Raw genomic sequence first — 144179 nt, 5'->3', positions numbered from 1 at the left:
AGGGGAGGGGAGGGGAGGGGGGGGGAGGAGGAGGAGAGAAGGAAGAGAGGAGAGGAGAGGAGAGGAGAGGAGAGGAGAGGAGAGGAGAGGAGAGGAGAGGAGAGGAGAGGAGAGGAGAGGAGAGGAGAGGAGAGGAGAGGAGAGGAGAGGAGAGGAGAGGAGAGGAGAGGAGAGGAGAGGAGAGGAGAGGAGAGGAGAAGAGTTCTGCTTTGTTATGCTTGGAGTCATGCATGACAAGCTCTGACTGAGCCCTGAGGCCTCCATACCTGAAAAATATTGCACTATTACCTCCTCCCCATCACATACCTATATCAATAGCTGCACGGGAAGGGCTGATTTGCAAACTGTAGCTCAGCAAACAGTTTGCTGTGGAAGCCCCAGTCAGAGGGCATGGGTAGGAAGGTCCCAGTGTGAAACAACCAAAGAGAGAAAACCCAAAGCCATCGGTGCCCAAACAGCCCCTGAGGCGGGAGCTAAGGAAGAGAAAGTCAAAACACAGCAAGTCATTGCCCCAAGTGCCACAGAGAAGGCACCTTCGTGTAACTGAACGGGACATGGTCACAGGCAGTAGCGCTACTGGAAGTAAGGCTGGACTGGCAACAAATCCACACTGTATTTTTGCAAAAAAGGGACACGATTAGGTTGATGACTCCCCTGTCTTGTAGGTACAGGGACTGATTTGGGGCCAGCACCCCAAAGGCTTCCTCCAAAGGCTGCTGGGTGGAGGCGGGGCGGGCGGGGCTGCACACGTGTGGCTCTGTCACCCCCATGTCACAATGCCAGCACCCGGCAACGCAGCGGTCACAACGCCCCGGGCAGCATCAAAAGGAGCAGCCTCCCGTGTCCAATGCCAGAGCTGGCCCGGGGGCAGCCCCAACACATCCCAGGGGAAGCACTTGAGGAGCTGCTGGAATCATGGGGCAGGGGCTGAGGGAGGAAGACCTTGCATGAGGCTGCTGGAGGTTCTCCACTGCAAGACAATCTGCTGGCAGGGCCACCTTCCAAGCTCAGCTAAGGGATGCAAATCCAGATCAAATCTACCGTACAAAACTTAACCAATCTCGGACAACGTAAAGAGTACCTTAAACATTCTACAAGGAACCACCTTAATCAGCCTAAACCAATCAATGTAAACAATCAAAAAAAACCCCTCACAGCCAACCTTAAACTACCTAAAAACGCCAAGCTTGAACAACCTTAAACATCCAAGAAACAGAAAATCTACATATACACAACCTAATACTGGATAAAACAACTGTAAACAACCAAGTTAAACAACCTAAACAGTGTAAACCAGCCTAAACCAAATGACCTAAAAAAACCTGAACCAACTCATGAAAGCAATCATTACCAAGCCTACCAAACCCAAACTATAATAATCTAAACCAACCTAAGGCACTGGAAAAGACGTAATCAACCTAAAACAACAGACCCAAATAAAAAAACCTAAACCAATCTACCTTAAAAAACCTAAAAAAAGCCAACCTAAACCAATCTACCTAAACCAAACCACCTAACCCATCCCAAAAAACCCCTAACCTAAACCAGTCTAAAAAAGATACCATAAATGAAACTAAAAAACTTCTAACCACCGACCTATAACAAACAAGTAAAAGCAAACAACCTCAGCCAACCTACCTAAAGAAGCCTACCTAAACCAAGTGAAACAAAAAAAGTTAAAAAAAACCTAAACCAGCCTGAAGAGAAACATCCTAAACACCGCAAAAGAAAACTACCTAAAAAAAGACTCAAAAATCCTACCTAAAACAACCTAAAACTATGTATACCAAGTGAACAGACAACCTAAAATCACTTACCTAAACCAACCTAAACTGAAGAGACTATGCCAACATAAAACAAGCAACCCCCCAAAAAAACCTAAAAAACCTAAGTCAACGTAAACCAAATGACCTAAAACAAGCTAAACCTAGAAAAGCCTAAATCACTTTAAGCAACCTAAAACAAACCTAGCTAAAAACCCCTCAAATTTACCTAAAACAACATAAATGAATCCAACCTAAACCATCTCAAACCACCTACCTAAACCCACATACCTAAATCAAACAGCCGAAACCATCCTAAACAACACAAACTAACCCATCCTAAAAAAAAACAAGCTAAACCAATCTAAAACAAAGATCATAAACCTACCTCAACCAAACTAAAAAAAATCCCAAACACGAAAAACAAAAAAACAACAAAAAACCCCACAAACTAAAATCACCTACAAAAACCCACCTAAAACCACCTACATAAACCAATGTACCTAAAACAAACAGCTTCAACCAATCTAAACCAAGCAAACTTCAACAATCAATCTAAAACACCCTAAAATTACTAAGCAATCAAAACCCAAACAAGCTAAACCAACCAACAAACACCCTACCCCATGCACTGCCTCACTTGGATGTGTCTGCAATTTTGGAAGCTTCGCTACCCTACCTTCTCCTACAAATGGACCTTGAGCTTGTTTGCAGGTTCTAGCGGGCAAGCACAGCTACTGTATACCCTTTGACCCATGGCTGGTATGGCTCTATCAGGGAAGGTTCGTCCTCTTTGAGCAGCACGCAGCTTCAGAAGGGACATACGGGGAACGGGGTGAGAGGAAGGGGACACCTGCCCAACCAGCCAGATCAGCCCAATGAACCCTGGCGATCAATGGGGTGACAGAGGTTGCAGCCAGATTGCCCTCACATCCAAATCAGGAAAATAAAACCTTTACCCAACAAAACACAGCCTAAAGCTGGCCAAACACAACATAAATCCAACCAAACAAACCCAAAAATATCCTAAAAAAATACCCCTGTTAAACACTCTAACCCAAAGGGCCTATACAACCAAAACCAACCAACATAAACCAACCTAAAACAACCGTTAAACAACCTAAAACAACTTACAAACAACCCAACAAAATATAAAACCACCTAAAACAACCAATCTACATGAACTACCTAAACTAACCACCCTAAAAAATAAAAAAACCAAACAAGCTAAACAAGATGACCAAAAATGAATGACCTAACCTTAAAGGAACAGCCTACATCAAATGACCTAAACCAACATAAAACCAACCTAAACCAGCCTAAAATGACCAAGCTAAAAACCAATCCAAACCAACCAAACTTGAACAACCAAGCTAGAACACCCTAAAAAACCTACACAACCAAAACCCAAACAAGCTAAACGAACCAATACACACCCTACCCCATGCACTTGCCTCACTTGGATGTGTCTGCAGTTTTGGAGGCTACCCTACCTTTTCCTAAAAAGGGACCTTGAGCTTCTTTGGGGGTTCTAGCAGGGGAGCGCAGCAACTGTGCTTCCTTAGCTGATGAATGACACACCTCTATTGGGGAAGGTCGTCCTCTTCAAGTGAGCGCGCAGCTTGGGGAGGGATGCACATTTGTGGTGTCTGTGTGGTAGAGGTCTCCCATGGAAGACTGACCCTGAACTGTCACAAACCTGAGGAGCGAGAGACAGGTGAGTGACAGGGTCCCTACGGAAGAGAGACCTTGGGAGTCTTTGTCCCAAGGAAGCTATTACTAGTTTCAAAATTTCAAAACTGTTATCTGAAATGACAACTATTTATAATTGATTATGACATGCTCAAAGCACACTTAATAGGATGTGAATAATCAGGACAGCTGCTTTGTTGACACAAAATGCAGAGAAACCATTTTGATCCTGTTTCACAGAATGTGTTCTGTGTCACTTACATGGCATGATCACAGCTACCCAGGCTGCTTTCTTGGGATAGCTTTGGGTTTTAATTACCCTGTCAATTAGAATTAGAGGTATTAATGTGGCAGTGAAATGATACAGATTGCTCATGGGTTCTATTCTCTACTTGTTTGCATTCATCAGCCTTGAAAGAGGAGGACTTTACACATTGTCTTGACATGGATGCTAATAAGCCTGCAATGAGAGACCCGTTGCATCAAATAAATAGGTGCCAGCAGCCATGAAGAGAACAAGCTGAGATAATGGGTCAGTGCAGTCCAGTAAGGAAAACGTGGAGACTGTAGGCTCCTGGCTCGGACAGAACAGTCCGTTATTTTTCAAGGATGAATGGATGTAGCCAGTGAATGGATAAAAGCATTTAAGAAGAGAGGACCGGTGACAAAACTAGCCACATCTGAAGAAAATGGAGCAGGACAAAAGTGTATTATATCAACATATTCCCTATGCAAATATAGAAATAATTTAAAACTGAGTATTGAGTAAACAGAAGTAATTTCCAACTGAATCTTGAACTAGAGTAAATCAGAGAGGCATTCTTAAAATATATGAAGCTATGTTGACTTACACCTCTTGAGAACAGAAAGAACCAGACTAAGTCCCATGTTCATGTGCAAAGCATTTTAGATCAACTTTTTTAGTTTCAAATGATCTGGATTAAGTTGGACAGAGTGTAAAAATGAGAACTATTATTAATATTGTAAGCCACAGGCTATATCAACTTGTATCAAATGTACATGGTTCTGTGCAGGCCAGTCCTTGCTTAGTGCTTTCAGCATCTTTAGTGGAGTAAATGCCTCTGGTGTTCCTGGGTGTTGAAACTACATTAGTTTTCAAGATAAAGTGAAACATGTATAAAGTCCATATACTTATAGATTATTTTTTGTGTGACTCATAGAAGTCATATCATGCTGTGATTTTAATGAGTTCTATCTTTGCCTGTCCTTACTCCTGGAAGACCTTTATGGCCTTGCTCTATAAACTTACTCCCTCAAGCAGTTTTATACACAAAATAGAACCATTTCTGAGAAATGGGGTTCTAAGATCTCAATGGATATATTTGGGTGGAGACAAAAATTTATAAGCAGTTGGTGCTGCTAGCTACATCAACAGTAAAACAGAGAAAATCCTAAAACTCAGAGTAGTTGTCCTGCTTTTTGCTTTCACTTTATAGACTATGATTTTTCAGACTGGACAAAACGAACAATACTATCTTTTATTTTCAATCAGTTTCTTGTGCCAATTCTAATGCACAATGCTTCGGTGCCTGGACTGAAAACACTGAAAGGAGAATGGTAAGAATTCACACCATGGAATTACCATTACATAAAATCAGTAGGTTTTATAATCACTGTAAAAAATACATCCATTCCCTCTCTCAAAGTTTAGGACCTAAACTACTTCTCAGCAGTCCTTTTAAGAATTGCAATTTTCCTAATGGCCCATAATATCAGTACAAGTTCCTTTGCAGATCAAGGGCAGCAGATCAGCTTAAGAGCATAGATTCTCTGAGCTAAAGTTAACAGCCCTTTGTGGTTATTTCAGAAAGACCTTCCTGATTGTTAGAGATGCTTCTCTGGGCCATGGTAAAAACATTATAAGCCTTCAGAGGAAAATCCATTTGGGACAGTTGCAGACACTGACCAAATACATATTAAGCTAGTATTTATTGCATATGCAACAACTTGTGTCTAAGACCAGATTTTACACCCTCACTGTTAAAATTATACAAACTGATTTATTGAAATTCTGTGTAGATTGTTTCTTGGATGTGTTTTGCCCATTCCCCTTCCCCTCCCCACATTAGAAATATCTAGCATAGCATCTTAGCTTCCCTACTTTCTGCTGGAAGACTCTTTGGAGAGCTAGAAAGAGAGGCTACAATCTCCAGCCTCCAGGAATCTCCATAGACAGGATAAAGTGCTCTGCTCTCAGTGGAAAAGATGCTGGTTTTAGGAAAAAGAGGATCATGATCTGCCTCTAGCTCCTCTCCTTTCCTCTTGCTAAAATGGAAAACCATTTCCGTTAGCATCATCCCTGCTCTGGAGAGGGGGAGAATGTAGCCTGGGCCAAGGCAAAGGCCACAACTCTGATGGGCAGCACAGAAAGGGGCCTGGATGCCAAAGCAAGTGTAGAGCCTGTCTATTTGATCTAATGCACATTTTGAATGTAGATACTTCCCTGGTATTGGAATATCACTCTCGTTCAATCTTCTGTCTAGTCACAAAGCCTCACCCACCCACCTGCATGTGCCTTTATTTCTGTTTTGCCCCAGTTCAATAAGAACCTGCTATCAAGACATTAAAGAAAACAATAGCAACCAAATAATGTTAGCATTTGATGTTACAGAAATAAAATAAAATATCTGAAGCAGAATAAATCCACAAGATAAATGTCTTCAGAGTCAGAAAAAAAGAATGTCATGGCTATAACCTGTTTACATGAAAGTATTTTCTCTGGTGGGATAATCAAAGTTTCAAAGATCTTGTCCTATATAATATCAAATCCTATTACTATTCAGCAAGTGAAAAGCTATTCCCTTAAAATCAAGGTCCTCTTTAAGAGCTTCCAGCAGAAAAAGCTTGTCTTGTGTGCACAACCACACACAGAAGATATCTCAAAGGGAAATGTTAGCCTCAAATTAATTTCTGTCAGATTTGATTGAAAAACTCACACATATCTGTTTATTCGAGGTTTGTGACCTGACTCTGGCTGACTGGGATTTGGTAATCAAATAGAGACTCCTACAACAGATTTATCAGTTTTGCTGTAGTCAAGAAATATAGCTGTAAAAAGTGTGTAATAACAATAAAATTAGAACAAGGAGATTTTTTTAAATGATCACTGTGCAGCTTCATTTGTTCATTAACTAAAAGAGTATGCATATTAGAAAAAAGCGAAATACAAATTAATTTTAAATGTTATGCTAATATTATTGCACCATGTCTGAACTAAGTTGTAGTGTTATAGTGTAATGCACTTGAATGGATTTTTCCTACCAAGCCAAGGTCAGATCCTTAATTTCTTGTGCACTTGTTGTTGCTGGCCACTATTGCAGTTACTCTAAAAATAGGCAAGATCTTGATCCTTTCTCATGTGGCAAGTTCTGAAAAACTGTACCATTAATCTTTCACTCAAATTCTCAAACAACTGCTCAACTTTCTATTATTTTCTTTCAATTTCTTACTTCTAGAAATTTAACATCTAAAAAATAAATAATAAAAAATTAAATAAATCCCTTGAGAAAAAAGGTTCCATTTTTCAACCACATCTAATAAAAACAAGGTACCCAAGTGTAAAGGCAGCAGTTACAGATGTGTAACTGTATTGCTACATAGCTGACATGACACTAGGTCCAGCCAAAACCCTAGTTGTGCTGGAAGCCTCCTGCAGAACTGCAAAAGCATATTTTGTTTGGCACAATAAAACCATATATGATCTACATCTGCTGTCAGCCATTCAAAACAAGAACCCCCAATTTTATGGTCATTTATATCAGGACTGCACACCATTTCGAACTTTGGCCTCATTATATCACTCACTTCATCATGAGACACAACTTTTGAGACACAACTCCTGATCCAAATTATTATTTAAAGAAGTGGTGGGAAAAAAAGAAAGACAGTCACCCAAATGAAAATGTCTGAGGCAGCTTTGAGAGAATCCTACTAGTTGGATCTATCTCCAGAAATTTTATTTAGTTTATATATCTCATTTAAACTATCTTTAAAGGGTCTTTAAATGAAGGAGTTTGGGAAGAAAGGCAAGTGGGGCATAGGAAACTGAGGGGAGGGAGAAGAAAAAACAAAATTGAAACTTTGGCAGAATGGAGGATAAGAAGCAAGAAGGCAAAGAAACAGGACGGGGACAACTGAGCAATTAAGGGAATGGGAGCTGGACAGTAAACAAAGGGGCAACAGCAGCCATTGGCAATAGAAAGTAAAAGACTGGAGGCTGAGAATGTCCAAGTTTCAGAGCTAAGATTATAATGATCATCTGAACAAGTTTCCTGTGTTTCTTCCAGTGCTTCTGTGGAGAGGGTAACAGGTCTGCTACATCTATGCCTGTGCAGATCCAGCTTGGACAAGACAGTCAGCAAGGAACTAAAAGGCCTGACTCTTGAAAACTGAAGGTGGATATTTGGGACAGGAATGGAGCTAATTTCCCTTACATTTGTTCTTCCAAATAACACTCCAAGCTTTTGGGGACTGATTTGGAGAAAACAGGGTTGTTTACACTCTGTTGACCTTGACTGGTACAACAGAAACATCGCCTCCCAGCAATCCCTGCCTTCATAACATAGATCTCTATAAAACTGTCATGCTAAAAACTAGCAGAATTAACTTATTCTTTCCTCTATTTTTATATTATTTTCTCAGTCTAACAAAGGAGTTGAATGAAGAGAAGAACACCATCATAAGTTGACTCCCACACTGAACGAAAACAGAAAAAAAAATCCAAGAACTGAGGCAGTAGCACTGCGACCAAACATTCAAGTCTCTAGCTGCTCAGGGCTCACTGAAAATTTTGTGTTTCACTCCCTATTGCCTCAGTTCATGTGTATTCATGTACTCTGAGGCATTGCAGAATGCCACCATTTTGATTTCTTGTAACATTTTCCATTGTAACGTTCCTCTTTTATCTTCTTTATCTACCAACCAGATAACAGTGTATTTTTAACAGGCATCTCCATTAGGGTATTGACTAAGTGGCTCCCAAGTCCTCTGTCACAAGTCACTGAAACAACAAGATAGGTAAAGTAGTTATTGATATTTTCTATTGCCTTCGTAGCTGACACTATTCCCAACTATTTTTGGAGGAGGAAGAAAAGAGGGAGCATAAAAATAACAGAATTGGGTCACTTCAGAATCTATCTGCTGTCAATTGCAGCTGCTTTCCAGTCCCAAAAAATTACTGTGGTGCACAAATGCAGTTTCCTGGCTATCATACCTTCACAACTCCTCATATTCTTTAAAAGAGGTTGAAGTTGCAATGTCTGCGCCTTTGGGATGGTTGATATTTAAGGAATTACAGTGGGTGCAACTGAGTACCAATAAACATTAATGTTTTCATGGAATAAGGTCTCTTAAGGCACAGACTTCAGGGGTATGAGTTAAAGCAGGAGCTAGGCCAGGGAAGGCTATGAAGAAATAGAATAGAAGAAGGGAAGACGAAAATCATGCATAATGGGGACAACACGAACACAGAGTGGTTGGTCACTGTTGCTTACAATATAAGACCTCAAGAAAAGCTAGTGGCATGATCATTGACATAGTTCAAACACACAAGTGCCACTTAAAAAAGAGCATGTAATTAAATTATGGAACTCACTACCACAGGATTTTATGAAAGGCAAAAGTACAAGATAATGGGTTCAGAACACAGTGGTGTGGTTGCAAACCCTAACCAAGTTCTTCATTGTAGGAAGTCAGGAGGATTACTTTATATGTGCCTTATTTTTATGCTCTCTTGCTAAACACCTAGGAGTAGCCACTGTTGAAAACACCTGTGGTGCAAACTAATTTGGCACTTATTATGTTCTTCAGGAAGGCAAAATGGCCCACAGGCATATGTACTTGCTAAGTCTTGCAATCACTGATTTTCCTTAAAATTCCAGTTCCTAGAGTCATTGTTGCATGGGAATCTCCAATTTAATCTAAAAACTTAAGCTTTTAATTCTGGTATGTGTAGAAGAAGCTTGAAAATATGACGTCACTGTGCTATATGGCCTGAAAAAATGTGACAATCATATGCGCATTTTGTTTCTATAAAATAAGCCAGTCTTATAGTCCTAGTTCATGATTTTGGAACACTATGGGGACTTGCATCTTTGTTCATGCTTCAGACTTATCAGTACAGTAAATATATTAGGCAGAATATTATCAGAAAAAAACCCCACCAAACAACAGCAACAATGAAAACAAAAAAACAAAACCCCAAAACATATTTCCACCAACTGGTTATATAAAATATTGTGGTTTTCTTTCAGAACTTCAAGTAAGTGCTGTCAAATTCACTGAGCGCTCACAACTTCTCTGAAAGTCTGATCTAGGATCCCTTCATGAAGAGCTTTGTGTAAAACCATCCTCAGTTTTAACTGTGTATCTTGAATACCAACAATCTTATAACAGGCCAAGAAACACATAGATATTCAGGGTTTGAGCAGAAGCACAGAACTGTTCATTTAGAACTTGTAATGGTCTGGTGGACTCACAGGCAGGCTGAGGGGCAAGGAGAGGAACTGAGCCCTTGTTTCCTTAACAGCATCTGTAACCTGTGTTGACAGTGCTGCTAATATTAGTCATCTGAAAGATGGGCTGCTAATGACTGACTTTCAAACACTGCAGCTGTGTAAGTCTCCTGGAGTAGAAATGAACTCTGCTCAGGTTCAGAAAAAAAACGCTGAAGGGGGTAAGCTGGGGCTTTTTTTGTTTGTGTAATTTAATGCTTTGGAAGACAACGAGAGCCTTGGCATCATTTAAGCAACAAGCTGTGGCCAACCTTCTCACTATTTTACAGGTGATTTTTAAAAATATCTCAACATTTCATATTGTAGTAAATAAAGGAGACTGCACAGATGATATTTTCTAAAATTTCTGTTCCAGCACTGTCCTCAGTGAAGGGTTAAACGAAACTGCAGCTATGCAGTCTAGTTACTGTCCAAGACACCTGAACCGAAAGGTGGTATTTGTGATCACAGCCAGTGTTGAACCAGTTAAAAGCTTTGAATATAATCACGCCAGTTGCTTGGGAAAGGTTTCACTAATACAAAAGCACAACAGAACAAGGACAGTAAAATAATATATCTCTTGACTTCATACTGCTGCCTTGACTGCAGTATTCAAGTATTAGCAGAAAGTCAGCTAAAGTAACAATTCAAAAGCCAAAAGCATTACTGAAATTAAAATTGCAAAAGTCTTAGAGTGAAAACATCAGGACTTTTGTTTTCTAATTCCTACCAGCATTAGTGAAATATATTCATTTCCAATTGCAGGATTTTAACTTTACTGAGTGTAAAATCTATTTTAATTTGTTCATGTGTTTGTACATTTTCTTTTACTTTTCAGTGATTTTTTTCATGATCTTTAAGTGAACAAGTTTCTATGCTTGCAAGACAAAGTAATTATTTTTACCACATAAATAGGTAAATGGCAGAGAAAAAATTTAAATACTCTCTTTCTAAAGGCAGAACAACTATTTCCTATAATTGCTTCTTATCTCTGTAATGGTTTAACAGCAAGATTCAGAATTATTTTACTTTTTTTCACATTCTAGAATTTGTTTAGAGGTTGCAGAAAACACTGCACCAGTTCTTTCTTTAGTACAGAGTATACCAAGGGAAAAGAGGATTATAAAATGGGTGTCTGAAGTAAAATTGTAAATTGTTAGAAAGTTTCTATTGCCACTTCAGAAAAAGAATCATGATCCATTCTGTCCTGTGGACAATACCCATTTTTTAGCTCTAAAAGAATCTTAGTTTTAAGGACTACACAGGCTGCTTCCGTAACATAATAGTGAATTTCATTTTGTCACTTCTCATTCTCAGAATCAGAATTTTCGCTTGTCTGCTCCTGCTCCTGTGTTTGTTAAACACATTCAAACTGCAGTGTCATCAGTGACATCCTGCAATAAAGCTGGGTTTACAGATGTAGAGGCCTAAGATCTTCCATTGTTTCAAACGTGGCCTTTAATTCTCATAGTAGTGCAAGTCCAGAGATCTTGTACGTGGCACCAGGCTACTACAGCTAATATTCAGCATTTACACAGATTTTGAGTGTATCACCACGTAAGCATCTAGGCAGATATAGCCTAAAGCTGCTAGTTCAGGTCAATGTGTCCGGTTAGCCACCCAAGCCACTAGTGTAATCGTTTCACTCGGATGTCGTCTCCTCAGTCCTGTGTTTCATGGAGCTTGCTCAGGAATGATCAGGGAAAGAAAATGGGTGTCCTGCTCTTCTGAAAAGGACAGAAAGCATTCTTCTGGCTTATGGAAACAATACTTTCCACAGAGTCCTTCTACTCCTTGAGCCGTGTGGTAAGGCCTTATGCTCCTGCAAAGCATACTTTATTCAACATATGATACCACCGGCTCACCTGCTGATGAAAGCCAGCAGAGCTGGCTTGATCTAGAGCACAACAGATGGAGCACAGGCTGCTGCCTACAGTTGCCAGCAATGTGCTCTCATTTTGTTGCAAATGAAAGGCAAAATAGAGTTCTCAGTTTAAAAATCTATATATAAATTGCTGAGATCTATGGGTAAAATTCTGTAGAAATGCCTCGAGATTAATAATGGTGTTATTTTTAATTCAGCTGCCATTAGCCACCATCTGTTTTCATAATTCATCTGCACTGCAATGTTACTCTAGTGAGACTCTCTGCTGGTCAGTATTGCTGCAGAGCTGTTCTTTCTCTTCAGTCTAAGGGCCGAAGTCATACAGAACCAGAAATGGTATTTAACATAAATTAACAAATGAGGCAACTTTTTTAAAGTGTCTTTCTGTAACTGCAGCACTTCTATGCATGAAAGCTTTGCATTTGGAAATTTTGAGAGGGAGAAGAGCAGAAGGGAGTCACACAAAGGTATAAATTTAATGCATAATTTAATTGTTTTCAGGGTTTGTTTACTTAGGTTAAAAACCTAATGAGTTAAAACATTAATCAGAGTGGAACTGGATAGGAGTTACTTCTATTGACTTCAATGGACTTTAGACCAGACCCAAAGAAAAGACCCATCTTTCTAGTTCTACTTGACTAATGAGTTGGAAAAAAAAAATACTACGACACGATGTAGAAGTAGGGCAGAGATTCTGGTCCTTGACCAGCAAAAGCACAAACCTTCCTGGACTTTTCACATCTGACTTTCTCCAGGCTGAAGCATACGTATCTAGATTACATTGCTGTGGAACACAGCCCTCTCTGCATTTATCAGACCTTGGTTGGAAGCCAGTGGAGGGATGGGGTCCAAAGTGTCAGAAGCAGCTCAGTGCTCAGGTAGGAAGGAGGCAGATTGAATGCTCCAGAAAGCCAGGAGGTTGGGGAGTTTTCTGCCTTCAGACCTGAGCAAGAAGCTCTGCTAACCTGTGGATCTGTCTACATTTTCTCTGTATGTTTAAACCAGACCATAAATACTGAAAGACATTTGGCTATAGCACAAAGTTTTTCTTGGGCTAGTGAGCTCCTCCACCCCCTCTCCTTAACCTCCTATGCATGCACAATTTTCTTCTGGGAAAAAAAGATATTGATATAGAGCATTTTAGAATATCTATTTCGTAACATCTATTTCAGAAAACATCTAAGTTTAGGAAAGCTATAGGGATGTTTTTACCTCTGAGACCCAACTCTGTGAGGTGCCAATGTCCCTTAGTTGCTCAGCACACCAAAAGGAGGCTCTTTTTATGCACCTGCATTGCTCAGTCTCTGTTTAATGTACCACCAAGACACAGAAACAGCCTATAATTCCTGAGGAGCTGAAACAACAGAAGCTTCCTGTGGTCCTGTATTAATGCTTCAGAGGGAAAAGCTGCAGGTGGATGTTCATTCATTGCAGATTCTCATTCTCCAGCATGTGCCTGTATCAGTTATCCTATATACCTCTGTCAGCTGGAGATTCCATGCTATTGAACTTGACCTTGGAAGGTACTTTGTACATTGTTTTGCTTAGAAGAAATGTCTTAGAAGAAAACATAGATGCTAATCTCAGCAAGCTTGTATCTTAGGTATTCATTCACCAGCAAGCATGATTTTGTGCTTTAGAAGAAAACTTCCAAAGGATAATAGTGGTGTTTATTGTGCATTGTTGTGATCAGTTTCATAGTAGGAGTAGTACTCTTTGTATGAGCAGAAACGAAGCAAGCAGGATGCAGCAGAAAAACAGGAAAAAAAAATCATTAGGTTATCTGTTAATTGTTATGACTATGGCTATAATGGAACCTGTGCCCACCTGGCTAACACAACCATGTGTTTGCAGCAGATGCAGTACAAATGAAAGGCTAAGTAGCATATGAAAAAACCCAACAGGGCATTCTAGGGTAGTGCTGCACAGTGTCTTGGGTGCCTTAACCTTCATAATGCTAAAGGCCTAGCATTTCCTGAGCCATGTTTATTATAAGATCAGAGACCTAATTTTTGAACCATTAAGCATGAAATACATACTTTGTTTTTTTTCAGTATTGCAAAGGAGTGAATCTGACATGTGACACAGAAAGCATGGTAAGAAGGATTCTGGAATTATCTTTTTTTCTGTAAATTTTAGGAGCATGAAGTTCACTAGGATATCTGTTGATATCTATGTGAAATGTTTTCTCATCCATTTACTCACCTGGGAGAACCTATTCCACTACGTATTTAACTATATCTTTAGAAAACAAGATCTGTCATCACCAATTTTCCTTTGCTCAATCCAATGATGTGTTCAGCACACCATGAACAAGAGTGATACTGTACATTTTGCTAACAAAGCTATTCTGCCTCTGATATAAACACCAGAGACACTTTATTCCTCCCTGATGATTTATTAAAGCTCTAAAAAATTAAGTAACCTTAAGGACCTATAGAGTGAAAAATGAATCCACTGAGTATTTTATTATCTTTTGTTCTCATGCAACATTAGTTGAAATGGATGGGAATGTTTCTAGTACTTTTAATAGCATTGGATCATGTTCTTAAACATAAGAAAAACTGCCAAAATCTTACATACAATCAATTTTGAAACACGAATTTGAAGTAGAGAGGGTTGGCCCTTCATCTGAACAGCCCCAGCTTGTAGAAGAGTTTGGATATAAAGTTGAATTGTTACATTCTTCCTTCAGTGCCAGCGACTTCACCCTGTACTTCTGTCAGCTCACAAAAAGAAATGCACCCTTATATCATTTATGTGTATATTTTAATACAAGATTGTTCACTTTGGAAAAGTCCCCAAACTCATAAAATAAAAAATAAATTAAACAGGAGAAAAAGAAAAAAACCTCATGTTTACATAGTGGGTACTCTAGGAAAGGACGTCTAGGATCAAGTCCAGTCTCATGATATCACATATTGCTATATCATGCATTCCTACTTGTATATTCATCTTTATTCTACTGCAACCAGTTTTCCAGATTTAGCTTGATTAGTAGTTAAAAGCGGGTCCAGTGCAGTTAAGGACATGACTCTAATTTAAAAGCGTTTATGAGTGAGGTGAGGTGAGGTGAGATGAGAACTGGACTTCTATCTACTTTTATATGAGTGATCAAGTTTGTGGTATAGGCTCAATTAAAATTGTGCACCCAAACTCATGTGAGATAGAGAGTGTAGCTTGTAAGAGGATTGAGAGGTGGGAGAAGAGCCCGCCGAGAACTTTGATGACGTAGGAGTGGGATTTGAGAGAACAGTGAAATTTTAAAAGCATACTGGAATTGAGCCAAATAATCCAGCAACAGTTGTCTAAGTTCTCCAAATAAGATAGGTGACAGGCATAGAAAAGAAAGTGATCACGATTTGCCATTTATTATAAAATCTTGCTTTCAGCTTGGCAATCAAGTAAAAAAGATAGCAAGAGATATTTTATTGTAGGGTTTTTCAATAGCATCAGCAGTTTCAAACACAGTGTTCATCATACTGTTCTGGCCAGAGCTCAAAGAAATAATAAAACATCTAAGGCTCTATTTTGATGTACAGTCCACATCTGGTTAAAGCGTATACATTCAAACCCTTTGACCAGTATTAGATCTGGAAGAAGGACTAATTCCAACAGTTCTTAACCAGTTGAAGTCTTGATGGAAGTAAATGGGAGTTTTGTACTCCTAAGAATTTAAGCTGCTTTGCGATGCAAAATAATGACCTGTTGGGAAAAGAGGAAAAGCTTCTGGAAAATGACAAGCTGGCATAATGGTTTTTAGATGTAAATAACTTCCTATACTCTTTGCATATTTTCTGTTCTAAAAGCAAAGAAAAATAAGAAAACTGAAGAGTTAAATTATTTTTCATCACAGGAAGTTTAAAAGAAACAAATGTAAAAGTTTCCATTAATCACCAGGCTTCTGAAGTGGTCAAGAAAGATAGATAAATGTCCCTATGGTATTAATCCCATTTAACAGATACTTGAGCTGAAGCAGAAAGAAGCTAAGTGACGTACACAAGATGCAGGAAATATGTGGCATAGCAAGAACAGAATCTGTATTTCCTGGATCTTTGACTTTAATCAGCATGTGGACATTTCTGCTTTGCCAACAGCTAATTTTTTCCGCTCCCAATTATATATATATACACACACACATCCCAAGAACATGATACACTACAGAAAAATGTGCTGAAGACAAGTAATGCCCCATCACAGTTAATAACCTTTGAAAGCTTTAATGTGAACAATAGCATGTGTCTGTTCTGCAGATTTTTCATTAAAGTACATAGACCAATCTTGAGGAAAAAAATTAAAAAGAGATTTGAGGAAGTAATAACCCAGGGGTTACAAAATATTGATTAGGAAAAAGATTTTCTTCATAAAGATAATATTTCTCTTTTAGCAAAAAGAAGCTGCTTAGTCTCGAGAAAAAAGAAAACAAAGTATGTTCTGAAGGCACCCATTTCATTTGTTGTGAGCTTTGTTGAATAATGAGCAAAACTGTCATTCGTCTTACAACCTTCTCTCACCTTACCTATCACACTGAAAGACTTAAAATTCTTCTGGAAAGTCTGTGCCACTTCATTTATTATATTGAACAAAAATTAAACACCAACTTTTAAATACTGTTAGTGGGGTTTTTTTTCAATCTAAATACCTGCCCTTTGGTGCCTAATATCTTCTCAGAAGATACGACTTGATAAATTTAGTATGGATTGCCACAGACTGCATTTACTTCTAATGAGACATAGTTTCTCCTGATCTTTTTCATCTATCTTCAGAGAAGAAAGATAAAAAAAAAAGCTTGTTTCTGTCAGAGTTCGTTCTTTGGTGTCAGGGAAACATGCTGGCTTTTTTCCTTCTCCATCTTCCAAGTTTTCACCTTGATCTTGTAAAATATTACAAATAATCCAAATGCATATATTGCTCTGCTGTTTTGTAAATTCAAACTGAATAGTAAAATAGTCGAAGATAATGATTATGATTACTTGAGAATATATTTTTCCATCTTCGAGAAATATGTTGGGTGGTACATTTCCAAATTTCAGGAGACTGGTGGGTGACTTGCAGACTAAGGCAAATGCAAATTAAGAAAGCTGAATCAAGGGCCTTCTGAGGACTTCAAAGGGCTTTGGATTGAGACTCAAGTTCTTAGGACTTTTCATCTCTAGATATCAAAATACTTCACAACAATCAGTACATTTCATTACTCCTATTTCATTGATGGGGAAACTGAGGTATAGAAGAGTGAAATAATTCTCCCCTTATCATTGAGTGAGCGTGTGGCACATCACAGGATGGCAGTCTGCTTCCATGACTTTCCCTTTCTGCTATCTCAATCAAGTTTTCTCACAAGGATTGCCTTAGGAAATAGCGGTCAGACTTGTTACTCCAGTAATTTTGCCCCCCTTCTGACTAAACTCTGAAGTAACATGTTATGTGTGACTTGACAGGGGAGATCTGTATACTGATCCCTCAGGACTAGTGCTAGATGTATTAGTAAACCTCCAAAATCCCAGTGTGCGGTGCCTGCCACCACCAGCTCTCATCATGGCAGTTCACTTGCATCTTTCTCTATCACTCTTTGATCCTCCCCATCTCTTACTAATCCCTGTAACTTCAAGGGATTAGATGGAATTCAAATGAGATCCTGTGTTGATTTAGAAGTCTGTTCTTTCAGACAGGAATTGTATCCTCTCATCTATGTTCAAAAATAAATAGCAGGCTATCATCACCACCACAATATAAATGGCTAATTATAATAAGGAGCTGGATACTCATAAAATAAATAACAAGATCTTTGAATGCCCCTCTCCTGTTTCTTCTAAATTGTATCATCTGTTTCATATGTTGGGGGCTGGACTGTCTGCATGATGTTAAAGGGAAAGCCTGGCACTTTGTCACAGAGAAGCATTCTTAATAGCTGCTGTTTAATACCTACCATGGGGAAAAAAAAGGTTGTGAGTGCCCATTGGATGAGCAACAGCAGTTAACTAATAAATATTATTCCCAAGTGGTTCACAAACAATGAAGTAACCAAAAAGAGCTGTGTTAATTTCTATTCTGTTTTCAAGCAGGAGAACAAAAATCAATATTTGCTTAATGGAAAAAGTCAATACTTGAGGCAGGCCATCAAGGGCGGAAGGGCTGTCCTGTAGCCAAAGCACAAGGCTGAGAAGCAGGAGACAGAGATTTGCCTTTTGAATTGCTTAAAATGAGTTACTATTGCCCTTTGCCTCACTTTCCCCACTTGAAAAAAAGGAAGTTTCTTCTCGTGGATGCTGCATGAAGCAAACAGATGATAACAGTTTTCAAGCACTAGGGGTATTTTCTGGCCTGGCAGTGAACACTGTGGAGAAGTGTTGCTGGTGACCTGTCACTATCACTGCCGACAGCAATCCAGGCACAGATAAAACTGAGGCTGCTTCTTAGCACTGTACTAAAAATCTACTTAAATGAAGTGGGAAGGTGAGGACTGGCATTCTGCTACTGCTATGCACACTTAGCATGCAATGGGTAGAGCCCTTCAATATCTGACCCAACAGCTCATAAAACTGTTATTATCCACAAAATACTTTCTTGGGAGCTAAAGAATGAGAAGAATGGAAAGAATTTATTTTTTAAAAATGGCTTATTGGGAGGATATCATCCTATTATGGTCATGTGGCAGCTGTATTTATCCACATTCATTGCTGAGAGCGATCATCTCGTTAACATTTTTATACTATAACCACATGCAGTAGGAATGCTATGTAGGAATGCTATGTATAAAACCTGTGTGGCCTATTTTTCTAAGAAAAACTTGTATCTTTTAAAACCTTTGGAGGTGAATCCCTTCCCTACTAGGGACCATTGACTTCAGTAGGACTGTTAACATTTCGTTAGTTTTGTTTCCATGTCAGAGGTTGGTGGATTGTACAGCATTTTTTAAATCTGCAACCTGTGGATAACGCAACCTCAAGCATTACATCTGAATTTGCCGAAATCTGCTGATACTTTAACAGAACTAGGTATGTTTTCCACATCAAAATAAAACTCACTGAGAATGTATTTGACTAAAAAGCTATTCCACTCCAAGGTGGAGGGAGGTAAGAGAATATACCTAAATAGTCTGTATATTACCTCAGGCACCACTCAAAGGCACTACCTTGCACCCCAGGGAATCTGGGTTTTGACTCTGACATTGCTTCATAATCAAGGGTTGTCCCAGGGTGAACTGTCAGACTTCAGCTATGTGGTCTAGGGTCAAATCCTGAGGGGATGTAAGAGGATGGGGAGACATGGCAAGGAAAACATAGCTGTGCAAAGAAGTGGGTTGATATACACAGCTAAAGATGTAATGAAAGAAATAACTGGTTTTAAGAGTTTTTTTCTAAGCTAGGTTGTGATTAGAGCACCAGCAAACAGAATACACAGTGAGGACTGTGCTTTCAGTAAAAGGAGAGGTTGTCTCATAGGTACAGGAGTTTGTGATTAAAAGTCCCAACAGCAATAAACCGATGGCCAGATCCTCAGTTACACTGAGGCCTTTTTTAAATTTTAAGTTTATTGTGAGTGTAAAAAGGATCTGAAATGTAAATTATTATTTATGTCAATGTCATACAGAACTGGAAAGAAAGGAGAGTTCATTGAGAAAATTGAGGGTTTATTCTGCTGCCCAGGATCCTTTCTCCACCCTTGCTCAAACAGTTTAGCACCTTGTACAGTGGTAGCAACAATTAGAGGTGCTGTACAGGTTCGTGACACATTTCATTTAATGTTTGGGGCTGCAGGAAAGTTAACTGGACTTCTCTCTTTAATGGAATTGCACAATCTGTATATAAATTAAGATTTTTTCAGTTGTGCTGTAATAACTGGGAATGAAAGCAGCCTTAAACATTAGAAAATACATGGACCTTTTTTTTGTGCTGTTGTAACCAGCTTTATGCCTCTAGGTCCATGTGTTCACACCTATTGAATGTTCCAGTCCACAGCTTAACATGGAATATATAATATTTGGGTGAAATCTAAACCCTTATTCATCTTAGTGGAACCAGAATTTTATGTCGCATCTGCCAAATGGCAGTACCAGTAGCTATCTGCTCTGTCTAATCGTGGCTTAATTTATTTTGCTGCTTCTCCTCCCTTTTCACCTTTTTAGTTCTTTCCTTCCTTCCACTCTCCAGATCTCAGTTAAGCAATATTACAAAATATCTATACAAAGATGGCAAAGTTGAAAATTCACTTCAGAATGTTAGTGTATTATGCTCTGTGGTTATGACCAGAACATTATGCATGGAAATCATACAGTATTCCTGAGGTAGGAACTCTGATAACCTCATCAATCATTTCCTGTATGTTATGTACACTATTTAAGGAAGTGGAAAGCTAAGTATTTTTCCTTGAGGTTAAATGTATGTCAAGAAGAAGAAGAAGATGAAAAGTGTTTTTTGCCATAAATACAAAATAGATTTTCCAATGATCTATTTAACATTGACACCATTAAAAACCTTCAGTAACAGACCAGATCAGAAGAAGTGAGGGAAAATAATTATCAGAAATAACACTTGTGAAGAAAAGGAATAGGAGAGAGCTTTACTAGGCTTTGGTGATTTGACGTCTGAGACTCAAAGGCAAGACACAATACAGCTGTAAATAAAATGGAATTTTCCATATCTATATGACAATATTTTAAATATTTATTTCTTATATATTACCTATTTGAAGAATAATTTCCAAAAGCATAAAATGTTGGTCTAGATATTTTCCTACTGAAAACAATAACAGAACTCCTACCACAAGGTAGCTGCTGCTTCTGAAATAAGCAGCTGTTTTCTTAAAATGTTACTTTATAGGTGCTTTTTTTTGGTGTGTGGAGGAAGAGGGTTGTTTTGAAAATACATGCAATCTACAGTTTTTTCACCTTGTATTCATACAAAATATGTCAAATTAAAAAAGAATACCACTTTTGTTTCAGGTGGAAAAGACTTCCAAAAGAACTCAAAATCTTTAACAGTGAGAAGATGTGACATAAACAAACTGATTTACTGTGTCTTCACAACCCAGCCAGTGAGGCAGCCCAAGCCAAATATAGAGAAGCTTCGTATTCCAGTGAACACTCATCTATCCACTGTATATAAAAATATACCATATTACGTTTTCTTCAGGATTGTATCTGATGAAAACATTGCTGTTTAGGTACTAATCTGTTCCTTTACTGTTTTTGCAAAATTCTTCTCTAAGGTACTTGAAAAAATGTTGCTACCACTGACCCTTCTAATGAATGCCCTTCTAATGAAAGCCTCTTAGCTAAAAGTGGAAAAACCTTCACCAGGTGTGAAATTCAAGATTAAAAGAAGAACGCTTTAGATTCTATTTATTTTGTTCTACCCTGAAACTTCTTTTTTCTTTAGATTAAAATACAAGCAGGCCAATTATATCCAAGGTATGTCTGTGTATCACCGTAACACAGTTTATATAGAAGAATATCACTAAGATTTGGAAAAGAGATTTTTGTGATGTGTCAGTTTAGGTAAGCCACTTGGAAAGATGCTTTTCAAACAAGGTCTTCTTTAAAGGGAAACACACCACACAGAGCTGTTGGGAAACTTATTACTACATCATCTTCTGGTTACCTGCGATCAATGTCTGGAAGCAGCTGTGGTGGGTGTGAGTGAAAGCAGCAGTATATTACTGAGATTCATGCAAATTTCTAACTGCCTAAGGAAAATAATAGCAAAATATCCAGGTAACGCCACCTGTATGTAGAAAGACCATGAGATTAGAAAATTATTCTGTGTATAGGTCCATACTGCCAGCTTGGCTCACTCTTTATCTCCAGTGCCCAGTTGCCCTGATCACCAAAACTGTCCTTATGGCTGTTTACACCCAAGCTGCCCTCTGTAGTGAGGACACTAGTGCCGTCTGTGACAATTTGCTCCAGGGTCTGCTATAGACTGATAAGACAATGGCAGACCTTATTAAGTGTGGCTCCTTCCACTTGAAACAGTCCTCCAGCACTACCCCAGAGGCTTTGTGCCTTTGCATGTTCCTTTATGTCTCCTTCCTGGACGTGAAAAATCTCAGCATAATGCAAGACACCCACCTGACCGACAGAAAGAGCTATCTTCACATCATTTCGGGTACTTCAAATTGGAAGCTCACAAGAAAACAACACCTTAAGACAGTCTGCACCAATCACCTCGGCAACCAGGATTCTCTTGCTGGTGCAACCTATAACAAGAATATAGACAGAAGTGTCTCAATAATTCAGTAATGACAAGGACTTCGTTATGCCAGCAATGTACACAATAAACGGATGATCGTAATGAACATGATAAACAGTTCTGTTAAAATCACATTGTAAGACAGACAATTTGTAAAAATCATCTTAACTTTGACTGAAGTTTTAGAAATTTGGATTCTGGATTTTCAATTTCAAATTCCAGAAATATTTCTAAAACCATAAAATCCTAGATTCAAGATTTGGGATCCTACCTAAACATGAATTTTCTTTTAAGAATTGGTCTCACTTAAGAAGACAGACAGCAGTTCTTGATACACAGGAAGGAAGTACAATTGTTAGAAGCTAACAGAACCTATGTATGAACATGGGCATTAAATTTAAGCTTGTTCTTGAGACTCATGAACCAAACAGTATCTTAAGACTGCTGTAACCATTATATGTTAATTTTCAATTAGATCACATCTGAGTGCTTTTTTTGATGAAAATGCTCGTTACTCAAATTACATTTATGTTTGACAAAGGAGTATGGCTCTTACTAGAAAAAAACACTTAATGCTGCTTTAAAAAGATGAAACTAATGAATAACCAGCTAGCTAGGAGGAACATATAAATGGGAAGAAGGAACTCTTAAAAGAATAGTGAGGACTCTACAACAAGACCACAAACCACAAAATATCCTTGAGGAAGACATGAAAGAATCCATTAAAGGTTTATGTCTATAGACTTTCATTTTTGTATTTTGTTTCAAAGAGAGAAAAATCAGTGGCAGTAACTGTAAATTAAAATGTAGGAATCATAAAAATACATATTATAGGAAATAGGAATAAAAGAAGTCAATGTTAGAAGAATTAAACAGGGTTTTAATTCTATTAGGAAGGAGAAGGAATCCTAAAAATGGAATGACAGCTGGATTTCGTAGAGTTACTCACAATAATAAAATAAATGTAAAAAAGGTGAGTATCTTGCATTAGTTTAACATAGAGTCCCGTCCCACTAGGCACAAATTAAGAAACATGGTAACAGATTGGAGGTATAGCAGACAACAGTCCAAAAACTATTCATAAGATATAAAACATCTTTGCGAAAGAATTGGTGGCATCTTTTTGTTTAACCTAACAAATAACTAAGTGATTTCATGTTAGGTTACAAGTACTCACATGGAGAATAGATATCCTTTAATACAGAACTTTCAAAAGTTGCTGACAGACAATGCCACAGTGGACATAAAGGAGTGGCTCAAAGCTGAAGTAAGACAAATTTAAATCTGCCATAGAGACAAGGAAAACCTGTTACGTAGAAAGTCCTGCAATATTAGAACTAAAGGGTGCTTATAAAAACTGGTAGCAGACCCATGGCAGAGCAGTTTAAAACAGGGAAAAAAGAAAGAACTTCATTAAGTGGCAGGCAGAGAACTTCTGGGCTCTGTTGCCTCAGGAGTTTGTGGAAGCAAGCAGAATCAGCAGGTCCGAAAGAGACAAGTTCATCAACAACATATTCCTTAACAGATACTAGAAGAATCAGTCAGGGGTGTGCCTTCTAACATCCCTAATTCCATGCCAGCAGATGCTGGAGTAAAACAAGGGGAGTGGAGCTCAGAGGTACGTGCTCTCCCTAAAGACCATCTCTTATCGCCACCGTTGGGGAGCAAGCACTGGGCTAGATGGACCACTGCTCTGATCTAGTAAGACATTTCTTTTGCTTTCTTTATTTTTCTAGCAGTGAGCATATCTGCCCTTGAAATGACTTATCAGAAGCACAGGGAGTTCCGTGTAATTGGAAATGTTATGTCAAGGTATGTTTTCTTTTAAAAAGATGGTACAAAGAAGAATTAATTCAAGTAAATCTCATGGCCCATGTTAAGGAGGAGCTGAGATTAAATCACAGTGCTATTCCCATCTGGCTTCATAATCTATAGATCTACGAAATTTTCTCGTAGTATAATAATTTTTCAATTTCAGACTTGCTCCTTCTTTACCAGGACCCTAATATTTTTAACTATAAGGTTTTTGAAAGGGTTCCTTACTACCTTTTCCTTTATATATAGCCCTTGTTTATCTTTAATAAATGGATAATTGTACTGGCTTTATGTTGTTTACTGTTCTTCACATTTTTTCATCTTCTCTGTGTGCTCTACCTAGCACAAGAAGGTATCTTTCAATAAAGACTGCCTGAGAGTGCAGATGAAGAAAGGGAGCAGAAGAAACACAGGGAGCGAGGGTCAGAGGAGGAAGGAAAAGACTAAGGGCAATGTTATGCCTGAAGGATTTGAAAATAATTCACTGTAATTTGGAAAAGTCTTTAAATGTCAGGCAACACAGATCAACTATTTTAAATAATTTGTAATAATCTTTCTGATATTACTATCACTCTCATTTTTATAAAAACAGGTGATCATTTAAATTTCATTTAAATATGCCGCAGTGGTAGGACATAATGGTAACGCGTACTTCCATTCCTTACCTTCCCTTTTTGGTCATATGGCAAATTACACAGAGGTAATCTTTAGCTCCAGTTAAAGAAGGCAGGTACTATGATGCTCATATGATACTGCTATATTTAACAAGAATATATTTATTTATCCTTGTGCGTGATTATCCTATGAAGATTTGCATAAGATCTTAGCTTTATGAGCATGATTTATCTAATTTCAAGTCATTAAAGTGTGTTTATTTGTTGTTGGTGTTTTAAATTTATAATTGAAGTGGTTTTATAGTAATTGTTCTGATACTTATTTCAGGAAGAAATGTGATAAATGAATTCTAGAGGTGGATTGAGAAGAAAAAAGTAAACAACTGCAAAACAAAATAATGCTAGCAGTTGAAATAGGATCTTTTTTAAAGTACAAAGTTCCTGAACATATTCAAGACTATATTTATGGAAGCTATGGTACAAATTGAAAGTAACTTCACAGAAATAATTCTTTGATAGCACGGGGAAAAAAAAAAAAAGAAAAGTCTTTGCAAGTTTCTTCCTACAAACAAACAAACAAACAGAAAGAGTAAAGCCTTTGAACTTCTATTGTTCTGACAACAATATTAGCTATGTTTTATCTAGCATAGTGTTTTAAAATGCTATTAACTTACAGACAAAAATGCCTCTTTTTTTTTTTTTTTTACTGAATAAGTGGTGGTGAGAGTGGCAGGAGATAAGCCAGCTGAATATTTTGTTGGATGAATCAGTCCTACTTGAAAGTAACTGAGAGCTCTTGGAGACTGAAATAAATACAATAACCTCTACCAAATGGCATGGATACCTGCTACTTGTTATGTTTCACAGTAGTCAGGGAAAAAGTGTGTTAAAGGAAGAGATAAAAATCGTACCAGTATTTGGAATCTGAATGTTTGCCAGTGTCCAAGTTTCAATGATAATTCTGATTTCTGTGGCATAGGATAAATCGGAAACTCCTGATAGACTTGAATTCTAGAAAGCTGGATGGATGTGTCAGCATCCTGTTAGAAATGTCCTGCAGAATTCCTGTCAGCTGGAAGCTCTGCATTAAAGTAGGCACTATGAACATTAAAAGCATTGTGGTATGGCTAAAATATTTTTTTTAAGAGACTTATGAAAAGTGTTATTTTTGATGAACCAAGTTACAACTAAACGATAAGGTAGAGCCAGCCTGTCACTTGAGATGGACCTGAGCCAAAACACTCTACCTAAACTTCAAAGCATTAATAATCTCACCAGGGGTCCCAAGCTCTCCCTCTTGTACAACTGAATTAACCCAAACTTCAGATCTATGTGCTGCCAGACAGCGGAAGAGAGTAGTATTTAAGGTTAGGGCAGAACATTTACTTCCCTTAGGCGGTGCTCTATTTTCCACTTATGCTGAACTACGCTCAAGCTTTTTATCTCCAAAGCTTGACTGGAATGTTCTCAGGTCCGAGTCTGTAGGATGCTGAGTGCTTTGCAGGAGGTGCTGAAAGATTTTAAAACCCATTGACGTCATTGCTTGTAGATGGCTTTCAGCACTTTTGGAGGGTGGGTGTGAGAAGGGTGACAGAATCAGATGCCAAAATATTAAATTTTCCTGACACAATAAAAACCTATAATCATGGCGGATCAAATTCATACCTTATGTCTAAACAAGAAAAAAATCAGTTTTGTGCGTTTCTGCCAGAAATAAGTAGCACATTGTAAGTAAATCACATTGTTTATACCACTTATTCTATGTGCGATGAAAACAAGAACAGCTGTTCCTTGACTGCTCTCTTTGTAACAAATGTGCCCTGTTAGCTGTTATAATAGCAAAGTTTACAAGAGCTGCCATCCTTTCCCTTACACTCTGTTTTCCTTGGCATTTATAAAGTCAGTTATTAATGTTCATTCCAGTTTAAAAAGTGCCACAAAATGTCTTTGTTGAGGAATAAAAGATTTATAAAAAATTAAAAAGCAAAAAGAAAACAAACCTCGAAACACAAAATCCCTATGCAGTTCTTTTTCATTGATTTGAACAGGACTAAGATTCAAGAAGGTCAGAATGGGACTGGAATGAGTTCTCTGGGTAAGAAACATCTGTCAGCAAACATCTCTTACTGTCTCTTATACAAGTTTATTAAGTCTCATCTTGAAATCAGTTAAATTTCTTGCCAGCAAGGTTCTTCTAAGGACCACACTTGTCTGACACATGGGAATCTACTTCTCCTTTCCAGCCTAAATGCACTGAAAATAGCTGATACCTATTTTATCTCATACCTGTTACTTTAATATCTCTTTTTCCTCTTCAGCTCTTTTTTATTTCTAGACTGAAGAAGCCAAGCCTTTTATTTTTTTTTCCAGTCTTCTCCATTAGAACAGACCTTACATATCTGTGTTCCTCTTAGTAGTCTTTTGCCCCTTTCCAGTTTGAATTCATCATTTTTACAACAAAGGTGACTTCGACATGTACTGTTATTTCCAGGTGAGGTCTCAACAACATTTTGTAAAATGGTAACCAAACATCTCTTTCTCTGTAGATAGCCCTTGGCTTATATGGCCAGGGTGACATTTATACACCCCGCCATGGTATCCTGATATTCCACAGACACATGGCAACAGATCAAAAAAGGTTGTCTTATATTATGTCATTTGCAAATGAAATCTATTCATGATAGTTATATTAATGTTTTTGTAATAACCCTGTTAACTTTGATAGCCCTCTCACCCCAGTGTCAACCACTTACTGTGATTTTAAAGGACAGTTCTATCTCCTCTCAATTGAAATTCTGGTTATTAGTTTCTAAAGGTATGGCAATAATATACATGATTTTCATATTCAAGCTAATACTCCTTGCAATTAACTTCCATTGTACGGCCTTATGGTCACCCGGCTCCAGGATAGTATTCTAAGGCTTGTCTTTTATTGCCAAAGCAAACCCGTACATTTTTAAATTCTTGGCTTTGATGCCAAGGGTAGGGACTGGGTAAATTAACACTGTAGCTCCACCTTAGATTTGGAATAGGTCCACTGGCAAAACCTGAGTGATAAAAAGTACTGCCTATTGCTTTTTAGCTTTGGTTATGTTTTTTTAACGTATAAAGAAAGTAATTTGGATTCAAGCAAGGTGTTCAGTTCCTGTTTTAAAAGAGAAATGCAGCAGCTCCTAGAACTGTAGAAAGACATTCAGGCTTTCTAAAATGCTTCACCTGACACTAAAGCGCGTGTAGGCAATTTCAATACTGACGAATTAAGTGAAAGTAGAGAGAGAATAGAGTCTGCTGTGTGTCTCACCAGAGGAGCTAATGGAAGCTCGACCAAGTGCAGCTCAGAAGGGTGCCAGACACCGCGCCTGGCCCTGCAGAACCAGCAGTCCAGCTCTTGGCTTCAACTGCGCCATCCCAGGGAGAGCTGCTGCTGCTAACCTGAGGCCGTCTCATCGTTCACCACAGCAGCTGTCTTCGGTCTCCTCGTAGCTGGCTGTGCAAAGCTCTCCCCGAGGGAACCGGGGGGAATTCAGCTTTAAAAAAGCGTCTGGCTTGCAGCCGAGGAGGGCAGAAGGAAAACCTGACTGGGACGCGCGGTCTGTGCTGGGCCCAGCCTGCCCTCTGCCCTCTGCGCGGGTCCTGAGGCAGCGCCGCCCTTCCCGCCGCTGGGCAACAGCCACCCCCCGCTCACCCTCCAAAACAACAAGCCACAACATCAAAAAAAAGAAAACCAAACCCAACCAACAAACACACCGTCCTCCGAAACTACATTTCCCAGGGTTCCTCGGCCCTCGCCGGCTTCCTGCCCTTCACATGACGGCTCCGCGGCCGCACCATGGCGGAAGCCGAGGAGAAGGTAGAGGCCGCGGGGGCGCTGCCCGGCGGAGGGGGCGAGGAGCTGGGCGGCGGGAGCCGAGGGGCGAAGGAACCCCGCGTGTGTGAGGGGGCCGAGGGCGGCAGCCCAGCCCAGCCCTGCGGAGGCTGCCAGGAGCGGCGGCTGGAGCCTCGCTGCGCCGGGGCAGAGGGGATGGAGGCGGCGGGGCGAGGCCTCCTCTCGCTGGCCGCGCTGCGCGGACGGGGCTGCCCGAGGCTGCTTGGCGGGTCTTGTCCGAAAAACGGCCGCGGGACAGCGGCGCAAGTCGTGAGGGCTCCCCTTGGTAAATAAACACCCGCTGCAGGAACCAGGGAACTGGGTGGGCGAGGTTTAGAAATGCACCCCTGTAGAGCCAGGATTAAAGAGCCAAAGGGTCTGTCTCAAATGGTTGAGAAGCTGTCGTCTACCAGGTGGTACAGGAGACATGAACAAGTTTATCTCAGCAGGAGGGTTTTCTCCTGAGGTAAAATTTGAGGAGTTTGGTGATTGTGACCCGTGGTTCTCTAATGTGGGTGTTTCCCTATAAATGCGCCTTCCCAATAAAAATATAAAATAAAAGCAAGAAGTGAAGTTCGCAGTCCATTCAGATACTTTCTCAATGTTTCTTTGCTGAGCCAGGAGTTTTCTTTTAGACGCATAATTAAGCTGTGTGATTTTTGCGTGTCTTAAATGTCTAAATTTGGCAGAGTCTTAAAATTAACTCAAGGGAATTGACTTTTATTGGAAATTGGCATCTGGTTTCCACCTTCCCTGCTGTCAGGGGTTTTCCAGGAGAGGCCGGTGTCTTTGTGGGAGGCTTCGTTACCTGCTTTGGTGGCAGCATTTGAAACGGTTCTTGGGATAAAACCAACTGTAAAAAATAATCTTACCTTCTTCAATAAGGGAAAAGATTAAAACAGCCTGTGCTTCGCTCTCTTTGGACTGTGATAGGACAGTTTCCTTACTTGCTTCTGTCTGTTTCCTCTGGGGAGTGTGCACACCCCTCCTGCAAGGGATGTGTATGCTGCCTGCGTAGGTGAGTGGTGGCACAGTTTCTGTGAAACCCGAGTTCCATGGTTTTTCCCTCCCAGCAGCTTTAAGTTATGGGCCTAAAAACATAGCTGATACAATCTGATTATATAAGGGCAGGAAAGGAAATACCCTATGCCCATCATATTGGAAATCCAGATTAAGAATTTATTGAGAAGTTATGTTGGATCTGCTAAGTGAGAGACTATAATGGTGAGAGTTTACTTCACATTTCTGCAGCTTCCTCATCCTTCTTGCCTTTCTCCGTTCGTAGGCTACTCAAGCAACAGCTAGCTGAAGTGTACTGCTGATTTTTCCCCTAGAGTCTGAGACCTACCAGTGCAACTATTCCTACATGATTTGGGATTCTGGTCATCTACAAATCCCTGTTGAAGGATTTTCTCTTCACAGTACAAGGCTACTAAAAAGTAGAAGTGGGGGAAGCCCTCTCAGTTCATACATTTGGAGGGAGGGGAGAGGAGCCTAACAAAATCCTGGGCCAGTCATAACTGCAGTTTGCTCTTCTAGTTTGCCTGCCTGAGTGGGAGAACTTGGGCAAAAAGCTTTTCATAGTAAGTTGCTAGCAAAGTGAGTTGATAGGTAAGTGTCAATTCTAAGCACCTTCAGCTAAGTTCTTTTCAGGGAACAAATATGGTTTTGGCATTTCTTTCCTAAGCCAAGACTCTCTCTGAATTTTTGCATGTTGTTTTCCGAGTAAAACATAACGGCCATGAAGCATTTGCCTGAATTTGTATGCTGTTTATGAAATTTTGTAGCTGCAGTTGCAGTGGCTTGTGAATACAGTAGGGATACCAGGGTACATGCCCCACATCAAAACACATTGATGCTTTCTTGGTTCACACAGATTGATTATTTGAATTCGGTTCTGGTGTGCCCTGATTTTGTAGGCCAGTGATGCCCCTGCAGATAGCAACTTGCAACTCAGCGTAATCTTTATAGTTTAAGTGACTCATATGGATGTAAAGATCACCTGGTGTAACAGCAAGCGGCTGTTACTCCCCTCTGCACGTGTGAGAGTCTGTGTGGTGTTAGTGAGCTCATCCTGAAAATTCTTATCCCCGACTTACCCTACATTTGTATTTTGAGTAGCCAAAGCAATCAGAAGTGGGGCTGGTGGTGGCTGTGGTGTGGCTGCACTAGAAAGTCTCCTGTGTACCAGCAAAAATGTCACTTGCTGTAATTTCTTGTTTTGTTTGGGAGAACAGATTAACTTTTTCAAACAATCTGTTGATACTAACTGTGAATTGTATCAAAATATCAAAGTGGTAGAGCTAATAGTTTTCATTTATAAAGAGTTGAGTAGGCAGTTTCTCAGTATTCAGGAGAGAAAGGCAGTTATTCTATTAGGAATCTAGCGATATTTTACATTGGACTGCACGTGGTGTTCTAGCTTGTCCAATAGGCTGGCAGTGTTACATCATGATATTTTAGTTTTGTTGTCCTTTGTTTATTGCTAAGTAGCATTTAAGATGCACAGAGATTATATATAACAAAATTGTTATTTCCTGTAAGGTAACTCCATCTTGTGAATAGAGATAGTGAGACTGATTGACGAACAGTTGTACTTGCAAAGTGAAACCTAAGCTTGAAAGGATGCCAGAATTTTACTCCCTCTTCATCTTCCCTTGACTACCATGTTCTTTCTACTCATAATTTCCCAACTCATGTTGTGAATATAGTCTACACACATAACCCTTCTATGCGGTGTGTGTTTTAGAGGTGGCCCTGGCCGTGATGAGTAAAACAGAGGAAACAGATGGCAGTAATTATAGTAACACCTTGCACTGAGTTTCAAGTAGCAAACAGAAATGCTGCTTTTCTTCTCCTCATCTCTATCTCTAATCTGTTCTGATGGTCACTCCAGGTGAACCTCCACTCATGCAAATGAGACATTTGCTTTTTGCCTAGAGTTCACAGTCAGTGCATTTTATAAACAGGGAAAATAAAATGTGACAAACTGAAGATTACACTTGTTGTCAGTGCATTAAATTTTCTTCCTTTTCCATTTCTCTTTAAACTCTTGGCAACTGTCTCTTTTTTATTTCCTCCCCTTCTCTGGTGGAATTCTGTACCTATTTATCTTACTGTCCAAATACTACTTCACAGGATTTGAAATGCTGCCTTCTCTCTTGCTAGGTCTTTGTTTATATCGTATTTTGTTGTTAAAATGCTTACATTCACTGTCAGCATATTAGTTGTAGCCTTTTATTGATATTGATAACGATAAATACGTTAAGTAAATCTTCATTTTGCTGACCTCTTTGAGGAGGTGTTGCATCAGCAGATTTTTGCAGTGGACAGGTGAGAGATTAGCAGGAGTTGACTTACAAAATTTTTTTTTTTGTAGGACAGTAAGAATCATTATTGTGCCAGGGAGAGATGTTTTAAACGAACCGTCACTTCAAAGGCAAGGGAAAGGTGCATGGCTTGCATTGACGTGGGAAGGAAAGAAAAATGTCATTAAATACTGGATTTATATGGAAAATGGTTTGAAGTTACTTCATTTTTAAAATAAGTCTATTAACACCTGAATAGTTGAATACCAGAGCTAGTTTGTGGGTTGCTTGAGAATGCCATTCTGCCTTGCAAGTCAAGACATGGTAAAGTGCTTTGCGAAACTTGCTACCACTTCTGGAAGGATGAAAGCTTTCACAGGGACAGATTGTCAGATGATCCAATCACTCTCTCTTTTAGGGTGACTGACAGCAGTAGCACAATCAACTGGTGCCACTGACTGTCAGTGTGGCACGAGGTTGGAAATGAAAGCACAAATTGGATATGAAGGGGAAGGATGGAAACTCTGAACCTGAGTTGCTTCCACTTTGTCTTCTGTTTCTCAATAAAGCTTTAAAAAGTACTTCTAAAAGGGGAATACTGCTCAGTTATATGTGTAGCTAATTTCCCCTTTGTGTCATTTTCAGGAAGCCAGGTCTAATGAGGAATCAACAGATGAATCTGAGGTAAGCCTGTTTAAATTGCTTCACACTTGAGTCTGTCAGTGCTTATTCTTTTTCACTATGGAGGGAAAACACTACCTCACTGGTTTTTAGAAGTTTTGCTGGTACTATGTAGCAAAGAATGTTAACCTGGGCTTAAATTATTAAAAAGGAGCTGTCATTTGCTATTAGAAGCTTCTTTATATTAAAACAACCCCTGTGATCACCCCATTATAGTAAAATGAATTATGTTGAGAGAAAATTCAAGTGCACGCACTTCTGTTTTGATGAAATGAAAGTTTAATTGTCAGTATAATTATATATGCAGTAATACTACATTCGGGTAATTACTGTGTTGTTTTAATAGCTTCACGATCTAGATTTAGTAATGTTTGGTAGAGTCTCTGCTCTTAAGATGATATTTTGTCAAAAATTGTGTCATGTTCTGGAGACATCTGCCTATCCTGCTGTGGGTGCTGGAAAAAGTGGGCTGGAGGTGAGGAGAGGAAGGGAGCTACAGAGGGTTCAAGAATTTGTCCCTGAACTGTCTCCAAACCTGCCATCATTGAAGGAATCATGAGAGATCTGGAAGGAGATACTTGACTTCAGTGTGGTCCAGGGTGGCCGAGCAACTTCTTTTGTGGCCATCAGCAAGGAGAGATAACACAGAGCAGGATATAACCTGTTTTCACCCATTATGTTTCAAAGTGAAAGTGACTCCAAGACTCCCAAAGCTTCAGTGGACTTGCTGTTAGCACGATCTTCTGTTCTTTACCTAGGGACAAATCATCATGCTTGGGATCTGGGTTTAAGCATTAAGCAGATGGAAATCCTGATTTCCAAGACAGTGGGTACTGCAGTGGTGGATTCTGAAAAAAAAATATTTTTGCAGGGGATGGTGGCTTCGTTTCTTCTGGGATAATTTCTTTTCCTCTTTGCCTTTTATGAGTCTGCAGTGCCATCGTAGGGCATTCCCAGTGAGAAGCAGGAATTTCTTTGGCCCTTTAATGATGCCATGTGGAACAGCCGCCTGGACCAGACTTTTTTGCCCAGTGTGAAATGGTTTCACTCTGGATGTTGCTTTGTTATGTGAAGTGCAAATAGACAATGACTGGGCAATGACACTGTATTTAGTAGAACAGTAATCTTCTCAAGGGTTGTGAACACAAATACCTGCTGAAGCATGTGAGGTTTTGTTTTTTTTTTTTTCTTTAAAGCCCGTTGCAAGTGAGAACTTGTTTTAGAGGCCCTTTTAATGACCTTTCAACATTTCAGCCCATACTAAATAAGTACTTACAGGAGAATTAATCATAAATGTGTTGTCAGGTTGCTGGGGTTTTATTTGTTTTTACCTTCTGTAAAAATAGGCATCATGCAGCTTTCACAAAATTGAAAGTCATAAAGTTTCAACAAGACCTCTGTTAAAGTTGGTGTCTATTTCTAATGTTAATTTCACATGCGTAGAGAAGTGAAAAGGAAATTTTCATTTTGAGAATGTAGATGTTGGATCTAAAGAACAGTCCAATTGTCATTCTCATGCCTGTGAAAAAGCTTTTCATGAGTTGTCTTTCAATAGGAAGTCCTGTCTGTAGTGTCTTGACAGTAAGCGGATAGCTGATGACATGAAACTTTGAAACCATGTTTAGAAAGTACTTAAAGGAAGTAGTGAACAATTTTCAGTCTTAATGTTTACATCACTCATTAGATCATCTCTAATGTCATTCAGATAGAAACCAAAAATAGTGGTAGAATCACAAACTCTAAACGTTGTCAGTCCTTCCTTATATTATTTGAAATATGATCAGAGATAAGGTTGAACTGATGGCTTTGCTTTTAGCTCCTGTAATCATAAAATTATATTATTTCTTTTGGGTGGCTCATATTTTGAATAATCAGGGATGGATTTTATGGTGGCAGTACTAGAATTTGGGACTAATTCTTGCAGCCTGTGTCTAGTTTTACCCATTAAAAAATACATTATTTATGACGTGGAATTTCCAGGCATCTGTTCTTCATTGTAATAAACATTTTCGCATATTGAAAATTATTACTATTGGCTTCAGAGGGCACATGACACATCCAGGTTATACTGTAGAAGTCTTTTCTATTATGGAGGAACATAATTTTTAAATTCCTGGGTTTGAGTAAATGGTGTCCCTGTCTCAGCTGGATGTGTAAACAAAATATGGAATTTTTTTCTGTATTTTTTTTACTGCTGTGCCATTATCTTAGTAAAGAGTCAAACATGCAGTGATTCTGTTTTATGCAGCAAGTCTTTTAGTATCATTCCTATTTTTTTTCTTTTTTTTTTTCCGCTCAATTGTGCTTGTGGAGTAGATTTGCTTTACTTCTCCCAGGCCCGTCTAATCATCAAATATGGTACATTTGGGGCTGAGCCTCAGCAGGTTTGTTTGGCTGAAAAGTCCTAGTACAATGTGGTTTCATTGGCTTATTTAGTTTTATTTTACAGCACCTGGAGCTACAGGTTTGGACTGTCGCATTTGATGAGATCTTAAAAATAGACAGCAAAGTAATCTGATTTTTGACTGTTTGTTAACTGGAGGAAAAAAGTCTGTGTAAATTACGTACAGCCTGAATCTGAATTTCTGTTTTAAAATTAATTTTCTTCGTTGTGATGTGTCCGTTTCTGTAAAATCTTACTTAGTTGAGCTGTTTTCTGTCAGGCAGATACTTAGCAAAAGATGATGCTAATACATGTGTAAGTAAACAGTTAAGCTTTCTTCAGTAGCAGTGCAATATGGTGGCAAGGTGAGATGCACAATGGTATATTTCTTGCATTTAAGTTGGTGCTGCTGCTCAGCTTGTCATTTTGTCTTTGAAAGTTTTGCTTTTAATGAGTGAATCCTGATATATTACATAATGGACTGTTGTGGAGCACTTTAAACATGTTTATTTTAATTTAAAACAAGTGATCTTCTTTAAAAGAAGAAATAATTACAGTAGTGCACACAACAGTGTGTATCTTGAAATGCATCCATGAATCACTTGCATTGTATGAAGAGAGGAAGTGGTTTTGTATCTCTTAATTCAAAAGAAAGCTTATTAAAGAGCCAACTTGAGTCTCCCTGAACCCCCATGCTGCTCTGCACTGTATTGTTATAGAGCATGTTTATTTACAGCGTGGTGTAGTTGCACCGCACAGCAGAGTCACCATTCATTATGTTACACTGTGAAATCTTGTGAGGTCAGGTGAATGTTATTTCTGTTTTCACCCTATAGGTAATGCACAAAACAATCCCATTGAGACTTGATTTGTATTGATAAAAGCTCATATTGGACCCTGGAAAATTGCTGGACTGCATAAATTAGTAGCAGTTATTTCGGGTAACTTGCACGTGTGTTTGGAACCATGCCTTGGGGTCCCAGGACCTACAGCTTCTGTCTCAAGCTCAGACGTCATGTACAGGTTAATTATGCTCTGCCTCTTCCTTGCCTGTGTGTCTCCCTGCCCTCCTCCCCTTACAAAATGGAGCAATAGTTTCCTACCTCTGAAAAGGAAGGAGAGGGTTTCAAACCCCGTATGTGAGTGTGAGGTACTGAGAACATAATGTATCAAAAACCAGAACCTTCCTACTTGATGAGGGAATCAAAGCTATCATCCTGGAATTTTGTTGGTTGATTGATTGTTAAAGTTTTCTGCTCCTTTCTAATCTACTGCTGGGGACATGAGCAGATTGCTCTGATCTCGTATGGATCTTCTTCACAGGGAGCACCTTTTCAAGAATAAGTGTCACAGAAATCATGCAATGAGTACTATGTCCCATGAAATGATCTTGTGATTATGTAAGGAGTTTCAGTGATTTTTTTCATTTATTTATTTACTTATTTATTTTGGTAGGTGCTGCAGCTCAGGATAAACTTTTTGTTTTGTACTGTTGGCCTGTTAAAAGAAACCAACAAACAAAAAAGGCAGGTGGATGCAAATGTTAATTTTCTGCAAAAAGTTATTAAAAGTAATTTTTTTAAAAAAAAGTTTCATTGATATATGCACTGCTGGGTTTTTTTTACTAGATACTTGTGTGTGCTATTCTTCAGTGTTGTGTATGTTTCCATTCTAGCACTTCCATTTCTATATCTCCTGGTCTTAATTTTCTTTTGTCCTGTTTTCTGATCTTTGATTACTGGTACCCTGTGAAAGGGATATGTTTGTTCATTTAGTTTGTTCTTTTAGTTATTCAAGCACTATATTAATAAAGTCAGAGTTTGTAGAGAGGCAAGTATTGTAGAAATTCTTGATGAACTCAGTGCTCAGACAATTTATGGTGGTTTAGGAATATCCCTCATTGATACACTTTTACAGCTGCAACTGGTAGTGGTTTTGTTCTTTAAGGTTTTGAAAACTGATCAGAGCAGGAACACAGGAAACATGTAAGCCATAAAAAGAGGCAACTAAAAAGCCTCGATGTTTTGTTTTCCTTTTCAGTTCGTTCCAGATCTTAGTCCTGTAGGCTGGGTCTGGATTAGGTCAAAGCAATTAAATCATTTCAAGTAAATAAAGCATCTGGTAAAAAAGGCTCCTTGTCGTACTCTGTTTCCATCAAAATGTTATTTTACCAGGGAGTGTAGAGCATTGGGCTGGAAGAGGTGAGCTCTTCTGTGGTTAGTAGCTTTTGAGGGGGCATCACCATTGCAACCAAAAATGTATGGTTGAAAATTAGATTTGGCTACTGTACCTCAGTCCAACTTGACTTTTTTTGTCTCCTGTCTGACCTTTGGCAAAGTACTTCTTTTCATCATGCCTTTTTTTCCTTACTGAATAGCTCTACGCTAGGTTGCTATTTTTCTCTTCCAGTTGTTTTAAAAATATAAAATGGGAGAAAAATGCTCAAAAAGCATGTTCTGTTTCACACATCCAAGCAGTCTGAAGAGAGGTTACTTCCCCCTTTCTGGCTTTAAGTGAAATGGGCCTTTTAAATGGGGAAAAAGGAAGGAAAATATATATAAATTCCAAATAGAAAATTCTCCTCCTTATTAATGAGAAATGTATCATGCAAATAATTTATCAATTTGAGTCAGTAGGGTGAGCATAGTAAATTATTTATTGAAGTTTAAATGGAATCTTTTCATACATTAATTTGAAAAACAAGTTTGCAGTGACTAGTAACTAACATTATAATATACATCGTTAGAGGATTGACTTGCAGGAAAAATGGATTATTGCTATATTCTTTTAATATCTTCTGGTTTTGAGTGAAAATTAGATACCTCATTTAATGAGCTATTAATATTAACCAGAAGCGCCTGTTCTATCTGTGTGTTGTGGAATACATAAAAAGTAAAAATGCTGCTGTGCGTGTTAGTATTACATAAATTAAATGCAATTGCGAAGCTACTGTGTTAACAGAGTATGCAGATGCGGCTTTTCCGAAATACTAAATGCATTCATCTGGGTGGAATAATGCTCTTGGCTGGAAAAAAGGAAAGTAATGGGGAAATTCAGCTATTTACCATTTAGTTCGCTCAGCGTGGTGAGCAGGTGAACTTTAAAAACTGCTGTTCCCAAAACTGCTCTGTAGGGTTTTCATATGCAGTACATCACACGGTGGCAACCAGGCTGCTGGAATAGTGTTCGTGAGGGAAACAAATGTTTACCCAAGTTCCTTACTCAGCAAAAGGAAAGTACAAGTAGAAATGTATAGTTTCATTGATGTTTGAACTGTTTGGATCTTTCACTGTTGGAACTGGATTTGGACACTGAAGATAAAACAGCCCATCCTGTGGTGCCTCTGTGTGGTGCACTTGCCGTGGATGGGCTGATCCTGTGCTTTTCACCGCTGAAGTGGATTTGAAAGTTTTGAGATGTTCTTTGCCGTGCACAAAACGACGAGTGAAATAAAATAAAGCTCGGGGAAGAGTGGCTGGAAAGCTGCCTGGCAGAGAGGGATCTGGGGGTGTTGATTGACAGCCGGCTGAACATGAGCCAGCAGTGTGCCCAGGTGGCCAAAAATGCCAACAGCATCCTGGCTTGGATCAGAAATAGTGTGACCAGCAGGAATAGGGAAGTGATTGTGCCACTGTACTCAGTGCTGCTGAGGCCCCACGTTGAATACTGTGTTCAGTTTTGGGCCCCTCACTACAAGACAGACATTGAGGTACTAGAGAGAGTGCAGAGAAGGGCAATGAAGCTGGTGAGGGGTCTGGAGCACAAGTCTGATGAGGAGCAGCTGAGGGAACTGGGCTGTTTAGCCTGGAGAAGAGGAGGCTGAGAGGAGAAATTATCGCTGTCTGCAACTACCTGAAAGGAGGTTGTAGCATGGAGGGTATTGGTCTCTTTTCCCAAGTAGCAAGTGATAGGATAAGAGGAAATGGCCTCAAGATGTAGCAGGGAAAGTTCAGATTGGATATTAGGAAAAAATTCTTCATGGGAGGGATTGTCAGACATTGGAACAGGCTGCCCAGGGAAGTGGTGGAGTCACCATCCCTGGAGGTGTTTGAAAGGCATTTAGACGAGGTTCTTAGGGACATGGTTTAGAGCTAGAGTTAGGTTATGGTTGGACTTGATGATCCCGAGGATCTCTTCCAACCTAAATGATTCTATGATTCTATGAAGTGAAACCAAATTGTACTGTATGGACTTTTTACTACCTTTTTTTTTTTTTAACATGCCATTTATGATGATTGCTCTTGTACAGTATGTCACCTGTGTGTAACTTCTGCTTCACAACTTGGCTGGTGCCCAGCTCCTTCAAACCTGTAGGAGTGAATCTTCAATTGGTGTTCCGCAAAAACAGCGTGACATTCTCTATACCACAAGTTTTGTGAAGAAATAAAATGCTCTCCGCTTTGCCTTTCATCTGGGTGTCATTTCATACTGTGAATGCAGCCCATTTTGATACATATTCACAGGCAGCCGTATCATCTTAATTCCTTGCTCCTGGTGTGTATCTGCATTTTCTCAAAGAGGTCAAGGGATTAAATAAATCCCTGCAGAAAATGAATGGGGAGAACACAAAGCTCCTGTGTGAAATTTTACCATCCTAATCCATATTTGCCAATTTTACAGCCAGATACTGGAAAAGTATTGGCAATTTGCCATCTGAGGAACCATAAAGGGCCTGGATGGGAGGTTATTCACTTCACTTCCTTCACTGAGCTAACATTACTGTATTTTCACTATAGAATTAGAGGGAAATATTTCAGCGGTGTTAAGTCACAAATGTGTTTTCATGGTTTAGAAATTTCAGTCTTCATGCCTTGTGTTGTCCTGTGTGGCAATAGTTGCAGAATAGAAACTAGTTCTCATACAGGTTGGAAGCTTGAGTAGGTTTTTAGTATTTATTCCAGATGACTGTAATATTTATTCTGAACTATATTAATTCTCACAAAACCTATATTTATATAGTGTTCAAAACACAGCAGCTTGTGCTCTTTCACACTGTCCTGCAAGTGTTCTAAACAAATTTGAGTAAATAATCAGGTCTTTTACAAAGATAATGATACATGTTCCATGCCAACTTCAGTAATTTGCATCTTTGTTGAAGTTACTACCAGATTGTCACTAGACATCAGTAATTTTATAATATGGCACCCTTTTTATAGGAAATTGTTTGGAGTTTGGGGTTTTTTTTTCTCTCTCTCTTTTTTTTAAAAAAAAATTTTTCTGAATGGTTAAGCAGGCTAATAAATAAGGCAGTGGATGTTTCTAGCTTTTACTCGCTATTGCTTTCCCTGCTTTTGAACCACTGACCTCAAGGCGAAAAGTTCTTTGCTATTTTCATTCTTAAACCAAGTAATTTATGTTTTCTGCTTTATTAAAATTTTCTTGTGGAAACAATCTTTTCAATATGAAAGTAATGGAGAAAGAGAGGTTAATGTTCTCTCAGTAAGTTTTTAGCCTCCAGAGGTCTGGCAAAGTGCTCAGTATTTAAATTCGGCAAGGTAAATAAAGTAACTTGCAATGAAATTGTGTTCCTGTTTGTACGCTATCTAGCAAAATGGGCTTTTGAAGGTTAAAGGCCTTATTCTGAGTTTTTCTTGGCATCCCTTTAGTGATAGGGATTTGATTGCATTGAGAGATATTGCGTCAGGATCCTAAACCTGAAAATAGCGTAGGTGGTCCCTTTATCGTTGAGACAGTAACACAAGTCCGGAAACCCTGTCCTAGGGATGGAGAAACGGTCATGGTGAAGCTGGATTTTGCAATAGTTCTGTATTCTTCTTCTATAACTCTCCTTTTTTGCTCTGTGTCACTTGTTTCTTCAGCACAAGTGGATATACCTGCCAAAACAGTGGAAGACGGTACGCTTTCTTATCTTTTGCTTGTGGCTTTGTTTTTCTTTTAAAATAAGGCAGGGTAAGACCTAAAAACGTGCAGCAGGGAAGGTATGGTGTTTGCATCATTTTAAAACACGGGAATCTTTTTTTAAAAAGAAAATATGGCCAAATCTACTTGAAGATCTTTACTACATGACTTTGAGGTGTTATCTTTTTAAGAACGGAACAGGCTTTAAAATCGCACTTCATGTGTTTTTTGATTATACAAAGTAACAATCTACTACTGTTTTTGCAACAATGAAAACATAAATTTTGGTAAATCTTTGTGTTGTGAATTTCCAGCTATTTTAATCAAAAGTAATGATTCTGTAAATTATTTTTCAAGCCAGTGTTTAGGTTCCAGTTGTTGTGAGAAGAAACCTGAGTTGGGCTAGGTTTTTTTCTGACTCCCATATCAGGAAGGTGGGCAATAGGTTGTCCTATGGTTGGTTTCCTTCGAAAATGACAGTGTCAGAGGCAAACACTGAAGAAGTCAGATGTTACAATGGAAGAAATTTGACTTCTAAAAGGCAAACCTCCCTCCTCCCACCACTTCTGACTGGAACTGGTCATCTTCAAATAAGATGAGCTTTCCCAATGGCGCTGAGGAAGAGTACGACTCTGCTGGCATACATGCTCAATGCAGCATGTGTTAATAGCAGGCCAGGTTACTTAAAGTTGCTGTAAGGAAACAAAGTTTGTTTTTAGGGTAGAGGGAAGTGGACAAATGTCCAGAACTATTATTGGATCTCTTTTTATGTCTAATAGATGTCACCCCAATTCCAATTTGATATATTGGGTTCAAAGCTTTTACTTCCTGTCTTTAAACTGATAATCTGATGCAAGTAGGCATAAGGTGAGAGTAGGATTTATGAAGGCTGACTGTTTTGTGACTATTACATGGGAATATAACAAGGAAGAAGGCTGATTTACCCCATCACAGTATAACCAAGATGATATCATACTTAAAATTATGAGCACGATAAGACATTTAGTAGGTAAAGACTAGGAGTTTTTCTTCATTTTTGTGTTCTCAAAAAAACCCCAAACAAGCCAACCCCCCAAAACCTGCAAAAACATCAACAACAAAAACCCCACCAAACAAACAAAAAACCCAAAACTAACGTGTTCAGTGTTATTACTAAATAATACAAGTCATTGAAAACATGATTGGGGATGGAAGTTGAAGGGATCTCCGAACTGTTGTGACACTATGATGTTACATCCTTAAATTCATCATCATACATTAGCAATTTGTTACAACTTGCCTTTTAATTTCTTGTAAAACTGCTTTAAGAATATTAACCTTCCGGCATGTGTTATGTCGTGCGTTGCTCCCATGTGATGTTTTCACTTGTAGCAGAATTTGTTTAATTATTTAATTCACCTGCCATCTTCCTGTGTATTGCAGATGAATGGTGTGTTCACTTGCATATCTGAACCCTAATGCAGTAAAATAAAAATGCTTTTTCCTTCCACATATTTGAAGAACATCTATGCTGTTAAGGCATGGAAAGAGGACACAGAAATGCAGGACGGTAATTATCTGCATTTCCAAATGATCTTGCTCAATGGTTTTCTTCCTTTTCAGTCCCCCTGCATGTTGGTGAGGTGGTGTGGGTGTGCTGGTGGGATGGGAGCCATACACTTCCTTAGATCCAAAGTTAGTGTATGTGCTGAGCAGTTTCTGCTGGGTTTTGAAACAGCTGTTTCATGTTTTCTACTCTTTGTAGAGTTTCCAGAAATTAGAGTCCTGGCGGGCACACTGAAAGGTGCTGAAATTGGGATGGGAGTCCAGACTGGGAGAGTTTGGTGAAGTGTTTGAGGGGAGTTCGGGTGTTCAGCAAAGCTCCATCTGAGGGTTGCTAGGGGACAAAGCACACCAGATTTGGAAGGGGGAGATCGGGGATGGGCAGGGTTATATTTCCTCTTGCTGGTGAGGGTTCAGGACTTTACAGTCTTAAGAAGTGGAGGTGTTACACTGGGAGCTAGAACAATTTACCTGTTGGCTTTGGATAGTTGGATTATAGATGGGATTGACTGGTGTTTTGAAGAGAAGCCACCCACTTCAGCCTCTATGTGTAAAGCCACGAACCCAGGGAAATGCAGCAGTATTTTAGGTTGGCTCCAGTAAGTGCGATAGAGAGAAAAACCTTCAGATAATGTCGTTTTCCCACTGAAGTCTGCAATACAGAAGCACGTGTGGGTGACCAGTAGCCAGCCTGCTGCTCTGTACTCCCCACCTGCCCACTGTCTTTCTCTGCCCTCAGCAAAGCAGGACAGCAGTTGCGTGGTCCATGCCTTGTTCCCCTGCGAAAGCTGCACCTCTCTGTGCTGAGCCACTCGTAGGACCCTACTGCCGTGCGCCTTTTTCGTTGTTGTTGTTTGTTTCCCATGGCTTGGTGCCCTTTCACCCCTGGGTTATTGCTGTTGAAATAATGATTTCTAGCAGAGTGCATGAGAAAGAGTTGCTCGCGCTGGGTCTAAAACGTTTAGGAGAGAAGTTGGAGGTAGAAAAGCAGATCGATGTTTCCCTTCCTTCATCTCCTGGTGTGTACCGCTTCCTAAGCCATGTACCGCTGTGGCAGGGAGAGTCACTTGTTTCCTTTTCTGTTGGCATCCCGAAACCAAGAGTAGCCCCGCCAGTAGACCCAGCCCTGCAGAGCCGCAGTGAAGAATTGCCTGCATCTTGCCTTGCTCTCCAGACCAGGCTGAAGAAACTGCTCGTTTTCCTAGCTGAGCAAGGATGAACTATAACTAGGTTATTTTTTTTTCCTTCTGCAAGATAATGATGACTGTTTAAATAAATAAAAATGCTGGTTTCTTAGTAGCCTGTATTAAGTGTCAAGAAAAGTTACTTTCACAAATTGCTAAGTAGCCTCTCCTCACTTCGTAGCTGTAATATTGGGTTTGCACTTTGCAAAAGAGTGGGTTTTTTCTTTTCATTGTTGTGGGGGGGTTTTTTGTGTGTTTTTTTTTTTTTAGTGAACACTATTCAGATACAAAGAGGAAGGGCACTTGTAATGGCATTTAACCTATGAGGGTATGAGATAATTTCACGTTTTGCTTAGAATCTCTGAAATTGAAGTGAACTTGAAACCAAGCATTAAAAAAAAAAAAGAAAATGAACCATTGGGGGGTTTGTTTCTTTGTAGGATGTGAGCGTAGCTCCTTTGAAATTGCTGAAGTGATGGACCTCAAGTATCTTTCTGTTGAAATGCTTTGCTGGGTCAAAACTTGCAGTCGTAAACAAGGCTGGAATGGCCACCTATAGTAATTGGAATTCTAGCTGGAGGTGGGCAGGAGATGTGCAGCAAAGGGGAAGGGCACTTGCCTTATAATGTATGCACCGTTTGTTTCTATAAAGGCTTTGAGAAACTTTGAGGGCAAATTGTGTGGGAAGGATGACACTTTGCTGTCAGTGCCCGTAACATAATTAGAGTATCCGCAATCAGCAGAGCATGTAGTTCATGTGACAGACTGTCCTGTGGGCAGCTCCTCTGCTGCAGGAGCAAATGCAGGCTAATGGAATCACTCCAGGAACTGCCCACAGGTTCCTTCTGGAAATTTTCTTCACAAGGACCGATTTCAGATTTTTTTTTTTTTTTTTTTCTACTCACAATTCCACCACAATTGTTCCTGTATGCAAAGCTGTGGAAGATGGGGCAGAATATCTGAAGAAGATTGTGACCCTGCATTTGGAAAGGCAGATAAGCATCCCTTGCAGTGGCACTGGCCTTTTGAGAGTTAATCGCACGTTTGCACCTCTCCTCTGTTTTGTAAATCTGTTCCAGAAGAAGATGGTAGCAAGTTTCAGACCTACTAGGTGTTAGGTGTGGGAAGAGGAATTTGTTTTCAGTTCAGGAATTCAGCAGTGACAAATGGAAGAGCTCTTAGAAGGAAGGGATTTATACTAGTCTTACTGGTTAATTTAGAGTATTTCATTCAGTTGGAAATGTGCTTTTAATGGGAAATGTTTATGGATACTTGTTCTTTACAGGTTCTTTACAGCATATTTTCAGTGATTTGACTGCTAGCTTCAGCAGGGAAAGGCAAGAAGAAAACTAAATGGAATATGGGTTTCAAATTAGCATTCCTGTGGTTGAAAAATGGTCATTATTTTACAACACCACAGAGGTAGCTTCCTCCTGTCAGCTCTGTGGGTCTCCATCCCTTCCAGAACTTAAGGCTGCCATGTGTGGAATGCTTTACACATTTTGTGCAGTATATATTTCATTTTTCTCTTAATACATTTGACAAGTATTTCAAAATTCAGTGTTGTTGAGCTTGTTTTGCCTTTTTTTTTTAAGGCAGAAAATACAAAACAAGTGTTAAGCAGCAGTACAAGAAGCAGTGCTATAAAATTTACTTTCAAATGTTTAGAATCCTCTAGGATGGCTTAAAGGACTTCTCTTTAATTAAAAGTGCCATACACTTAGTAAAGAATCCATGTTAGTTGAGAAATTGATTTTTTTTTTTTCTTTCCCCCCTCTTATAAAAGGAAAGCTGTGAGTTTTCTTGTATGGGGTAAATGTCACTCTGTTTATATCTTAGCTTTACTGCAAGTCAGGACTTGTACTATTCTTCTAGGTTGTCATAGAAACGCAGCTAACTGTCATCTCAACTCAGGCTGCTGATGGTTTTATTTGTAGGTTTTCAGGATTATTAAAATTTAACAAAAATTATTGATTTGCTTTTTATTAACACTGGCTTGTGTTTACTTTAGAAGTTCAGACTGCATAAAAGCTTTTCCTGATAGAAAAATACCTTTAAAATTATTTAACTCTGGTACTCTGAATAAGAGATGATCAAATGCATTTAATATATGAGGTAGAGTCTGGAGCGGTAGAGAAACCTTGCATTTTTGCAAATCACCTTTTTCGTTTTGTTTTGTTTATGGTAAGGTCCCCCTACCCTATTTCAATTCACCTTTTAGCTTTACTTTTACTATACATAAAAGATACCTGTCAAGAGAGCGTGAAATGGGTACATCATCGTGCCTACTATTTGAAGTTCTCATTTTATTTACTTTTTTGAAGCCTGGCAGAATGCTTCGGTGCACTGACTTTTGAAAGTATATATTTTTTGTATATGCATGTGCAGGAGAAATTGCTTAGTTTTCACTCATAAATAAGACAGGCAAAACTTATTTACAGCAACTTTATCTAATGGTCCATGGATGAATGCTTTTATGCAAACTACTCAAGAGACTAGAATTAACTTTTCACGTTGGTTGCACATTTGATGTCCAGACTCCAGCAACATGTGGGATCTTATAAAAACTAGATGACTGGAGTTCAATTTTTACTTTTATGAATTTATTCAGTGATTATCCATGCATTTCAAGTGTAATCTTTGTAAGCAATGTATAAAATGCAGTAATGTATTAATTGCTGTAAAATGCATGCATGCTTCCTTACGTCTTTCTTCCATCACATACGCCTTTTTCTTTGACTTTACCTCCTCCCTCTACCCGGGAGTCATTTATTAAGGATCTGTAGGCACACGGAATTTGGCTGATTTATATACATCCCTGTAATTTGACATTGTCATTCTGTCGAGTAACAACTTTGTTGAGTGTTAGATTTACTGAATAAAATTGTTTCTTGGTGGACATTTTGACACCTCACTTCAGACTGCTACGTCATGGGCTGCTGACATCCCTATATTAATCTCATTTGTATTCTGTCATAGAACTCTCAAATAACATTTTAAAAGGGCCTCTGTTTGCAGCGTATTTCTTGTAAGCATGGAGCTAAATATTGCATGTTTCCATAGGTCCATATGGCTTTTATGTGTTTCGTATGAGGGAATGTACATATTACTGTGTGTGATGGTAGCAGGCATGGTAAATGGCTGTAATATTTGACTTGGGAAAGACTGCCTTTAGTATGCCAAAGTTTAAACAAAATATGTCTTATTAACATGTTAACATGCCTCTTTTCCAAATTTATTTTTCACACCATTAGCTACAAGAAAATGTTGCACAAATATAGTTCTTCTGCCATAGGCTGACACTGCGCGCTTTTATTTTCCTCTCTAGGAACTCGAAAGCAGTGGTTGGTGGGAAGTGAAAGTGCTCTTTTACTAGAGCACCGCACTGGTATATTCTGGTTGTTTGGGGATGAAATATGTGTGTTATGCGGGAAACACGCCCAACATAGATGTGTTCATTAGAACTAATAGTGAGTGTAGGAGACATTGCTAGTATACTGTTTCCCATTGAGGACCAAGGGATGTATTATGGGTTTCTGTACATCTATGCATGCATAATATTAACTGAGGCTTACTGAAGCCTATGAAATCTTTCTCTGGCATTGTACTTCAGTAGACCATCTGTTACAAATAGATGCCTATGACCAGAGAGCTATTTTGCACCTTGGATTTTCTTTTCCTAAGAGATAGATGTGTTGAGTGAATTTGCTGCTTGTGTTTTTTAGCTTGGTCTCCTTTCTATCCATTCTCTGTCACTTGATGCATCATCTTTCTTTGCATCTATGTGGTGATTGTGTGATAATACCTAACATGCTTGAAAAAGAGAGGAAAGCTTTGGTATTTACCAGAAAAAGTTCCTAATGTGCAGATGATATAGGTGATTCATAGGCATATGCTGTGTCTGGGTCCCTTTTTTTTTTCTCCTTTTTTTCTTTTTTTAAACATAAACCCTTTGGTGCATTTTATACAATTAACTTATTCCTAGTGGATTCTTTTTATTTTTGTTCACAGCATTTTGCCTCTATCCTTCCTACAGAGGTGCAGCATCTTGTAAAGGTCTTGAAGTTTCTTGTAACCTGCATGCTTCAGCTTAGAGTTAATTGTGGCTACAGTGGCACACTTTATTTTATCATCATCCATTTTCCCATATCCATCCCTTTTATATTTTTCTTCTAAATTGGGAATGACTAACGTACACATGTACATTTCTTCCTGCTTTTTAGATATCAACTAAGTGCCTCTTACAGCTGAATTGATATGCTGCTATACAGTCTTTGCACCCAGAACTTTGGAGTAAAAAGAGGAATTAATAACAAAAAGCACAACCCAAGCCCCGTCCAATGATAAAAATGTGGAAGTTTGGCTTTTGATTGGAATGGCTGCTGTTACGAGATAATAGTGATCCATCTCCGCCCGTTGCTGTGTGATAGTTTTGGCATATCTTTTAATCTGTTTTTACTTAAAATGAACTTCTAAATGTATGTTCGTTTTTGCTCCCTTTTCCATACATTCTTAAAAATTTAGGAGGATGAGAGTGAAGAAGAACCTAAGCTGAAGTATGAACGGCTTTCTAATGGAGTGACTGAAATTCTCCAGAAGGATGCAGCCAGCTGCATGACGGTGCATGAAAAGGTATTATGTGACTTTGTGGCATAGATAGAACTTCTGCTTGGTATTTATCTGCGCTTATAATGCATCAGTATATTTCTGTGTAGAACTGCTGCCAAATCTAGAAGTGCAGTGCAAGCCAACACTAATATAAGCAAAATTAATGGTAAAATCGTGTTGAACAGTGCACACTTTCTCAGGTAGAAAATGAGGTGGGAATTCAAGGTGCAGTGATTTGTTGGATAGGATGTTTATGTAAGCTACCGGGAAAATGCTCACTCAATTTCATTTATGGGCAGTATTATGAACTAGAATTGGGATACAGTCCCAACTTTCCTCTTTTCAGAAAAGAAATTGGCATATACTGTGCTTATTTGTACAGCCTAAATCACTGAAGACTGACTTGATCATAGTAGGGCCCAGCTTAGCATATATGCAGCTGTGGAAGACAGCCGAGTTTCTGTTAATATGGTGTAGAAGAAAGTAATTACAATATTCCTGTTTTCTTTGGCTGTTATTTTCTTGGGGGAGATGTCATACTAACACTTCCCTGTTCCTGATTCAGTGTGTTAAGAACAAGGAGAGGGAATGCACATCTTCTAATACTGGAAAGGTTTGAGACATTCAAGAGAATGAAATAGAGAAAGTGATGGACAATGCAAAGTAAATAAATTTTACAAAGAATAATTCCTTTGTTCTTAAAAGGAAGAAACTTATGTTTCTTTAGGATTTAAACAATTGCTTTTTTATTTTCTGAGTTTTGTATAAATACTGAATAACATTCTAAAATACTGAGGAATGCTGAAGAGCATCTGAAAGTATTAGTTAGTGATTTGTCACGGAACTATTAATATGTAAGACATAATAGCTGTTTTCTGAATGTATAATTTTTCACAGCCAGTAACAGCTCCGTAACAGTTACTGTTGAGGGATCTGTCTCTATTATTTGGATATATTTTTAGATTGACATGTGCTGTGTTTCTTTTACTCAGAGGACTGTTGCCATGGCTCAAGAAGCTCTTAAGATGAAGCTTATATTTTAACTGTGTGAATGAAAACAATAAGTCTTTTCAAAATGTTTTTGACAACTTAGAATTACACAGATACTTGGAAAATTGGCAAGCATTTCCTCCTGGTCTGTGGCCTGTTTGTGTTACCTTTTTTCCTGAGCCTCAGGTAAATTTGAAAGCCGAGATATGAACACGATTTTTCTATAAGGATGTGCACAGATAGAGCTTTAACTATAGTGTCACAAAGAGTGACTATACAGGAAAGCTGTTTAAGTATCCCAGCACTTTTAGTTTTCTAGTGAACTAGATACACTATTTATGAGAAGGATCAATATTGTTAGAAGCCAGGTACTGGAGTCTTTTAGGAATATGTCTCTTACAACAGCTTAAAAATGAAGCTGGGTTATAGGTTTTGCAAGGGTGTATTCTGTTTTGTTCTTTTTTTCTTTTTTATTTTTTTTTCTTCCCTGCAAGAGCAGGAAAAGCCCTGCTAAAGAGTCATCATTAGCAAAATTATGCTGTACTATGTAAAATATGCCCCTGATTAAAGCAGTTTAACTTTGCTGGGAATCCTGAAAATCTGGCTTCTGTATCCAGACTAATTTCCCCCCAGAATTATTTCTTTTCTTTTCACTGCTAAAGCATCATATTTTCACCAGGCTTGCTGTCTGCACTGGATGACTAATCGTCATGGCACCTGGTGCATTCAGGCAGGCCTCTGCAGTGGAATAGTCATACCTAGTTATGTCTGCACACCTGATGTTTTATTAACCAGTATTGATTTTTTTACCCGGGGGACTTTTTTCTTCCTGAAAAAAGGCAACCTTGCAGGAGTGAAAGGCATTGCAGGGGATGAATTTCTAATGAACCCCTTCTTTCCCTTTTTTGACTCCTTTTAATGTAGCTTCATATTTTAAGTGCCTGAACTGAAATTTCATTTTAAGCAATTCCATTTTGATAAATCCTTTTAAACCTTGACTTTCTGTAAGGTTATTTTTTAAAGATTGTGCTGCCTGACTGACACGCTTAGCAGTGCCTGTAAATTTGAGCATTTCATTATAGGTTGCAATGAAGCATGCTCACATGCAGTGAAATACAGAGAATTGAGGAGCCTAGACTATTTGAGTAATGCTGAAAGGAGGGGGGGGGAATAAAAGAAAGCTCTGTCATAAATCAAGTAGTACTGAAGTTCTTCCTTTCTCTATATGGTGTAATTCACATGGTTCAATTATCAGCAGATCTCTCAGAATCAATTCCCTTCTTGTTTGTATCAAAATAAGTTTGTGATAGCATGCATTTGTGTGGAGATTTCTTTATTTTGCTGCTGGATTTTAGAATGAAATTCCTGAGATTTCTAAGGAAAAGTGTATTTGTCTTAAGAGTGTTCAACGTAGGAGTAGTGTGCGAAGGAAAGCAAACCCAGTGGTTATCTGTGTGCTTAAACACACTGTTAGAGACCTTCCATAATTCAGCGGTATTTTACCATTGGCTATCCAGTGGCCTTATGCTGTGCTTGAATGTTTTGGTTTTCTGTTAATGATGAAGGAGAATTAAAAATAAAGTCTGATGGAAACCATTATGACTGAAACAAAGCTGCAGAAAGGATTGAGGAACTAGTTCAGGTCTGTGTTGGTCCTGGCTCTCACGCTGCATTTTTAATTTGCTGCCACAGTCCATCGGGCAGTGTGTACGGACTGCAGACACACTGTTAGTTGTCAGTGGATGAGGGTCCTCATGACTCATTCTGACAGCTAACTTGCACTATCACAGTAATATGGGCTTAAGGCCCTGTTTTATTCTTTAGGTGGAGTTAAAATAAGCTTTGTCTCTAGGAGGCAGGGTGGTCGTGTTGTTTTGTTTGTTTTGCTTTGGTTTTTTTTCTGGGTGCTGCTAATCATCAATCTGCCAAACATCCCGGAGTTCATTTGGCATTGCTGTAGTTTTGCTTGTGGTGTCTTTGTGTTTATGTAATCAGTCTTTTTCTTTTACAGTTTTTGGCACTGGGAACACATTATGGCAAAGTTTATTTACTTGATGTCCAGGGGAACATCACACAGAAGTTTGATGTTGTAAGTATGGCATTATTCAGAACATATCTACTGGGGTGTAAAAGTGGTGGGATGTACTAACTGATAAATAAGTTAATGCTTTTGCTACACTTACTGAGGCATTTCATTAACTCCCTCCCTATAACATAAGAAGCGGAGTATGGTCCTCACAAAAAGAAGTTACACTGGATGGTTTTGTGATGAGCACATCTCAGTTTACACATAATAAACTTTCTTCATGAAGACTGAAGAGGAAATACATATTTATGATTGTAAATGGCTATTATTAATTATGTACCCCAGAGACTCACAACTACCACAAGGCATGAGCCTGCTCATTAAGTGACTATTGTCAGTTGTTAGTGTGTGCACTATCGTCCTTATCTAGTTGCCACAAGTAATTGAAAATTGATTGATTGCCTTGCTGGTTCAGTTTATCTACTGCAAATATATAATGCTAATATTTTATGTGAATGTTTTGAAACGTGGACTCTTAAGGGATTGTATTGATTGAAGGAGAAACAGCAGACGTTTTCTTTATTGTGGTTCCTGATATTAGAGGATGAATGAAATGCTAAATTTAGAGCCCTGTTCTAGAGTATTAAAAGTTCCTTTTAGCTGTGGATATTTGTTGTTGTTGGTTTTTTTTTAAATATCTAATTTCCAAACTCCCTGTCTTCCATGGGAGGTAGGAGGAAGACAAAGGAAATTTTCTACATAGCATTGGTCAAATTTACAATGACTTTACTGGGTATTAATGAAAGTCTAGCTAATTATCTTATTCTCTTTCTTTTAACTTTGTATGTTCGTCAGCCCCACAGAGGAGATGCTGACTGCATTTTGAAAGAGGAAAAGCTTTTGGTGTCTCCCTTACAGTTCAGATTACTTTACATGTATGCTACTTGCTAAAGATACAGTTTCTTTCTCTCCGAAGTAATCTATTTGTGGCAGGCCAGATTATAGCGTACCTGAATTCTTCTTTTCTATCTTTGCAGTAAAAGACTGACTCAAAGACTCACTCAAATGATGTGGAGATTTTCTATTGAGTCAGGCATTAAATGTCTTAGACTGGTATTCATTCCACTCTGTGTCAGACACTTGGAAGAGTTAATTTGTAGAACTGACATTTTTTTTTTCCTAACTTCATCACCAAGACACTGTTCTCCCACACTGGTTCCTAAAAGTGAAATCCTCCTCTTTCTATAAAGACTTAGGGCACTGCCTAGGTGTAGAGCGAGGGGACCTGTTGTCTACTAAAGACTGTAAAACCAAATCCCTGTATCCTCTTTATATCCACCCACTGCAATCTGATATTCTTTTCTTTGCTTCTCTTTAATATAAAGTCCTACCAGTGTCTGCTGGCAGGGTGGTTTCTTATCATGAAGTTAAGGGTGGGCTGTATAAACCACCTTCTGCTTCACAGTGCTTTCTCAGTTATCCGTTTTCCAAACCTGGCCTGCTTCAAGACGAAGATTTTTGTGCCATTTCTTCTTAAAGATATGGCAATTATTTCTTTTTTAACCTATTATTTGAGTACAAACTGCATTTGAGATGTAGAACAGGAAAAATGAATGTTTCTTGGATTTGTTTCTTAATGTTTCTGTTTCTTTTTGTAACATACGTGTCTACAGTGCAAGGGATAAATTATATTATGGATCAGGTGGAAAGGGTGCTTTTTTTTTTCTTTTTTATAGTTTGAAGAAAAATTATTTTGATCTAGGACCACTTGTCTTTAAAAGAAAAGTTTTCCAAGGAACTAAGTGTTGTAGAACAGAATACGCTGCCTGTGCAAGAAACAAAGCAGCCCTATGATATCCTTGGCTGCTTGAGCAGAGAAGTTTTCTGACTGAATGTTGTCAGCTCTTGAACCCCTAGACAGTTTGTTCTGAGCTGGCTGCTCTATGTCAGAATATTTTCCTTCTAACCTGAACTTTTCACGATCTTGCACTGCAGACTAGAGGTGTCGCTATCAAAACGTTTGGTGGGGTCTTCCTTCTGTTCTCTCCTACCAACGCCTATTCACTGTCTCTCCTCCTTGGGGATTTGCATTAGAGCATTGCCGTATTGCGAAACCCAAATAAAACCTAAGCCTTTCTTCAGAAGGAGGTGAGTTGCTTCTGAAGTCCTGTAGGTGCAAAGCATTCCTTGTAAATGCCCTGGGGCAAAGAGTTTTTTCCCCTAGTGGGATTTTTATCTGGTTCTTTGTTGGGTCCAAAATGAGCAAATTCCTTCTGAGAAGTGTTTCCACTGGTGGAATGGCAGATATGGTTTTACCTTGAAGTTGTAAATAGGAGAAGGATCTGTTGTTACTAATTTCTGGAAATTAGAAGTGTATAAAAATTGTTCTGAGTAAATAAAGTAGTCTCTCATTAAACAGCAAGCAATATTACCACTGAAATCTTGGAATTGTTTGCAGTAAACAGTATATCCAGGGAGTGAATTTTACAGATTTTTCTTTTCGAAAGAGTCTTTTCAGCAAATGTTTCCTGTCTTATGAGAAGGCAGAAATGAATAGCAGGGATAGCAACATGAATCCCTTTGTCTGGAAGAAATCAGGTATGTAATTCAAAGGATTGTTCTGCGTATGAGTCTTTAACTGTATTTTTCAGGGGTTATTTATTTATTTTTAAAGCCAAGTAGGAGAATAAAAAAAAATTAGGTCTGTTAAATGTGTAAATAGATAAAACTAATCATAGATAGGAAACTTTAAAAGTCACTAGATCCAAAGTAGTGGTAGTGTGTGAAATAAACCAGAAGGGGGAGAGGGCTTTTTATTCAAACCTTTTTTAAAATTTATTTTAATAGCAAGTTCATATGACATATATGTAGAAAATACCACTACTACTGTCATAGTCTTCTTGATTTCCATTTTTCTTTCCTAATCTCAGGTAGCCATGTTAAATAACATAAATGGGCTTGGAAATAGAAGAAAGAAGAATTTTGGTTTTATAATAAATCATTTATTTTTCCATATTGGCCAAATTGTAAAGCAGAAATAGAGGCTGATCTCAGGGGGTTTGCAACATAATTACTTTATAATGTCTCCAGCTCCTGTGAGCTTTGAGGGGAAAAAAACCTCACAGGTATGTTGCATAATCTCCAAAATGGCCAATTTTTTAATGATGGTCCTCCTGCTCAAGGCTGAACGCATTTAGCATTTTGAATTGCTAAAAGCATCTGTAAGAAACACTAAAATGTAGTGGCCTCCCTAGAAGTTATGCTATTGTAACATTTTTGTTTGGTTTTTTATTTTTAAAAAAAACCAACCTTTTAGGACTTCACTCTGTAATGTCCATAGCAGCAAAACAATGTGGGTATCTCGAGTTGCAAATACTGGCCCTAGTGTGGCAAAGACTTAATCATGTGCTCTACTTTGACCCATAAATATTCACAGAGGCTTCTGTGAAACTGAGGTGGACAACTAGAAAGTCTTTCCAGAACAATCTTGCTCTCGCCTTGCTTTTAAAATACTTGATGCTGGGTCCTGTGCCAGGCAGACGTCCAGTCATTTCGGATTTGCAAAATGTGCTTTGAAACTGGTGTGGGGCACTTTTGGTTTGTGGAGAACCCAGAGAGAGGAATTTGGGGGCTTTGGCCTTGGGTGGTGCTGCTGTCTCAGCAGCCAGGCTGGTACTCTCTCATCATCCCCCTTTCCTCCTTGCCTGGCGTGTTTGCAGCTCCTGCCGGTGTGACTGTCTTTGACAATGTCAGCCGCCTAAGATTAACTGATATGCATCCTCAAATAACGTATGTTTGACAAACTGGTGTTCTCTTGTATTAGGGTTCAGTGCATTGAGTGAGATGAAATGTGTCAAACGCACTGAAAATTATTACTAAAAGGCAACAGGAAGGGGGGAAAAAAGCCTGCTAATGCCACTGACAAAGGATGATGCAAGACTGATTCACAGCATGTTAATTCCAAATGCCTCACCATCTTTCTTTTCTTTTTAGACTGTCTACAATTTATTAATATAATTATTGCCTCAACTGACATCTTGTGGATTAAGGACTTGTAGATATGAAGAAAGCTGTACAAACATGTTTAGTTAAGTAACAAATCAAAAACCTTTCAAAGGGCAAGAAAACCTGCCCCCATTCTGGTCTTCTAATAAACATCAAACTTTTAGAGCAAAAATTGTAAGAAGTCTTGGCTGGTGCCAGTGATATTCGGTGAGAAGGGGAAGCGTCTCCTATTTTACAAGTAGGGGGGATTTAAATGTTTAATGCATCAGAGGTATTTCAGAGGTGATGCATGAGCCTAAACAACAATGTAAATAGTGTTTTGAAGCTTCTATTAGTGCAAAGAAATTGAAGTCCTTTTAGCATGCAACGTTTGTGAGCTGTTCAAGAGTGCTAGAATTTCAGGAAGAATGAAACTTTAAGCAGAGGCCCCTTCTCAGAGCATTTCTTTTCCCACTTATTTCTTTCCTGGCCTCACCTTTTTTTTTAATTTTTATTTTTTTCAATTGTCTCACATTGTGTAGTGCTAAACATTTCTTTATTTTGTTTTAATTGGAGTGGCAGAAATCCAAAATCACTATGTCATCTCTGCTACCTTGAAAAATTAAAGGGCAGTTCCTTCCATGGTGATATTGTTGCCCTTGGGTCTGTTAAAGTTACAGCACTCACCAGCATGTTGGTTTTGCTGATACCTCAGCAGGTTGCAAACAGAATGTCAAGAGGTTTTGGTTGACTTGATGTGCTTTTCAAACGGTTTAATTGCTAAAGAGAAAAGCATATTTCCTAATGACGAAGCAGCTGTTGTTTAAGCACTAAATGCTGTTGCTGGAAGTGATGCGGAGCCCACTGATGCTGTAAGGGATAATGTGGCGTCTTTCAATGGAGAGGGTAACTTTAAGCATTTGATTGTATGATGAAGAAGTTACTTGGAATGGAACTTTACATTACGTTTAAGACTAAGATGATATAAATGTCACTTATTTTGACAGGCTCCTTAAAATTCCCTGTTTATTACGTTAACTACATCATTTTAGTTGTCACTTTCAGACACAGAGGACTTAGTTGGGAAATGAAGCAACAGAACTTAAAGATCTGGGTAGCTGTGTGTTAGTGTTTGCAAAGTGTCACTGTGCCTGTTAAATTTGAAGCTGAAATCCCGTGTTTTGTACAAAACCAAGCATATTGCTATAAATGTAGTCTCCAAAACCCAAAGGAAAAAATGAAGGTTTTGATAGGAGCCAGTGTGTATGCAGGGGACAGGCTTCCTTCTCCTCAATGGGACCTCCCACCCAAATGGGTGGTGTGGTCCTATGGCTTAAATGCTTTAAGTTAACCCCTAGCTCTGCCAAATGGAAAAACTGGAGAAAAGTGACATGCTTCGGGATCTTGCTTTTAAGACTTGGATGCCTACACCCAATTTAACAGGCCTCCTTCTACATCTGTCTACCCATCTTTTCATTATAACTTGCGATGATTTGGAAATCCAGAGGTTTTTACAGTAGTTGTGAGGAGTAACTCAGATGGCCTTTTGAGTTTGTCTTTTTGGATGTTATAAAGCCTTGGAAAGTATGTCTTATGATGTTTGTTCTGATACTGTGTTTATTAGGTTGTTTGTGACCTGGAGTGTTTCCGATGGGAGCTGTGGAGCTGTTGAGGATTAGGACCCTTCCTTGGCGGGAATCGTGGTGTCCCTGGGTGTCTCTGTCACTGGCTGAGAAGTGAGGTAGCTTGCCTACACTGGCAAAAATTGTCATGTCAGAGCAGTTATTCCATAGGTCTAGAAAAGTTTCTTGTCTGACATGATTGAAACCAAAAAACCTCTCATAGATGTTTTGCCTGTCATCTTTGTATCCACTAACTTTCCTTTGAAGAGAGCATTGCTTAAATTTTTGCTTAAATAAAGAGTTCAGATGGATGTCGAAGGCATTTGTTATTACTAGAAATGTTGATTGGAGTATGGATGAAATATAGGAGGTGTAAACAATTGTAGTATCATGTATGATTAATTTTTATAAACTCAAAAATAAGGAAAGCATGACCATTTATTCTTTCAAGCTTGTAGCTTGCGATAGCTCTGTAGCTTAGAGCAGAATAATGTAAAAAGTTTAGTTGGGAGTATGGGTTCAGCTACAGAAGGTCTTGTATGGTCCAGACATTTATTTCTTGAATGATATTAGCTCATACAAGTCAAACACATGCTTGTGCGGTCACAAACCGTAACATGTATGCTGTGGTTTAAATTAATTTCATTTAAAGCATAAAGCCAAAGTACTTCATCAGCTGTTTCTGGGACTGCATTTGTTTCTTCATTGTCTTTTGAACTCTCAGCTATGTTGCCCATTTCCTTTCTTTAGAGAAGGATATCAGCCCCATACTCAGACTGAATGATCTTTCTTACAGCTTCATTACTCTCCAAATGCATATTCTTTTTCCTTTATTTTTTTGACATAGACGCATAGGAAGAAGTTTCCTTTCTGTTCCCCAGTGTCAATCACTTTTCTGCAGAGTGGGTATCTTGTTGTCTGTCAGTTGCATTTCATGACCAATTCTAAAGGTGTTATGTTTAAGGTACCTTAGCAGTCCTCTTCAATGTCTCTGATTTCACTAAGAGTTTGTTAATGTCACCTGTTAATGATGTTAAAGGGCTGTGACTGAATATTATTTTGTCACAGTCATCTAGACATAGGAAATAGCTCAGTTTCTCTTGACTTGGTAGGATCCTGTCAAATTCTGTGTGTTCTCAAAAAATAAAGCTGGAAAATTCTAAGTAAAAAATATCTCATTATGGGAGAATGCTAAACATGAAGGACATTACTGCTATGGTACTTAATACAGCATTCTTGGTCAGTGAAAGGGCAAAGTTTCCAGTGTGTTTTTTATTTTTTTTATCAGACCTTGTAGAAATTCTGAGTCTATTTTTGTGAAAGATCAAGTAGATGACCTTACTGTAATTCTGCTAAGTGAATTGACATGTGGCGTTTTCAAACATTTTTTGGCAAAATTATTTGTGACATTATGCAGAAACATCAAAATCCTCAAAACATTTTTTTTTTCTTTCATCACCCAGGTTTGGTAACATCTGCTGTTTGAATGCATACTATATCTTGTGATTATTTAGAAAATGTAATAATTTGTGTTTGCAACTATTACTGACCTTTTCTCTAAAAAATTGCCCTGTGCACTATATTTTGACAATATTAGGCAACAAAATTTATTTGCTTTTAAGAAAAACACAGAAACATACTTTCTAATTTCAAAGACATTAAACAACCATGCACAATAATATTTTTTTCATCTCTGGTTTAAGCAAAAGATTACCTTTCTAGAGTGTAATTGACTCTTAAAGACTCCCAACAAATTTCAAACAGCTGTTAAATAAGGAACACATTTTTCTGTGCCTTCCAGAGGCTTAGTCCCTGACAAGAAAGACATGATGCTGCTAGTTTGTTCTGTCTTTTACTACTTGTTGGTACTCGAAGAGCCACAGATTCTTACCATCTCATGGATGTCTCTGTCCTACTGGGAACTTTCTGGTTTGACCAGGTGATATTGACTGGCACAATACACACATTCAGTGGTTCACTGTTTCCTTTTTCCGATCATCTCAGGAGCATATTGTGCCACTTCTGTCTTGTACCCTCCCTAAATGCTCTTTGCTGACATACAGCTGGACCACTGGGCCAAGTTGCTCTAGAGTTTTTATTATCAGCAATGAAACAGCTACTTTTGGGTAGCACTGATGAAGTCTTTTCATAAAAGCCCGATAACACAGATGTGCATTTTCTAAACCCTAACAACCTTTAAAAGCATAGGGAGGATTTGGAAAGGTTTGATTCCTAAGAAGCTAGTATACTGCTGTTTTCCTTTCAAATGGCATATTATACCTGGATGGCATTTTCCTCTATACAGAAGGCAGGCACTTGCGTGCACATATACAAAATAATAGCAGTTTGCTTGTCAGAATTATTCAGAGTTCTGGCATTAATAAAATATTATTTGCATTAGAAAATGTTTTCCTAGTTAGAAAGTCCAAAGCAACTGAGTTCTAGAGGACAATGTTTTTTACACAAGTTGACATTAATGATAGAGCTAGAGCCCTTTGTTTCCATTAACAATAAAAATGCAGCAGTATTAAAAAACACAGAATGACATAACAGGGGCATAATATGATGAACAAAACATGAAGGCAAAACTAAGTATTTTTTCCCATAGGGAGTAAGATATTATTGATAATGAACTTTGTAAATCTAATAAAGATTCCTTTCTGCAGAATGAGACTTATTTGTTTTAAAAGACATGACAGCGTGCATAGCAGTTGTTTATTGCACTTGTGATGGAATGCTAAATGTAGACAGTCCAGATTTCACCAGTCTTGGGTGTTAATAGCCTCAGAGTGGCTGCTGACCAAAGTAGCTGCTTCCACACTGGCCACCTCCACTGTGATGCTGCTGAGGAAGGTAGTTCCACTCAGTGTCCTGTGACATAAAGAAATAAAAGGATAAGAAATTTCAGTGATGGTATTTCGGTGTTGGAAGGTTCACCACTGTAACCCTAAACTGGCTGCTAATTGAAGTCTCTAGTTGCTGCAGATCTTGGCAGTTTTGAAGGCAGGAGCTGTGACATGTGAGCAGTGTAAAGATGGAGGAATGAATGAATCTGTCGGCTTTTCTGATCTACTTTATTTAAAGTTTATTATAAGCAGTCATGTCTGCACTTCGCTGGTATTGAAATAGAACCTCTTTGTATGTAAATGCATTGAGGAAGTTGCACAAGATCAATTCATCTTCACATTCAGCTTTCCCTGTCTCACTATCTCACTGGCACACAATATGCCACTTACAGTAAGTTACACTGCACTTCATGATCCATAGTTTCTACTTGTGTGAGTATTCTCCTACCTCTTCCCCCATCTTTTTGATTTGCAGACATTTTTAGGATCCTGTTAGGAATCAGACAGCCAACATTGATCATAGTTGAGTATCTCTGATGGGTTTGTGAGACTTTCCCAGATGATATAATTGCAAATGAAGTTCCAGAGTTGGGTGTCCAAAGAGAATACAGTGCTTTCAGTAAAAAGGAAATGTATTTGTTCTTGCATATAGCTCTTGCTTATGCCAGTCCATACCAGTGTTGATCATTGAATGTTTACATGGAAAACAGTAATTTAGCTCTAGCTATTGGCTGAACTTCAGCATTGATCACCCAGTGTAATATTTAACTATGCCAGGAACATGACTACTTATGTCATTTTCAGCCAGGAAAGACAATTCCCACCCTTAGAATATTTCTGCTTCTGTCTGATTATGTTAGTGAGAGATCCTTTCTCTGATTTCAGTACTTAAAAGGAGCCTATAAGAAGGATGGGGACAGACTTTTTTAGCAGGGCGTGTTATGACGGGACAAGGGGTGATGGTTTTAAACTAGAAGAGGGCAGATTCAGACTAGACATGAGGAAGAAATTTTTTACAATGAGGGTGGTAAAATACTGGCACAGGTTGCCCAGGGAGGTGGTAGATGCCCCATCCCTGGAAACATTCCGGGCCAGGCTGGATGGGGCTGTGAGCAACCTGATCTAGTTGAAGATGTCCCTGCCCATTGCAGAGAGGTTGGACTAGATGACCTTTGAAGGTCCCTTCCAATCCAGACTCTTCTGTGATTCTATGATGTCAGTAGGCACCAGGTTGGGATGATTGTCTATAGTGGAATGGTTGACAGACTAAACAGAAAAAACAGCGCAGTTTTTCATTGCAGGAGCTGATAGAAGGAACAAAACTATGTAGTTGTGAAGAAAATAATGGCTACATCCTGGAATGTATGGAGAAGCAGGGATGCTAGGCTCCACATGGTTGTGTCCTCTGTCCTGTGTTAGGTCACGGAGCGAGATGAACATCATGGTTGTTGTTAAAGCCTTCCTGGAAGTGAAGTTGGCACAACAATGCATAACCCCTAAGAAGAATAGTCAAGAGCCTCCTTGCTTCTTTAAAAGTTGTTTGGTCCAAGCATCAATAAAATATCTAAAGAGAAAACCTGTCTTGACAAGAAGTTGCACCGTATGACCTGGCTGACCTCTCATCAGTCACGTCTCTAAAATGTGGCTTATGGAGAAATGGAGAAAAATCTCATACTTTCTACTTCAGTGGGCTGAATTCTACAAAATCCTGTTAAATACCTTAATGATGGTGGTGGTGGTATTCTGTAAGAAACAAGCTGTGAAAGTGCCCCCTTAAGTTTCATTGTCAGAGGTTTAGATTTTTTTTTTTTTTTTTTTATTATTCTTCAAAGCCCATTTATAATTCAGTAGCCTGTGTGGAAAGTTAATGCTCAGTGAGGAATTCTTCAAGTTCATTGTGCTTGGGGAGCTGTTCCGAAAAGAGAGCAGTTAGAGAAATGAATGAGGGGAACCTCTGGGCTGCTTGGTATAGTCTTCTCCCATGCTGTTGAGTCTTCCAAGGAAGATGTACGTAGGCGTCACCTGCAGCACGTCTTCCGTCCTCCACCTGTACTTCAGCCCTTCCCATGGGTGTGTGATGGGGAATATTGCTTCGTGTTCTCAGGTGGCTTTAATACACAGAGCACCACAGAACTAGAGGCAGGCTTAGCACATAGCATTGCTGAAGCCCTACAGTTTACACAGTGGATGGCGAAGGGGACCTGGGGAGAGGAGGAAACGGGAGTAATTGGTTTACTTGGGCACAGAGCTCCCAGGAGGATATTGCCTTACACACCAGTGTTTTAATAGAAAAGAGATTCTACTTTGAATCCATCAGGAATTATCTAATGGTTAAACTCTGCTAGGAAGCAGTGTAGGGTTTCAGTATAGATTTGTTGTCAGTAATAGTTCCATCATTCCTAGACAAGCATTCTGATTATCTAGCAACTGCTACAGATTTAGGGAGATCCCTTGTTAATTTTTTTTTTTCTCGGATTTTTTTTTTCCCCTAGTCCCTGTAGTAGATGAACAAGATTAGGGAATTCACCGATGTGGAAAATATTGAAATCACTGTAGGCTTTTTTTTGGTCTTTCTCACTTTCTCAGACTACGTATGAGAGATTCCTCATGTTCCCTTAGTTTTAGACAAGCTTTTGAGATCTTGCTTTTTTTGTTTTGCAGGCAAGGTCTGCCTTTCCACGGACAAAATAAAAGTTAATGTTGTTATTGTTCTGTGTCTCAGACCTTGTCATTCTCCCCAGCTTTCCCCCCCTCCATTTTCTTCAATATAATTTCCCATTTTTCATTTGGAGAATGACAGATTCAAGAGTGTTATAGGAAAAGCACTGGAGCAGGAATCCTCACTTACTTATCAGAATTTAGCTGCCAGTATTGTTGAACAAAACCCCTTTGGTGTGGATATTAGTAAATTTTCATCAAATAAAAATTTAAGTATTGTAAATTCAGAGTGTACTACTTCTATTGCATGCAGTGGTGAACAGCTTTTTCTGTTTTAAAGCTGCCTTTTGTATTAAAGCCTTTGTGTGTTGCTACATTATGTTTCTCTGTTGTGTATCAACACATAGGTATGTGTGTACTATTTGCCTTGTGTAGGTAAACATGATACAGCATCAGGATTTGCTTTTCTCAGTTGCTTTTCTGCGTTGCTTTTCCCTCTATTGTATCAGTAAAACTCTACAAATACGCAAAATAGGCATAAGTCAGTGCAGCACTGCAGCATCTGGGGCAAGAAAAGCATATGGGTTCAATTTCTCCCTTTTAAAGGTAGTTCCTCAGTGTTAGACATCTCTGGGCATTCGTGTTCTGAAATCAAAACAAATGGGACAAACGACATGCAATACACTTGTGCTCAGCTGTTGCACGCTTTTTTTTTAATAGTTAAAGACTCACTATCTGATTTATTTGTTGTCACCTCCTGTCACTTCCCAGAATGAAGAGGCGCTGAAAAGTAGAACTCCTTTTTTGACAAGTTAGGTAGACTAGGCTTTCTTCTAGGTGGGCTAAGGTTATGATTTTGGATTGGAAAGGCACCCTTGGAGAAAGAGAATATTCAACACTTGCTTAGGTTTGTTTTTTTTTTTCCAATAGTCTTAAAGGAGGCATTGTCTGTTTTTCACAATTCATTGTGTTGATGCATATAGAATGTCTGATTTACTGATGTAAAAGCTGAAGAGTGGGGGCTCTATTCAAACCAAGTTCCTCAGCCTACCTAGAGCAAGGCTTGTATTTTGAGAGGATCTTAGCTGAGTTATGACAATAACTGGGGCACTTTCTGTATTTTGCACTTGGATACCTCCACCATGGTGGAAATAATACAAACATAAAAACGATGGTCCTTACTCCAGTGGGCTAACTTTTTAAGCAGTGGACTGATTAGTCATATCACTGTATGTTGGAGGTTTACATGCTTGTTTACGTGAATGTCATGCAGATGAAAACATATGAATAAATCAAAAATGGCCACTTGTAGGAGACAGATTTTTTTTTTTTTATTATGATTCAAACTCTGTACATACAATTTACCTTAGTATGGAGATTAGCTTAGGTAGTGGTTATATAGATCCAGATTGATATTAATGTACCAGAAGAGACCTGTGGGTGTTTTTCTTCTTTGGGTACATATACATGTGTGCATAGTTAGGTAAATAAAAATTTTGGGTAAATTTAGGAAAAGTTTCTGAAAATTCTTTTTAAAGGTTGGATGAAAATGCTGCTTAAGGGGGTTGTATTAGCATTGGGAACCTCTTGAAGTAAAATGAGCTTTGCTGTAAGTATGATCGAACACTGCTTTGCTTTTCACACTCCTAATGGGTGTGTTGCTTTCCTGCTAACCGTGGCTAAAAGGCATGAAGTCACAGGCAACTATTAAAATGTTTAGATTCCTAGCTTGTAAATATTGCATTTCTCACAGAATTGGAGTGAAATCCAGTCTTATGTTTCTTGTTCATCCACTTCATATCCATTGGGATGCAGCATTTGTGAAAGAATCAATTATCCATTTGTTAGTCAGAGAAGCTTTACAAATTATACATTAGCAGATTGATTTCTCAGGTTCACCACTGGGGGACTGATAGTATAAGGTGGGTTGATGATGAGTGGCAGGGGAGAAGGAGTCGCCACAAAGAACACAATTAAAAGAAGCTTTCTGAGTAGCCCTGAATTTACTCGTAATAGAAGAGCTGACATAATCTATACTAAGTGATTTATTTCAAGCATTTTACATTAGGTAATTGATTATAACATGAGGTACATTTGGTAGATACTTGATTTTCTTTTCCTTTAAATTTAGGATTTTGCACAAGCCTCCATTTAGATCTTTATGTACAAGGTGCCTGTTAGCTTTTTCTCCCTCTCCCTAAACTTTTCTTTCTTCCATTAAGGTAATGTTTTTTTGTTCTATAATGTCAGCTTGACATTATTGATTTTGAACAGTCAAACTTACTTATGTTGTCCAGAATTCCAAACATGTCTCCATCAGAAAGAAAACTGCAGCTAATGGAAATTCAGCTGAAGGTGTTTCTTCCTTCTTTGCCAGAACTTCCACACTTCATGAATTTCTGAAGCTGTTCTCAGGTTAATCATTTCAGTGTATTTCTTCCCCTAACTAACAGGATCCTCCCTATTGCCAAATTTGAATTATATTGGTTTAGAACACTATGTGTGTTCCTCTTATTTATACAGAACTGGAAGTATTGTTGTGACCACAAAGAAGTTGTGTATTTTTCCTTCTATTGCCTAATGCTAGGGGTCCTGATTAGGTTAAAAAAAAATTACTCAGTGTAGTGCCAATTAAGTAATTATTAGTTGTTTCCTCAACATTTATATACATCTGCCTCTGTTTTTATGGCATGCAGTTTAAGATTAGATCATCTATTAGTTGAGTAATATTTACATGGATGATATGTTCCTAATTTTTAGATTGACACTTTGACCTCAGATTGCTGTTGTAATGCCTTTTTTTTTTTTTTTTAAATATGATGCCTGTAAATTTGGACAGTGTTTTTTGTTTGTTTGTTTGTTTTTCCCCACTCATTGAAAATTCTTTTAAAACAGTCAACTGACCAAACCCCGGAGCATGTCCTGGTTCTGACTGTATCGAATGATCAGTTTTGCAGGTTCTGATGAGTTACTGACTACCTGTGTCCTTTCTAGCCTTGAGTGATTCTTCATCTTTTGTTGACCTATAAAGGTGGATGTTGCCGGAAGGGCATTTATCCTCTGTACTGAAAAAACCAAAGCCTATTTTCTTTTGCCAGGCAAATTAAACTCTTCAGTGGGTTAGGTAGAAGAATAAGGTTTAAAAAAACAAAAACGAAAAAACAAAACAAAACAACAAAAACAACACACCACAAGGGAAAGATGGTTGTAACTCCTTGATTAAGTTGATAATGTTTAATTAAAAAAAAAAAAAAAGAAGCAGGGTGAGGGACAGTAACTCACAAAATTATCTATGTTTTCTGAAATATCAAAATTATCCACAGGGTGTTGACAGGATATAAATTTAACTAAATTTGAAATGGTAAGTAACTTCGACTGGCACAGCAGTATATTTATAAAAATAATTGATATGAAAAGATGAATTGGAGCTGATTGCAGAAGAAACACTTTGGTTTAGATAACACATATGCCAGTTTTATCTGTGGTCTTTTATTTCCGATTTCCTGGATAGTTTTAGATACAAATCTTAAAACAGCTTTCCAGTGGAATGTGGTTCTGAAAATGGTAGGCTTGACTGTTACTTAGCTCTGCACAAGAAGGTCCTGTCAATACCTATTCTTCCCCTTGCTGGGTCTTTATTTTAAAATGCATTTAACATTCAGACTTGTCTGGTTTTAAGTTCATGGTCTATTATCACTTTCTGAGCTCCATAGAAAGTTCTGACTGGTAAGGTCAGTGAACAGGCAGTAGCCAATAGTGCCAATTCAGCTTGAATCCTGAAAAAAAAAATTTTCTGTGTTTGCTTTGCCCTGCGTACATCATCTAGAATAGCATCTCCTGTTGGAACTTAGCTTGAGGTTTCTGTAAGTGAGGTGGTCTGCTTTTAGTTGAACTTACTTGTCTTCCCTGATTGTCATCATTGTGTGTACTGCAGACAACAGGAAAAAAAAATTGGAGAAAGTAAAAGACAGAGGTGTTCGGCGTGCAGAGGACTCGTAGCAAGTTACCAGTGATACAGAGTCATGAAATACTGTATCATCAAATTTCAAAATCAAATCATTCAAAAATCATCAAAAACCAGTTCTGAAGTATTGTGTGCAATTTTGAATGTGGAAAAAAATGTAAATACTGTGAAATTGCCTTTTCCCATAGTATTCAGCATATATGTAAAGAGAGGTTTTGCCTTGCTAGGCATCCTTTGGTCACCTGAGGGCAATTGCACATTTCATCTCTGAAGTGCCAGGTGGCTTCCAAACTGCAGCATGATAGATAAATTCCATCATCCTGCTCGTTATCCTCACATTTATGTGAAGGTAGCTTACATAGTCTTACCTACTTCCTTCAATTCATTTTTTGAGTGTCAAACTTTATCAAAGCCATTTGCCAGGAGCATGGGAACAGTGTGGACTGCAGGATTGGGCTGTCAGCTCTTCTGCAGTATCCTATTTTGTTTCTTTTTGTTTTGGGCTTTATTGCAGTAGAATGTCTCCAGGAAGACCCATCACACAGGAGTGCTGCTAGATCTGCTCCTGCTGTCATGTCAGCCCTGTTGGCAGATGTAGGTGCTGGAGGGAGGAACCATTTGAACACTGTAACTCAGCATATGATCCTGTGTCAGGATGAGGCTAATCAAGATGGACTTTTTGGCTTTCCGGTTGCAGAGTAATAGAAGAACCTTTGAGAAAGTTGAGGCAATGGCAACTTAGATGCAGCCCAGAACAAAAATTCATGCCACGTCCGTAGTGAACTCAGTTGAACTTTCTGTGCTTGTGCTTTCAGGGGGACAGACGTGTTTCTCATTGTAGAGGGAATGGCAGAGACATGCTGGCATTTTTTTTTCCCCTCAACAGAGACAGAATGTTTTTTTGTACTATGGGTGAAACAGAAGTTTAGAAAGGAATTTTCAAGGTAAGGCAGGAACAAAAGTGCATGCTAGCAATTTTTATGAAGCTTCTAGAAAGTGAGACTGACAAGTGACATGTCTTGCCTTACTCAGCATCCTCCAGTCCTGGCATCAGCCAACTGTGTGTGCAGTGTCTGAGAATCAAAGCTTTCACAAGGATGTTGACCCCACCACCAGGCTTACCGGCTTCAGCTCAGCTCAGCTCCTCATCTGACACCCCCCAAATGTGTCGGGAGGCAGGCAGGGAATGTGCACCAGCTGCTGGCACTGCCAGTGACGTGTTTGCTTCTGGTTTTGAAATGCAGCATAACCGCTCTGTGGCAGATGAAAATACTTCTGGAACACGTAAGTCAAGGAAAGTTCGTTTGAGAAATAGCCTCATGTTGCACCAGAGGAGGTTTAGATTGGCTGCTAGGAGAAAACTTCTTCACCAAAAGGGTTGTCAGGCACTGGAACAGGCTGCCCAGGGAAGTGGCTGAGTCGCCATCGCTGGAGGTGTTTAAAATTTAGACACATGGATGAGGTGCTTAGAGACAAGGCTTAGAGGTTGACTTGACAGTGCTAGGTTAATGGTTGGACTTGATGATCTCAAAGGTCTTTTCCAACCAAAACAATTTGCACTTTTTTGGCAAACAACGCACAGCTGAAAGGCTGCTTTGTGATAGGCAGTAACTGTGATATTTCCATGCAGCATTTTGCAGTGACACAGTGACCAAGAGTGGTGTCTCCTGCATACAAGGAAGTGGGAAAGCAAAAGGGCTGGCAGCATCCTTTTCCTGACTCCTCACGCAACTGTGACAGTGCAGGGCTCAGAGGTTCAACCTTGGTTAGAAAAAAGCTTCCAGAAACTGAAATGTGATTCATGCATATATTCCTTTCAAGGTGGAAGAGAAGAAAACTTCATTTCCCTGAGTTGGAATATTTTTGTGCATGAAAGATTATGGGGAAAAGCTTTCTAAAGGCTGTGAGAAGACCTCAGTTTATCTCCTGTAGATAGTCCATCTGGACAGTGTGGTTTTTTATATAACTTTTTGTGATGTACTTTTTATGTAATTCCAGTTGCCCTAGCATAAAAAAGGACCTGTGATATTTTAGACACAGCTGTGTAACATCTAATGTGAACCCACTGTTCCAGCGACACTCTTTTCACACAAACATATGAAGGATTTCTCTTTTATCATGCTCACAACCACGGAAGTGATCTGTTTTGTGGCTCACTACATTAAAAATTTTATGAGTAAGAAAAGTTGTTCCTAAATGTGTCAGAGAGGCTTACTTGGTAGTGAAGATCCTTCAATGACGCTTGAAATAATGAGGTATTTGTTACAGAGGGTGAAATCAGGATCGTGGTACATAAGAAAGTTCTTGGTACTTGAATATAATTGTATATGGGGTTTTGTATGTGAGAGGGTATGCGTTACCCAAATGATGTTATAACTTAGTCCTCAGTACTTAAGGATATGATGTTTAAGCTCAAGTAAACAGTAACAGATGCCATCTAACCCTGTAGATTAGAACCAAAAGTATATCTGGATAGGGAAAGGAAAATGTATTAAATTGGAGCAGTCTTCAGGCTTTTCTTACTGTTTGTCTAGGAATGAGTACACCTACGTTGCACTTCAACACGTTCTAATACTTGCTTCTGAGAACACTGTTAGAGGCAAAAATGAAAGCAAAAGAAGGGATTTGAAGGAAAAAATAATTGCCAGTATCGCCATCAGACCAAACCAGAAAGATTTTCAGTTGCTTTGATGTCTGTGTGGTCAGCGTGTTTTATGCTGATTTTTTTGGTAGCAGGAGAGGTTCTTAACAAGCAGCTGTGGTATGCAGGTGCAGATGCTCAAGGTTTGGGAGCCTGGCACTTCACAAGAATTCCAGAGCCCTGAGGCACGTAACTGTAAAAAATGTCAAATTTCTGCATTAGGCAAAACGCTGGGAAGAAGGCTATCTTTTGGCATTGTCATAGCAATGCTTATTCTGTGGGGTTTTTTTTTTTTGATTCGTGCAACTAAACATTACACAACTGTTAACACATAAATCTCAGGAAATGTGGGGGGCATTAAAGCATGTGTTTGGCAATGTAACTTTAAAGTCAACTTTAAAAGTCTTTTTTCTTTCTTTTCTTTTCTTTCTCTAGAGCCCAGTGAAGATAAATCAGATCAGCCTGGATGAAAGTGGAGAACACATGGGTGTTTGCTCAGAAGATGGCAAGGTACAACGAACCCATTTATATATTTAATGAGGTAGCAAGTAGTCATCATTATGACACTTGAGATAATTGTCATACCTGTGGAGTTAATTCCTGCGTTTAGCACCACCACTTTGACCATCCATTTTGAGAACTGAGCTCACCTTTGAATACTCAAAATTAAAGTCAAATACATTTTGCACAAATGTGCCGTAAGAAAAGTAATTACAAGAATGTCAATAATGGAACTGGTATTAAGCTGATTAACAGCTGTGGCAGGAGGACATGTCACCTTAATCATTACTGCTGTGCCAGTTATACTTCAGTGACTACTCTGCTGTTCCTGCAAGACAGTAGTTTAATGCCTTTCTGCTATAAATCCACAAAATTGGATTTTGTGGGCATGATTTCTGTGGGCTGGTGGTTTTCATTTTCACACACGTTATGAATGTTTCTCTTGAATTATAGAATCTTTTGATAAGCAATCATAGTTTATCAGCAAAATAAAGTGTCTTACAACAGCCACATTAAATAAATGTAAAATCAATATATGTACAGTATCCTAAAAAACTGGCACCTACTTCCTTGACTGAGGACATATATCATTTGTGCAATGTATAACTAACAATTATCAGTGCTTCTCTGCAATGTTGAGCTGTGACATTTAGTGGTTTTGGTGATTGATTTTCCACTTATAAGAATGTCTTTTTTGTTTTTAAGTCGATGGCAGTCTTTTCTAATGTTGGTTTGCAATGATAAAATTCTAATGCACAGGGTGTATTTGAGCGTCTTTTTTAATATAATACTCATATAGAAATTCAATGCATTAAAAATCATTTAAATCATTTCTCAATATCCATCTGACTTACTGAGGAGAACATTTCTTACAGAGTAGACCTGGGGGAGGAGGAATGTCGGTGATCCTAATGGATGCATCCCATTCAATAGAAGTTCTATAAATTAATAATAAAATTGGATTTTGCAGATGGAAAAATGGAGAAAACAACCCCTTTAGACTGTAGGCACTTGTGGTTTTTTTTCTCCTTCCAAATAGGTGGGTTTTTACCTCAACGGACAGGCAGCCGGTGTATGTATCCAAGCCTTTTGTTTCGCAGAGATATCTTGATGTCAGTATCTTGACACAGTAATTGGGATACTAGTGCCCATCAAAGCAGGTTGTAGAATTTTACAGCCTGTAAGAAACACAGCAAGAGCATCCTAATTGTCTAAGCAAGATAAGGAAAGGGTCGGTAATTGTGAAAGGTAATAAAATTTTGAGCCAGCATTGTTTGTTTGGGTGTTTTGAATAGCGGAGGGAAGCAAGCACTCCGTGTGAGGGCTCCTCAGATGTGGCTGTGGATTACTGACTCTAAATATGTGTGTTGCAGTGAGACTACAAGCTGGACACGTTTTTTATAAATTAATATTAAAAATATGTATTAGAGTTCAGAAATGTTCAAAAATCTCTACTCTGATATGGCTGCATTTGAAAAGACACCAATACTTTAAATGGTGAATCTGTCTTCATTTAGTGAAGTATCTATTGTGGATCCAGGAGGTGACATTATATGCTATACAAGGCAGTCTAAACTATGGTCCTCAAGCCAGGGCTAATTCTGGTAGTGTTTCTGATGCAGGGCTGGAGTATCACAAGTACAGTATTCATCATATTTGTATTCATAGAGTCCAGGGGCATTGATGCTTCACCATATTCTACATTGAAAAGCTTGTCTGGAGATTTGAACAACGTAGGTGTTTCAGAAGTTAGACTTTCCACTTGACCTAGAAAGGTGTGTCTCTATGAAAGAATCCTCCCCTAAAATGGGTAAAACCACATGCTAGTATGTTGTGCTACTGTATAAGAAAATGGCAGAAATTCCTGGCTGGGTAATGTAGAGCTTCTAAGTTCTGGGTCATGACAAAAGTGTAACTTTACATTCCTTAAAGCTCTTTCCTTACTACAGTGGCAGTATTTGTATTGTAGGAAGTTTAAACGTTTGTAGAAGTGGTTGTAAAGTAGTCATTAACTCGAATAAGTAAAAATAGTGAAATCCTTTGTTTAAAAAAAAAAAGTCAAACAGCTTAGTTTTCATAAATCACATTTAAACGAGAAATGGTATAATAAAAAGACCTGTAAATTTGGACCCAACTGGGTTGATGCAAGTATTTTCTACCCAGTAATGAAGATATGTCCTTTAGACCACTGCAAAAGATTTTTGCAATAGGCAGGAACTGCATTTTCCTGTGTCAAAATGGATAATATGAGAGAGATGGAAACTATTTTGTCTTCCTGAAGGAAGGCCTTTTGATGTCTGATGTATTTTATTTTACTACTTTTTTATTTATTTTCCCACTCTCAAACTACACTTGGGCTAGCTATGTTGACTGGGAGAGGGAAATAGCAGCACAGTGTAATTCTCTAACCCTCTTCTTGTCAGGCAGCATCCAGACCTAATGTCAAAACCTGGCACCTGTATTTCATACATGGCCAACAAGTGCTTTTGGAACCACACGCAGCTTTTCTGCACTGCACGTTTGGTTCTTTGAAAATCTTCCTTGCCAATGGACTCAACTGCAGGTGCTCACCACTGGCATGGAAAGGAACAGAAATCGAAACCACCACCACTGTGCTACTCTGTCCACTGGCTGAGTAAAATGGCTGGGTGTGGATATACTTGGGTATAAGAGGATAATTTTGATGCTGGAATAAATAGAAGGGGAAGCAGGCTTGCAGCTTCAGAATTGTTAGTTTTTTGCCTGCTTGCATGCTGTCTTGAAAAACCTACGTCTGACTCCCAATTTTACTAAGGCTCTCACGTCATTATATAAGTGATATAATTTGCACCTATATTGGCTTGTCACTCTTTTCATATGACGAAATATAAATTATGTTGAAAATCCATATGCTTACATGTTTTAGTGTTGTGTTTAATAACTATAACAACATTTATGTTAAGAATATCCATGAAGTCTTACATTGATCATTTTTCAATAAATGTGGCTTGTAGAGTGAGTGTGTTTTCCTGCCTTTTGATCACTGAAGTTTGGCAGCTTCTTCCATGTGTGGAAGCAAAGAAACAGCTAAGCCTGGATTCATTGGAGTGGTGGGTTCTGGATATTTAAAATCGGGCAGGTCTGGCAAAATATAGTGGACTGTCATCATGAAATCCTTTTTCCAGCTACCCAAAAACATCATGAGCTGAGTGGGGATAGAAAGTAGAAATAGATAAATCCAATATAGGTTTGTAATATCAAAATAATCACTTTCACTCTGAAGAATAAAAGGCACTAAGAAGTAATAAACTGTTATATGATGTCTCTAGAGTAAACATGATAACATGTATTTTATACTGGGGTTTTTTTCCTCTTTAGTTAACTGGCTCCATTTTCTTTTTGTACTCTTAAAGGAATATCATATTGCCATGTGTGATGCAGTATTATGAAAATGTCAAAGGCATTGTTGCTAATGTTAATTTTGATTAATTAATTTTAATTTCAGAGGGGTGTTTTGACATTTTTTGAGGATTCTGCTTCCATGGACTTTGCAGTATTTTAACCATGTCTGTTCTTTTTCATCCTCCTTTCTTCTCTCTGTATTATTTTCTCTTTCCTCTGTTTCTTATTTTGTTCAGTCTGTTGCATTGGATAAGCTGTGCCAAGTGATGAAAACAAAAACCCAGAAAACAAAATCCTCTAGACATCAGCCTGAAGGTTTTCTAGGCTTACAGCCAGACCCAACTCAAATAAAACCCGTTGGTCGGCTTACGTAATCACAGCTTTGCGATGCATCTCACTGTCTCCAAATATTGATTTTCCAATCCTTTGGAGCAGTAGCTCAGCCCTATGCAGTGCATGCAGCAGTATTTTTAAAGCGTGTTGTTAGAGGCAGTATATTCGCTAATGAGTAATGGACAGAGCTGATAATGCTGCTTAGGAGATGTATCCAGGAGACAAGCTTGAAAGGGAGATGAGGTGGTTTGAGATGTTTTTAACTTCACTGAGACTGCTGAACTTTGAGCTGATCTGAGGATGGCTTAGTTCCTCGCTGATGATTTAGTTTTTTCGTGGCGTCTACTTGAAGTCTAATTTTTTTACTCTGTCTCCTTGACCATCTGCAGCAATTTTGGGGGTTCTTGTCCTCTGAACTGATCTTTCCAGAGCCATTAAGCCTCACTTTTTGTGACCCATTACTGGTATTTACTGGCTTTATTCTGCAGTCTAGTGGGTTTTCTGGTTTTTGTTACTGTTATTTTTTGGTTTTCCCACTGAAGGAATCATGATGGGGATGGGAAGAGAGAAGGAAATAAGGCTAAAAGATCTCTTAGTTCTTTGAGTCCATCTTCTTGAACATGCAGGGCAGAGTTACTGAAGGGAGTACCTTTTCCAGAAAATAAGGATGAGTGACTAAACCTTAGCGTTTTTTCTCTGGCTTCTCTCACGAGCAGTGTCCATGCCTGCTGGGTGATTTTGTTCCAACGGCTTCTGGCAGTGGGTGGAAACCTCTTAAAATCATGATGAAAAAAGCAGACCAGTTGTTATTCTTTGTGGGTATCATAATTAGTACATCAGTTACTAATTCCTGGCTGTAAGTCTTCAGCCCTGTTTTACTCCTAAGTCCTGCAGGAACTGAGTTGTGAACTGGCGAATGGAATGTTGCATGTTGGATGAGGAGACATGAGCCCAAAAGAGGATTGTACTCACAAAAATCTTGAGAAACTCTATCCTGTAGTCAGAGCATCTAAGTCTAATAGTATTTCTTAACGCTTGATACCGCTGTACCTCTTCTATAAGTAAAGGCAAGAAAACATTTAAAAATCTGTTAATTCTCTTGGCAGTAGAAACATATATATATATTTTTTTTTTAAATGTTAAACCTTCTTCAGATGGATTAATTCTGATATTCTGGTGGCCTATGGTCACTACTTCAGTGCTGACTATTAAATGTACTGAGACATCAACATAGATGAGAAAGGAGGAATCTTCAGAGAAAGCAATTTCCAGTGGTCATGGAACAAAACAAATAAGCACTGAATGCACTTGGGAGGAGGAGAGGATGCCAAGAAACATTTGACACTTGGTTTTCAAACTGGTTTTACTTTATTGTAACAAATTTATTTTTTCTTATGTAAACCCTGTATTGCTTGGAGTATCAGTATCTGTTAAACAGATTTGACCGGCCTAAAGCAATAGGAACTTGTAGTTTTTGCTGTGTTTGTAACAATAACAACAAAAAAAGGGATTCAAATAAGTACTTTTTCACTGCTGAAAATATTTGGAGATACACCATAATAGAAGTCCAAGATGTCTCAATTAACTCTGATTTTTTAAAATGTGACTATTTAGGAAAAAAAAAACCCTGTTTGCATTCAAATTAATCTTCCAGTTGTTAGTGATTTACCCGCACCTTTAATTGTCAAGTGGTTATTAGGTAAATATTTTTGGGTTTTTTTAATATATTTCTTTAGGTACAGGTGTTTGGATTGTATTCAGCGGAAGAGTTTCATGAGACGTTTGACTGTCCTATTAAAGTAAGTGCTTGTTTTAATCTTTAGTAATTGTGTTGTTGTTGTCTTTAGTAACAGAAAGGTCACATTGAATCTACATGAGAGAGAGGAACAACACTTCCTTGTAATGTTATTCAAGTCACTAGAAAATAGTTATCTATCTCAATATAAAAGCTTTTGATCTGGTTAGGCAGGAAGAAAGCCGATCTTGGTTTTGTAAGAAGTATTATTGAGTTTTTCAGATACAAAAGGCAAAGTGAAAGAGAAATTGTCCTGTTTCAGCTGTTACCTGTCTCAACATATTTCTTTCTTGGTAGATCTGTGATATAAATTCTGAGGTTTCTGCTAACTGTGAAGTCAATATTTTGCAACCAGTTCTTATCTGTTAAGCCTATCTTGGGATAAGGCAACAGGCTGGTGATGCTGAGGTGCCCTGTCTGAAGGGAAAGCCTCAGTTATACTCTGTTTGAGAGACATGCGGCTGCCTGGTTGTTGGAAAAGGACCTCTACTAGGCAAATGGGAAGATCTAGCTTTTTTAGCAAGAAACGTTTCTTGCAGGAAGAAAAGTGGTGTGGGAAAATTATTGCATTTTGCTGCTTGGGGTCTTCTATGTTGCACGTGAGGGCAGGAGGCAAGTGGAGGAATAAACTCACTAAAGCTGAGGTGTATGTGCCCTCTAGGCAGGTCCCAAACAAGACTTACTCAGGGTAACCCTTGCTCGCAGCAGTCCTGTGCTACACAGTCCTAATTCTGCTGCCTGCTGGGCAAAAAAAAGTAGTCGTTTGGTGTAATGTGGCCCTCAGTGTCAGGTGTGGGAGTTTTCATGCGCCTTACAATATGAAGAATTTTTTCTTTTCAAGGAAAAAAAACCCCTGAGATGTCTGAAACAACTAGGCTCTACTTCAGAGAAAGAACCCTTTGCCAAATACAATGTATTACAGTTGAGTTATCTAGTTTAAAAAATGATGTGATGCTACCTGTAAACTCTTACTTACACAATAATCCTCTCCTTTTTTTTTTTTTTTCTTCTCCCTTCCCCTCCCTGCCCGATTCTCAGATTGTTGCTGTTCATCCTCATTTTGTAAGATCGCACTTCAAGCAATTTGTTACAGGAGGGAAAAAGGTAAGCAGTCATAGTGTAATGAACTTTAGGCTATATTTAAACAGCTTTTGAACCTTCTTCAGATGGATTAATTCTGATATTCTGGTGGCCTGTGGTCACTACTTCAGTGCTGACTTCAGTGCTAACTGAGAAGGCTCTGTGTGTAATTATTTTTTTTAACGTGTAGCAAAGAATTCTGCTTTTTCCTTCTCTGTATGCATTGTATTCCAAAACATTCTTTCTTAATTAAGACTAATTCCAAAGGTGAAAAGTGCCCCTTTAATGTTAAAAACGTGTTGCAACAAGTTGAACTTCAGAGCAGAAATACTTCTGTCTACACAATCTGAAAAAAATGTCATTTGCATTTCCTAGGCCATATTTTCTCTCTTTGTTTTAATTTGCTGAAGTGGGAGCACAAGTTAGACCTTAATACTGATCTTTTACAATGTATGTTGGTCTTAGTGTTTGAGATTTTCCTTTTGCTTTACCTGGGGGTGATTTTTTGTTGGATTTTTTTATTCGATTGTTTCCTTATTTTAAAGTAAACTCAGGTATCTTCATCAGTTCTTGTTCATGGTGTGGGGGTTTTTTGTTTGTTTTTGGAGTAATTGAGGGGAGCTCTTGGTAGAATAGAGCTCCCACTTTTTTAAGTACTTGTGCAGAGTCTTCAGCTTTGGGCAGTTGTTATTTTAAGTGTGCATTATGGTGCCTTATTGGTGTAGGGTGCAATTCTGACTTCCAGATTACAGCTCTTTCCAGGTCCTCCAAGTACCTTGTATCACACTGCATATTTTCAGTCAAAATATGACAAGTTCGATTTAGAAAAGTTTCTTGAAGTCAAGGAATTTTCCTGTTGCCTTCTCTTATGAATTAAGGATGAACAGTCCTCACTTATAGATGCATCAAACCGAATGCCATGACTCTCTCTTGCCAGCATGTAAGAAATACAGACTTCTAGTGCTGAATACAACTTAATTTTCATTAACAGTTCAGTATGTTTCAAAGCATAGCTGTGTTTTATTTTGCTTTTTAAGTGGCGTGTATGCCTGACAGCTTTTGCTGGCTGGTCGGAGTTGGTGTTGTCCTTAAAATAATGCACAGTCAGTGTATGTCTTTGTCAGCCACCAGTTTGTGAAGCTTTATAGTGCTGATAAAAGTGGTATGGAAAGAGAGAAGCAGAATTAATAGAACAGGGCTCCGTCAGGTGGTAAAAGAGCTTGCATTCACCTGATGCTGAACAGAAAAAAACATCAGGGAGTTAACACATTCTCTTTGGTTATCTTTGATTACTTGACAGGTTGTTTTATATTCTGTCCTCTGGGGAATGGTGTACTCGTTTTCAATGCATTCATTTTTTGCTGAGGAACTTTCCTCTTCAGGAAAACTTTAATTGACATCTTAACATAAGGTATTTAGAATTGAAATAAATGTCCCTCGACACCTGTAATTTGATTTTATTGAAACATAAAACCGACAAATAAAATCTCTTGGCCTTGTGGTAGAAACCCTTCCCCTTTTCTCCATTCCTCGAAAAGGTGTGTATGTGCTTGTATAAGGGCAACAACAAACAAAGTGCCCTGAAAATTCGGAAAGTTAAAATTCACCTACTTATTTATCAAAGATTTTTTTTTTCTGAAAAGAAAAAGGCCTTGCAAATCATCCCTGCTTTTTATTTACACCTCTCCTGAAGTATAAAGCCAAAGAGCTAAATGGGGACAGCCCGCAATGGGGGGTTGGTCCATAAGAACAAGGAGGAGGAGGAATCAAACCACCTCAGGCTGTGGACCTCCCATCTCTTGCCCTGTGTCTGGAGGTTGTGTAGTTGGGTGAGCTCCTTCAGGGAGAGGGACGGGACCTCCCCTGGCTCCTGAGGTCTCTGAGCTTTTAGCCTTTGCATGGACACTGCGACTTCATAGCTGATAGCTGGCAGTGGTGGGAGGCACGTGCGGTGAGGTTGGAGGTAAGGCTGTCCTCATTTGGGACCAAGCTTAAGAGAAAAGTTTTGCTTAGGGCTCTCATGCTATGCTCCTTGCCTGAGCTGCATTCAAAAACATAGTGTGAATTGTGTGAACTCTTTGCTCAAAGGGTTCCCGGGTTTGTCTTTGTTTTTTGTTGTTCTGGGAGACGGTGACATAATGTATATTCGCATTTTAAGTGTTGGGAGGTTTAAAAAGTTGTTTGCCAAGATAATTTGAGCAGATGAAAGGACCCAGAAAGAAATTTGATCACTCCCTCAAACTCCGCTAGTTGCATTACGAACAATGTTGTCTCAGAATATGAGAAAGATGTTCTTGATTTCCTACTTGAATTTCATGGTGATCTTAGTTTGCAATGAAACAAAATAAAAAAGCCAAACCACATATGCATACAAAAAGTGAGAAATTGCCCCCCTGACCTTCACACCGTTATGTCTCATCTCAAAAAAACACTTCAGTACCTGCTTAAATATACTAATTTTAAAGCTAAGCACCTGCCTCAGTAGGATACTAAATGAATGAGGTGAGGGGGGCTATAACTGTAAATTACTACCTTCTTAATTTTTTAAGAAATACACAGTCTTTCATAGCAATAAAAAATGTATAAAAATACACTTTCAGGTTCAAAAACCCACTGCAGAGCATTCTGCAAATGTTCAAGGTGAGCAACAATATCTTAAATGAAACAAAACAAACAAACAAAAAGAGTAGAGGGAGGGGAAAAAAGCTAAGTGATGTGCTTCAGGGATGCGTGATTTAGGTCCTCAGCTCCCAACACAGGTGGAGGTTTAGAACTTGGGTGAATTGTTGTGTGGTGCTGAGATTTGCCACATCTTAGAAGCTCAGCCTGACCTAAAGCTGATTGAAGAGCAGTGCTCCCTGTGGTAACTTTAAATAATTGCAGGTTGTTGGAAGCTTAACTCTACTGTGCATATGTTTATACAGTTGCTTAACTAGGCATGTCCTTTAAGAGTGGTTTTCTCTAAATTGTATTATGAACTAATTAACCAATTTAAATTGTTTGCTTACTGGAGCTCTAGTCTTTAAAGAACTTTCACTAAGCTTGGGATAATATTATTGCGTTCTCTTTTCGACTGGAACATCTTTTTTCACCCCCTTTTTTTCAATGAATGAATATTACCTGTGCCTAGAAACAGTGCAGGCACTGTGCAAACATTGACATGATCACGGTGAGAAGCAATAGGTACCGTACTAAACAGAGGTGCTTCCCTGCTCCCCTTCCCCCTTATCTCTGCAATTAACTACAGCACCATTGTGATGATTTGGCAGGTGATGGTAACCCTGAAATAATAATACTGTATATTGTAAATAACAGGGCATTCCTGTCCAAAGCAGACAGTAGAGCTTCAAAGCAAGGAAAAAGACAAATACTGTGCTATTGAAGGCCGTAACCTTCTACCTTTTAAAAAAGGGTCTAATCTTAAAAAATAACAGGGTAGAAGCCAACTAAATGAGGGTGGTAAAGCTGAAAACAAGGTGTTCTTTATTTAACCGTTAGAGTGCTGGTCTTTCCCAACACATAAACTAAATGAACGTTATTGCAAATTTTGAGTATCCATTATATCCAGAGGATTAAAGAGGCAGAACTAACAAAGAGAGAAGACTGAAGGATATTTCAGTTCCAAAGTCAAGGTATTGGCTGCTACATCTTACGTAATGACGAATTAGGGGAGCAGGACAACTTGAAGTTTCTTTCTTGGCAGAGGCATTGTTGAGACTCCTTAATTCATCTTTTGATTAACATCAATAACCAGACATGAAGGTTTTTGGAGTAAAGTTCCTAGAAGAGTGAATCCTCTGAAGTGATTGAGTCACTCTGCTGTTTGTGTAGTAATCAAGGATTTTGGGGGAGTTCTCTACCCAGCATGGCAGCGGTGACCCAGCACAATTAAGCAAGTGAATTCTGAAGCCCCTATAGAGCAGGATATTTAGTATCTTAAAAGGCTGGGCTCCTCATTTGTCTAGGACATGCATTTTGTAGAATAAGTTTTGATTTGAGTGTATAATCTGAACCATTTTAAAGGCTAGGGAACCAAGATAAAACTGAAAATTTACCCTGTGACTGTCAGCAGTCACATGTTTATATCTATCTGTGTCTATATCTACATAATATATTTATATTACATAAAAATATATGGTGGAAATAGATATAAACCTGTAATTTTAATGGGATCTATATTTCTTTTGGTGGAGAAGATACACTATAAAAACTGGTTTTCAAATGCAGATGTGTCTGAGCATGTTTGTTCCATTTATCCTCCCAGAATTAGTATCTGAGTGTATTGGTGCCCATGCTTAAACATTAGACTCTTTTCTTTGTCTGTTTTAAAAGCAGAGAGAACTTAGTGTTACCTGGGGCAAATTTCTCATTATTAAAAAAAAAAAAAGCTCTAAAATACTATTTCAATGTTAAAATTCTGAGCTGTATCCGTGGTGTCTCCTGCCTGAGATGCAAACCAAGATGATGCAAATTCCTTGCCACTCCAGGTGGAGTAACATCATATACAGAGAAAGGATAGCGATTGTGAATAAAGCACAAGTGAGAAAAGAAATAGCATTCTTGGGGTCTGCAACTGCTGTTACAGGTAGTAGAATTGTATGCTAAAGTCAACTCTGCGAGGGAATGTCTCAGATTTTTTTTAATTGTCTGCTTTTTAGTGTCAGCAGATGCACTTTGCTTTGTGAGTAAATAGATGACCTTTACCTCTGAACCCTATGATACGTACTTCATAATAACTGGTTGGACTACTTTGACAAATTATTAAATTGTCAGGATGCTGTTTGCAGCACAGTCCATTTTTAGAAAGCAGATAGTCAGCTGTTTGGCATTATGTTGGGTAGAAGAGTACTAGACAAGAGAGGCAGATTGCTTTGTAAGCTATAAAATGTCTGTCAGTAAATACTCAAAGGTCTGGTTTAAGTGACGAAAGAGTAAATACTATGGCAATTTCTGTCCATGCATTGGATAATTTACCATAAGTAGGAAACAAACTGTAGGAGCAAGCAAACCACAGTAATACACATCTGCAATTTGCTTGCTGTGATAGATACTGCCCGGATGTATCACAAATTATTGAGCAGATGGCACTTCGATATGTTGTGATGTGCTGTTTGCTTAATAAGCAGATTTTTTTGCTTACTTCTCTTCTTTATTTTTATTTGGATGTGCATTTCTTTTTTATCACTAAAAACAAAACATTATCCTCGTGCTGTAACCAACAAATGTGGTTTGTATAAAGAGAGAATGAATTGTAGTCCTTTGTGCATGTAATCTATAGTTGTGTGTTTTGCCAATGTCTGTGTAAAAAAACTTTTTTCATTGCCTGAGGTGGGAAGCAAAGAGGATCTAAATATTTTAAATGTGTGAGAGCTTGTGTTTCTGCCTGCAAGGCTGCAGGACTTGCTTTCCAGGATGTTAATCCTGTAGCTCTTTGTGAATAGGCAACAGCTGGAATCTAGCAGTTGAGTTATTAAAAGTACAGCCTAATACAAGTCCTATGGCATTTGCTTGGATTAAACATCTCAAAATTTCTAGCTTCTCTGTCCATGAACTACAGCAGCAGGTCCTGTTTCGTATCTCACCGTCGTAATCACTTACCTCCCAATGCTGCTGTTACCTCCCACCGCCTCCTTGCTTGATCTCCCTTGGCTTCACCTCCTGCTCTCCCTTCCATCCACACCCCAGCTCCTTATACAGCAGCATTTTGTGACGAGGTTTTGAAAACTCATCTTCAGTTGAAAACATGAGGCTTACATGATACTGTGCTTCATTTGAGCTCATCCAGTCCATCGCTGTTCCAGACAGAAGTGATGATTTTTGTAATCGTTGCTATATATTTTCCTAGGGATGCACAGTTAAACAGTAAGTTTTCATGTGGCATGCTGTTCTGTGATACTCTTGGATATCTGTTGATCTTGGCTGTGGCTGTAAATGTTGCTTTTATGCTGAAAACAATAGGTATCTATAGTGATCACTTGTAATCATGGCAGTAGCATTTTAGGTTTTTGTGATCTCGCCTGGCTGAGGGGAGAGTTGGTGACACAGGTGCCAAAAATCAGAACAAATGGCACAGGTAGGCACATCTTCACACTTGGGCAAACAGGGAACAGGACAAGGAAAAATACATGAGTTTTTTTTCCTAAATTTTTAAAATAAAAACTAGCCCAACAGTGCTGCAGTATGGAAGGGAAGGGTGACTCTTCAGTTACAAATTGAAGTCTCAGCCTTTTTTTTCTGTAAAACTCCTCCAGATCTTTACAGAGAAGGCATCAGTTGAAAAAAAAGAGGTGATGCTCTGCATAATGCATCAGCAAAAATTGTATTTCCTTTGAAACTTTTCACTGTGTGAGAGTAGACATCTTTTATTTCGGTGTTTTGAAGGTGGTGTTTGGTAGTGGGATAGAACTGAATTGAATTCCTTCACTGTATTGGTACTACCAAAGTTGCAATTGTTGGCCTCTTTGTTCAGAGGATTGAGAATTCCAGTACATAGTTTAAAGACTGGGATTACATGTAATTAGTGTTAATGCTAATTGCATGATAGGCTCCATTAAATCCAAGTGCTAGTCTATTCTCTTTAGCGGATGCACTGTAAAATAGAGTATTGAGCTCTTTTTGGAGGAGCTTAATCTCCTGGTAGTGAGAGATACAGAGAGATGTGTTGACTATTCCAAGAGAATTATATCAACTTGTTTTTAAAACCAAAAAGTGTCCTGCACCATCCTCTTGTCTCATGTGTTTCAGCGTGTCTTTTTCTTCTTAATGATCTAGTAGAAAAGCATAAGCAGTTAAGAAGTCTCATGAAATAATAAGTAGTGAACTATCAGAAGATTTGCAATGTACTATGAAGGAGTGTGGATGGGAAACCTTGAACTCAAAGCTGAGTTTATTTTAGTTTAGCTATATTATCATGTCATCGTACATGCAAGAGATGCTGGAAGTGCATTCTAAGCACTACTAAATTGTAACAAAGGACTAGAAAGATTTATGAGAGCAAATCAAAAGGGGAAAATATAAACTGTATTGCAGAGAATGCAGGACAGTGATTTTTGTGGCTGCTGTTGAAATACAAGTACTGTGAATGCTGACTGCCAAAATATGGGATTTATGGGAAACAAAGCTCTAAAATATTTTTCCCCTACCAAAAAGAGAGTGAGATGGTAGGAGGAACCCCTCCAGAAACAGTGGATTTTTGCTATGTGTCTAGTTTCTCTTGAAGTTTTAAATGACTTTATGGTGCAATAAACATTTCAATATGAAGACAAAGACAGAAAGGAAGAGTAAGAAGTAAATTAGGCTGCTCATTTTGAGAGTGATGCATTCAGTGGATAGCAGTTCCAAAACGCATAGCAAAGTTCTGGGTTCAGTAACTCATTTTCCAGGTGTCATTGCTATGAGAAAGAATAAGTAAATCTCGTCATATGTCAATAAAACACAGATAATTCCATTGCAGATAAGTTAGTAATTTTTTTTTCAAAGCTACAATGGTTGCATGTCCTTTGTCTTCAGTGTTGGACGTTTTGCACTTGCTGATATGAAATGGGAATTATGGGTGCTGTAGTGATGCAGACTCACTTCCCATCTTTATTACAGGGAATATCAGACTGTTGTCTTCTACTGCCTTGGTCTGATAATTTAATTAACTATGTGCTCAGGGTTGAGCATAAACCAAAGCAGGATTTTTTGCTGGTTTGTTTTGTTTTGGAGTTTTGGGGGTTTTTGTTTGCTTGGTTTTTTGTCCTCACCATTTTTTTGATCAGGTCATTTGTTTTCTTTGCAGCTTCTTGCGCAGGTAGAGGGTCATGAAAAAGCCTGATGTTCACAAACCATGAACAGTAACAAAATAGCAGCAAAGTGTCATTCCAAGCTTACTCTGGATCTTAAGTGTAATAAATAAACTTACATCACAATTCAGTCACAAGCAGAAGAGATTCAAAGTTCAGCAACATAATTGACATCAGCAAGATTTAACATTTCACATCATCCACACCAGTTTTCACAGCCTTGTCCAGTTAAGTTCAAATGAGAATACTGTGTACTTGCTGCTGTCTCTACTGGACTGTCTTGAAAGAAGCGTCCGAGTGACAGTTCTTTTTCCATTGAGCCTCTCCTTAGGAGCTTGTGAACTTGGAAAAAAGTAATTTTCAAGTCTGGATCAGCACAGCGCTTAATGTTTAGTGACATCCTCATCTTCTGAGTGGAGCCAATTTGTTTGGGCTGGGGGCTGCTCCCATGTTTCACACCCACCCGCCAGCCCACTGAGGCACATTCTTGAGTATGGAGCTGTCTCACGAGTGTCAAATGTCACCCCTGCTTTCAGTGTCATCCTTTGCTTGCTGTGATATAGCATGTTCTCTGAGAGTTTTATTGAGTAGTCTTTTTGTAGGTGAGAAGAAAACATCCCTAGACTGTGTAAAAGTGAGTGTTCATGTGAGCTGTGTGAAGGACGCACGGTCATTTTGGGTGAGGTTAAAATGGCAAGATACGCTCGAGTCAGAAGGTTGATGTCTGCAGTGCACGTCACACAAAAGTTTCTGATAGACCATCCTAGAGAGTGACTACTTTAAACTTTTTGGAGACAATACTTGTCTTCTGGTGCCATCTTGTGGCTGTAGGAGAGAGAGGCAGTCTGTGTAAGTGCCATTAAAAATCCCTTATTTTGTTGAAAGATGTTATTTTCAACAACTAGTATCTTATCATTTCTGGTATTTATGCAAATATGGATGAGCATCCCATGTATAAAAAAGTGTGTATAGCAGGATCTTAGGGAATGTTAGCAACACAGGTACTCGATTTAGGTTTTAGCATGGTAAAAGTCCTTGCAGGTAGCAATTTTACACCTCATTGTGCATTCACGGGAACTCAGGTTCAGGTTGTGCACGTGTCTGTACGTGAGTGCACTCATTCAAAAGTTGGCAGGACTGGTACTTTAGAGTATGATCTTCCATAGATGCTTCAGCTTCTTACTTAGGTATTCCTCCAAGTGCTGCACCTTGCATCACTGAAAGTGATTCCGTGTTATAATCTTATTTAATGACTTCCTAAAACCATACAGGACCCGGTAAAATAGCTGGACTGTCATGCAAATTGTCTGCATGTAGCTGGGTTTTTCTTTGCTACTGCAAAGCACTTCGTAGCATCTTCTATGCATTTAGATATATTTAAAATACCTTCCGTATTTGCGGAACCCAGGATTCCCAATCACACACGTTTTCCAGTCAGCAGCACTTGTGGTACGGTGCAGTTTGCACATGCGGGACTAACACACAGCATCTCTAGAGCCCTGTGGAAGGCCATGTGGTTCCACATGGGGCCAAGCAAAAGGCCAAAGGCTTGGAGGTCTTCATTCATTTTCTTTGACAACACCATGCATTTGGTACACTTTTCCTATCTCTGTTTTTTGGAGGGAAGAAGGAGCCTATCACAAGATCAGTGGATAGGTGTGAGGTGGCCTGGTTTCTTCACCAGCTTTCCGAAGTGTTGTCCCTAGTGCCATAGGCTTAGGTTCTCAAATACCTTAATTTCTTTATCCTTAAAATGGAAATAATTATTCTTACTGTTTTCTGGAGAAACTTGATGGAAAGCCTGGTTATTAATATTATTATTAAAATGACTTGAATGCTGTAGTATACAAGATTTCTCAGTGTGTATGTGCTAGATGAAAATTATTTGTTTTGTTTTGTGATAGGTGCTTATCTTTTCGTTGTCGTTGATAATGAAGCAAAAAACATCTCTCTTGTTTACGTACTTGACTGCAGCACAGAAATATTTCTTGTTGCTCTTCTTTGTAGTTGCTGTTATATGAGAGAGGCTGGATGAATAGATGGAAGCCTTCAGTTTTACATGAAGGGGAAGGAAATATAAGAAATGTAAAATGGAGAGGACACTTAATTGCTTGGGCCAATAATATGGTAAGTATTTGTCACCTCTGTTAAAAAAATACCCCTGCATTACACTGATATTTGAAATATTTCAACATTAATTGCCAAAATATTCCATTGAAAAACAGTACATTTGAAGAATCAGGTATAAAGGCATTGAACGGCAGTGTTTTAGAATCCATTTCTTTGTAGAAATTTCTTCTGGTGTTTCCTGCTGGCTAGTCAGTGTTCTCCATATGATTGCCTCTTCCGAAGAAATTTTAAAAAGTAGCTCTACATACCACTGTTGGGGATGGTCACTACTGTACACTATTGTACAATTTATTGAAGCAAACAGTCTGAGGAAGGAATGACAATGTAACTCTTTTTTATATAAAAAATAGAACATCACCACCTCCCAAAAATAAAACACAAACCTGTCTTGATTTTGTAGCTTGTACTGAAGTGACATTATAATATGCACTTCTAATATTGCAGATTATGAAAAATGATAGTAATAATTTTTCGTTTTGGTAGGCCACTAGACAAAGTTAGACTTAGGAGTAAATAGACCCTTTTTCTGTAAGTGTAATTCACATTTTAAAGGGAAACATCACTTTCATGCTGAGTGTTGCTTTTCACCTATCACTGTATATCTAATTGATGGGTCAAGGTCTGTATTTTAAAGCTCAGCAGTGAGGGATATGTTTTTAAGTATGTATCATGTCTAAATTCCAAAGTCTTATTTTAAAATGTGGTGAAAGTACTTCTGAAAGAGTAGCTTTTTTCCTTCTATTGTTTTTGGTTTTTTTTTTCTCCTGAAGGGAAACCTGTATTAAAATATTTTAAAGCTATTGTTCTTTTATTCCTTTCAAAACCAGTTTTATATGAAATAGTTAGAGGTGGACTTTTGTTTATTTGCTGCCCTTTAATTACTGCATTAGAATTGAAATTTCTGTGAGTGCTTGATGGTCATAAAATTAGCTCTTTTGAAGGTTTTGTTCTTTTCAGAGCCATACAATTAAAATATATATTCTAGGTGAATCTGCTGGGAATAGATAGGACAGTTGGGGAGAGCTATCCCTGGAGATGATGTGCCACATCAGAACACAGAATACTAATAAAATGTTGAGAGCCATCTGTCAGAGACAAAAAGGCATGATCAGGGCCTATCTTTCATTGAAAAATGAAATGACACTTGCCCTCCAAAAGATTAATATATTTGGTTATTGGCCTTTCCCTTCCCCCTTTACCTTTTAAAAATTTCTCCATCATCTAGCAATGTTTTGCATTGGTTTGTTTTGGTGGTTTTTTTCTTCCTGTTGAAGTCAGAGAAAATCTTTTCTACTCTTGCTTGTTACTGTCTGTGCGTGACTACCAAGTTTTTTATTTACTTATGCCTTTTTTTTTTTTTTTTTTTTGGCACAATGTATGTGAGCTTGTTAGACATTAGATATTCTGAGGTGGGCTTCAGGTTAATTAGGCAAGACCTAATTCTGTTTGTCAGATGCTCAAGTAACCCATGGTTGGTGCTGCACCAGCCCTTTTTCTTCCTCCATCGCCAAGACTGTAAGTTTTACAAACTGAGACACTCGAGGACCAAATCCTTAGAGACATTAGGCTATCTCCCATTTGAACAGCTTTTAGGCTCCTTCATGATAGGAAGTTGACTCTCTAAGTCCTTTTGGTTCATGGTGCAAATGGCATACATTTAACTATAGAAGATCCTATGCTATTGGTTTGAAAGGTGCTTTAAACATAAGTTAGTCTATCCTGTGTAGGATTTTCTGTCTTATAGAAAAAGAGAAGGTGTGATATGGGTGACTTTTATCTGAAAATCATCCTTGAAGACCAAGTGGTGAGATTAATAAAAGACAACTTTACTAAAGCGCAGTTCAAGCAAGATCACAAATTTTATCAGGTGATCTTAGAAAACACAAGGCGTAACCTCCTTGGTTATGTTACCCAGAGACCTGGGGTTTGTACCTTGCAGATGCTGTGTGCAAGTTTTTTTCTCAAACTTTGTTGACTGTTAACCCAAGAGATGCCAATAGAAGTGTGTTCCATGCTTACAGTTCTTCGCTGACAAAGATCATGTGGAAAACAAAACAAAACAAAAAGCACCTGCCCCCATACCACTTACTGGTCTTTCTGATTTATAACAAAACAAAAGGCAAAATCTGGCTTAGAGCATGACCCCCCCATGTTTAGATTCTTTCACTTACAAACAGTTGTATCTGTACAGCTGAGGACACAGAAACTCAGAGTGTGGGGCTGGGGGTGGTAAGGACACGCACAGAAACAGGCATGGGAATCTTTTAAATCAGTTTTATTTTGTCACTAGAAAAATCCTAACATGGAATGGCATCCTGGACGCTGACCTTTCAAGGTCCCTTCCGTCCCCTTTTCTGTGATTGTGAGAGTTGTTTTTTTCTGCTCACTGAGCTTAAAGGAAATACCTACTAAAATGCTTTGTTTTATTTTGGGGACTTTTGTTTTTAAATCACTAAGACCAAGTCATTACTTAACATGAAATTAATCTCCATTTTGCTGTTGGAAAGGTTATAGCTCACCTTTTCTAAATGGCGTTGAAAAATCTGATTAATAGCTCTTTTTTTTTTTTTTGCCTTCCCTCTTTCAAATGACTTTAATCTTCCATTCTTTAAACTTCTTGTTCTGTTAGTTTAGGAGATTTCCTGAGGAGGCAGTGAAAAATCACAGCATACAAAACCAAACATCGTTTAAATAAGCTTTCTTTTCCTTTTTAACGTAAGAGTAGAAATGCATTTCTGGAGAAGTACAGATTGGCTTCATTTATCTTAATGAGCTCTTGCTTCACATCTTTTCTTTTTCCAAGGTGGAAATTTCTGCTTCTTTCCAGGGACTGTTGTGGAAGAGCTGGGGTTTTTTCATTTCTCCAGTAGTAGCACCAGCTCAGCAAGTTGAAACTGGTTCACGACTGGAGTTGCTAATCTGTTGCTCATTCACTTATTATATATTTTCATTTGGCATGCGAATTTAAAATATCTAATTTACTCTAATCCTTTGCTTCTGTTGCCTCCTGGGTTAGATGGCTTGTTGTATCGACAGCTTTTTCTGATGGCATACTTAGCCCAACCCTGAAACTTATGCCATAAACTGCTATCCCTGCCTTAGCATTCAAAATACTATGGGATGTGGTGAGTAGGAGTTTGTCATACTGAATAAAGTTCTCTTGTATTTTAACTTTCAGGGCGTGAAGATACTTGACATGATCTCCAAGCAAAGAATTACCAATGTTCCTCGAGACGACATAAGCCTTCGCCCAGATATGTATCCCTGCAGCCTTTGCTGGAAGGATAATTTAACGCTGATTATTGGCTGGGGAAATTCAGTAAAGGTGCAATTACCTGTCTTTGTAATAAATGCTTGCTGTTATCACAGACAAACAGAGGATTATTTCTGAAAAAGCAAAGACAATCGAAAAAAATAGAATTTGGTTTGACTACAGTGTGCAGAACTCCCGCTGCCATAGAAATGTCATTGAACTGACCCTCATGAGGAGGAGGAGTGATAGACACCCAGCGGTCAGACAGATCTCTGTGTGTGAGCACGCAGCGAATGTAATCCTCAGGGACACTTCTCTGTGCCTTGGAGAGATTTCCTCTTTTGAAAGCTCTTAGTGGGCTGTTGAATTCATTTCTTTTGATTAGCATTAAGAGAGAAAAGCTCACCATGAGGTATTTTTGGAGGGGATTGTTTTGGGGGCTGAGGAGGTCGTGACTGCTAAAACAGCCATATGATTTTGGTCAGCTGTGGAAAAAAAAAAGAGGGAGTGGAGTGGAGAGACAGACTGCTTGGGGTTTTGTTCTGCTTTCAGCAGGGAACTGGCATTTGGAACTCGTGTGCTGCAGACTGCCTGTGATTTGCTCAGACCAGTACCTGACATGAGTTTGTTACAAGCCTGTTAGCTGTTATCTAATAACAGACTGCTACATCACTGCACAGTGGGAAATTAAAAGTACTTGGTAGGAGTAGATGGAAAGGGAGGGCAAAGTGAGGTAGGTGAAGCGTAAAAAGCTTTTGGAGCATCAAACTTGGAGTTTTATAAATGAAGAGGCCTGTCATAAGGTTGGCATCTGTCTTCCCCCTTGTATTGTCCGTGCTTCACAACATTTGGGTATTTGCATTTCTTTATATGTACATATTCCCTTCCTGTTATTGGGAGTCGCAACAGCGTATTCTTGCTGAAATTGTAAGGTAATGAGATGCAAAGTGTGGGAGGATACCAAAACCAAACTTGCATATATGCTACTATGAAGAAATCCTGGGGGGCAGATGTTTTCAGCTTTCTCTCTCGTGGTCCATTTTCCTTCTCCTCTCCCAGCATACTTATAAGGCTATGGACTACAGCTATAACTTCGTGATGCGGTTTTCTTCTTCGGTGATGCATCCTCACTGTGTTTTTCAAAATACAGAAATACGTGTCCAAGAATGCCTCAGTAAGAAAAAGTGTTTCTGGGAAAAGTTAGTGTCATTTTAGGAATTCATAGTAATGATCCAAATCTTTGTTTCCTAGATTTGCTCAGTAAAAGAACGGCACGCCAGTGAAATGCGTGACCTTCCAAACCGCTATGTGGAAATAGGTATGATTGTATGAATGTGCTCTCTTCAAAATTGTATAAGCTTTAAAGGTCTGTTTTCACTTTCTAGCCTGAAAAAACTGTTACAGTTCAGAGGGAACATATAATCATAACATAAATGTCTCCTCATTTGTAGTTGATGAGATTGTCATGAAGTCCTCCTGCACAGTATTTTTTTTTTTATTCATAGAGAGTCTTACATTCTGTGATCATCTAAAATTAGAGATCCTTTTCTAAACAGTGGATGTCTTAACTTTCTTCTCACACAGATTCCCAGAGAGAAGTTGGTTTTTCATCTTTGTTAAATGACTATCAGTGTAGTAGTAAGGAGAAAATAGGTGCTACTTTATGTGTTGTTTAGCTACACTGCTCATAACTCTTCTTTTTTTTTTTCTTTTTTTTTTTTTTACACATCTCTTTGGTATAGTGATGGAAAATGATTTGAATTTCTTTTTGTTGCCTTTTTTACTTCTGCATTTTATGTTCTCTTTTGCTTTCTTATTTGTCTAGCTTAGGTGATGTGAATACATTTCATTATTGCTGATTAATGGAAAAGGTCTTGACAAAACGTGTGTATTAAGTAAAACGTAAAGCGGAATTAAAGGAAATTTGGAGGGCAAGAGGAGACATAAACAAAAAGTCACAACTGTCCCAGAAACTACTTCTGGAGAATATATAATAAATATATATGAAGAGGTAGTGTTGCTGGGATGATAAACAGGCCCTCTGGGACTCTGCAAATCATGAGTCAACAACAGTTTGTAAACTTTGGTGCATCCTTGGCTTGACTGTAATGACATGAGTTTGTAGAGAAGAGTGTTCAAGCAAGATCCTGACTCATGTCAGATTAGAATGGTGCGTGGCGTAGGTGTATACTCGGCTTTCTGAGTTTAGGAAAAAAACATTTTAAAATAGCTTCTTAAAATAAACTGAGACTTGTTAAACTCTATAGGAACTGTGTATACTGAGAGGCAGTGGCATGCCTGACAATTAACTGAGACCTGAAAGCTATTTGTTATTTAAGATTACATGGGCCCAACAGAATAATAAACTGTGGATTCTAGGATATTTGAGAGAATTTTGTCAAGAAGTTCAGCCTTAAGTTTTAGCCTCAGATCTTTCCTGTACCTATAAGTAGCTTTTAGAAAATAATTAAACAAGGCTGTTTACATAGTGATAAGGGAAGAGAGGCAACTTCTACTTCAGCTATAATGTGTCTCCGTGGAAGAAGCTAATCTGACATGACTGTCTATTGGAACGTCATTAAAAAATAAGTAGTCTGATGAAAGCTTTTTTTTTAAATTAAGTGCAGACCTGAAGATTAGAGATTTTTGTGGAAGTAACTTTTTCATCTTACAATTTTTAGCCTAAAATTTTCTCTGTATTCTTGAGGACTGGCATTCTATCTCAACCTGTTAACAATATGCTTGAGATTTTTCTTTCTAGTTTCAGGTCAAAGCACTGGAACAGCTCTGCCAAATGCTGTCAGCAGCACTCATTGAAACGTGGGTATTAGATTAGGAGGAAAAAGAGAGAGACATTATTTGTTCAAGTCTCAATATAAATTACAATAGCTTTTGATGTAGTTACATAGAAGGTCTTGAGAGCTGTGTGTCATGCCATAGCATCTATTTCAATTTTATTTCAACTTTTCAATGGCATAGCTGCAAGGTCTGATATTAATGGGCAAGACCAGCAACCAGTATAGTTTTCTGCAAGACCACTAATACCTTGAGTGGCTGATATGCTTTCATAATGTAAAGAATTTATACAAGGCATATATCTTGAATATCCTTCAGTGGCAGGATAGCTGAATATCCTTCAGAGGTTTTGACCCATAACATCTTGACAACATACTTATGAAAAATGAAGCCCATAACACAGTGTAACTTTTGTCATGTTTAGTTGTGTGGTTTTTGTTTTATTTTTTTCCTCTCGCTTTTACAATTTTGCACCTGGAATGAAAACCAGAAGTGGAATAGGAGACTTCATACTTGCTTCTCTGCTTATCAGGGCAATACATATGAAGTCTATGGTAACACAGTGTTTTCTCATGTTTCAACAGTTTCAGATTTATGCTCTTTTAGAGCCATTCTGAGGGCCTCAAAATTCCATGATAGTATTATAGTAAACTGTGATGGCATTAGTAGAATCATAAATGTTTCTCCAGTGGTTTGCAGCCCAGTGAATACAAAACCAGAGCATTTCCTGTGCTGTAAGTTAGGTACATATGATCCTGTGTAACAAAGTTCTCTTCATCTTCTGATTCTGTCTTGACACATAGCTTATTTACTCTGAGGCAGGAAATAAATACAGTGTCTACCATGATGCTAAACCAGATGGGCCATAATGTGGGAAAGTAACACCACTGAACTATTGTAGCTGTTCTATTTTAAATAGGATGATGCTGTGGTTACCTATAAGAGAAATTAGATCAATTACACATTGAGATCTGCATGACATTGCTAATTTTGTTTACATCTTTCAGTATATTAATGGTGCTTTTCTTCAGTAATCTTTTCCAATGTCTCTAGTTATATGTTACAGTTCATTGCCTCTGTGGGTCTTCATTTGGTGTCGAAGATAAACTCCAGTGAAATGTTTCTATTTAAGTTTAAATGTATGTTAGCTGAGCAGATCCTATCAGTTTAGCTCTGTCAGCTACTGCTGTGAAGTAGTGTATTGATTAGAAAGTATTGGTATTGAATTACAGGCTTAACGTGGACTAAATGCCGTTGTGATCCTTCTTAAAGAGCACTTGACCTCTGTGCTCGCTCCTTATGCGTGTACAAAAGCTATAATGCTGGACAACTTCTGGTCTGAACAGGGAACCCTTCCTCAGCTGGAACGTGTGAGAAGGCGGGTTGCTAAAGAACTAATTAGCACTTTGCAGTTAATACGATGCCTTTTCAAAGTGAAAGGGGGCATCTGGTCTTCAACGGCCTTGTCAAGTAGCCCAGGATTTTATATACTTGTTATGGAAAAGTACTTTATCTCTGCCTCAGTTACTCAAGTTGTTCATGATAGTGGAAGATAGAGATTAGAACTGGAAGTCAGTAAAAGACTTGAAGTCAATTAGAGACTTCCTATTCAATTTATTTTAGCCCAAATTTTATCTGAGGAATCTCAGCTGAATTCCAGGTGCCAAGCAGCCAGCAATACTTCTCGAGCGGTTGTTTCTCTTCTTCATTCCTCTAGGTTCCCCACAATGTAGGATTCTGGTTTAAAAATTACATGTTTTGTGGATATGCTTGCAGCACCACATCTGTGTGTTTTGTAAAGGAATAGCTGTATAACTGTAAGTTACCAGCAAGCATTGAGATTGCACATTTTTGTCTGAAAAGAAAACATGGGAATATTTATTTTTTGGTTTGTAAAATGAGATACTGGGATCTACCATACCAGCATTTTTCTCTTTATATAGACAGAACTCAAAGCTTAATTAATGAATGTGATGAGCAGGAAATTAACTGTGACTAAATGTCATCAAATTTATGTGCTGATTTATGCAAACATTTAATTGGAGTGAGTCTGCTGCACTCTGAGAAACAAATTGCCAAAAAAAAAAAGAGGAGGGGGCCAGAAGGAAAATACCCATCCCATTTATATAGCTGATTCTACTTAGGCTTCTGCTCATCTTGCTTTGCCACAATCCAAACTGATCACTTCTAAATTACTTGATAACATCAGTCAAGATTATCAGACTCCTGAATATTTTCCATATTGGTTAACAAATTTTTCTCAGTTCAATGTGTAATGCGAAAATGAGCTTTTCAGAAAATCAGCCTTGAAGCTTTGAAACTCAAGCTTCTGACTTTCCAGTTGTCATCAAGGATTCCACAGGATTTCCATAAAGGTTGTGTGTCTGTAGCTAGAGAGTTGTACAGGCAATTGCCATATTTCTGAAGATTATTTTTATTGCTGTGTGAGGTGGAATGGGGCAAGATGACTTCACAGAATCACTGAATGTTAGGGATTGGAAGGGACCTCAAAAGATCATCCAGTCCAATCCCCCAGGCGGAGCAGGAACACCCAGATGAGGTTACACAGGAAGGCGTCCAGGCGGGTTTTGAATGTCTCCAGAGAAGGAGACTCCACAACCTCCCTGGGCAGCCTTTTCCAGGGCTCTTTTACCCCTACTGAGAAGTTTCTTCTCAAATTTAAGTCGAACCTGTTGTGTTCCAGTTTGAACCCATTACCCCTTGTCGTATCATTGGTTGTTTCAGCACCATGGTAGCACTTCTGTTTCTCACAACCTGACTGCAGTTAAAGCAGCAAATTGTAACACTACTTACAGTAGACAAGACATTTTTCTAATTTAATTGAAAGAGTAGACTTCACCAGATTGGTCATTACTGGCCTGATGAGGTAGTGGGCTTTTTTCCTGATGTTTCTGATTAGTGTGATACTGTAACTGAGAAAAATTATTGTGGTAGCAAAATTTCTTGCTCGTTTCCATTCTGTGCTGGTAGCAAGTTGTAAGGCAACAGCTTTCAGTGACAGAGGCTTTACAGAGTTTAGATTTTAAGCCTAGCTTGCTGGTTCAGCTTCTTCCTTACTTTCCCAAAAGACAATGTCAAAACCTTGGCCCCATTGAAATCAACAGCAAAAACCTCTGACTGTAACCAGAATTTCACTCTATATAAATTTTCAGTGGAAAAGCAGGGGCTGGTTTTTGAGATCTGATTAAACAAAATAGACTTATTTTGGTTTCAGTCCATCACGTGTGTGTGTATCTTTAAATTCCAGAGAAAGTTGCTTTAGAGGGTTTGGGTAAATAATGTAGCATATATTGTTTCATTTCTGTAGTGTGGTGTATTTCATACATTTCATTTGAACAATAAAAAAAGATTCACAGGATTTTTTTTTTTTTTTTTTCTTCCTGGTAATTTGTTTGACAGCTCTATGTAGATGCTGAACATAGAATAGATCCACTGTCAGCATATCTTCCATCTTCTCTTATGACAGGCGTAAACATGTATGACACATGGCCATACCTCGGTCATTCCAATTTACTTCAATACTACGTTTGTTTTAATTGTTTTGGATCCTTTTCAAATTAACAGCATTTCTGATTGCCTCTATGTTGGCTTTTTTTTTCCCCCCCTTGATCACAACAAAGTGTCCAGAGAGTAAGTCAAATTAACCTATTGGTGTTCTGTGCAGCTAGAACTTCTATAGTTTTTTTCAGTAAGACTTTTTTGATTAGCTGCATCAAAGGTTTTTATCAGGTCAAGAAGCACTGTCTAAGCTAGCTATTCTTTGTTCAAGGCTGTAGCAGCAGAGCTGGAGCATTGTGTTTCAACAAGGCCTCTTGAGGAGGATGAGCTGAGACAAAGCTGAAAGTGAAACCAAGGAAACTAAACTCCATTTAAAAAGAAAACTTGAAGTGATGATTTTTATTTGTTTATTTTTTGTTTTGCAGAACACTACTGCTGCTTGATCCTAAATACACTGTTAGGTGGACATTACAAACACGTTTCAGTAGCAAAAGAACTGAAGTTCCAGTGGAAGTCAAAGAAACTCACATGGTTTTTAAAAACTGTGCCCATAATCTTTATAAATGTACCATCCACCACACTGTTTTTCTCTCCAAATTCAAACCGCAGTGTTTTATGTGTGTTTGAGAGCCTTCTCTTGTCACCTTTTAAAGCTGAAAGTTTCTTTGCTTATCCTTCTTGCCATCATTATGGATTTGACTTTTTCTTTTCCATGTTTTTCCTCCTGCATTCCCGTATTGTTTTAAAATACCAGATACTAAATTTTAGACTGAGCATAAGATATATTATGTAGATGTTTCTGACACAGTTTGTTTGAAGTCATCACTCAGAGCAACACAGTCGAAGTAATCTCATCAGTCTTGCAGGCTAGAACAAAGTAACAAAGGATTACAAAAGTGAACCTATTCTTTCCTGGAATGGATAGAGTGCTCTACCCTTGTGTAGTATTTTGGACCCCAGTGATGTCAAAGTGTCAGAAGTAATTAAGAGAAGAACCGTATTTACTTATTCACTGAGAGACAGGTGTCAAATCTGTACTTTACTCAATAGTATTTTTTTCTCCTTTAGCAGGAGGATGATTGTTTCTCCTGTTCCTTCTTGTTACCTTAGCTAAAGAAAATTAGCTTTATTTTTAGTGTCATTATGCTGCATTTTCTGTTTGCTTTGCTAAAATAATTAGTAACTATTTCAGTAAGCAGTAGATATTAGGAATGTACCATGCTAAGCAGAAAGCAAGGAAGCTTTTGTTTCCTACGTACACTTAGATTCTCCTAAAACCATGTTTCAGAAGAAAATTATGACGCATCTGATATTTTCATAAAAGCTTATAGGTATAAGGTTTTCTAATATGAGCACTTGGATGATTCCTATTTTGGGCATTATGAGAGAGGAGCCCACAAAAAGGGCTTCCCAGATTTTGAATGCCTGCACTGCAAATCCAGCAGAATAAAACAAAAGGGCTATTTCTGTGGCAGGGGTCTGCTGTAATGAAACTTTTTGTAAATACAGTTCAACTCTCTTTTTCTTTCTCAAAATAGTCATCACCTAACTATCTCAATTTCAAGACCAGTTTTAGGAAATTACATTTTCAGTTCCGTCAACAAGAAAAGGGACTGTTTAACAGTATGTTTTCTTTGCAATGAGGGTATCTGTAAATCTTCCTGTGATGTTTAAAGTCATGATAAATAGATAATGGTCTTTGTGTTTTCATATGTCATAGCAATAGGTGTAGCAGGTGTGATTCTCTTATGGCTACATGACTTTCTGTGAATATGCAAACCAATGAAGGTGTACTATTTATTGCCTGTTTTATTGGGTTTTGTTTTGCTTTCTTTTTTTTAATATGATTACTGAAAATCAGGCTGACCATTCACTTCAAGTGTTTCATCTCTAGCATGTCCTGGAGCACAAACACTTCTTCTTGCAAGCTTTAATGGAATTTAATCTGTTAAATGTAATTTTTCATCTTACTGATCCAACTGGGAAGTCTGTAGGTTCTTTATATGTATTGAGTCATCATTTCTCTGAAGTGCTACTGCATGCTTTTGATTGCTGCTGAAAATCAGTTGTGTGTTTTTCTTAGGGAGTAGCTCATACACAGTCATTTATTTAACAATTTGTTATCTTTTCTGTGTTTCAGTTTTCCAGTTCGACACTGAATTCTATATCAGTGGACTTGCACCTCTCTGCGACCAGCTTGTTATACTTTCATATGTAAAGGAGATTTCTGAAAAAACGGTAATTGTTAGAGTTTCTTCACAGCAGTAAACTGTCCCTGTGAGTCAGGCCTTTAAACTGGTCATGCAGATTTGATTATCTGTGGAAAAATTTGTAGTCTGCTGGTAGTGAACAGTGCTTGAAACTTCTCTGACCTGTGAAATAAGGTCAGTGGAGGCGATGTTGAAGACTAACGTACTTACCTTTCAGAAGCCCTGTGTGGCTACCTTTCTTTCTTGCAGGAGGCAGAGAAGGTCTCTTGATTGTCCTTTTCTCTCCTTTTTCCTTTCTTTCCCTCCCCCCCATCTCTTTTTCTCTCCTTTTCTCTTTTCTTTCTGCTATTTCTTTGCCAGAAGACACAAAGAATCTTTTTGAGCCACAAGAGAGGCTTGCTGACACTGCATCCTAGAAGAACTGAGTAGTGAAGTTGATCAACTCAAGCAAATAAAAGTCACTGTGGCGGGGGTGGGATGCACGATCATGAGCAAGCGGCATCGTTGCTTCCCTTGCTTCTAAGACCTTTAGTTGCGTACACCCAGATACATGTGTAGATAGGTAGAAATTAGAATTCATGTCAGCTGTTTTTACTGCACGCGGGTGAGTGCCGTGTCTGTCTCCGACATTTATTTCATATTGCCAAATAAAAGGCAAGGCAGTGGAGGAAATCCTTGAAGTTGCAGTGTGAGAATGGCAGATGCTCTTGATCATCTCTTTGATAGTACGGCTGCATTAGACAACCATCACCATAGTAACCTTAAGCAACTGGGTGCACAAGTTGCTAGGCAATGCAATGCCGTGGGTTCAAACAAACGCTCGAGCCTGCTGAAATCAATAGGGTTAGCTTCTAGCTCTGCTGCAGGATGTCAGATTATTATTTCTTTATTTATATTAGGGAGAAAAATAATGTCACAGCAGTGTTTCCCAAGAGAACCAGTACAGTAGTCCTTTTAGCACAGGAGAGTCAGTGAAAGGAAAGGAGGCAAACAAATTGGAAAAGGAAGGGAGAGGAAAAGGTGGGTTGAAATGCTCAGGAGCAAGGAAACTGGGAAGCTGCTGTTAATGAAGTAGTAGCATGGGAAAGGAGCATAGGATAAAGGAGGTAGTGACTGATAGAGGTTAAATTCATTCTAACTGCTTCAGGAAAGAAAGATGAAAAGAGAATTTCAGGTGATATAATAATTGAACATAGGAAAGAGATTATTTTTTTTTCATGTATTTGCTTTTAGCCTTTTAAAGATACTCTGAATGCTGACCTTTGATGACTTCTCAGTTCTCTGGGTGCCTCTAGCAAGAAAACAAAAGTACTCTCCTCCTCGTCACTGTGTCTGTGCCCTGGTGTGGTAGGAACCCCCCCATGGAGCCCGACCCGCCTGAGCTTGCAGCAGAAGTGCTGCTCCCTACAAACGCTCTTGGGTTGTAAGGAACACTGTTCTTCCTGCACTTAATTTCATAGCTTTCAAACGGCAGCTTCCTACTTGTTACAAATTGGATCAAAATTCAACTCACGTCCACTGGAACAGATAAGTTGAGGAAAGACTTGAGTGGTGCTGCTGCTGAATGAGTAGACTAGAGCTGTGTAAATCCAGTTTGTATGTCTCCTTCCTTTTTCATTCTCTATTTTGTTATAATTCACAGCAAGAAGTGGAAAAAAAGGGATTGTCTTGGCCCTTAATTAAAAATACAGCTAGATGAAGACAACAGTTTTCCTTGGGTAGAGGATGAAAATCCATGATGTCATCTTACTATAAGCACCTACATTGCACTTGAAAGTTCATGTTATTCTAACATCATCAGCACAGCAAGGGTTGTAGATTATTGTCAGGTTATTTTTTCCCTATTCTACTGGACACTTAAAAGTGCTAACTTAAACAGCAGCTAAAAAATAACAAGTTCATCTTGCTACTAGAATATCATTGATTCATAGAGCTTTTGTCCTTTGAGGCCTGAGCCCAGCTGGGAACGTGTCTTAAATTGTTCTGTTGCTTGCTGAATGCAATGGTTGATGATCATCTGTGATAGCCCTGAAAATTTCTGTGACCAAGAGCAGAAAAATAGTGAGCAAACTCAGGGGATGGGTTAGACCTGTGTCTTGTCTAAACCCCTTCTCTGCACTGATCTGTTCAAGGGAAGCAAGCCAAAAGTAGGAATGACTTTGTGTTTCAGATATGATTACAGCTACTTTGTGGAGCACAACTTTTCAACTTGTGTGGTTTGCAGTTGAGTACCCAGTGCAAAGTACTGGACTTTTGGGAATGTTCGCAGCTGTTGAATTTCAGCCCTGCTTGTAGATGACCATCAGTTGGCATTGCGAAGGTAAATCATGTAGGATGCAACTAAGATGTTTGCATTTTTCTAGGAAGTGGAGTGTTGTGCAAGGCCTAGATTGGATATTGTACAACCCCTACCTGAGTCTTGTGAAGAGATCTCTTCTGATGCACTAACAGTACGAGGATTTCAGGAAAATGAATGCAGAGATTATCATTTAGGTAGGTGGTCTTAATATTGTTTTATTTTCATAACTTGGTTTAAAAAGACTTGATTTGGAAGCACTCAGCCTCCTTTTTCATTTTTATGTCATCTCCTTGAATAACTGTCTATAACTGCGTATGGCACCGAAGTTTGAAGTGGAAATCCACAAGAACCAGTCACAGGAAAGAAAACGAATGTGCATTTTTAAACATCATGATTTGTAATGCCATCTAGTAAGTCAGACATACTGGGGTAGGCAGAAATACGGATCTCATGTAATGTCAAGTATTGTGGAAAGCAGTATCTTTGGAGATGTATTCAGCATGTGATCCACAGGAGCTCCTGTGTCTCTTCGGTCACAAACGGCTTCAGTGAAATGAGTGATACAGTGTCTGGAAAAGCTGCTTTAGAGCCAAAGATGGAATAAATGTCATTTCAACACTCAGATGCACCTGAATCAACTTAAAAGGGGCTCACTGATATTTAGCTTCCCTGTACCGAAGCTGTTGACGTATAACAGACTCCAGAATGGTAAAATGTAATTAATAGAAACTGGAGTTTGGCAAGTTCAGCCTAGAAGATAGGTTTAATTATGTAACAAGCAGGGAGATTAAACCCTGGCACAATATATAACAGTCTTTTAAATAAGATGGGATGGTTTTCTGTTATATGTGTTGTAGTTCAGAAAGATACATGGCAAAGCTGATGCAGAATTCCTTGGTGAAGATTATATGGCCTGCGTTACACAGAAACATTCCTTCTGGCTTTTAAAATCCATTAATCTGATTTTTAAGCATCTTCTCTGGCAGCACGCTTCAAATCACAGGCTTGGCAGGCATCTTTGTGTACATCAATGCCCTTAAGCCACTAGAAATATAGTGCATCTCCTCCTGATCTCCAAAACATCTCTGCTACTGTCAATAGAATTGGGATTTCTTTATACCTGTCCCTAAGCAGAACATTGGTCCCCACAGTTGTACTTTTATGCTTAATGAATATTCCAGTTCCTCTGACAAGTCTCAGTTTCTTGGATGGCTTTAAAACAATCATTATTTTGTGGATTGTGTATCGGTTCAGGAGTATATTTGTATATGTGCATAGATAAAGGATGTAGGATGGTTTTCTTTCCTGTACCTACAAAATATTGATGGTGTTTCTTCATGGGTTCTGTGGAAATAATAACTATTATGAACAGTCATCTTCTGTGTTTGATTTTACCTTTAAGTACATTTTTACTTCGAGCTTACTCAAAAATAAAGGCTTATGGTATAAGCAAATGCATTATACATATAACCTTAACTTATAGCATTGCAAATGCATTGCTGTAATGATGTGCTTTGTCCCCCAGGGGTTATGGCATCTATCATTCATGCTTTTGATGGCCTTGACCTTGATGCGGAGGATAAGTTTATTGCAGGCTATGTAGTGTAATAGTCCTCTAAAAGTATAATAATGTGTTCTAAACCATCATAAAGTTTACACATACTGGATGAATCAGAATTTGCAATAAGCTGTAGTGATTTTTTGAAAGCTATTTTGCCGTTTAAACAACTTTTAATTTATTGGAGAATACGGCTTCCCACACAAGCATGTTCTGCAGGAGTAGCTTTGCTGTCTTGCTTTCATCTCCCCCTTTTAAATTCTCCTCAAGGGTGTACTAAAAAGCAGGGCTTTACTTAAGGAAGATATCATAATAATAAAACTGTGTATGCATTTGCAGAGTATTCGGAGGGTGAATCACTTTTCTATATCATCAGCCCAAGAGATGTGGTTGTGGCTAAAGAGCGGGACCAAGATGACCACATTGACTGGCTTCTTGAAAAGAAGAAATACGAAGTAATTTTTGCAACATTCTTTCCTTCAGGCTTTCCTGGTTTGGAAGTTGGGGTGGGATTATGAACTTTGCTAGGTCATCTGGATTGGATGTTTTTTGTTCCTACAGTCATTCACTAAATGCTTGTAAAGGGTAGGAGCCGACTACACATCTCTCAGTCTCTCTGGAGAGTTTGTCTTCCTACTAAAACAACTGGTCTGAATTGCACCCAAGTGACATAGCTGAATTAGATGCTGTGAATACTGCTCTCAGCATCAGGTATGAAATGTATTAGCTGTCACTGAAAAATATTAAAGCTGGTTTTTGGTTTTAAAGCAGCAGAAGAGTTAACTTATGAGCTGTGTAGTTATTTTTCTAGATTTATCCCAACTAAAGAGGGAAGGGAAATGGACTTGGTGGGGGTTATTAGATTTTTCCCATTCTATATTGCTTCCACTACAGAATGAAAAGGCTGCGTTAGGGTACTGTACATTGCTCTGTGTTGCTTACCTTCAGTGTGAAGCTTTTAAGAGCAAAATAATATGGGCTTGAACTGTAGGTATTGGTGCCAAAAGTAGTTTTACTCACAAAAAAAGCAGGACCAATGTTAAAACAGAAGGGTATACAGCATCCTTGGAAAACAGCTCAGCATTTGGTTGCATAAATATTGGTGTGTTTAAGCATGCATGTCTAAACACTTAAAACAATAATAATAAATTCTTACAGACAATATCAACATGCACCCAGTGTTCTGGATTCTAATGTCTTGCAGTTAATACCTTAGAACTCTTGTTATGATGTATAAAGTAACTTGCAAATTCTTATTTATGTGTTATTTGTTGGACGCCTATTATAAGCAAAAAAAAAGAGTGGGAAAGCCATTCAGCCTGTATTCCTTTTGTTGATGCAATCATTATATTCCTCATGCATATTTGTTTAAATCCTTGTGGATGCTTTTGCATCTGAATAGCAAACTCATATGATGAGTGCAGTTTTGCAGTTTATGTAAATCACAGCATTTCGTCCCTGAAGACTCCAGTAATTTGCAAGTGACAGCTGTGCGTGTGCCTTTGTGAAAGCCATCCAAGGTAGTAGATGGCTTGTGTGTTACGATGGAAGTTAAAGGTTTCATTTTGTTTGTAAAAGTGCCAGCTTTGTTTCTGTACATTTGAAAGAAGTAGAGGAACAGCAAATGACATTGAAATATAAATCAGTCTGACTGGAGAAGACTTTTGGGCTGAGGAAGTGAAAGGTAGCCTTCCCACACCCCCTTTCCTGATGATTTCTTTCACAGGTTTTGGTAGCGAAGGGTTCTTACTTGAAAATGATCCAATGCGATTGCATTGTCGGTTTCGTTGTAATCTTGCGATTTGATCCTAATATAGTAATGTGGAGTGAACCCAGATGGAAACAAAACTAGTTTTCTCTTTGGTTGACTGCTTTTGTTTGAGTATGAATTGAAAGCTGTTCATTCAACCATGGCATTAAAAATTCTAGTGCTTCAAACACTCTGCTCTGAAAAGTAGTTGATTTATGCAGTTCTAGAGCTTTCTGTATTGAAAGTTTGTGTATTTGACTAGTATCTCTGTTCTCTACTTTTTGAATATAGGAAGCTTTGATGGCAGCTGAGATCAGTCAGAAAACCATAAAAAAGCACAAGATTTTGGTAAGTCTCAAAACTTAAATTCAAAACAAAATACCTGATTTTTATAGAATACTGCGAAATGCTACAAATATGTTTCCTGTTCTGTATTTCACCAGACAGTAGCTGTTAGGCATACTCCAACTAGCATTCGATTTCTTGGTTTCAGCTGCAGAACAGAAATGTTAGTGTGTGAGACACAAAAGGATCTGGATTTTATGAAGGTGCTATTGACATTAAAAAGAAGAGGATTCTACTTCTCTGATTGCTGGTGGAGATTTTGGTTGCTTTTATTTCTGTATTAAATTTGCTGCTGTTTCAAGTAACACACAGTGTTACAATATTAGAGATTGGGTGGGGGGTGACATATTTTTCTTTAATTTTTCTATATACATGTGACAGGGTTTTGGCACGAGTTTAAAAGGTGCAATTGGAAGACCTTTTAAATGCTATTGAAATTCAGCTGCAGTTTCACATCTAGGTCTCTTATGTTACTTTGCAATTCTCATTATTTTACATAGTTCAGCTCCTTTTCTCCTGTATAATTATTTCCCGTGTTTATAGTCACTTCACAGAGCAACAAAGGGTATAGATGTTTAAGACAAAAAGGAGGAATAATGTAATAGCCACAAAAGCATTGCTAATATTGCCTCTTGTTTGTTTGTTTGTTTAAATTGACCTCATTGTGAACACATTGGTATATCATGAATACTGCTGCTTCTTTCAATAGAAGTTCGTATTCAAGTACACAGTGTTAAAAGATGTGTTTAATTTTTAGCCAGATTGCTGCTATAATACACACACTGTGTATCAGTATGTCTTAAAAATTCTTTTCTTCTTGTGTAGTCCAGAAGTGGAATCAAGACCTAATGGCATGCCATGACCTATCACAGAGTTTGTATGATTTAGCTGCTCTGTGGCCCTTGCAAAAGATGGAAAGAATTCCAAAGGAGGTCCTGAAAATACATTAGGGGAAAAGGTGGGGGGGTTGGGGTGGGCAGGGGGAAGCCTTTTCTCTTGGTTTGCAGAAATTTGCTCCATTAAGATGAGATTCATTGTGAGTATATAGAGGCAGAGTTGTTGAGTGTATGGACTCTAATGCAAAACCCATGGAATGCGTCGACGTGAAAAATGTTGCCATCAAGCCTTAACTGAAGGATTAGTGGTACAGGGATTTAAAATAACTCAGGTTCTCACTGGCCAGCAGTGATCACACCAGTGACACCACACTCACACCAGCTGACAAGTCTGTTGGTCTTGGGGATTTGTTAGACTGCAGTAATGCTCACTGTCCATCTGCACCTGTTGAGCAGGATGCAGGGGTCCTATACAACCACTGATCTACAGCTCCTTTCCTTATTCTGTCTTCTCTGCTCACTGGGGAGCAAGAGGCTGCCAGAAATCATCCTTCTTGAGAATGGTGAAGTTGAAAATACAAAGGTGGTTCCTATAGTGGAATGAAATCCTAAAATCTGGTGTACATGCATGATTATTTTTTAAAACTTTTTAGTAGATTGACCAATTGAAGTTGCTTGATATCTCTCTTCATGTTCTGTTCTGCTCTGTCCTGTCCATTGTATTGATAAAAAGATTCATGTTTTGCCTCAGAAGACCCAAATGTTTATTTTTGTAGGAAACAGGAGTTCTTTTTCATGGTACAGCTATCTTTGTTGTTGTTGTTTTTTTGTTTGGTTGGTTTTGTGTTTTGTTTTGGGTTGTTTGTTTTTCTGGAAAAGATGTTCTTTCAACAATGTGATTCTTAAGTTTTGCAATGGCTGCACTGGGCTGTGTTATCTTCACACCAGTGTTGAGATTACAGCAGAAGGCATGGCTGTTTCGCCAAAGTTTTAATATATTAAACACCTACCAGAAAAATTTTACAGCTGACCTGTGTGATAAACTCTTGAGAAGGACAATTCAGTATGTAATAATACATAATAATATTGCAGCACTAGGATTTATGTTCTCAAGCAAAATTTTTCGCCCCTGCAAACTTTGCATTGACAAAGAAAGTCTCTCATACAGTGGCTGGTGGTTTTTTTTCTTTTTGAGATAACGAACACAAGCACTGAGTGATCAGCTGTGTGTTTTGAACAATCCTTAATATGTAGAGGTGGCACGGTCATCTCAGCATCAATAAGGTTATGAGAATTATTTAAAAGAGCATCTTAATTTGAACCCACGAGTGGTCTAAGCAAGTATTTTGTCTTGTCTGTTCTGTGGACCCTACATCTAAAGGAGAACTCAGGTTATCCACTCAGGGCCTGGTGCTAGGCTTAATAGCAGTGCATACTGCTGGAATGATGGCTATTGTGGCAATCAAGTTGTAAACTTCCGAACTTTTATAACTAATTCTTTATTTTTATTCCTTTTAGGACATTGGCTTAGCCTATATAAATCACCTAGTGGAGAAAGGAGAGTATGACCTGGCTGCTCGGTAACTTCTTATTAAAAATTTTCTTTGCTGGCTAAAGTGTGTCTGTGTGTGGTTAAAAAAGGCAAAAATGATTTATTGATTCTGAAGTATTTTGTAATGTTGATTTTCTGTGTGTTATGGAGTTTCTGAAGTTTCAAAACATACAGATGTATTACCGTGCTCTATTTTTTCTTGCCTATAGAGACCCAAAAGTTACTGTAAGCTTTCTAAAGTTTAACTAGAATTGAGACATATATATTTTTGAAAGCCAGCCTTGATTTTTTTCAAAGTCACACAAGATTTTTAAAACCAAGGTTTTCTTTGGATGTTGATAATCTAAGTTTATTAGTGTGTCATTACAGGCGAGAACATCAGAAAACAATTTGTGGTTACATGGATCTAAACAAAAATGTAAAATATGAGTATTTGAAGTAAGGATCAGAAATTACCTATGGTTTGTGTTTTCATATATGTGTAAGTATATCTCTATAAGTTTTCTCATCTGAGACTTAAAAACTTGACTCATAAAGCTAATATGCATTCACCCTTATTGATTAGGGCCACAATAAGCAGTTAAGTCCTCTTGGATGCAACGAAACTGTAAGATCTGAAAGCAGGAGTATCTGGCATACTTTGCTTGAAGCATTGGTTGCCAAAACAAGTCACTTTTGTAAGTGTCTTCATAGGAAGAAGAAAGGAATCCTTGCAGTAATGCTATCACATTTGTATCATTCTATGTACCTACTTTTGTTCTCTCTCCTTTCATCTTCCTTCCAGAAAGTGCCAGAAAATTCTGGGCAAAAACACAGAACTCTGGGAATTTGAAGTTTACAAATTTAAAGAAATAGGTCAGCTTAAGGTAAGTTAATTTCTGTCTCTGCACTCATGTAATTGGCATGCTGTATTTCCCACATTTTGACCAAGGGTCTAAAGGATCACATTTAATGGTCCTAGCGTGGTAGCAGGACACAACGCTGCCCTTGAAATTCCTGCCCCAGATCTCTAGTTGCACAGTTGTCTTTCAGATTGATGTGTATATGTTAAGAAGCCTCAAAACAGGGTTGGAGAAGTAGCATGACCAGGTACTCAGCTACCTAATTTTAGTTTGTTGACAGCCCCAAGAGCCGCCCCAAAGGCCTTTACTTGCAAAGATGCTCAGAGTTAGATACATCTTTCCCATTTGGTTTTCACTCCCAGTATGTCCTGAAAAGTTCTACCCCAACTCTTAAGGAAAAAAGCCTCTGTGGGTGCCAGCCTTTCCTGAAAATCCAAGTCCCTTACAGCAGAGCCTCGGCTTTAAATACTAAAGAACAGTTAAATTGCAAAGGAACAGGGAGAACCTATGCTGTGTGCTAGAAATGGTAGCAAGAAAGAGGAGCAGTCTGCACTGTCTTGTGTTTTCCCTGGTTGCAAGCCAGCTATCATAATGGCACACATTTAATGTGAGATTCTCAGTTAATAAATTGCCCAGGACTTAAGGCTACAGAGCTGTCACTGCCAAACCAGCAGAAAACATTATGCACACTCCCTTTGGTAACACATGTACGTTTATTTCTGAATTTTATGTCTTCCTATTCAAACTCAATGAGCCAAAAAGGACATATTATTAAGATCTCACAGCATGCAGTCCCTTGCTGGTTTTGAGCTGTTTAATTATGTTCAAAGAGCAAAAGTGTTTCAGCATTACAGTTTTCAAAAATGTCTGGCTTTTGTTTTAGAGCCACACCAGTGCAAGAACAGTATTGCATGTTGTATGAGTTCTTAGTGGTTCAGTGCACTCTTTGCCAGCTTGGAAGATGAAATCTCACGTTTCTGTCTCTTTATTTCAATCCAATAAAGGATCTGAGTGCAGGTACAGGTGTAATTTTGATACAGTGCTTCTTAATCCTTTTGGCTTTGTTTTGTTTTTTTAGACACAAGTGTCTTGAATGGGTGTTTTTCTTGTCTCCACTTATATCATCCAACAGACTGTAAAATACAAAAATATTTGCAGGTTTGCTGCAAAAACATCTCTGCTAAATTACTGCCTTTCTAAACAGTTGGTTATTTTCGGCCCCTTGAAAGCAGACTTAGAAAAACATAAGATGCAGTCCATTACATTATTCAGCTTCAAGTTGCAGTTCTAGAAGATGCCTTTCTTATTTTACTATTTAAATCATATGTAGCTTGTCCCTAGTTCCTAATTTTTAAGGAGCGAGGTCAGACAAAACCACTCACTGCTTAAAAATTGCATAGGAAGAGTTTGTAACCTCCAACACGGGTCCTAGTTCATCTTTGTAGCCTGGCTTAAAAATAACTTGGATGCTTCTCAGACTTTGCTGAGCAGCAGGGGCAAACTGCAGGAGGCGGTTGTGCTTTTCCTTTGGAGCAGTGGGATGTGGGGCAGGAGAGATGTCCCTCCCGTGGCAGCCTGGCCCCCCGCAGCAGCTGCACCGCTCTGCAGCCATGAGCTGCAGCAAAGCCTGTCAGGCAAGGCTTGTCATTTAGGAGGTGGCAAGAAGGTAGAAAGTGGGTTTGAAAACAGCTGTTGGAGAATGTCCTCTGCCTTCAAGTCTCCAGCTGCTGCCTGGCTTGCTTTCTTTATGGTCGAATGAGGCTTTTTTTTGTTATGAGGGGGTCAGGAATATGATTCCTCAGGGCAGTTGGCAAGACTCTGCTCTGAGTTAGCTATTAAATTCTGTGACAGACAGCGGGAGCTGATGTTGGCAGCATGCTACATTTCAAAGACTGGCCAAGCCTCAAACAGTGTGGGGAGAGAAGAGGTCTCCTGTGAGCAATGAACTTTTAATTTTTGCGAAGTCATTAACAGTGCATTTTTTCATTCGTCTTTTATTTTCACCTCCTTTTTCACCTATGGACTTTCATGAAATATGTAACTTAGGCAATTGTTTTGATTTAAATACTAGGTGAATTTGTTGTGAATAGTAATTGCTGTCTGTAAAACTGCAAAAACACTTATGTAGTGAGATGTTATTTCTCCTGCTTTGTTGAAACAACTTGAGTAACAAAATGCTACTGCACCATGTGCCATTAGTGTGCAACAGGCAACATCTCTGAGTGTTTGGAGGAATTTCATCAGTGTTGGGCCTTCGGCTACAAACCCCGAAGTCCCAACACAGCTGGTAGCAGTAGGGTTTATTTTGGCAGGCTGTAATAACCTTGGCCTCTAGTTGCATGGAATAATAGTGCTAATAAGATGCTGTGCTGAAACTCCAGGGTATGAAGTGATTCATTCTGGCAGATTCTTGTCGCCTGCCAGAATGTAGTTCCGTAACACCTCCTTTAGAGCAACAGATCACACGCCTTCACCTTTTCCATGGAGAGATGTATTCTCAAATTAATTTTCATTTGGGTATGTAAAAATAGCTGACAAAACAGAACTCTTCATAAAATGCAGTGACCTAACAGTAAGTCATAAATCAAAAGTACACATTTTTGGGGTGATGAATGCTTATACCTTTTTACAAGGTGTAAGACCAAGACTAGACAGAATGGATTTTGAGAACTTTCTTCTTCTGAGGAGTCTTTTGTGGGTTTTATTTTCTAAGTGACTAGTAAATATTTACATGTCTAAGCGCAATGGCTGATACTCCCATTCTAAATACTATCTTACCACTATCTTTCTAATGAAAATTCTTTCAGATAAGTAATATTATTCCATTGTATGCAATCCTTTAGGATAGTACTTACAAATATGAATAAAAAGCACTTCTAGTGTTTACCATATTAGCCATAGCCATACCAGCATTAGCCATATTTTGCACGTAGCTTTGGAATTATTTTGTTTCACAACAATTCTTTTTTCTATCATCAATGTACCAGGACGTTACATGTCATTCCCTTTCTAACCAGAATGTTACATGTCATTCCCTAATGCTTCGTTCTCTTTGTTCCTATAGGCAATTAGTCGTTACTTGCCCAGACGCGATCCAGTTTTGAAACCTCTGATCTATGAAATGGTCCTGCATGAGTTTTTGGAGAGTGACTATGAGGTACTGCAGCCTGACTTGTGCACATGTAATAGCTATTGCCAGCAAAACACGTTCAGCAATGCAGCACTCCGATAGCAAATGCTCTGTTGTATTCAAACAGATTATCAATGGGCAATTCAATGAAAATTAAAATATTTAAAAGATTAATTCTGTTTTAGATTTTAAGAGAATAAGTAGAATGTTCTTCAGAGCACGCAAATACTGTGACATTGGTTACTTATTATAAATACTACTATATGTAGTTTGTTTAATGTAGCGCAAGTGGTTGAGGTGGTGCACAAAGCATCCAGTACCTGAAAGAGACCCAGCTTCATGAATCTTAATAACATTGCCCTAAGAAGGAAAATCTGTGTTCTGCGCCGTGCACATCTGTGGGCACGTGAAAGTGGCTTAGAGGTGAAACACAGCAGGTATCATCTCAGAGGCTTAGCTGAAGCTTTGATGTTTTGAAATGTTCCTTAGGCAGTTCTTTCTGTTTCTGTTACAATCTCTTACACTTCTAGGGGTTTGCAACCCTGATAAAAGAGTGGCCTGGAGATCTCTACAACAACACAATCATAGTTCAAGCTGTAGTGGATCACCTGAAGAAAGATCCACAGAACAGGACTTTGCTACGAACACTTGCAGAATTGTGAGTACACTTTTAAACTCCTATGACAAAAAGTAAGCTTGAAATATACTATAGTTTATAGATATTTATCTAACTCTCTTAAAAGAAATACCTGCTTTGCTGTAGCAGACTACAAAGCATCAGCTTTTTCTGCTCTCCATTCTGCTGATTGCCCAGCTTGGAATTATTTTCTCTTCCTTATAAAGTGTATGCGGAGTATGAAAAAAATAGTTTAGTATAAGATTTGATTTGCTACTCTTCTTTCCAAAACAAATAGCTAGCATTCCTCTTTGTGCTGTCACGGGTAGCCTCTTTTGTGAAGCGTGCATTTCAAAATTACCCATAGAAAAATAAAATAGCATTTTTCCCCCTCTGTTTCAAAAGTAGGTTTACTGCGTGACTGGAAAATGTGCCAAAACTGATCTGGTTCTAGGCTACTTCATACATGGATAAAACTCTTTGTTTTTCTCAGCCTGATTCCCATGTTAAGTTATTTTCATACTGCTTCTTTGTAAAAACAGAGCTACTACTATTGCTGTGTTACAGTTTGTCTCAAAGTTTTAAGAGACCAATGGTTTTTAGCTCTGAAGTGAATTCCAATTAGTTTCCAAAAATAGGAAAGGTAGCATTTTGTGTGGCTTCCTCTTTGGTTTGAAAACGGGAAAACGAAAATGCAGAGAACCACAGGTCAGAACACAAATGCAGTGAGTGATATAAACAGAATTTAAATTAATGTTGCCCAGTGCTATTTTCGCTCAACAAAAGTGAATCACAGCAAACAGTCATGTATTCATCAAACCAAGTAGCATCCTAGCAAGCTTTACATCTTAGATTATATTTCTATTTTCCTTCATAGTTGATTTTCCTACACTTAGATATGTAAGATCACATGTATTATAACATTGTTTTTTATCAGGTATACTTACGACCAGCGCTATGGCAGAGCCCTAGAAATTTACTTAACGCTGAGGCACAAAGATGTCTTCCAGTTGATCCACAAGCACAATCTTTTCAGTTCTATCAAAGACAAAATTGTTCTGCTCATGGATTTTGATTCAGAGGTATGATGATCTTAATGATTTTTGTATTCACTTTCCACTGGAGATATTTTAACCGATTAAAAATAAATGAGGTAAAGGTGTTGATTCAGAGAGTGTTTGCTGTGTCTGAATACCTTCTGAGATAAGGAGAAGATATTTACCTGGACTGCAAAATAATTGACCCGAAGATTAATTTTTTCCTTTGTATTTCCATTTGAGTGCCAGATCCAAGATCATTTTTCTGATTCTCAAGTAGACCTTCACCATGATATTTTTCTGCATCAATTGTTATTAATAAGCAAAGGAAAGGAAGCAGTGAATTTATTGTGAGGCATATGTTAAATGTACTTGCCACTTTTCTTTCTCTTCAGTCAATTAATTTGCTTCTGAAAGCTTGCAAGGTTCTTAACCTGAGTTCCAAAAATTAAGAAGTGTGCATTTTGTGCTGAATGTAATGTTCTTTCTTCCCAGCTGGCTAAAAACTCAGTAAACTAGTTATGATCCTTGAGGAAAGAATCTGTATGATCTTGGGGGGAAATGGAGTGGATCTGCTCTTTCACTGCAGTGATTATCTAAACACTAAAGCTAAAATACGGGGCCATCTGTACCAAAGATTATCATTGTTGTTATGGCCATTCTGAACTGCATGAAAAAATAATGTATAATTATTTTTTATTAGACTAAATTATATGAAGAATCTGTGATTTTTTTGGTATTTTTTGGATGTGAAGCAAAGTTTCTTCTTGTAAGAGGAAGCAGAGCTGGAACCCCAGTGGCCACTCTGCTTACATGGTCTTGTCCGCTTGTGTTACAGTATTGGTGTGCAGATAGTTTGGAGGAATCCAACTGTAAGGCAAGTCGAGTCATGTGTTTCCTATACAGCCATCACCTTGCAGTTCCCTTTTGCAATGGGACAAATAGCATTTCTACATATTTTGGCAGTGACCTTCTGTGACCCTTGATTCAATAGGCATACTTCAACTGCACAGTATTGATTGCTATTAGTGTGGAAACTTAAGGGAAGTATTCTGGAAGAATACATGATGTGTTCTCCTGTAATGCTGTGCTGTTGGGGAATGCTGATGTTATGCAAACTGCTCTCTGAATTACTGTTGCTGAAAAGAGTAGTTCTGCAATATCCATCTGATACTCATCAGTGAACAAGCATAATACAATATAGAGCATGAGAAAATGTGTGTACCGGTTTCTTAACTGGGTTCTCTTTTATTTTAGAAAGCAGTAGACATGCTTTTAGATAACGAAGATAAAATTTCCGTGAGTATAACAAGTTCATGGCATGGCAGTCCAATCCTTGCTTGTATTACTTGTCCTTTTTTCAGTCATGTGAATGTGCTGTTCATCACAGCTTTGCTAATCTGTTGGGTTTTATTTGTTTTCTTCCAGATTGACAGAGTCGTTGAAGAATTAGAAAACAGGCCTGAGCTACAGCATGTGGTAAATATTTCTATATTCTGTTGGTTTCAAGTTGAACTGAATAAACTCTTTGCTGGGCACATCTTTTACAGATGTGGCTATCTTGTCAAAGTACACATCACTGAAATGTCATAAATTATCAGATACAAAGTGGCTACTTCCACTAATCCATTTTTTAGCATGGTCACAGCATTTTTTACAATGATAAAATAATTTTAAGTGTGTACGTCTGAGAAATTGATAACGTACTCCTTACTTGTTAACATACCATGAGGAACTCCATATGGCATTGCAGACACTTGTCTTCTTTGGTAAATTACTTCTTGCTTGTATCCCTCTTCTTTCCCTACACAAAAATGGGATTGGATGGTGGATGCAACTCTGAAGCACGTTTTGCTGATCCATAGAGACAGTGAACTGCTTGTCTTTCTCGAGCTGTAACTTTCCTACGCTACAGGATTGTTCTTGTTTGTGCAGAATTACAATATCACTGTAAGGCTGTGGCTCTACATTGCTATTCCAAAAGCACCTCTTTGGTGTGAACACGCTGTCAGTGGAATATGTAACACATAATTGTGGGCTAGGGCTGTATTGGAGAGGGAAGTTTCTCTTGCTGCAGTGTACAGGTGGGGCTCAGGGCATTGATCTACTGGAGAGCGGGTTTATGTGTTAGAGATCTGATTATAGGAAGCAGCTCTATGAAATGTGCAGCCTGCAGCCCAAGAGCTTTGCAAAGATGACTGACTGACTGTCAGTTTATGGAAGGGATGCATCAGTTTCAATGTGTAAAGCCTGCTTCCCTTGGAATAAAAGTGATTCTCCAGATCATTCTAAAGGTTTTTCTGTGCTCATCTAGAGAGAAGGAACTTTGCCCTAATATCTATAGTTTAAGGTGCTTTGGTTAAAACATTTCATGTGGTAAATATCTGATCTATAGTTATCTGTAATGGTCCAGCATATCCAGATGACCAAAATACTTCACTTGACATATTTTACAGAAAACTTTGGACAAATTCAAAATCCAGTAGTTTCATTAAAGGTTAAAGGACAGTTTCTTGACTGTTGCTGAAAACCTGTTTTATAGAGCTAGTTTTGGAGATTGCTGTGATGAGGGTACTTCAGAAAAAATTAGGATTAGTCTTTTGAATCACAGTTTAATCTCCGTGCCTTTTAGTATGTGTTAGTACATTTCTGAGGCAATTAAGATCAGTTCTTTATTAGCAGAAAACAAATAATGTTGCCTAAATGGTTTTTGAGTTCTGATTCTCTTGTTTGATTCCTAGTATTTGCATAAACTTTTCAAGAGAGACCACCATAAAGGCCAACGATATCACGAGAAACAGATCAGCCTTTATGCAGAATATGATCGTCCAAATTTACTACCATTTCTCAGAGACAGCACACACTGTCCTCTGGAGAAGGTAAGCCCTTGAAATCTGAGCACAGATCCTCGATTTTCATGTCTGTAGCTTATAGTGTTATGAATTTGTAACTGTGTCTGGTACTGCCCTCTACTGCCGAAAGGAGTTTGTGACCATCACCTGCAGAAGTTTGATTTGCAGAGCTTGCACAGCTGAGACCTTCCTCTTTCAGCTCACAGGGCAGGAATTGGCGGGGATTTTTGGTGCAGAAGTTCGGAATTCGCACTTTATGTGTACCTACAGCATAGCTACACATCAGTGCCTGGCCTGACTGAGCAGCAGGTTGTGGTTGCAGGAAATGTACAATCATTTTGCCAGATCTAGGGCGAGTCAGTGTTAGATCTTGAAAAATGAGTAGCTGTAACTGGAGTTTTTCTAGCTTTGTATTTTAAGGTCCTAAGTTGCTCTCAAATAATATACACAGTATAAGAGTCACTGAACTAGCAGAGTTAAAAGTATTTTATCTTTGTACTTCCTCTAGTAGGCTGGGGTTTTACCGAGTACCATGCTTCCACCTTCTTTAATCTTTTTACATTTTCCTTCCTTGCTTGCTCTTGTCAAATTAAAAAAATAAATAAATAAAGTTAAGGGCAGTCTTTTTTTTTGTTTTGTTTGGGTTTTTGTTTGTTGTTGTTTTGTTTTTCTCCTGCTTGAATTAAAGAGAATTGAATGGAAATTTAAGTTTTCCCTTTTTAGTTGGGTCAGTGTTTTATTATTTTTATTTGTTGCTGTTATTGGCCAAGTAGAGCAGACTTTGTGAAAGGATACCTCTCTGAATGCCTCTATAATGATGACACAAGCGGAGTAGTTTTGAATGTAATACTGAATATTACATTTTATATGGTTGACATGCTGAAGAGAATGAGTACTGTTCCTGGCACCTCTCTTGTTTTCTGTACTTTTGTTGACTTTACTGTGCAACAGCAGGAGACATTGGAAAATAGTTTGTTAGAATTGCAGACTTGGTCTTTGTTGAAACTCTCTCACAAAACTAGGTAGTCTCAGTGATCTTTTTAGGCAATGAGCCTGAGAGGTTTCCAGCCAGGGACTTTTGTCTGCAGTGTTGGAGTATTTGTTTTCAACTCTCTGATTCTTAGTTTCTGCCTTATGTATTACTTGTGTGATGATGGTTTTATGTCTCACACCTTACCTGCATTTTTTCTTTTCTTTTGGTACAAGTTAGTTTTAGTTATTGCAGATCCAGCCACCTGTCTTCAGTGGTGGATGGTGCAGAAAAGCGCTGTGTGTAAATGATGCAAGCACATTCCCAGCACTGCTTTGCTGAAGTTATGGGCTGTGAGCAGGGGTATGTCAGACACCCGTGAACCTTTGGAAGGTGTGGTGCCATAATCACCAAAGTGAGAGAAAGATGGTAGAAAAAGTGTAATTCTAGCCTTTATGTTTAAATGTTAATATATTTCAGTAAGAAGTTAAGGAAGAAAGATACCAACACTGTATACAACTCAGTTGAATTTACTGTCACTGCTAATTCTGTAATTATACTTCTTACCATACATATCACGTAGTAACATTTTTTGCCACATACAAATCTTTGTTCTAAGGAAATAAAAAGGGTACCAAGAATTTCCCAGTTACCAATATTTTCAGTTGCTGTTAAGCAGACTCCAGTGCCGTGTATAAATTGCAAAAAACTATGATATTTGAACAAATGCTTATTATTCATGCTGATTATTGCTTTAAAGAAATTATAAACCCAGCAAGAAGAAATAATTCGTGTTCTCTGAAAGTAAGCCAGTTTCATTCAAGTAGAACTTAGCAAATATTTTGTAAAATGAACTGAAAGAGAAGTATCAATGTTCCCTGTTTTCCTCTAGAGGGAGCATGACAGTCAATAAATGTGCAGTATCCAGAAATACTGAATACCTGATACTTTGTAGTTTAAATGGAAAGAAAAAAGGCTGTCAGATGTGTTTATAACTTATTAGTGTTATTCATACCCTCATTCCCCTGAAGGATCTGGTTGGTAATTCACTTACTCATACCCTCAAATTCGTTTTCCATATCTCTAATCTTCGTAGTAACCCATCTCAAATAATTTGAGAACGGAAGGAAAAGTTAATTCCTACCTACATCTTTAGCTGTAGCTATATCTTATGCATTTATAGTTTTGATTTTCAAGTCTGGAAGTCTTTGTCGGTGAACGGTTGTCTTCACTGGAATGCCATGAATCTTGATTTTGCTTTCTGCTTCCAAATTGGAAATAGACCTGACATTGTTTATGGCATACCAGCCTCGCCAATTTTGTGTTACTGAAAACTTGCTGGTAATCATTTTGGTAATTGTGCTCAGTGTTTGTCAACTACACACAGATTCAGTAACTGCTCATGGTATTTAGCCCTCAAGTTTTTAATTCAAATTCACAAGAAACATTTCCTCCTTATTCTTCTGTAGTTGGGTTGGATTATTTTTGGATTTTCTTGTTGGAGGTCACTGGTACAAAATTTGAAGGGCACTTTCGGCCTCCCAAAACTGTTCGGGTTACCTTGAGGAGATCTACAGGCTTGTATTATGAATGAATGCCAAGTAGACCTCCATTATGAGATACTTCATAAGTCCACCCACAGGAAGCAAGACTTGACAGCAGATAACCTTAATGCTTTTGGATTAACCAACTTCTGGAAGCAGAAGAAAGATGTTGCCAGTAGATTTAAAGGTAGAGGTTGGCAAAATCTTATTAAAAAAAACCCAAACTACCATGGAGTTTCTCCTCTTAATTAATGCCAGAGGACCTGGCAATGCATATTAAGGGTATTGCATATTCCTGTCAAATTGAGTAATGCAACTTCGTGGAAAAGTATCTTTACACCTCTTTCAGCATTTGTGATCAATAAAATATCATGTTACATGGTTCCCTGTATTCTCTTTCCTTCCTCCTTTCCCTTGAATTCAAGGCTCTTGAGATCTGCCAACAGAGGAACTTCGTAGAAGAAACAGTATATCTTCTGAGTAAGTAACACTCAGTGTGATAAATTACAACATGCTTTTAATATTGTCAAAGTTTATGCTGGGAAAATGTATGATATATTGTCTAATATAATTTGACACTCTTTCCCAGAGACAAAGCTGGTATACAGTCAGTAGTACTAAATAACCTCGTTTAGAAAATCTAAAAAAAAAATATTCACTGGAGTATTCATTCGATGTCTTAACTCCATATATTGTGTTATTGCGTTTCTCATTTGGTGTTTTTCTGGGGTTTTGGAGCTATTGGTGTTCTCTGGGGAACAGGTTGGGGCAAGCGGTATTTTTTAGACAATCTCCAAGAGAAGAGTAATACTGTCAGTTTTAAGAGAGGGAAGAAATAAAACAAATGTTTTATTCTGATTACATCTCAGAAGCTTAATGTTATCTTTTGCTGAGGTAGAAGATTATGTTGCATCTTTCTCTTTTTTTCCCACTTTATTTTTTTTTAATAAAATTAATTGTAAATTAGCTCCCTCAGCAGTCCAAGGAATTTACTTCTGAATGGGAGGCATTGTAAGACTAAGATTTTTATGGATGTTTACATATTAGTCATAAACAAAATGGGAAGCATTTATTAATCTTTGTTTTAGTAAGAAAAATGTTTTGTGGACCACTTGGAGCAGAGTGGGATTTACTCATAGGTTTACTGAAATAATAGTTCAGTGTTTCTGCTATTTCTTCCTCTTCCTGTAATTCTCCATGGATGTAAACTGCACTATACTTACTGCAAATTAAGAGTGTCTCTGTGGGCTTTTAAAGAGCATATTTCATGTTGTAGTTTGTATGCATACATGTGCATACACTCCTCCTTACATTAGATGTTGCTGCATTTCAGAGTCCCTAATATGACCCCACTCATCCTTCGGAAAGGCTTCGGGTCGCAGTCCAGCAAAGTGCTCCAAGTGCTTGTTCAGGTTACACTGATTGCTCTGGGATTTGCATTCCTACATCAGATTAGATGAGATTTGATCTTGGTTGAGTTAGTCTGGGGCAACTTCACATTTATAAAATTCATGGTGAAAGAGCTTCTTAAAGCACTGAGCATTGGTAAGCATTTAGGATTTATAGTCTCTCTACTTATTTTTTCCTTCTAGGCAGAATGGGTAATAGCCGGAGTGCCTTGAAGATGATCATGGAAGAATTGCAAGATGTAGATAAAGCTATTGAATTTGCCAAGGAACAAGATGATGGAGAACTTTGGGAAGACCTCATTTTATATTCTATTGACAAACCACGTAAGTGGGATAGTTTCTCAGAAGCCTTGCATGTGTGTTTTTTTGTGCAATGCTATTGCAATTAAAGGATTGAATTATCCACATGCATGTTAGAGAAGGTGTTTATGGATGGCCAGGGAGATGTCCTGGTTTGTAGAGCACAACACACTGTCCTACTGTGCATAAAAACTTCCAGTAAGGCAGCATGTGGGCAAGCTACAGAATGAGTACTTAGGGATTTACCATTTGACTAAGCTCTGCATAGTTATGCTCTTAATGACAAATTAAGGGGAGAATGGTGCTTTTAATTTGGCAGAATGAGGCTTTATTTTTAGACAGCCTGAAAACACAGTCTGCAGGCTTGATGAGGATGTTGTGAAGTGTGTTTATGGCAGCTGCTTCCATTTGAAATTCTGAAATAAAGAACCTACAGCTTTCTGCACCTCAGTAGAATAACTAATTTGTTTTGTTTTTGTGGAAGAAAGGTAAGATCTCTAATAATAAGCGCATTTTGTCTTTCATTCGTTATATGAATAGCGAGCCAAGTTTAAAGTTTAGATGGAAACAGAAACTGCCAGAATTTCATAAGCAACATCAGTTTTGTTTAGGAGGCAGATTCAGAGGACTTCATATGACTGAGAAAACAGAGAATTATTTTAGCTATGTGGTCCATTAGTTTTGCAACCTCTTATGGGGCTTTAAATCAAGGCCTTGAAGTCTCTCTTGGGATCTCTTTTCCACAGGATTGAATGTCTTGTAGAATTAGTGCCGGAATGCATATCTTTTCATCTTGTGGCCACTAATTCTGACAGGAAGAAGCAACCAAAATCTGTTACTCCTTTAGAAGAATGGCATTCTCAAGTTACCCATAGTTAAATGCAGTTCATCACTAAAAGTACTGCTACACTGCTACAGTGACATCTTTAAAGCAAAAGGGATTCAAAGCCTATAGAATTCTCTCAGTTCCATCTGCGCATATGCAGAGCAACTCCAGTGATATTCCTCCAGTTTGGGTGTTGAAGAAAAAATGCAGCCTTGAGGCTTATCCTTCTAGTGTTTCATTTAGCCAGGTGCAATTCAAAAACCAAATACTTCCCTTATGTCACTCCCACCAATGTTTAGAAGCACTTTTGATTTAGGTTACGTGCTTGAAAAATTGTTTTTAAACCCTGGAACTGAAATAGTCACATAATGCAGTTAATTTTCTGGCTCTGTTTTCATGAGTGCCCTTTTTATTGGATTGAAATCCATTATTTACTTGTGGCTTTGTGCTGGATACTCTCACCCCTTTTCTGCATACCCTAGAAATTCTGTGAATTGCCAGACTGTATCTTCCTCTCTTACCCAAAGGCCTGTACTCAAGTAAATATGGCTGCAAGAAACATGCCACGGCGATGTGAAGGAGGCTTAGTGTTATCTCTTAGTAGAGAACTGTCAAAGAATCAGCCAAAGCCTGAACCTCGTCACCAAAGCATCCTTTAATCAGGCATTTTGCTACATTTTTTTCTTAATTCTTTGCCTCTTGCTTTTCACAGCTTTTATTACTGGCTTGTTGAACAATATTGGAACGCATGTGGATCCCATTCTTCTGATCCACCGCATTAAGGAAGGCATGGAGATTCCTAACTTGAGAGACTCACTAGTGAAAATTCTTCAGGACTACAACTTGCAGGTAGATGTTGCATTCTTCCTGTGATACTCATTTTCAGAGAGACAGCAAAACCACTTTGCTACTGAACAGCATGAGAAATGGCTATCATGAAGGTTTGTTCATTTTGTTTGGACATCTGTCGTTGACACTGTGGGTTAGTACAAAAGGATGACAAAAAGGGTAGAAATTTGTCAAAATTAATAGTCTCTTCTTTTGATGGCTTCTAGCACTTCTAAATCTCTTCCATGCTGTGATAAGCCTGGTGGGTAAGTAGAACTGGAAGGACCTTGAGTGATTCAGACTATGTTATAATGCTCAACAGTCCAATATTGGAAAGTCTCGTGACCAGTGTTTTTCGTTCTGTTTCATATATGAGGAGGCAGAACACAACATGCCCTCACTAAAATATTTACTAGGTATTAGAGCCGTGTGTTTGTGGTTGTCAAGAGGACGGGACCAGACTCCTTTCAATGTTGCCCAACGATAGGATGAGGGGCAACGGGCACAGACTGAAGCACAGCAGGTTCCATCTGAATATGAGGAGAAACTTCTTTACTTTGAGGGTGCCAGAGCACTGGAACAGGCTGCCCAGAGAGGCTGTGGAGTCTCCTCTCTGGAGGCATTCAAACCCCACCTGGACACGTTCATGTGTAACCTGATCTAGGTGAACCTGCTTTAGCAGGTGGGTTGCACTAGGTGATCTCCAGAGGCCTCTTCCAACCCCAAATATTCTGTGATTCTGTGATGTTAAGTGTCATACAAACTAAAGGAAGATGAGCTTTTAAAATCAAATTCATGTCTGTTGTGCAGAATTTGTTGATGTCTGTGCATTAAAAAAAAAGACTGCTCATTGGGTTATGGGAGTTCTTATCCCAGTATAATTTTACACATATATGCAGTTCTCTACGTGATCGGTTTCTGAGGCATGTTAGTAAGAACTTTCGAGGAGTGTACCCTTCAGTGTTCCCGAAAGTAACAACAGAGAGAGTTGCATTGCATACCTTAAATCTCCCTGCTACCAAATGAGGCCCAGACTTGATTTCTCTGTGACACTGCTCTGCACCTTTCTACTGAGAGACGCAAGGATATAGAGCAGTTTGAATACTATGCGGAGTCCAGGAAAACATAGCCTAATAAACAGCTGAAACTCCAATTTTCTGAACCTCATTAACATTTGTTTCCCATCTGCTATTAGTCTTTGGACATCTCGGGCAAATAGATGGACTTGATGTTTTTTGGTAAGGTTGTGGTTGGTCTCTTACCAGGCCAAGTAAAGCCTATATCTACTAGAGCCTTCAATGATGTCAGAAGGCCTTCTAAAAAGGCAGGGTTTAAGCCTTTCCAAGGCTTTTCCATTATTTTATTACCATATGGGCTTTAGATTATGACTTTCACTATTACAAAGAAGCATTTTACATGTCTTGTTCTTCTGACACTCGTTATGTGCAAGGAGCTATCCTAGATATATGGATACGTGTTTGCATATAATTCATATTCTAACATTGCTTCCAGTTTTTAATTGACTTCATGAGATAATAATATCCTTTCAAAGCGATACTAGCTAAATAGCATGCTGCATTTGATTAGTTGCATGTTAATGTTGCTACTCTCAATACCCTGCTGCTTGTGATGCTGATCCTCCTGTTCTTGCATTCTGTTGAAATCAAAATGTAATTTTTGGTGTGTCTGCAGACAGACTGAGAAAGTCTTCTGTGCATAGCTGCAACTTTACACGTATGCAAAGTATATTGTGTGGCTTCAGACAAAGCTGATGACATAGTTTGGTCACATTTTGGGGAGAGAAGAATCGCTTTGTCTCCAAATACCTTTTAACAAAATTACTTTGGGATCGAAAGGATATATTTAACCTTCAGAGTGATATCTGAAATAATTTGCTGTTAGCATTGAAATGGATTTCAACTGAATTCGTTTTGAAGTAGATTTGGATAGCTCAGGGCTAAAATTACGATCTCATAGGAATAATAAAAATTAGGAAGCTTAGTGTAATTTGCACTTAGCTTACTTGTACGATAGCAAAACAATAGTCAAAAAAGAGTGGGATTATTTCTCTTTAGAGAAATGTAAGCTAAAGTTTAAGACAAAGTTGCTCCTGAAGTGTTACAGGCAATGTTAAAGTGCACTGTTTATGACTAGATGGTGTGTCTACACTGAAATTTAGAGCTGTGATTGCAGCTCTTGCACGCTAACCTAGGCAGCCTTAGATTGGCAAGCTCAATTTTTTTATAGCAGGACTTTCTGCATTCAGCATTTGCTTCAGGGTATGGCTGGGACTTCAAGTAAATGTCTAAACAGCCTCTTACTGCTGAGAGCAATTCTGCCCTGGTTTCGTCGTTACTGCTGCCTCATTAGCTGTTTTAAGGCTAGCTTTAGCGTGTTGGTATGGTGCCTGGTGACAGCTTCACATCATGTTGTGTAGGTTCATGGTGAGAAGTCCATATCTTTTATTGTGGCCTGGCACAACTCTTTGGATTTTGGTAAAAACTTCCTGATTTGTATCACCTAATATACCAGATGTTTTGAACTCATACAGCAATCCAAATTTAATTGGCTAGGACTTTCTACAATTTCATCTCTTTGTATCTCGAGCTCTGTGTGCACGTAAGTTTTATTGTTCCCATTTTCAAAGGCAAAAAAAGAAAATCTTATGCCACGATCCACAAAAGAGGCACGCAGGTCAAGTTAGAACCTGTCGCTTGGCTTACAAGTCACTGCCTAAAACAAACACTTTGGTGATCTTTTCATAACATTGGGTCCCCAAAAGTTGTGGCATTATTTTATTTAATTGTGGCCTCCTTTTGCAAGCCCTGATAAGATTGTTTTATGCTTATGTAAGTATGCAGCTGTAAATTTCCTATTATGCTCCTCAATTTCCATAGCAGTAAACTTTACATTAGATGTGATTTGAAATATGGGTAAGAGCTAAAAGCAGTGCCTTTGGCAGACTTTGTCTTTTTGAAAACAATTCTTCACATCCCAGCAAAACCAAGTGAATCAAATTGAGTGGCTGCCAAAGCATGCCATATGTCTTACAGTGTGCATTAGAGAATCCAACAAGGAAGTCTGCTAAGGCAACAGAATTTGTTGTAATTTTTTTTGATCTGTGATCTTCCCTGAATAGTTTTAAGGTTTTGTTAATGTTGGCATATTTCTGACTGATTGCTTCACTTTTAACAAATTACTGCCCATTAGATGAACTGCTGCAACTGTTGTATGGGCTACCCTAAGCTCACCTCAGCTCTAAAGTAATGTGTTTAACTTATTCCTTTGAAAATGAGTTAATACCTGTTCGCTGCCAACCAACCAGTCATGGCACTAAGGTAGGATTAGGTATTCTGGTGGGTAAAAATAAGATGTTGATCACACGAGACTTTGTTCTCAAGCTGCAACTTAATTTAAGTACTTCTAATTTGCTTTTGTTCTGGCGTTACGGCTCTGCTTTACAATTAGGGATCTGTTAAGCTGCCCTATTCTTCAAGAATACCCTTTTAAAAAAAAATTTCTAACTTCTGGAAATGCGGTTCTTCCCTGAACTTAAAGCTGCACAGACACTTCAATATTTTCCTAAGACAGAAAATATTTAAGTACTCATTTAAGTGGTTTTCTCGATAGGGATTAAAACTCCAAGTGATTATTGTTGGTTGGTTTTTTCCTCCTGAAGATAATTTATTGCAATGGGGTTTTTTTGTCATCATCTGAGTTCGTGTATTAAAACCGTAGTAGATAATTAAGTGACACTGATTTATTGTAGTGATGAAAGTTTCTTTACTGCTGAAATAATACTGATTTTAGTGTTTAGATATAGTAACATTCATAGACAAAAAAATTATGAAGACATAGACAACACAGTTATAGTTTTCTGAATTTTGGAAGCAGTATTTATCAAGTAAAGTGTAGTCTAAAACTTATTTAGTATATTTTATGTCTAACTCCTGAAATCTAGTTCTTTGGTGCCATAAATTTGTAGATAAAATAGACCACAAACTACTTCCTTTGCATTTAGAAACTCTTGAAGTGTGTTGTCTTGAGGAACCTGCTTATTTATTAGAAATGACACATTGCTAGTGCATTTTTTGTTTAATGGCAAATAAATCACACTCTTCAGTCAACATTCTCAACATAACTAAATACCATTCAAACCTATAGTGAGCTAATCAAATTAAGCCAAGTCATTGATACCCTGACCAAAGTTTAATAATTTTCTTTACTGCTCGCATTTAAAAGTGTTTTCAAAGACACAGAATCAAAACTCAACTTTATCTCCATACAACTGAAAAGTTGTTGTCAGTATAACGTTAATTCCATTTCCACACATAGACACTGCTTCTCTGAGGCTCGTACAGAACCTCTGTTCCCATTAGGAATTTACCGGTGCAATTATTTTTAAAAACTCCCTTAGCCAACACGATTAGGGCAATAGTGCTCTTTTTTGAAAATTGTAGAAAATTGTGGCAAAATCAGTATTTACTAGTATTGCTATAAAAAAAATAAATTCAGACCTTTTTTTTCTTTGTGAAACCAGTGATGCTGGTGGTGTTTTTAGATGACTTCTTTGGACTGAAACTCATCAGTTGTACAGTGGTTTGATTTTAACAAAGATTTTCTTTCTCAAATGTACAATTGAACTTTCTATTTGCCTTTTCAGTTGCCTGGAAGTTAAATTGAAAAAGAATATGAAATGGTTCACACATACTTAAGTCTCTGGTATCTGTTTAGACAGTGGTCTTAATTTATGAATGAGGAATGCAGGAGCCTTTCTTAAAATAAGCCGTATAATCATGCTCCAGGTTTCTAAAGCATTGTATTGTACATTTCAGAGCAGGCTGACAGAAAAATCCCCTTATTTGTGCACTTGTAAGTAAGTTATAGGCCCGTTACACTTTCCAAAGGTATAAAGTCAGTTTCTTTTCAGCTTTAGTCTATACCTGAGTAGAATTTAGGAAATGCTTGTGGTATTGGAAGAGATTTAAATTCCTCCCATGTTTCAGAAAGAAAGGCCTGATTTCTTACCCTTTCTGTAACAATTTTTAGAAGAAAACTTCAGAATGTATTTGTATTTTAGGACTTGTTTTCCTTAGTTTTAAATGTAAAAGCAATTTGTTTAGATGCAGTACCTCTAGATTTTGTGGATTAGCCATTTTACTCAAATATGTTGACTTATTAGTTTGCACTTTGATTGAACCTGCAGTAACTCTGATGGATAACAGAGATTCATCCATTCATAGAATTCACATCTATCCATTCATAACAGAGGGTATGAACTAATAGACCCCAATGCTAATCTGTTGAATCTTGCTCGAAAAAAACCCTGGAAAAATGGTTGGGTTTTGCTCCTGAACATGAATAAGCTGCTGTTCAGACACCTTGGAGATACTAGTGGGTGGACTGCAGCCTGCACAGAGGGACCTCTGCCTTTTGGTTGGAAAGACTGAAAATAATATGTTTTTAATTACGCTTGTGATGCCATTTGGAAGAATTCAGTTGATTTGCCTTGAGAAACTTGGAATTCTTTGAGTGCTAAGCTGAAACCAGGCATGAATTTGTTCCCAGAGCTTTGAGTACACCCTTTCAAATTAACTGCCTACTGCAGTATTTTGCTTTAAAGACGTTAGGCGTTTGTGAATCACGACTTTTTAAATTAAATGTAAGTTTTTATGGCTTCTGTTTTTACTTATACAGTAGCATCAGTCAGAAATTGAACTAGAATTCTTTTTTGCAATAATGGTTTTGGTTCCAGAAATTTGTATTCATTTCTTGAAAAGCATCGTCTGCTTAAACCTTATTTTTCTAGCTGTGCAATGCTGTCCTGCTTGTGCTTATAGTCATGTGCTTTTAAAAGTTAAACAAGTTCAGCTTCATAAGACTTTGTTACATAGACGGTATCCTCTTTAAGTCCTATTTCATTTCCCCAGAAACTGGTTTTATTAGATTTATGCTTGATGTCAGTTTTAACTAATTTAACCTAATCTTAGGGCACACAGTTATATGCTTCTCCCTTGTTTTAATATAAAGAAATTAATTCAAAGTTTCTTTCTCCATCTGTCTCACCTGCAAATTCCCTCTCCTGCTTCTCTTCCTATAACACTTAAATTATGCATCTCATCTTCGAGCTATTCAAATGTGTTTCTGCAGAAGTGTTGAGATTTATTACCTTGAGATTCAATATATTACATTCTTCATTGTGACTTTTCCTTTTATATATTAATAATAACACTAGCTACCTACTGTATTCCACTTATAGCAAAATAAGGTCTGACAAACAGTCATTGAATGTGGTATGGCAACATCTTAGTAGAGTTTAAATAATTGTGGGGAAGATAGTGCATGTGTCTTGTAAGATATTTCTGTTACTTCTACTTTTTAAGGCATCAAATAGTCTTGAGGTTTTCCGGTGACTAATGATGTCTACTATTTCACTCTTTATTTTTCTTTTTTAAAATGAAGCTCTCCTATTGGCATGCTGTATTTTAAGTAGAAAATAGTAAATTATGTTCTCCTCTGCATATCGCTGTTCTGCCCCTCTCATTTAACATGCTTACTTTGCTCCTTTTACTTAAACGTGGGATTTTTCATCTACTTATGCTGAGTGCAGCTGGCAAAGACCACAGTATATAGCCAAGACCTGATCCACTCTAAGTTATTTGCCTGTCTTTGGGATGTAATTTGCTGATTGAGACTATTTTGAATCAGGCAAGCACCGGTTCTGAGAGACAGCCTCATCGTATTGTCCATGCAAAAAGTTTCTAGTAATTTTTTCAAAGCTAGTCACATTTTTCTTTGTTTAAAACAGAATTTACCATTGTCTGTTGCCATTGGATAAAGTTGGAAGGGGAAAGACTTACTCGAATAGTTCCTGAGATTATCACAGATAAAAATGATTAATTTTCTAAGTGTTTGTCTTGTAGAGCTGCATTCAGTTTTAGATGCTCTGAAGAGTTTTATAGCGCAGTGTGTCTAATACTGGAGAATGTTATTTACCCGCTGACATGCCCAGTTTGAAATACTTAAAGTGTTATTCAATTTCAATTTTTTTTAGTGTATTTCAGATTTGCAGTCTTAACTCCATATCATTCTTGGCAGCGCGCCCTTATTACTTCACAGCGTGTATGCGAGAAGATAGGGTTTTGGACAGTGTTCTCCTGGCTGTAAAATCTGTTATATTTCTTTTTAGGTATTTGAATTAGCTGTGTCTTGGACTACTTTAGAATACTCGGTGTCTCCTGTAATGCAAATAGTAATCGGGAGAAAGGAATGAACATTGCCTCTTTATACAACTATTTTGGTAGAGTCGTTCAGCTTAAAATTGATTTTGAACCTCTTTCAAAAGCACTTTTCAGAGGGATCGTTGTCTTGGAAAACAAATTTCCAAACATCCGTTCAGGAGGAGAAAGAAAAGTTCCACAAGACTTATTTGGGTTTGTCATATTTTCATACTTGCTTCATTAAGTATTGCGAAATAAGTCTCTGTATTATCTTGATGCCTTTGATTAGTTTTTGTGTTTCACAGTGTTGTCAGGCAATGACATATCAATCTAATGATAAATATTAAATAAGTAGAAAGGGGGCTGAGACTTCTGCTAAGGAGGAGTGAACTCTGGACCTTTGGTTAGTTGTATTGGGTATTCGATACCATTTACTAAATAACACCTCAGCAGGAAATATATTTGAACAAAGTAAATTTTGAACTGCTATGTTTATGAAGGAGTTTATGATTATCAAATGCCTTTCCTAAAGAAGACAGGAAAGACGTAGGTAGAAACAGTTTCAAAATGGTTTGGAAATCAATTGTGAGTGGCACTGTAAAAATCCCTCTCCATTGTATTTTGTTGAGACCAGCTCATAGGAGGAAGATAATAATTTATGGCAATAGTATATTTGTAAATGATTTGACTTTTTGAGGTGTGTTTGTTTGTTTGTGGGTTTGGTTTTTTTGGTTTTTGGTTCTGTTTTTAATATTGTGGGGTTTTTTTTATTTAGGTAGAGGTGGCAATAACAGAAGGTTCCTCCTTTCCCTCCTTTAGAATAGCTTGAAATGTCTTAAGCATTCCTTGCGCTCTCTTTGGCAGCAGAAACCCAGTGGAGACTTGCCAAGATAGTTGATAGGCTCGTCTATTCAACAACCACTGTATTTTGTGTTCTTTGCACAACAGATCTTGCTGCGGGAGGGCTGCAAGAAGATACTTGTTGCTGATTCTCTTTCTTTACTGAAGAAAATGCATCGAACTCAGATGAAGGGTGTTCTAGTAGACGGTGGGTACAGAGGAAATGTGGGGCCTTTCAAGGTTTTGAAGTCTTTTACTTGGTTTATAGACCCAAGTCACATGATGGTCCATTTTGGAAGCTGCCCAAAAGCCTGGATATTGTACCTTATTTGTGGAGTGTAGTATGATATGATAATAGCTGCTTTCCCCTTTGCAAAGGATTCACTCTTATCTCAAAAACTACAAGGCCCCCAGCATGCAGCTTTTTCTCTTGATCGATCTCTGCATAGCCAGTAATGTACTGTGTCCCACAGCGTGCCTATAAAGGTGAAAAATGCTGTTCAGTGCCAACATGAATAGTAAGATAAAAGTAATCTGTAACCAAAGCAAAAGCTACAACATAGTTTTCAGAAATAGATGAAAATATTCTGCAAGGTGCTAATGGTGCATGTGAGCAGTGCTGGAATTCACACCAGCTGAGTGTTAATACCAAGAGGCAAAAGCTGATGGAAGGAGAGAGTATCGGAGCTTCTGCTGCAAAATCCTGCAGGAAAATCAGTCACCCGTTCCATCTTCCTTTTTTTCAGTTTGACTCGTGCCTCTATAGTGCTGATCCTAGGCAGCCTCACTCCTGCAAATTCTGCCGCCATCAGAATCAGATCACCTAAACATTTCTCATGCTGTTAATAGAAATGCCTCTTCAGTATTGCTCTTCAATTTTTAACAGACTCTGTTAGGCATCTTAAGTAAATGCTTCAAGACCAAGCTCCATTTCTGTAATAGCAGTATGCTCATGCCTGCTTTATAAAAAAAAAAAAGGAAACTAGGTGTTTGTTAACAAAGCTGTTAGTAATTTGTTTTCTTTTTCCAGAGGAGAATATCTGTGAATCATGCCTGTCTCCAATACTTCCTTCAGGTAGGATGCTTTTCTAGAAAAGGAGGAGATTGTCTATTTTTGTTTTCTTTTTCTTTTTTTTTTTTTTTTAGAGGAACTACTGTTTACTTTTATTCCTAGAAATGTGTAGTAGTCTCCCTTGTTAATCACTGTATAAATTTCAGTCCGTCATGCAAAGCTTGCTTATGAATTCTGACATGGGAGTGGAGTCTAATTTAAACTTTTTTTGTTGCGGTAAATAGAGATTTTCTTTCTTATTCATCTTTAACTTTCTTATTTTCTGCTCTGAAATACATGGAATGGAAGGCAACTTTTAATTCCATCAACATACATATTCTCGAAGATTTTTAGAACCACAAAATTAAACTGTTGCCACAAAAATCTTGTCCAACTCTGGTGAACGACTTAGACTGAACTTGTAGATTATAAAGTGTTACGGAATATACTTTTTGTCTGAGTGGTGAAAACTCTTGGCGTCAGTCACTGCTGTCATGTGAAACAACTTAGACTGTAGTTTTAAAACATCTTCTAAAGGTAGTCTTGAAACTAGAAATTCAGGATATAATTTTGAAGAGGTATATTCTGCAAAGCAACTATAGTTCAGAAATACCAATATAGTTTCTGGGCATTTTAAGAAGAAATAGTTTTACCAGGAGAATATCTGTCATGGCATCTTCAAACAAGAATACATAAGACAAAGCATATGTATGGACCTATATATTTGTTTGCCGAGTGTGCATAGCTCAGTAGAATCACTTGCAGTTTTTTGATCTGGTTTCTACCATTTTTCACTCAAATAAAAACCGTGCTATGATCACATGCACCAGCGTACAGATCAGAGCAGTCACATGGTGACAGAAAACCTGGCAGAGCTGAACGTACCGGTGCCTTGATGTCTGTATGTTGAGGGAACGGGAGCCAAGGAGTCAAATGTGGATGATGCTGATGAGTGAGACTGTTATGCTTTGGATATGTGGATGTTGTATGTGGGCTTCTAATTGGGCGAAATATTCATGTGGGAATTGAAAGGCACATCATGCACATAGGCAGCTTCTTGCCAAATTTGAAGATCACGGTGTACAGCGTAGGCGCTAGAACTGCTTGATGTTCTAGTTCTCCCTGCACTAGCGCAAGAATTATTTTGCTAACTTTTCTTCAAAATGGCTGAATTACTTGGTAGTAGTGTACTTTTCTCCCTCTCCAAATTTAGCATGTAGCACGTTTATGTGCTGAAGAGGTATACAGCATTTAAATCACAGCATAAAATTATCTTGTAACTCCATCACTGGGACAAGTTACCTGAAACCATCACTCTCCATGGTTTCTATAAATAAGCCAGAATAATTTGGAAATTAATTTGATAAATGTTATTTGATGTCGCTATGTGTATAATGGAAGGCAAGCATATACTGCTGTAGCCACTGAATCGTTTGTTTCACTGCCCTGTTGTAATGAATTTACTTTTACCTTTCCCAGATGCATCCAAGTCCTTCAACGTGGTCGTGTTCCACTGCAGACATATGTTTCACAAAGAGTGTCTCCCGGTATCTAACACAGTAAGGAACTAGCTTGGTCTCTCTGACACTTTTGCCAAAGATAAAAGGACAAATTATTTATTTTGTCAACTGTGGAGAACGTCATGGGTCTATCAGGAATTATAATGCGATTACAGTAATTATTTGTGATGATACCCCATAGTAGTATGTGACAAAGGAAAGGGAGTTTAGGACCACTGCAACTAAAGTTCATCCAATTTAGAAAGAAATTGCTGCTATTTGAGAAGTATTTAATTTCTTTCTGCAATCTGAATATGTAATGCAACTTTGAGACAGGGAATACGACCTGTTTGACTTTTTTTTTAGTCTTTTGTGTTGCACCTCTCACTTTAAGTATGTTTAATTAAACACAGGAATAAAGGTATTTTCTCAAGTGAACCATATTAAGTGATTCTGACCTGGAAGAAAAAAACCCACTCATTTCAGAGTGAATATTTAAGTATCTTCATCATCATCTTTATGCTCAAAATATGTTTTTCTTCATCAGGGAAAACTTTTTTTCAATGAAAACAAACCAAAAAAGTAAATTCTAGATATAACCAGGTTTGAATTTAGGAATGAAAGCATCCGAATGGTAATGAAATCACAAAGAAAATGAAATGTAAGTTTTTCCGATTCTGTCTCTGAAAATGAACATCTAGTGAAAAAATAACTTGGGTGAGTCACTTAATCTGCGAGTAACCAAGCGAAGTGCTTGTAGCCATATGGTACAACATGTATACTTAAATATGTTATGAAAATCTTACTGAATTAGATCATTTGCACGAGAGAGCCCAACAACTAGTAAATATTTATTTAAACAATATTTACCACTTTTTTTTTTGAGAAATAATCTAAAATGTATCTAGTGTTTTCAATTTTCTGGGACAGATAACTTGTCAGGTGGGATTTTTAAATGTGACATGGATATTAGATGATACATATTCTATAGTACGTATGAATACACAGCTATCTGCATATATCTGAGCCAAATTCTCCACTGCTATAGTATTTCTTGGCCTTAAGTAATCACTTGTTTTTACTGATATTTTGATACCGGTGACATACTGAAAGGAAAGTAATGTGTGCATAAAGCATCGCACAGAGCTAAACGTAGGAGTAACAGCAAACATATATTTGATATCAAATGGACAGTATTCAGGACATATTCTCAGCTGTTGGAAATCTGTGGGTCACTGTCCAAAGACAGAGCTCTGACTAAGGCATACAGTGGTCAGCAGAGTTAACCAAGTGACTTACTCTCTTCTTTATCTGTGAAGATAAACGATGATACTTCTGACTCTGTATTTTTCATTTTTATTGTGGAGGAAATTCGACTTCGCTCTCCTGGAGGGTGGTGGTGATACACTTGGAGTGGTGAGATGTACTGCCCTCTGACTCCAGGACAGCCTGCGTTATTATTATGTCCTTCTATAATATATCACCTTCCTACACCTTTCCATAATGTGTTAATAGGGAAGAGTCTGACTGTGAACAGTAACATTGAGAAAGGCATTAGCACTTTTCATTCATCTTCCCACATTCTAACGTGGCTACATTTCTCTAAAAGTTTCTTATTTTTTTTTTGATTTCTAGGTATCTCCTGTGCAGTTCTGCAACATATGCAGTGCCAAGCACCGAGGGCCAGGAAGCGCAATCCTGGAGATGAAGAAATAGGAGTCCCCTAGTTCTCCATGCCATTCTGTGACACCAACTGTTTTAGGACCATTCAGAGCCACTGTAGTTTGTTAGTCATCGTCTCTGTATATAATTCTGATTGTGATTTAAAACTGGTTTCTCTAAGTTGTCCAGCTGATGGAACATTTTCAGGAAAGTGAAAATATGAAAACCTTTCCCTAGGAAGTCTTTGTTTTGCAATTCATATGTCACTGTTCCTTTGCTCAGCTTGTTACCTAACTCTGGAACAGAAAAGAGAAATAAAATGGGAAGGAAAAAAAAGTTTGGAGATTTGTGCTTGCTGTCAGTTAATATTCTTTACAGTTTGGAGCCATATCAGGCTCATTGTTAGTTATTGTGAAGAAAGATGAATTGCCATGAATTCAGCTCACCAAACTACTTCAGTCCTGATTTAGTCTGTTAGTGAACTGTTTAACTTGAGACCCATGGGAGTCTGGCTGCTTTCAATGGGAATGCTTCAGGACTTGAAGCTGGAGGTGTGCTGACTCATACATTAAATTAACAAGCTCCTTAACTGTTAATTCCACGCATTAGCGATTTACCTTGGTTTGTGATAAACTGATTATTTTCTCAATTCATCTTCACAATGCAGCAGTTTAAGGTGGGCTTTTCTCATATTAAACTCATCCAGAAACTTTATTTTTGAATGTCAGCGGTAGGTCTTTACACTTACTTTAGGAGTGTGGTTGTAGTGTACGATTTCATTTAAGGACTGGGGAAAAAAAAAATCTGGCCTTTCACAGATATAAGATCTCTAGGAGTCTATTTTGGCCTTAGCAATTTAATGGCTGTTAAATGAATCTATTTGGATGTTAACAAATCCAAGGGATGTGATCTTTCAGAACATCTTTACAGTAATGTAATATATTTATAATGTTCTCTGATTAAATTAAATATAAGCAACTTTTCTCTAAGAGAAGTAATTTTTCAGAACTCCCAGGATCATTTTCCTCTTTTTAATAACTGGAGTTTGAAAGTAAAAATATATGGGTTTACTATCAAATCGTGAAATTTAAGCAAGTACTTAAAATCATCAGTTCTGAAGCAACAGTATAGTAATACTGCAGTGTATCTTTAAAACTGGAAAATGTAGCATCTCTAAGATCTTCTGTAACTTACTCCCATGTAGGCACACCTTAAAATAATTTATATTGTAGAAACCTGGATTTCTAGTTTATGTAAATTCATTATACTCTTTTCATATCCTCCAGGCAGTTAGCTGAGCTGGTCTAGCAATCTGAAGAGTGATTTTTGTTGTCCACTGTGTAGATCAGTATAATACCGGAATAAAATTTTAAGTGCATTAGGATTTACTCTGCATGATTACAGAAGCAAAATTATTGTTGAAAGGGTAGATTTCAATAACATAGCAATCATATTGCATTGTGATAATACAGACAGCTGAGGAAAAAATAAAAATGGTGCAGATTGTTTGTGGATATACAGTAGATGAAATGACAGAAGGGCAGAAGCTTCGTAATGCAGAGCATAGTGTGCATACATCAGGCTTCATCCATAAGAATTACTGCCTGGCTTTGTAGCAGCTCATTTTCAGCAGCTAGTACAGATTCTCAGGTATATTGTTCATTTATCCATTCTTTACTGCACTGTTCAGGAAAGCTGTTTTGATTCCTAGTAAACTAAATGCTCCAATGAGCTCAAGGGCTGTTTCACCATGATATTTGAGCTGCTGCATGCCTGTAGACAAGTTTAGAAACTTCTTTAAAAAACTCTTCCTCAGTAGCTTTAAGCAGCTTTTCTATATTATGCCCTAAGAATGCACTGTGTGAAGCCATAACCTATCAGCTTGCAGGAAAAAGTCAAATTACTCCTATACAGTTATTCCGCAAAGTGTTCTGTAGCTCAGAGTTATATGATAATTTAAAGCAGGTGTGTTGTTTACTTCAGATTGGCCTTAAATTCCATAAAGCATTTGAACACTCAGTGACTCAGTTTGCTACCCTGCCATCACTGGGAATTACATTGCATGATACCCTGGCATATTCTTTGCATTATGCACATAACTTTAAATCACTGTATGAAAATCTAATCAAAATCTTCTATAAATCCAGAGCTTCTTTCATTCGGGCTTCAGGGACTACCCTTTTTATGTTCCCAAATTCTAAATTTGCTTATTAAGATTCAGCAAGAAATCTACAGTCCTGACTTTGATTCACTTTTCTTCCGAAGAAACCTTCACATAGAAAATATCTGAGGTTAGAGTCTAAAACATTCAGCTACCCAAGAGCTTTTCTTCTGGAGAACAGTTCTGCCTAAGAAGTAGTCTTAAAGTTGCATAACCTTTCAGAAAAGGACAGAATAGCACTTACCCATTTTCACCAGAGTTCATTTAAGATGTCAATCCATTTATCAAAGTGCTTGTTCTTCTAACTAAGGTAAAATTGAGGTAAATTTAACAAAGGAAATACTTTTTTTTTCACCGATCCATCTAGTTCTGTATCATTTCTGCAATAGTGACCAATAAAGCTAACTGAAAGGATATGTGATGGATCAAGTAAGAATGTTTTGCTCTGCTAAATCAAAGAGACAAAAGTATTTTGGTTGTAATGAGTCTTTGGATGACTTTTCTATCTTTGTTTTATGATTTGAGACCCACAATGCTGTGTGATAGGCTTGGTGGCCATGTTGGGCTACTCTGAAGATTTTGGTGGGCCCATAAGAGTGAGGAGCTAGTGGTGCTTGGTGAGCGTGAGGCTATTTAGTCCTGCTGAGAGCTCGGTTAAAAGTGACAGCACCAGGACAGAGCTTGACTTCTGCAAAAGGGGGAGTTAAGCTGTTCCTAGCAGACCTGGGAGGGACCTGCCAGGAGTAAAGCACTAGATGCCAGTTTGGGGTGAGTAAGAGGTGCCTGTTGCTCTGTGATTAATTATTTAATGTTTTATGGCCGATAGGCAATGTCTGAAAGGGACTGGGACTGGCTATGCAGATCTTTCAGGTCTCATTGAAGGTGAGAAGTGCATGACTGGCTTTTGTCATCTCCTATAGCTGAATCTCACGTGTTCAGCAGCTAGTAGCTGTGTCTTGGTGGGCTTGAGGCAGCTCTTCTACCAGACCAGTGATGTCTTGAATCAGCTGTGTTTGGTGCTTTGGGCAACAGTCTGCTGCCCAGCATTACATGACCCAGTGGGTCAGTTAATACTTCAAGGGGTCATTCTATATACAAGGTATGTCCTCCAGCTGTAGCTGCATCTGACAGCTGCTCACCTGTGGGAAACCTTGAACACGGCGGGTATTGTGTGTTGGAACAGGAGCAAGTTGCTCAGTGTCTGACACTGATCTTGTGGTGCAGAGCCAGAGCAAAGATATAACAAAATGAGTTGTCTGCCCATTTATGTTCCTATTTGAAGTAAGTGTTTTCATGGACAGTTGCTGCCAAGGACTTGACTGCAGATACCTCAAGGATTACCATAAAGCAAAAAGAAATATCCAGTTGTATGCTATGTTTTTGTAATGTATTTTTAGCAGGAGACTATGCGGCAACATTTCTTTTCTAAATTTTGGCTGATAGCTGGCTAGAGGCTGTCAATATTCTATATAGATTGCACAGACTGGCTTATCAAGTTTTCATCTTAGGAAATTTAATCACTCTCTACAGCAGGCATGTCAAACTCATTTTCACTGGGGCCACATCAGCCTCACGATTGCCTTCAAAGGGCGGAATGTCATTTTAGGACTGGATAAATGTAGGAGTAGTTACATTTATAGAGTCTTAAAATGACATTCAGCCCTTTGAAGGCAATCACGAGGCTGATGTGGCCCCAGTGAAAAATAGCCTGACACCCTTGTTCTACAATGATGTTTTTTCTGCTAGAGTCTTTTAAGCAGGCACCGTTTTATTATTTGATGTTGTGGACACTACCTCAGTGGTTTTCTGCTTGGTGAATAGAGTTCCTGACTGCAATTCAAGAGAACTGGAACTGCAAATAGTGTTTTATATTAAAACCTTGTGTTGAATTTCACACTTCTGAAATGTTGTGATTTAGCATTCTTATGTCTCAGTCACCTTGGAAAATACAGTGTCATCTCTGCAGGTTGGTTGGACCAGTCCCTGCCTGTGTCATTTGATACCACTTTGAAAAAATACTTGCAGGAAAATTCTGAACTACTGCTAAACAAGGACCATTATATGAATGAGGAAAATCTCTCTGAGAAGCCCATTTTCCTGCCTGTTTGTACAACCCGTGTACAACCTGTTTGGTTGTACACTTCTGACTCGTGTTTACAAATGCTAGACACAACATTAGGGTCTCTTCGTCCCTAGAAGTGCTTCCCCCTCGAGCAGATCTTTGCCAAATACTAGCTCTAAATCAATTGCTGTACTTGCAAAACAGTTTAAACAAGACTTGTAAGAAATGCACTACCACATTTAGAGAATGACTCTTTAATTATATACTTTTGGGACTGTCTTCTTACTCCACTGTGCCATGCAAGATTAAATTTCTTTTGGCATTAGAGATATCCCTAGATGATGTTTTTTTTCTCCTCTTCAAGACAATGTATGCTTTCTTTTACTATAATCAAATATTAAATTATGCAGAAAGCAGGACATTTGAAGTGCCTGTGGCATCAAACACACAAGAGAACAGGACGTGTGAGAAGTTCTGCGAAAAGTCAATGAGTCATAGTGGGCATGACCTAAATTTAGTCTTAAAAGGCTTCAATACGTGGTGATCATAATAAGCGTTCGCAACAGAGCGGGTCTTAGAGGCTCTGATGTGTTTGGGCTGTGACATTGCCCCAGGAGTCTGCAGTCTGAACGGACAAGGCTGCTGGTGTTTCTGCTGCTGGGTTGTGCTTAGGACCAGTTGTGGTGCTGCAGCAGGAGTCAGAAACCTGCTGGGTGGAGGTTGGTACCTTTCCAGCCTGGAGGAGCTGCCACGGGTGGAGTTGTAGTAGAGTAATTAAGGGCTAGAAAGTGGCAGGAGCTGCTGAGGGCAGTTGAATTGTTGGTTGGGTTTTTTTTTCCCCCCTCCCTCGCTTCTAATCTGATCGCAGTAGGATTTAAGTCCAATTAGGTTGACAAGGTATCTTGGTGTCTGATGGCTGTAAAATAGCATTTAGCAAGATGTTAGCTGGATGACTTGTTCCAAATAGTGTTCACATAGGATGCAGTTTTGTCTGTCTCTGGTGGCAGTGAGGAACAAGAGCCACAATAAACAGCTGTGGATTTTTTAAAACCAGATTAAGGGAAATGTTTTTTTAAAATGATCAACTATCTGACATATTACCATGTCTTGCACACAATAAAGCAGTAGCCAGTACTGGTGACAATAGTGTTTTTACTCTGTAGGACCCACTCAGTAGCAGCTATTTTTGCACATGCTGGCAAAAGAGTCACTAAAGCATTTTTCAGTGTGTCCAACACCAGCTATTAAGAGTCTTCATCTGGAATTTCTCCAAAGTAATGGAGATCTTTAGTTAAACGAAATCATAGTTGGGAAGCGTTTTCTTTGGGCAATCTGTAAAGCTGAGCCAAGAATATATTTCTGTCATAAGTACGCTATGCAGATTTTCGTTCTCTCTGCAGTATCAAAAACCTTTCTGGTGATGCACTAAGGGGACAACGTTCTATTTGCATTATCCTATACTCATTCTCTCTCCTTCTCTCCTCCTCCCTCCACCCCCTCAAAGTAGGTGCACTGGAGTGAGTGCCTTGTTTTGAATTGTGTAGTGATTTTCAGTCAGTACCTGCAAACACAGATGCTGTGTAAGGTGTGCAAGATCAAAAGTTCGTGCTCTTATGTCATGTGGAGGATAGTCAGATATTTGTTCACCCTTAGTTCCTGGGGGAGTTTGTTCCCCAGTCTTAAGCCAAGGAAAACGTGTTCCTTCAGAGGTGAACTTTCCAGAATAACAGTAATTTCCAGTGATGCCAAAAGAATCACTGAGGAAGGAAGGAACCTCTCAAGATCATCTAGTCCAGTCCCCCTGTTCCAGCACTGGTTGCTCTGTCACCTTCCCAGGGATTGAGATGAGGCTGATGAGCCTGCGGTTCCCCAGATCCTACTTTTTGCCCTTCTCAAAGATGATGATATTCTGCAGGATCAGTTAAAACAAGGACTATAGCTTTGAAGAGTGACGCTTGTTTTCTTTCTTCTGATTGTCACGGCTTTCAAAGATAATCAAGACATTTTTCTTCATGCTAAAGGCTTTGTGCGTGGGTATTTTATAATGCTGCAGTGCAGTCTAGTCCAGAGATGAAGCCTATATGAATGACTGTGGGGTGAGATCATGGCCCCAAGAGAAGGGCAGATGTTCCTAAGCTCCTGGCTTGGCAGAAGTGTTACTCAGTATTTAGAATCATTATTCATGGAAACAGCACCGACTGTGGTAAAAAATGCAGCTGCATTTGGGCACACTTCTGGCACGCAAGTTTTCCTTTGCTGCCTTTTTCTTACAGGTAACCGCTCCTCTTGTCTTGCTGACTCACATAACCAACAATTGTCCTTGTGGCTCTGGCTGCCTGGGAATTGTGGTGGAAATCTTCGGTTCCTCCATGGTCTGTACCAAGAGCTATGTCAGGCTGCTTCGAAGTTGTTAATCTTGCATCAGCTCAACAAGCCCATGTAAGACCTTGTCATTACTGACGAATGAAGAATGAAGCTGGACGCTGACTTGTCTCTAAGTACTAAGGAGGAATGAATGACATTACATTGCATGTGGTAGGAAGAGAAGAAAATGGTAGGCCTTTTCTGGGGATGGATGGGAGGGATTTGATTTAACAGAATCAGTACAGAGGATTAGTATTAGTTTAATTTTTTATGCACAAAGCAGGCTGTAATGCCTGTGCTAGATGGCTGATATCAGAGGTGATGGACTCAAGTCGGGCATCAGTTCTGCTTTTATAGGGTCCATTGTATTCACTGCTGTTCCCTCTGGTTTATTTTTCATGATAGGACTCGTTCACCTTTAAGAGGCTGGAAAGCAGGTAGGCCTGGATGTGCATTTCCACCATCCTCAACAGCCAGGCTTCATATCTATAGGTCCAGTCAGCTCGGCACTCACAGGCTCCAAGGCTGTAAACTGATGTCAGGAGGATGGAGCCAGGCTCTTCTCGGTGACAACCAATGATAGGAAAAGGGGCAATGGGTATAAACTGGGACTCAGGAGATTCCATTTAAATTTGAGAAGAAACTTCTTCTCAGTGAGGGTGCCAGAGCCCTGGAACAGGCTGCCCAGGGAGGTTGTGGAGTCTCCTTCTCTGGAGACATTCAAAACCCGCCTGGACACCTTCCTGTGTAACCTCATCTGGGTGTTCCTGCTCCGGCAGGGGGATCGGACTGGATGATCTTTCGAGGTCCCTTCCAATCCCTGACACTCTGTGATTCTGTGGTTTTGTGACCTTGCATTGCTGAAGTCTGTGGTGGAGCTTCGGAAACACAAGAAAGGTTTTGTTCCTGCTGAAATTTATAACAAGTTTGCCTTGAATTAAATGAGGAGAGCATGTGACCCTCCTTAGACAGTAGTTTGCATTATGAATGAATACTATAAAATCAAACATATTAGGAACTTTTCCTTTTGAGCTGGCTGTGATAGTCTGTAACTGCCTAGATGCATATAGTACAAAATCACTTTAATAGCGGAGCTCGGTGGTCATCCGTAAGATTCACCACCAAAGAGGTTTATGACTCTCATTTGTCATTCTAGGAAACAGCAAAAACCATTTAAATTAATAACGTGTACTTCCAAAACTGTATTAAGACAAAATTATTAGGGCATTTAAAGAGATTATACCTTGTGCTGATCCTGTGAAATATGAGTGTGTTGATAGTTGTAGTTGTTTTTAAATGCTCCTTCCCATATGCTGCATTGCAGTGTTACACTGAAAAGGCTCATGCTGTTGGGTCTGAAGAATGAAAATCTAGGTGTGTTGCACAATGAGATTAGGTAAAGAAATTAAATGATTAGGCTTTCTTAAACAGATTTTTCTAGATATTGAATTCTTCCTCTCTTCTGCCTCCCCCCAACCTGTTCTTTTGTGACTGCAACCAGCCTTTACACTGGGTTGAAGCAAACCTTGTTACTGAATTAATTTACTATTCATTCAGTTACTATCTTACAATTCATGCAGTGGCAGGCGATGAGATGATTTTGTGTATTTTGTTGGGGATGAACCCCAGCAAATGAAATCTAAAACTAATCACTGGCTTCTGGTGTGATGTCACGCTTATAATTTGATTCTGGTCTACTGCAAATTTCTGTATACCTTTTTTTGGAGATAAAAAAACCCCTTCCTATTTCCATTTTTGTACATTGTGATGGTGGCTGTATTGTCTCAAGAGTATTCATAGCAACTGTTGCCGGCACATGATCACGTAAGAGAAATAGCCTAAAAAGGGGTTAGGAATATAAAACACTTAGGTCTATTAAAATCTTCATGGTAACACTTCTGAAATATTCCCAGTAGCTGAAGCATAAAAAGTAGAAAGGCAGAGTCTCAAGATATATGCGAGAAAATAGCATGGTGAAAAGGGATTTAAGATTATAAGAAAGTGAGTTCCACCTAAACTGGTATGGAATTAAATTTCTGGCACTGAAATACATTAGAGACATTTTAAACCAAAGACTAACAAGGAAGATTCCAGGGGTGAAGCTACAAGAACTCCATGAAGTAAAAAAGACAGAATTTAATGTATTTTGGGTAGGGAACAGTAAAAAAAAGAATCATATGAAAATAAACCCTAAAGCCTGGTATTGGGGAACATAACATTCAGAGCAAGATGTAATGTTTGGAAGGGTTTTCTGGAGGTCATCTGGTCCAGGCTTGAGGGTTTGCTGGGAAGAAGGTTTCACTGAGACACCATGATACCAACATTTAAGTTATGTAGAAGTACCAGAGAAAACCTTGTGAGTGAAAGGCAGGTACTGTACTTCTAGGGGAAATTAGAATCAAAGGAGGTGAATAAATGAATACTATCAACAGGTAATCAAGAATCAGTCATGACCTTGAAATACGATGCCTGCACATAAAGCACAATAATAGTAGGGACGTATTGCCAGTCACTCACTGACACGGTGGCATGGAGGGCAAGGAGTTGAGGACAGAAAGAGGGGTAACACCAGCAGACTTCAGCTGTGCCTTGTGTAAGTCACGATGAGGCATCACGAGAAAATGACATCGTCAGTGTGGCAAAGTACTACCCCTCGAAGCACAGAAGGAGAAGCAGTTCTTGATTTTTGCCCTGGGAATTGCACAGAGCCCGACTGCTACAACCAAAAGGCGCTTGGTAAGAGAGTCCTTAATGTGGTTAAAATTCTGTGTCCTTATAACATGTAGAAGCAAGAAAGTAATCTGTCACAGTGCAGCAGAACCTCTCAAGATCATCTAGTCCAGTCCCCCTGTTCCAGCACTGGTTGCTCTGTCATCTTCCCAGGGATTGAGATGAGGCTGACGAGCCTGTGGTTCCCCAGATCCTACTTTTTGCCTTTCTCAAAGATAATGATATTCTGGAGGATCAATTAAAACAAGGACTATAGCTTTGAAGAGTGACGCTTGCTTTCTTTCTTCTGATTGTCATGGCTTTCAAAGATAATAAAGACTGATTAAAAAAAAAACCCAAACCAACAACAAACCAACCACACACCACAGACACACATACACAAAAACCTATATGGAAATGAGGGAGCAAATTAAAAGCAGTAGTTAAGTGTTTCGATGTGATATGAAAAATGCTAAATTCAGGAGAGAGGACTTTTTTTAAAAGCATCTCCCTTTTCCGATGCGAGCCTTGTTAGACAGCAAGGAGGCTGCTTAGATGTAAACAGATCTTAAAAAAATTGACATTAGAGAAGGAAAACAGAAAAGAACATTACATTCTGGCGAGTTAATGTCAAGGCACAAAAAAGTAGGCCAAGAGGCTCAATGAGAAGCAATATGCTAAAAGTGGAAAAGCTAACAATAAAAACCACATCAGAAAGCTGTATATAAGGCCACCTGTAGAAAATGGAAGCAAAAAATGGTTTCAGCAAAGAGAGACCCCAGCAGGAAAAGCAAATGTTATTTGGAGTAAGTGTTGAATAAGGATTTATTATGAAGGTGTTCAGGGAAAGCCTAGAGTCGAGCCTTTTTTTGACATGGAAACTTCTGAAATCAAACTGTAGAAAACATTGGAAAAAATTAATACCTAGTATCAAACCACATGCATCAGTAGGTATTAGCTTAAAACTCTGGTGAATCTCAGAACAGGATATTGCTATATGATTAACTGTGATGTTCAAATTATCTTTAAAATAAGTCCTAACACTAGAAGACTCAAAAGTAGTAAATACGACACTAATATTTTCTGAAAGGCCTCATGATAAATCCATAGAAATACAGACCAGTAATTCTCACTTCTTTACTGGAAAAATCAATAGAAATGTTATTTTTAAAAAAGACACATGGATATATCTATTTTATATCTTTTATTGTGGAAAAGTGAACGTGGATTATGGAGATAGAAGTAATGCCTCCCATTTGTCTGAGTTTCTAGAAGGACTTGATGAGCCTGTCAATAACTGATCCAGATGGTATATACTGAAATCCTCGTGTTAAAATCCTTCAACACAATTTTTTTTTTAAATGGTCTTGAAACAACAAGCAAAGGGCTTCTAGTAGACTTAAATCTGTTTAAAATGAGAATGATGTACAATCAGCTTTCACAAAGAAGGAATGATGACTGGTGAAATTCCACAGGGATAAATGTTGAGGCTCAGAGTGATCAGCATACTCAGTGATCATCTGGAAAAAGACTGGATAGCAAAAAAGAAAAACATTTCCTAACAATATAAAAGTATCCAGAGTCAAAACTGAAAGTTCATTGAGAACATTTTTTTATCAATGATCTGGAGGTAGTTGAATGCAGGGTTAGTAAGTTTGCTGATGATACTGAGAGGTGGTACTGACTCTCTAGAGGAACAAGAGGCCTTGCAGAGGGATCTGGACAGATTGGAGCATTGGAAAACCACCAGTGGCATGGAACTGAACAAGAGCAAATGCCGGATTCTGCAGCTGGGATGGAGTGACGCTGAATGCAAGTCTAAATGGGGAGAGGAGTGGCTGGAGAGCAGCCCTGCAGAAAGGGGTCTGGGGGTGCTGGTCGCCAGGAGGCTCAAGAGGAGTCAGCAGAGAGTGCCCTGGCAGACAAGAGGGCAAACCCCATCCTGGGGGCATCAAATACACCATAACCAGCTGGTCAAAAGAGTATTGTGTGCAGCTCTGGGCCCCATCACTTTAAGAAGGATATGAAAGGTCCTTGAATGTGTCCCAAGTACGGCACCAGAGTTGGGGAAGGGGCTGGAAGGCATGTCCTCTGGGGAGCAGCTGGAAACTCTGGGTCTGTCTACTTTGGAGTGAAGGAGGCTGAGGGGCAACATCGCTGCTATCTCCAGGTTCCTGAGGAGGAGAAGTGGAGAGGGAGGTGCTGAGCTCTTCTCCCTGGTACCCAGGGCCAGGACACATGGGAATGGCTCTCAGCTGTGTCCATCGGGGAGGTTCAGCCCTGACATGAGGAAACATTTCTTTACTGAGAGGTGGTCAAACCCTGGAAGAGTCTTCCTGGAGAGGTGGTGGATGCCTCACGTCTGTCAGTGCTGAAGAGGCATTTGGACAGTGTCCTTAATACCATGCTTTAACTTTCGGTGAGTGCTGAAGTAGCCAGGCAGTTGGACTAGGTGATCACTGCAGGTCCCTTCCATCTGAAGTATTCTATTCCATTCCACTCC

At 38.5% G+C, this 144179-nt stretch overlaps 1 protein-coding gene across 2 annotated transcripts; it reads left to right on the top strand.

Annotated features, from left to right (window-relative positions):
• Positions 1 to 28252: 28252 nt before the first annotated feature.
• On the top strand, positions 28253 to 133797 carry VPS41 (VPS41 subunit of HOPS complex). 2 transcript variants are annotated; one of them, XM_065629404.1, is made up of 30 exons: positions 28278 to 28321; positions 32290 to 32328; positions 35545 to 35731; positions 47818 to 47925; positions 50903 to 50980; positions 69068 to 69142; positions 74584 to 74646; positions 75681 to 75746; positions 85514 to 85633; positions 88815 to 88961; positions 90141 to 90207; positions 97345 to 97442; positions 99778 to 99907; positions 101611 to 101726; positions 103313 to 103369; positions 105721 to 105782; positions 106539 to 106620; positions 109661 to 109753; positions 110257 to 110384; positions 111280 to 111424; positions 112637 to 112678; positions 112808 to 112858; positions 114121 to 114258; positions 117171 to 117225; positions 118338 to 118478; positions 119993 to 120129; positions 128277 to 128376; positions 129199 to 129243; positions 130699 to 130778; positions 132354 to 133797. In XM_065629404.1, exons 3-30 carry the CDS (start codon positions 35675 to 35677, stop codon positions 132432 to 132434), a joined length of 2562 nt encoding a protein of 853 aa, XP_065485476.1. In that variant the 5' UTR covers positions 28278 to 28321; positions 32290 to 32328; positions 35545 to 35674; the 3' UTR covers positions 132435 to 133797. The 2 variants fall into 2 exon arrangements, with proteins under 2 accessions (XP_065485475.1, XP_065485476.1); XM_065629403.1 differs by lacking the exon at positions 35545 to 35731 and having other exon boundaries at positions 28253 to 28321.
• The last annotated feature ends 10382 nt before the right edge of the window (positions 133798 to 144179 follow it).

The sequence above is a fragment of the Caloenas nicobarica genome, chromosome 2 (assembly GCF_036013445.1).
Source record: "Caloenas nicobarica isolate bCalNic1 chromosome 2, bCalNic1.hap1, whole genome shotgun sequence".
NCBI classification, from domain to species: domain Eukaryota; kingdom Metazoa; phylum Chordata; class Aves; order Columbiformes; family Columbidae; genus Caloenas; species Caloenas nicobarica.
This window is presented reverse-complemented; position numbering and strand designations above follow the sequence as displayed.

What these genes read in the sequence shown, in the direction of transcription:
- VPS41 (XM_065629403.1), top strand. Translation starts at nt 28,301, where the DNA reads ATGGCGGAAGCCGAGGAGAAG. An exon ending in TTGCTTGGGCCAATAATATG is followed by an intron (nt 85,634 to 88,814) that starts GTAAGTATTTGT and finishes TTTAACTTTCAG; the next exon opens with GGCGTGAAGATACTTGACAT. An exon ending in GCTGGGGAAATTCAGTAAAG is followed by an intron (nt 88,962 to 90,140) that starts GTGCAATTACCT and finishes TTTGTTTCCTAG; the next exon opens with ATTTGCTCAGTAAAAGAACG.